The sequence below is a fragment of the Rousettus aegyptiacus genome, unplaced genomic scaffold (assembly GCF_014176215.1).
Source record: "Rousettus aegyptiacus isolate mRouAeg1 unplaced genomic scaffold, mRouAeg1.p scaffold_m13_p_6, whole genome shotgun sequence".
Lineage (NCBI taxonomy): Eukaryota > Metazoa > Chordata > Mammalia > Chiroptera > Pteropodidae > Rousettus > Rousettus aegyptiacus.
In genome coordinates this window covers 8,269,477-8,411,881 of record NW_023416309.1, presented here as the reverse complement: position 1 = coordinate 8,411,881, position 142,405 = coordinate 8,269,477, and the positions used below count along the sequence as shown (strand labels likewise).

The following is a 142,405-nucleotide window of genomic DNA, read 5'->3' as shown; positions in this document are numbered from 1 at the left end:
GCCTCTCTTTTTCTTGCATTTCCAACTCCAGCTGGAAGGCCAGCTGTTGCTGAATATTCAGAAATAAATAAATCATGTTAGAGTCATACCAATTGCAAGGAATTAATTCTATCACTCTGAAATGTCCCAGGATAATTAAGTTTACACCCACTTAAATTTCAGAAACTTACAAATATAAATGATCACAGCCACCTAATATTTTAGCTTTTACAGATATTTCCTGAAGTACAAAAAAGGAAGCTTCCTTAATTGCTAGTTGTAGAAAAGCACAATTCACACAAAGTCATGCCATTTTCTCTATTCTTTTTGAAGCAATAAATGAGATTTAAGTAATTTTTTCAGACAAAATTTCTTTAAGCATTGATGGGTCTTCAAGAGCCAAACTTTGGTTACAGAGAGTAGATGAGAAAATCCTAAGTATATTATCTGAAACCATAAATAATCAACAACATATTTGGTCCCAACTCAACATATATGTCACACTAGCATAGAGGTTAGCAAACTAAATTCTGTAGGCCGAATCTGACCCAACTCCTGTTTTTGTACAGCCTCCCAGCTAAGAACAGTTTCTACATTTTTAAATGGTTGAAAAACATCAAAGAATAATCATAATGAAAATTATGTGAAATTCAAATTTCAATGTCTATAAATAAAGTTTTATTGAAACACTCCCATGGTCATTTGCTTGACTGCATTTACACTACAACAACACAGTTGAGTAATTGTAACAGAGACTATAGGTGGTACTCTCATCAATTTGCACCATTGCTCAGCACACGATCAATCGCAGTGACACTCTTACAACAAAACAGTTTTGGAGTGCCATAGTAAAGTTTCCAACAGCCATATCCATCTAAGGTGCCTAAAATATTTGATCCCACTATCAAGGATGGGAGATTAGACAGAGAAGCTATTCGCCACATCTATATTTAACTTTTTATCCACATACCCATATAGTTGGTTTCTTTCCCTTTTTAAAATGTATAGTCTCAAGTCAAGACTCTATAATTAAGTACTATATGGTAGAACTATAGGGGTGACTTAAATTTAGTTCTAACGCTCTCTATGAATAATTAGTCCAGAAGCCACTCTGGAACTTTGCTCTGTCAAGTTTATATTCCATGACCCATCACTCTAAACATTCTCTTACAAATATCTTCAACTCCCCAATCCTGCTACCCCAAACCTATTTCAGTCAAAGGGTCTGCCTCTGCCACATCTTCACTCTGATATCTATGTATCAGTGGAAAAAAATCCCATAATCACAAAACCAAATCAGATGGCAACATTAAAAATGCTTGGTCTCCAACTGTATTAGGGTACTCAGTGCGACCAAGTAATGCTAAATTTGACTTGGCATTCACTCTCTATCATTCTCCAAAGCCACCATTTCAAACCTTCACCACTCTTGACACACATCATTCTTGGAAAATGATCATGGTCCCTACTTCATAAAGAAGAAACAGTCACACAAGAATTGCTTTCAATTTTGTGCCACAAAACCTATATACTCACATGTACCTATGCTATTCTTTCTACTTTCCTTAAATCAAAGAATCAAAAAAGTGTCCTTCTACCTGATTAATCTATGTTCCAGACTCTATTTCCTTTTGTTTCCATGGAAAGCAGACTCTATAAATCATTCCATCTATTTCTTAACATCAATTGCTCTCTCTCTACTCTTCCTAAAAAAAACCCAAAAAACCAAACCAAACAAAAATACACCTTCCTTGAAAATCTTGAAAGCATTACCTAACTCACCATCTCCCCTGCTATACCTCTCCCCACCCACACCGCTCCCATCAAAGTCACCAGTGAACTTGAATGAGCACTTTGCAGGCCTGCTCTCACTCAACCAGTAATACACATGGTTGACCACTGAGGTCTCACCAAGACGCTCTCCCCTTAGCTTATATGAGAGCACACTCTCTGGGTTTTCCTCCTACCTCACTGCTGCTGCTTCTCCAGCAAAGAAAATACATACATAAATATTAAGATATAAGAAAACCATACCTAAGTAACCAGAGATGAGGATTTTTTCAACAATTGGGTTGCACCATGCAGAGGCTAATTCCAGTCACCTCTGAACTCTCTAATCTCACCTGCTGAAACATGAGCTCCTCGGCTTTAAGCCTCTCCTTCATTTCCTGCTCCATCAGAGCTAGTTCTCTTTCATGTTCCAAGTCAGCCATTTCCTTTTGTCTCTAGCATTGTTTAAAAAAGAAAAAGTATCACATGACTTATTAGAGATAAAGCAATTTGTAAAAGCAATCTTGAAAGCATTAATCACCAACGATGGGGAAAAGGTTAAACAAATTATAGTCTATCCATTTGAAAACTATATAATAATTTGAAAAAATATGTCTTTTATTTGAATAAAGAGCACAGAATTAAAGTTAACCATTGAGTATGATCACAATTATGTTAAAAAAATCTACAGAGAAATGTGTAGAAAAAAGACTAGAAGAAATCTAAAAATCTAAATAATGTTCTCTTCAGGAATTTTCTTCTACTTTTTCCTGTTGTCCAAGTTTTTGTATAATAAACATACTATTTTTATAACAGAAAGAATAATATTGAACTTTTTAAAAAAGCAAACAAACTGGATGAATTATTTTATTCTTCTAATTCTCTAAAAGAAGATTCGTACTTACCAGTTTCTCCATGATCATGTTTTCCCTATACTTGTAAATCCACAATGCTAAATATTCTATTGGATCCACTGGGCGAATTCTTGCCACTTCTGCAAGACCTTGAGTTAGACATGCCCCAAGGTGCTTTTGAAGATATATCGACTCCATTTCTAACTCTTAGCTTCTAAAAAGATTAATGCAGGAAATTTTCAATTAAAGTGCAATAAAAGTAGAGTTCGGTGAGACCAACAAAGCATTATATAGTGTCACCAGTGATGGGCACCTCCCATCAAGGATGGCACAAGCAAGCTGGCCCTGGGAAACTTTTAATGGTTTCCAAAAAGGCTCTATAGAAGTCACTACAACTAATATAGTTTCTCAAATCCAGGAGTCAGAAAAGGGATATGGTCATTATTGAATGTGAGAGGACTATATGCCAAGCAATGCATGTCTCACTTAATCCTTACAACATACCTGAAAAATGGATGTCATTATCTCCATAGTGCAAATGAAGAAGTCCAGACACAAAGAGCATAATTGAACAGTTCAGGATCACACAGGAGGCACACAGTGGAGGTGGGATTCATACCTAATTCCTGATTCCTGAGTCATTACTCTAATGTCTGTACTAAGATGCTCCTCCCAAGCAATGGGAGTTATTTCTAGAAAACATCACAATAGCCCATCTAAAAAAAAACAAAACGAGTCCATAAATCTCCAAGGCCAAAGAATTTAAAACCTCAACTTTCAAAGAATAGCATATTAGACTCCTGACACTCTGACCCCAATTTTCTTTTCAGGCTCACCTCCAGACATCTCTTCTGCCTTCAGCATACCCTGGGCTCTAACTACACTGAACATCCTGCTATTCTGCTGATCATACATTGCCTGTTTTCATCTCCATGACTTTTGTCCATGATGATGCCTTGCCATCTCACAGCTTGGAAAGTAAAGTATCTCCTCATCTGCAAGATGTAAATCATCTCTCATTTCCTGAGCCTTCCCAGGCAATACAAAGAAGTTCCTTCTCCCCCAAGCAGCTCACACAGCAGTTGTCACACTACCTGAGAATTATCTGTGTATGCACATGTCTGTCCTCCCACTAGAAAACAAGCTCCTCTAGCTCCTCCAGGAGTGTTTTAGTCACTGGGCTGTCACAGCTGGCTCTCCATTGTAGCAAGTGAATGATAGTTTCTCCACTCTCCCTCCCAGTAATGTGCCAGTCTATTAGGCATGAAGAAGAACAAGAATAACTTTAGACAAGGTTTTTTTTTTTTTTTGAAGAAAGAAAAGAAATGAAGCAACCACTGTATCTCACGTGCTTTGAAAAAACTGATCATCTTCAAATCACCTTTATGGAATCCAGACTCTTATGGATACATATATTGAGAACTTATTATATGTCGGGCATGAGCAACTATAGGAAGTAGAATGCCAGTGAGTCTAGACCTGTCCCTGGACAAATGCACATAACATCCTTCAGAAAATTAAAAATAATGACTAAAAAGTATTATAATAAGTGAAATTAGACATGGAAAGACAAATACCATATGGTTTCACTTATAGGTGGAATCTAAAAACAAAACAAAAACAGACTCATAGAAACAGAGGTCAAACTGATCATTGCCAGAAGGGAGGAGGTGAGGAGATGGGTGAAAAAGGTGAAGAGGACATAGTCAATAATATTGTGATAACTTTGCATGGTAAGAGATGATTACTAGACTTAGTGTCATGATCACATTGTAAGGTCTATAAATGTTGAGTCACTATATTGTACATATGAACTTAATATAATATTTTATTTCAACTATACTTAAAGTAAAAAAAAAGACCTCCTAAGATTCATCCATAGACGTCAATACTGCTCTTTCTCATAATATGATGGTGAGAGTACAAAATGGTATAACCGCTGTGGAAAGGACTTTGGCAATATCTAGATTACATATGTATTTACCTTTTGACCCAACGATCTCACTTCTGGGATCCTATCTTGCAAAAATATGAAGTGAAATATGCACATTGTTATAGTGAACCACTACTTAGAGTAGCCAAACTGGAACCCCATCCAAAACTTCATTATTAAGGGATTGATGAGATACAGTAACACAATGGATGTCTGTGCAGATATAAAAGAGAATAAAGATTCCTAAATTAGGGAGTGATCCTAGCACACAGTGGGAAGTTAAAAGAAAAAAAGCAAGGTGCATAAATTGTATATAGTATGCCATCTTTTGTATTAGCAACAACAGTGAGTAAATGAATGTATATGTGTGCATAGATAAATGGAGTCATAAAAACGAAAATTCTAAAAACTGGCACAAATGAACCTGGTTCCCTCTCAAGCTAGCATTGTTTTAACCACACAGAGAAAAGAATTATTACAGCTAAATTCGGAACACAATAGCTTCACTGTATTTCTTCAATGGGATATACTCTAAAGACAACAATAACTACATTGACATTTCGATGTCATTTGAGTTAAGATTTAAAAAGCGGGGAGAGTATAGATTCGTACTGCTACTCCAGAAAGACAATACATGGAAAGAGGACCATGGTCCCTAAGAGAGAAACCTCTGGCCTAAGAGTATGACCCTGTGGAGGGTTGGTCTCAGATCTACTGGCCTTGCATCGCATTATCAGCGGGACCCAGCCAAGGCTTGTTACCTCGCTCTGCCTGTTTCCTGTCCAGGATATGGTAATAATACTCATCCGATGGAGGCTGTTGTAAGGAATGTTATTTTTCATATAAGAAAACCCCTTCCCACGGAAACAATTTCCTCAAGTCTGGAAAAGTTGTTACAAGAAATAAAAAGAGATGCAAATTTAACTGGGCATCTCATATTTTATCTGGCAACCTCGATTCAGGGCGCAAGGGTTTGCTTCCCTATCCCGGGTCAGCTTAAGGGTCCTCGCCTCCCAGGCACCCCACACTGCGCGGCTCTACTCACCACTTAAGAAAAGAGAGCCCGCCCCAGACGAGCCTACCGAGCCACCCCAGCGCTGAACTCTCGCTGTGCTGGGGGAACCTGAGCGTCGCCTGAGCCCCTACACCCCTTCAAGAGTCAACGGCCCAAACTGCCTGGGCCGCGGGACCTCGGCTAAGACCTAATAACCTGTTACCCAGAAGGCGCCTGCGCACGCCCCGCACACCCGCCTACCCCCAACCCGCGAGTAGCGTCCCGTCGCTAGGCAACGAGCGCGCGTGCCTTGAGAGCGAAGGAGGTGCGCCGCGCGGGCGGGTGAGTGGAGGGTGCGGGAGAGGGTGCTGAGGATGGATAACGCGCAGCAGAGAGGAAGGGGCTTGAGGGTCAGTGAGCTAAGGGTGCACGTGAAGGAAGGAGGGAGGGAACCGTGGCCGAGGGGAGGGGGCGCGACGACAGGTGAGCAGAGACTTGCCACTTGGAGGGCGCCTAAAAGAGGAATCTAGCGGGGCGAACACTTGGAGAGAGAAAGGGTCAGCAGGCTTGCAGAGAGGAGCCGCAAAGGGCTACTTGTCCGTGAAGGGCGGGAGACTCCCCACGATCCCCGGGCTAGAGTAGACAGACAGTCGCTGCAAGCTCAATGGCACGTATTTTCATAACTTCGCGCCTTTGCACTTGCCGATGACCCTTGATTCCTTCTAGAACCAGCTCAGGTGCCCTCACCTCCAGAAAGGCAATCAACCTCTGCCAGGCCAGAGCCATTGCAATCTTCTCTGGCCTAGTCTTCTGCACAGGACTCTGCTAGCATTTCCCGGGAGTGTTCTGTTTTAATTCACGTGCAGGAAAGTGCTAGGCAGGAGAAGCTTTACTAAACGTTGGCTAAGGTAATAAGTGCCAGAGTGGGCAGTGACTGAAGGGAGCATGAGCGCTTGCCTGGGCTCACAAGCATCTGAGCCTTGGCTGATTGTCAAAAAACATTTACTGTGTGCCTACCATTGGGATTAGAGTTCGAACACAGGCGATCTCCATGCTTCTTGCTCTGCCTGCTAAATGCAAGGCTATGAACAAGGAAGACCAGTGTAAGCAGACTCTAGGAGGAGCTCTGGGAAATTCTGAACAATAGTCTCCTCCCCCTTGGTGAGCGTGCCCTGAGTTGATGGGAAGTGGGCTGTAAAAGGCATCCCTCTCCAGGCCTCTCACATGGGTGGCTCTGTTATTATGGCTCTGCTGTCTTTGCATCAGGTCCTAGTAACTGTCAGATCAACAAATTTCATTGGGACCATTGTTGGAAATGTGCAATTTGGAGCGAATGCTTTCTCCAAAAAGGGTTTGCCACATCCACCCAAGGACTGGAAGTGGAGAGGCTTCCTGGGACTGCAAAATTGATAATTCCATTCTCTGAGAAGCACAGTTCTATAGTGACAAAGGCAAAGTAGATCTGTGACTTCAAATTACCTAGGGATTTTGCTTAAATGTAGACTGAATCTGTAGGCTTGGGGTGGGCCCTGAAAATCTGCATTTTAACAAGCCCCCAGAAGATGCAGTGCTGCTGATTGTGGACCACTCCTGAGTAAAAAGGGTATAGAAGAAAATTTATCCAAATGTATTGGTTCAGGTGGGCCACAGATTGGTAGAAAGAGACAACCGTGCCCCCCCTACACACACACACCCTATCTCTGCCCTCCGCCACTACCCCTGTAGGAGAGGAAGAAACTTTACTCTCAAGGCTCTTTTGGCTGATCTAATAATCAATTAGACATGAGACAAATTAACAAGAGAAAATGACCGAATTTAATTACATACATATGGGAACTCCACATCCGAGTCTGTCAGAGACCCTACATACATGAGAGATTCAAAGACAGAAAGGAAAATGAGGTATATATGACATTATGAATTAAGGATTACTTTGGAGCTTCAGAGGGGAGGTAGGTCATCGCAGGACACTAAGAAGAGCAGATGTTAGTAATTAGATTTTTCCTGCCCTATAGATCAGTCAAAAGATATTACTTCTGATAATCTCTTATTATGGGCAAAGCTCCTAATTCAAATTCTTCTAGGTAGTTGGGGTGGGGAGAAAAAGTTTCTCTTTAGCCTGCAAGGTCTTGATTTCCTTTAGCTCAAAACAATCTGCATACCACAGAGGCACGTTTTGGGGTGAGTCATTCTGAATTCCTATACCCCAAACTTAGTGGCTTGAAACATTTATATTCTTTTATGGTTTTTAAAGTCAGAAATTCAAAATGAGTCTCACAGGGCCAAAACAAAGTGTTGGCAGAGCTGGTTTCTGGAGGCTATAAAGGAGAATCCTTTTCTTGCATTTTCCAGCTTCTGGAGGCTACCCATAATCCTCGGCTTATGATCTTGAATCACATCATTTTTTCTCCCTTGCCTTCTATCATTACAGCACCTTCTCGGTCTGACCTTACTATGTCCCTCTGACAAGTTGTGATTACATTGTGCCTACCTGGGTAATCCAGATAATCTCTCCAAATCAAAACTCTTAATTTAAACACATCTGCAAAGTTCTTGCCATATAAGGTAACATATTTTATAGGTTCCAGGTATTAGGACTTGGACATCTTTGGGAGCCATTATTCAGCCCTACCACACCGTGTGTATTTCCTAAGGAATTTCTTACTCATATTTCAATTACCCGAACCAGGAAATTTAAACCTTGATGCAATTCTATTATGTAATCTGTAATTCACATTCAGTGTATCCAATTTTCCTAACAATATAGAACTATAGAACAATATAGAACTTTCCTATATAGAACTCTTTTTTCTGGTCCAGATCCAATCGGGGATCATGTATTGCATGTAGCTATTGTGTCTGCTTAGGCTCCTTTGATCCGGAATGGTTATTCTCTTCTTTTTGGTCTTTCATGACCTCAGCATTTTTAAGAGTACAGGTCATTTGTGTATTGTCAGTTTGATTTTATTTGATGTTTCCTCAATCAGATCAAGTAGGCATTTTGGCAGAAATCCACAAAAATGTATTATGTCCCGCTAAGAAGTCTATCATGTTAGGAGATGCACAATGTCACTTTGTCCCTAATTGGTGATGTTTACTTTCATCATTTGGTTAAGGTTGTGTCAGCCAGGTTTTATCACTGTAAAGTTTCTATATTTCCCTTTGGATTTAACACATAATTTGTGAGAGAAACTTTGAGGCTATATAAATACCCTATTTCTTGTCAAATATTCACCAAGTTTTAGCATTCATTGATGATTCTGGCTTGATTCAGTTATACTATGATGGTCACGAAATGGTGATATTTTTAAAACTCCATTATTCTTTCCATATTTATTAGTTGGCCTTCTACTTTAAGAACTTGCCATCTCTTCATTCACTTACCTCCTTATTTATTCTTATGTAGACTCATGGATGCTTATTTTACTCAATTAGTTATAATCCATTTAAGTCATTATGCATTTTGATGATCAAATTACCCCAGATCTGGCCTGTAGCAGCACCTTCAGGCTGGTTCCTGTGTCCCTAGCCATTTTATTTTTTAATATTCTCTTTCTGGGACAATAAAATATTCCAGGCTTATTGGACTTTTCCTGCCCCAACATTGGAATTAACCATTTCTCTAAGGATCCCTGATTCCTTTTAAGTGGTGACAGCTATTTAAAGACGAGTTCTGAGTGCTTAGTGTGCTCATTGCTACTAAAATTTTTGTTTGTTTGTTTCTAGGACTTTGCAGTGGGAAGAGCTAGGAAATATATATTTTGTATGTATTGTTATCTATCTATTTATTTTTCCTGCCTTAAACTGGAAAATGCCTCCGGAAAATGGAGCTGAGCCTTTAGTTACTTTATTATTAGCTCTTTTGGTGTTAAAATATATAAATTTCAAGAATATGAAGTTGATGAGGAATAGGCCAGATGCTAGGCCATTTCATATCACAACCTTCCACTGTAATAGCTAATATTTATTAAACACTTATTATGTGCTAGCCTAAGTGCTTTACATGTATTTATTATTTCCATTAATCTTCATTATTATAAGACACGTACTTTTGTTTTTCTTTTCTACAGATGAGAAAACCAAGGTTCACAGAGACTGTTGGCTTGCCGAAGACCACACAATAAATAAATGGCAGAAGAAAGACTGGAACTTGGTCTGTCTGATCCCAGAGTCTGTCTTCATACAGCTGCATTACCCTGCCAACTCCTAACTGTCATTTAACTCAGGTTTCACTGCCTTTAGCTCTTGAAATCTGATTAATAGTGAATCCAGGGGCATCAACTTAATCTTAAGTAGTTTCTTGCTTAAGCAATAAAGAGTGGAATATCATGTTAAGTGCTGGCAGACCCTCTGATTAGCAGTAGCTACAATGCCTGGCATTTTCCCTCCTTCTTCTCCCCAAGGCTTCTCGGTGGCCCCTTGTGAAATGAATATTACTGTCTTATCTATGTCATAGATGACTATGGCTTCCAACCTCACAATAACACAGCTTGCTGGGTGTTCAGAGCCCCTCTTGGGACCCATGCCTGGTCAATTATTTCCTCTCCACTCAAGGGCAGAAATGTGTGAGTAAGTGGAGGCCTTAGCCACCGTTAACCACCAATCTATCAAGCTCCTGTCGGGCCTGATGACACCCAGGACCTATTGTCTGAACCTAGGACAGCGAAGAGCTTTAGAAAAAAGTCCATTTGAATGTAAGAGCTATTGGCATGTATGTATTTATTGATTCTTTCGGGAAGGGTGGGATCCAGAACCATCTCATGTTTATCCTGAAATGAATCCATATTGGTTGGAATGTGTCTTTTTTAAAAATCAAATTAGACTTATAAAATAATGTGACTCTGTTTTGATTTGTCCCAAGACCACAGGATGGAAACTGACTATCTGAAGAGGTGCTTTGGAAATTGCCTTACCCAGGCTCTAGCAGAGGTGGGGAAGGTTCGGCCCAGTGACCCTATAGAATACCTGGCTCACTGGCTTTATCATTACAGGAAAATTACTAAAGCAAAAGAAAAGGTGTGTATGTGCTTTGTGTCATCTTGGGGAAGGCTTTCCCAGAGTAATTTGAAATCCAAGGCAGGATTCTGGAGCTGGCCTAGGAAGTTTCTCCTTGGTTTATTCAGTTTGTGAGGGTGGCTTAGTCCTAGATATCCTATCAGTGCAGGAAGCCTGGGGGGCTGAAGAAGGAATACAACTCACGGGAGTGACGGAGTTGGGGGGTTTAGAGCTCCTAGCAGGCTAAAGCTAGTTACAGGAGCAGACTCAGGAGGCCTGAAGGGCCTGAGGCTAATCTCAGTAAAGAGGGAGGGCCCTTTAAACATGCTTCCCAGAGTTTGATCTGATTCAACTCTGTCACATCTCCTCAGGATACTCAAGAGAAGATCCAGCTGAAGGAAGAATATGATGATAACCTCGAAGAAACCAAAATGACACAAATACTGAAGCGAGAAGAGTATGAGATTCAGCAGAAGTATGAGAAGTGTCACAAGGTAGGTAGGAGGAACTGAGCTTTGGGCACAGTCAGCCTGGCCATAGTACAAAGCACATTGATGCTCCCAGTAGCCTACTTTTTCCTCCATGTGCATATGTTTATATGTAAACCAATCTTATTGACAATCCTTTCACTAAGATCATTGTCAATGAAAAAAAAAATGTTTAAAGGCAATTTCATTTTAGATTTCAGGAACTACCTTAGATGTTACTGGATTAAAATATCGGATTAAAGAAAATCTAATATGTCATTTGGAATAAATATGTTTTTATACAAAATCCTTTGAGCACTTTAAAAAAATTATCCAATATTTTTCAGAAACCAAATATAGTTATCAGTATATACTTCAGGTATATTATTTTATTTTTTATATAATATTTACTTAAGTATCTTATTCTGTGCTAGTTATTTATGTGTCAAGCCACAGAGACCACCCCTGTGATGCTGTGTAGCAGTCATAAATTACAAACTTGGAATAGTTGGAAATAGCTGAGTATTCACTAGTCTGACAAGCATATCTTTTATCTCCCATAATTTTCGCCACATTCTTCTGAAAAAAAAAATGTGTTTTCTATCAAGGACATAATACCCAGATAGGAATTTACTTATTGGGCTTGATATCTGACATCTGTATAGCTATCACTATATTCTGTGCATTAAAATCTTTAATGCAGTCTTATACAATTAACTAGCTTTTGCTAGTTTCCAAAGCCCATTTTGATGAAGACATGAAAGTATTAAGCTTATTTATATTTATGCAAATGTGCACGGCTTTCCTCATAAACAATTAATATATTTTTTAAAAGCCTGGATGTTTTATAAATAAATCGAAACAAAAATGGTTTCATACTATTGTAAGACAGTAGTCTAAGTGAGCTCTCCCTGTGAAATATTTTTATAACAGTTGTTGGGAGATGGTAGAGGTGAGATCATTAAGCAAAAGTTGGCACCACCTTGCTTCCCTCAAATCTTTTTCTAACAACATCTCACTGTTAATAGAAATATAAATATATAAGGCAGGGAAAGACTCCCAGAACCCTACCCTGGTTTTGTGGTGCCTTTATTTAAAGAAAACTTTGCTCACCTCAATATTTTGAATTGTTCCTTTGTGTTGCTTTCAAGAGGTTTTATGCCCTGTAGAATATTCCTTAGCAGGATTTAGATGAGTAAAATATGCAAGTTGTGGTTATGAAAATTGATTCTCTTTATTAGAAGGAAACAAAGAGAACCCAACAGTCCAACAATGATCTAAAACAGGGGTCCCCAACTTCCGGGCATGGATTGGTACTGGTCCATGGCTTGTTAGGAACTGGGCTGGACAGCAGAAGGTGAGTGGCGGGCCAGTGAGAGACGCATCATCTGTATTTGCAGCCTCTCCCCAGCGCTAACATCACTATCTCAGCTCCACTTCAGATCATCAGGCATTAGATTCTCATAGGAGCACCTGTCCTTGGTGCCAAAAAGGTTAGGGACTGCTGATCTAAAACAAAGCTGAATTTATTGCTTACCTGGCCAGGGAGAGTCATGTCATTCAAGTGCAAGTTACTCTGCTAGTATAAATTGAAAGAGCTAGATAAAGGGCAAAGAGGTGGCGGTACATCAAATAAGACAAGATTCTAAGTTCTGGTTTCCTGGTGGCTAAAGATGAATTGCAAACTATTTCTTGCTATTGATCGCCTTCAGGATTTGTGTCTCTAGTGCTGTAAAACCTGGTCTTAAACAGGTCCCAGATGGATTGCATAAGATTTCAGCAGGCCTGCTGATTTAGCTGATGGGCCTATATGAACATACTCAAAGCTTTGCAAAATTTTCTTTAATATCTTAAGGCCATCATTGCTTACATATAGTTTAGAAAGCCTTTGAGTATCCCAGGTCGAATACTACTGGTCCAGTGGATATGTCAAAAGAAGAGTAGAAACAGAGGACTGTGTATGGTAGAGATCATATGCAGTTACAGCAATCAAGAAGATCACAGAGGATGTGGCATTTGGGTCAGACCTAGAAGAAAGCTGAAAAAAGTTGCCTTTGTATTGGTTTTACTACATTAAGCAGAGGCATATTGAGTCATAAAAATGTTTTAGAAATACATTTTTATAGATTCAATACACATATATGCTACATTGAAGTAAGAAGGGTCTTAGAGATCATATGGGTAAGTACTTCACAGACCTCTGTGCAGTGCCCCACAGGGTCCATTGCAGAATGGACTTCTGGGACTTCTGGGCAAAGATGGAGGTAGAGGTGTCCAGTAGAGTTTAAGTTACAAGAATTCTAACCTCAACCAGAAACTGAAATTACATGGATATTAGACTGTTTGTTATCATTTCATAGGTCACTGAGACTACGTTCATTCATTTAATCTTTTTTCCTCTGTGCCTCCGTTTGGTTGATTTCTGTTGATCTGTCTTCAAGTTTATTGACCCTTTCTTCTACAATGTCCAATATCTCATTTAGGGATTCAGTAATTTTTTTTTTTCATTTTAGACTTTGTACTTTTCAATTTCAGAATTTCTATATGGTTCCTTTCTATAATTTCCATTTTCTCTACTGATATACCCTATTTTTTCACTCCTTATATTCATTTTTTTCTCCTTTAAAATTTTGAAAATATTTGTAATAGCTATTTTAAGTTCTTGTTTGCTAATTTCATCATTTTGTCATTTTTGGGTCTCTTTCTATTAAATACTTTTTGTATCGATTATGGTTCATGTTTTCCTGCTTCTTTACATATCTAGCAATTATTATTTTGATGCTAAACATTTATATGATACTTTGTACATGTCTGGATTTTGTTTTCCTTTAAAAGTTATTGAGTTTTGTTCTGATGGATAGTTATATCATTGCTGAATCATCTTGATTCTCCCAGGTTTTTGTTCTATGTTTTGCTAGAGCAGTTCTGTTTCCATTTGTTTTTAGTCCTGGGCATGAAAATGGCAATATCATGTTCTTGCCATACCAAGTGTGTTTTAGTCTCTGCTAATGACTTTTTTTTTTTTTTTTGCTCTTTTTGTTCTCTATTTAGCCACTGATATCTGTAGCTAGTTCCACAAAGAAGACCATATTCAAGCAGGAGAACACAAAACTCCTTGAAAAGGAGGCATTGGAGCAGGAATCCCTGCCAGGTACTTCAAATATGCTTTCAGAAATACCTCAACAGTTTCCTTCTTTTGACTCATCTGGCTAGACTGACTGGAATGTCAAATACGCAATAAATAAATTGTTAGGCTTTTCAGCATGAAAGTGCTCCCAAAATGCACCATGGATCCAAATTATTTTTTTAGGTTATCAGAGGATAGATGATTCTAATGATGCTTCTCTCAAAGCTGCAGTCTAAGAAACTGGCCATTTAGAAGAGCTCTTAATAGTGACAATAACTACATGAATTGAACCACGATTTGAGGGGCTGTCGAAGGGGAGGCATCTGTAGGGACTCTCCACCCCATGTCCTATTCCGATAGCCATGAAATATTCTTAATCAAGGGAAAATTTGAATTAGTTATAGGATGAAATAAACTCATAATAAAGATTTAAAATAAATAACCAAACTGATAAGGCTTTTTTCTCTTTCCATTTTTTTTTTTTTTTAGAGATTAGACAGTGAAAATACAGTCATCTTACGTGTTCATGTCTTACCTTTAGCTAAGAGTATTACACATGTCCTAGAGTGTACCCATGTTGCTAACTGGTATTTCGAAATAACTCCAGTGTCAGTAAAAAGTCAAAGGTTTGGAAATTTTTAAAAACTATTTTCTATCTACATTCATTCAAATATCATCTATATGCTGATTACTTCAGATTTATATCTTTAATCAAGATTTCCTTGAACTTAACTGTCTGCTTGACATCTGCTTAAATGACCAATGGATATCTCAAACTTAACTTATCCAAATAGAATCCCTGATATTCTCCCTTAACCAATATCTCTCCTTTCTTCTATTTGCTCATGTCAAAACTCTTGGTGTCGCCCTTGACTCTACTCTTTTTTTTGGTCACCCTACATCTGGTCTGTTGGCTTTCCATTTAAAATAAAGCCAAAACTCACCCACTTGAATGCCCAAGCCACAGTCATCTTTTGTCTACATTATTACAATAGCCTATTAACTGATCTCCTTTCTTCTGCCCCAGACCTTCTCCAGTCTATCTTCATTACTGAAGCCAGGATGATCTTAGTAAAATATAAGTCAGGTCATGTTTAATGAGTGGCTTCCCATCTTAGTCACAGAAACATTCAAGGCCCTTACTCTTACCTACCAGATTCTGTAAGATCTGCTTCCCCATCGCCTTTACTTTCCATATTGTTTTCTCCATTCCAGCCACACTCCCCGGGCATGGTCCCACCTCAGAACTTCTGCTTCCTTTTCTCTACTCGTGGAATTCTCCCATCTACCCCAAACCCTCCATTTTTGGAGAGTATCTTCTCTTCAGGTCTTTCTCAAAAGTTGCCTTTTCAATGAGGCCTTTTCTGGCCATCCTAGCTCTTCTTCGTGTGTGTGTGTGTGTGTGTGTGTGTGTGTGTGTGTGTGTGTGTATAAATTCTATCCATACTTCCTATATATACACATACATCCCATCTGGACAACCACACACATTTCATATCTCAGTGAAAGATGAGCTCCATGGAGAGAGATTTTATCTGTTTACTTTGGTATCCCCAGCACCTAAAACAGTGCCTGGCACACAGGAAGTATCCAACAAATATTTGCCAAATAATTGAATGAATGAATTGAACTCAAACGAGAGCTGAGAACTCATGACAGACATATAGAAATGACAAGCTACCTGTTCTTAAGGATTAATTTGCAATTCCAGACCCCTGACTCCTTACCCCTTCTTCTAGCCTAGGATTGGCTACATAATATGTAGGGCCTAGTGCAAAATGAAAATGTGGGCTTTCTTGTCCCAAGATAATTATGTATTTCGTTATGGTGACGGCAGAACATTAAACCAAATATGCTGCCCTTCCAATGCAGGCTCTATACAACTGCACAGGGTGCTCTTATGAAGTCAGCCCCACTCCAGCCAGAGCTGCTACCCACAAGGAACATCTATGATGGGGCCTTAGCATAGGCAGCTCAGGAACACCAAAGATCACAACACTACCCTCTCAAGGGTAAGTGAGATCTCCTACTGTCTTTCTCTCAACACACACACACACACACACACACACACACACACACACACACACACCCTTGTCCAAGGCTGCCACATGCAAGACCTCTATGCGCCAAGCTTAAGGAAAACATTCAGAACTTTGGAATCCACTGCTACTTTGGTGTTCTCTCTTTGTCTCATGGTGTGAATGGCTAGCCCAGGTCAGAGATAGGAATGGGCTTTTCAGAGCCCAAGAGGGTGAAAGAAGTTCCAAGCAGCATTCGTGGATGTCGTGGTCTGAACAGGCCGCTATAGATTAGCCTAGTAACCTAATACCATTTAGAATGGTGTTTCTATGGAAAATGCTTCCTTGTTGTAGGACAAGAGAGGTAGAATCGTGTTATAGACAATAATTTATTTTAGTGTTAGGATTGCCTGTCTAGAATGTTAGAATCTCTGCATTTAAGGACTATACTATACTGTCTTGTGTGATGTAAGAAATAACTTGAAAGTAAACTCAAGAAGTTGGTCACCAAATAAGGTGCATAGAATGGAGGTGGGGAAGATCCAAGATGGCTGCTCGGTTTCTAGCTTGAGATGAGTGGATGGTGGTGGCTTTTCCTGCAATAAAGACACAGGAGGAAGAGCAGGTGCGGGCTTGCTAAGTATATAGTACCTGTGAAAGGGGCAGGCAGGGTGATGCCACAAAAAAGGGCAGCCTTGAGCCACTGCTCCTTCCTTTGAGGTCCAAGGAAGTCCAAAGACCCAAACCCAGTCTGGCTTCACTGCAAGATGCCAAAGTGGGGGGTGAATTTTTTTGTACATCAGCTGAAGGAGCTTCAGAAGGTTTGAATTGCAACTCTAAAAATGGTAAGTTATTCATTTCCAAGTTTTCTTTAAACATTTGACATCTTGTGGAAAATACCCTAGGGCATTAGAAGATAATAATTCTTGGCTTAAAAGGCCATCATTTTTTCTTCTATTCCAGAAGCAAATGTAGCTTCATAGCTGTGTTTTAAAATCAATATTAAAATGGTTACTCTTCCATTTTTCCAAATGATCCTGATGCAAGCTAACTTGGCTGATGAGATTGATGAGTTCAGCCATATCACGTAATTCTTTAATGGGGCAAAAACCAGTCAACTCAGTGGGGATCTTGGGTGAATAATAGAGAGGATGGACAGGAAAACCTCATTATCAAAGAGCCAATGAGTGATAGGAGAGAAAAATCAACTGAGGGCCATCAAGGTAAAAGTATCTTAATTTTGTGTTTTGATATTTTGCAAAAAATGAAAGAAAATCCTAAATCATTTAGAATTGTGATTGACAATAGACTTGAATGGGGTCAACTGATAGCACCTTCAGACAACCCTTCCCAACCTTAGGGAAAAAAACTCTTCTATGATGATTCATAGTCACTGATACTCTTTTATCCAATTCCTTCTAGTATTATGGGACAGAGAGTAGATTGAGAATCCCCTGTGTAACAGATTATCACAAACTAGTGGCTTAAAACAATACCCATCTATTATCTCACATTTCTATAGGTCAGAAGTCCAGGAAACGCTCAACTGGGGTTTCTGCTCAGTTTTACAGGCTGAAATCAAGGTTTTATCCGGGGATACAACCTTATTGGAGGTTCAAGTTTCTCTTTCAAGTTCTTTGATTATTAGCAGAATTCACTTCCTGTCTCAGGGGATGCCTGGTATTTCCCTAAACCCCTACCTTCCCAGCAGCTCTCCCTTTCAGAAAGCCAGAATTCTTTTGGCTTCAGCTGCTGCTCCTAAATCATTATTTCCAATCTTCATTTATAAATGCCTCCATTGAAACAAGTGCCATCCAGTGAAACAACTCCCTGTCTTTAATGATTCTTAATATTAATGCAGTTCTATTTGCTTACATATCTCATTGACTTTTTAAATTTGGACTGCTGTATTGTTGTAGTAATTGTCCAAAGGTATTCAAGAAATGAGAGTTCGAATATATAAAGAACTTGTACAACTAAAGAACAAAAAGTCAACTCAATTAAAAAATGGGCAGAAGACCTGAACAGACACTTCTCCTAAGAAGACAGACAAATGACCAACAGATATATGAAAAGATTATTAAATTCACTAGCTATAAGGGAACTGCAAATAAAAACCACAATGAGATACCACCTCACACCTGTTAGAATGGCTGTTATCAACAAGACAAGATATAAAAAGTGTTGGAGAGGTTGTGGAGAAAAGGAACAAACCCTTGTACACTGCTGGTGGGAATGTAAATTAGTATAGCCACTATAGGAAACAGTACAGAGGTCCTTCAAAACATTAAGAGTAGAGCTACCATGTGTCCCTGCAATTCCTCTTCTTAATATCTAACCCAAATTTTGAAAATATTTATTCATGAAGATATATGCACCCCTATGTTTGTTGCAGCATTATTCATGGTGGCCAAGACATGGAAACAACCTGTTTCCTTCGATGGATGATTGAGTAAAGAAGATGTGGTATATGTATAGTGGAATACTACTCAGCCATAAGAAAAGATGAAATACTGCCATTTGTGATGATATGGCCGGATCTTGAGAATATTATGCTAAGCAAAATAAGTCAGATGAAAAAAGTCGAGAACCATATGGTTTCACTTATATGTGGAATGTGAAACTGAACGCGAATGAAAAACAAGACAAACAAAAATCTCATAGAAACAGACAACAGTATGGTGGTTACTGGGGGAGAGGGAAGAGTGGAGTGTAGAAGAGGGTAAAGGGAGTCAAATATATGGTGATGGAAGGGGACTTGACTGTGGGTGGTGAACACATAATGCCATATATAGATGATGTATTACAGAATTGTACACTTGAAACATCTAATGTTATTAATGCCACCTCAATAAATTTTATAAAATTTAAAAAGAGAAATTGGAGTTCAAAATAAAACTGCATGGTAAATGACACTAGTGCCCATGAAAATAAGGGTTAAAGAAGTTAGGCTAAAATGCAAGAACTTGTCTTTTCCTCAATTGTTCCTTTTATTGCTTGTTTCCAATACTTGTACAGGATTCTGTTGAAGGATGCTATACTTACACCTGAATACCATTTTTTTGAAGGAAATATTTATTTAATCTCTTGTCTAGTGTCTCGTTGCTCTGTCTTAAGTGTTCAGATGTACCAACCTGTGGCCTGGTTTAGGTCTCTCAGTCTTGTTCTTCACTAAATGAAACCAGGTCTCTTTTAAAAAAAGATTTCCTCCTGGGTGCAGGACAACAGAAGATAAACCTGAGACATTGTGTGATTGTTGTCAGAGATCAAGGATGCTTTCAGAGGCCCCTGGATAGAGAGGTCAACTTGGAAAGAGAGGCTACTGGTGACCCAGTGGTAAACACTGAATCTCAATGAGAAACCGGTGCTTATAATTAATTGAAACTATTTGAGCCTTTGCAAAACCACACATCCATGCCAACACTCAGAAAGAACAAACAATAAGTGTACTAGAGCATCACTTCTCAAGTTTTAATGTCCATGCAAATTTTCTGAGGAGCTTGTTAAATGGCTGGCCAATTTGGAGTCACTATATCACAGGATCGAGCCTGTGACTCTGCATTTCTAAAATGTAGCATCTCCATCATGTTCAAACTGCTAGTCCAAAGACCACACTTTGGGTAGTAAAATGCTATTTTCCAAAGTTAGCACTATTGACATTTTGGACATTCTTTGTTGTGGTGAGCTGTCTTGCATGCTATAAGATGTTTAGTAGTATTCCCGGCCTCTACTCACTAGATGCCAGTAGTACACACACACACATACACTTTAGTTGAACAACCAAAATGTCTCCAGATATTACCAAATGTCACCCGGGGGAAGTCTGACCAACTGTCCCAGTTTATCTTGGATTGAGGAATTTCCCAGGATGCTGACTTTTAGTGCGAACAGCAGGAAAGTCCTGTGCATACTGGGACTGTTGGTCACTCTGCCTCGGGACAGAATTGCCTCAGAACTACTAAGAAATACTGTGCTGGAGAAAAGTCAGATCTTCTAACATATGTTAATTAATAGTCATTTTCTTTTATAAAATATGGTGGGGCGAGGTGAGGTGGGGAGGAACAAACCGTTTGTTGGCAAAGAAATGTGAAATACTGTGATTTGAATAGTGCTTCCTTATTTACTTCAGGTAGTCACCATGGTAATGGAAAGATGATTTGTTTTGTTTTCTACCAGAGATCAAGATATTTTATTTAAAAAGTAAATTGAAACAGATTAGACCTACTGGGTTACTAGTGAAAAAGTATTAAATCTTAGGTCAAGGCTTGGTTATAGGAATAGGTTTCCGTTATGGATCATAGAAATAGAGCCTCAGGCATGAACTCACTTGGAACTTACACCAAGAAGATATGAGGAGGTTTATTACTTATGTAATGAAGCTATCATGGAAGAACAGGACAGGCTTCCCAAGCTGGTTTGACAATAGTTTTAGAGAGCAAGGAAAGGAGGCTGGCTCTGGGTTTGTAGTGTGCTTAACGGGTGGACCCAGGTAGGGTTTCCTGTACATGGGAAGGAGAGTGTGTGATTTGAAACTTCAAAGCTTTGAGTACCTGATGTTATCAGCTTGCCCAGATGTGAGGCACAAGGGGGAAGAGGGAGAGATGAAGCCTAAAAGCTGTCAGCAATCAAATAGCAAAAACATGAAGCCAGAGTCCATTAAAGAGGGAAAACTGGGAAACTTTGAGTGGCCTTGATCCACTTGACCTTTCAGAAAAGCAGTCCACTGAGGTCATCGCTACTAATTTGTACCTGGTGGGAAGGCATGCAGCCAGACTTTCCAGAGAAGCTGAAAGAGGCCAGGTAACCCAAAACCCACACCTACCCCTACCCCCTACAGAAGCAAAGGGAATTTTGTAGAGGACCCGTTGGAATCTTCAGTGGATAAGGTAGTCTCTATAGCACCCCAGTGGGAAGGTGAAGACCAGGAGGCTTGCCCTCTACTCTGGAGATTTTGTGTCCTGGACATCACACTCTATGTGAGGTAAGTTGTAATTTTTGTCTACTCTAAAGGATTCAGTGCTATTTGGCTCAGTATTTGATTATATCACTGGGCCTTAATAATCGATCGCTACTAATGTTCTTTACATTGTTTCTAGGGTTGGTTTTTTTGTTTGCTTGTTTTATTACTATAAAGATGTCACAGTGAACTTTCTCATACACAAATCTTAGTAAATCTCCACTGATAAATGTTTGTATTGCTAAGTTAAAACATACAGTTGATCTTTGAACAACAAACACAAGGATTAGGGTGTGCAGTTGGAAATCTGTGTAAAACTTTTGATTCCCCCGAACTTAACTACTAATAGCCTACTGCTGACCAGATAACTTACTGATAGCATAATCTTTTAACACATATTTTGTATGTTATATGTATTATAAACTATATTCTTATGATAAAGTAAGCTAGAGAAAAAATATTATTAAAAAAGTCATAAGGAAGAGAAAATACATTTACAGTATTTATTGTAAAAAAAAAAAAAAACAAGTATAAGTGGACCTGTTTAGTTCAAACCCATGTTGTTCAAAGGTCAACTTTATTAACATTTTGGAGGCAAAAGACAGGAACAGATATTTCACTGAAGAATATTTACACATAATAAATGAGCACATGAACATATGTTCAAGATCATTAGCCATTAGGAAAATGCAAATTAAAATCACCATGATATATCATCACACATTGGTCAAAATGGCTAAAGTTTAAAAATAGTGAAAACATAAAATGTTGGCAAGGATGAGGAGAAACTGGATAACTCATACTTAGCTGGTGGGAATGTCAAATAGTATGATTACTCTGGAAAATAGTTTGCAGTTTCTTATAAAACTAAACATGCAACTACCATGTGACTCAGCAATTGTTTTCTTGGGCACTTATCCCAGAAAAAATTTAAATTATGTTCACATTTAAACCTGCCTGCAAATGTTTATAAAAGCTTTATTCAGAATAGGCAAAAACTGGAAACAACTCAGGTATTCTTCAGTGGCGAAGAGTTAAACAAATTGTGGTATAGCCATACAATGGAATACTATTGAGCAATAGAAATGAATGAATTATTGATACAGAAATAAGATGGATGATTCTGAAGAAAATTAGGCTGAATGGAAAAAGCTAATCCCAAAAGGTTACATGTTATATGATGCTATGTATATAACATTCTTGAAATGACAAAATTATAGAGACGGAGACTAGGTTAGTGATTGCCAAGGATTAGGGACAAGGGTTGGAACAGGAAGGAGATGGATGTGGGTACAGGAAGGCAACAAGAGGGATTCCTGTGGAGACCAAACTATATTTTGATTGTAGTAGAGGATACACAAACCTACACACATCTGAAAAATATTGCTTAGAAGTAAATATACATACAAATAGATATAAGTAAACTGGGGAAATCCGAATCAGATTGGTGGATTGTATCAGTGTCAATGTCACTGTTGTTCTCTAGTTTTGCAAGATATTGCCATTTGAGGAAACTAGGTAAAGGGTACATGGGATCTCACTATATTATTTCATACAACTGCATGTAAATCTATAATTATTTTAAAATAAAAAGTTTAATTTTTTAAAAGTTAAAAAAATGTTTACCTTATATACAGTCCATTTTCAAACATCCTCAATTATCCCAATAATATACTTCAGTTTTTATTTATTATTATTTTTAAAAGAATATTTTATTTTTTTATTTTTTATTTTTTAATTAATTTTATTGGGGTAACATTGGTTAATACAATTATGTAATTTTCAAGCGTACATTATCAATTGACATCTGTATATTCTATTGTGTGTTTACCACCCAAAGTCCAGTTTCCTTCAGCTACCATATATTTGATCCCCTTTACCCACTTCGCCCTCCCCCTAAACCCCATACTTGACCCCCTTTACCCTACTAGTAACCACTAGTCTATAGTCCATGTCCACGAGTCTCTATTTGTTTCTCCTGCTCAGTTGTTTCTTTTAGGTTTATAACCCACATATAATTGTTATTATATGATTTTTGACTTTTTCTGTCTGGCTTATTTCACTTAACATGATTATCTCAAGGTCCATGCATATTGTTGCAAATGGCAGTATTTCATCTTTTCAATATGGCTGAGTAATATTCCACTGTATATGTACCACAGCTTCTTTAGCCAATCATCTATCATAGGACACTTTGGTCTTGGCCACTGTGAATAATGCTGCTATGAACATTGGTGTGCAAATATCTTTTTGGATATGAGTTTTCAAGTCTTTGGGGTAAATACCCAGTAGAGGGATTGCTGGATTATGTGATAGATCAATTCTTAGTTTTTTGAAGAATCTCCATACTGTTTTCCATAGTGGCTGTACCAATTTGCAGTCCCACCAGCAGCGTATGAGCATTCCTTTTTCTCTATATCCTCTCTAAAATTTGTTATTATTTGTCCTGTTGTTTATAGCTATTCGAACAGGTGTGAGATGGTATCTCATTGTGGTTTTGATTTGCATTTCCCTAATAGCTAGTGATGTTGAGCATCTTTTCAGATATTTTTTTGCCATTTGTATGTCCTCTAGGGAGAAGTATCTGTTCAGGTCCTCTGCCCATTTTTTGAATGGATCATTTTGTTGTTGTTGTTGTTGTTGTTGTTGTCGTCGTCGTTGTTGTTATTGAGTTGTATGAGTTCTTTGTTTATTTTGGATATTAGGCCCTTACTGGAGGTGTTGCTTGCAAATATATTTTCCCACTATGATGGTTGACTCTTTACCTCGTTGATGATTACTTTTGCTGAGCAGAGCTTTTTAGTTTGATGTAGTCCCATTAATTTATTTTAGCTTTTACTTCCCTTGCCTTTGAGGTCAAATTCATAAAATCCTCTTGAAGTCCAAGGTCCTTGAGTTTCATTCCTATATTTTCTTCTATGCATTTTATTGTTTCAGGCCTTATATTCAGGTCCTTAATCCATTTTGAGTTAATTTTGGTGTGTGATGATAGATAACTGTCTAGTTTCATCCTTTTGCAGATGGCTTTCCAGTTTTCCCAACACCAATTATTGAAGAAGCTTTCCTTTATCCACTGCATGTTTTTGGCTTCTATGTCAAAAATTACTTGTCCATATAAATATGGGTTTACTTCTGGACTTTCAATCTGTTCCACTGGTCCATGTGTCTGTTTTTCTGCCAATACCATGCCATTTTGATTACTGTCACTTTGTAGTATAATTGGAAGTTGGGCAGCGTAATGCCTCCAGCCTCGTATTTTTTCTCAGGATGGCTTTGGCAATTTGGGATCTTTTGGGCTCCCATAAAAATCTGATGATTTTTTTGGTCTATTTCTTTAAAAAAAATGCAGATGAGATTTTGATGGGGATTGCATTAAATCTGTATAATGCTTTAGGTAATAAATTCATTTTAACTATGTTGATTCTTCCAATCCAAGAACACAGAATATCTTTCCATTTCTTTGTATCTTCTTCCATATCTTTTAATAGGGTTTTATAGTTTTTATTATATAGGTCTTTCACTTATTTTGTTAAATTTATTCCTAGGTATTTTATTCTTTTTGTTGCAATTGCAAAAGGAATCATTTTCCCCCCTTCTTTTTCTGACACTTCATTATTAGAGTATAGGAAAGCTGTGGATTTTGGAATGTTGATTTTGTATCCAGAGACTTTACTGTATTTGCTTATTGTTTCTAGTAGTGTTCTTATGGAGTCTTTAGGGTTTTCTATATAGAAAATCATGTCATCAACAAATAGTGACAGTTTGACTTCTTTGTTTCCTATTTGGATGCCTTTTATATCTTTCTCTTGCCTTGATTGCACTCACTAGGACCTCCAAAGTTATACTAAATAACAGTGGGAATAGTGCACAGCCTTGTCTTGTTCCTGATCTTAGAGGGAAAGTTTCAGTTTTTTACCATTAAGTATAGTGTTGGCTGAGGATTTGTCATAGATGACCTTTATTATGTTAAGATACTTTCCTTCTATACCGATGTTGTTAAGTGTTTTGATCATAAATGGATGCCGCATCTTGTTGAAGGCTTTTTCTGCATCTATTGATATAATCATATGATTTATTTTTTAATTTGTTTATGTGATATATCACATTAATTGATTTGCATATGTTGAACCATCCCTGTGCCTCTGGCATGAAGCCCACTTGATGATGGTGTATAATCTTTTTAATATGTTACTGTATTTTGTTCACTAGTATCTTATTTAGAATTTTTGCATCTGTGTTCATGAGAGATATTGGTCTGTAGTTTTCTTTTTCTGTGTTATCTTTACCAGGTTTTGGTATCAGAGTAATATTGGCCTCATGAAATGAGTTGGGAAGTATTGCCTCCTCTTCAATTTTTTGGAAGAGTTTGGGGAGAATAGGTATTAAATCTTCTTTGAATGTTTGGTAGAGTTTACTGGTGAAGCTATCTGGTCCTGGACTTTTCCTTTTTTAGGTTTTTGATGATTGTTTCCATTTCCATACTACTGACAGGTGTATTTAGATTTTCCAGTTCTTCTTGATTCAGTTTAGGAAGTTTGTATTTTTCTAAGTACTGGTCCATCTCTTCTAGGTTATTAAATTTGGTGTTCTATAGTTTTTCTTCATATTCTTGTATGATCCTTTGTATTTCTGTGATGTCAGTCAGCACTTCTTCTCTTTCATCCCTGATTTTGTTTATTTGTGTCCTTTCTCCTTTTTCTTTAGTGAGTATAGCCAGGACTTTGTCAAATTTATTAACCTTCTCAAAGAATCAGCTCTTTGTTGTAGCTATTTTTTCTATCGTTTTCGTTTGTTCATTTTCAAGTTCATTTATTTCTGCTCTAATTTTGATGATTTCTTTCCATCTACTGACTTTAGGCTTCATTTGTCCTTTCTTTTGTAGTTTTTTAAAGATGCAGTGTTAGGTTGTTTATTTGGGCTTGTTCTTGTTTTTTGAGATAGGCCTGTAATGATATGAATTTTCCTCTTATGACTGCTTTTGATGTGTCCCAAAAGTTTTGATATGTTATACTATCATTATCATTTGTTTCTATGTATCTCTTGATCTCTCTTTTGATTTCTTCTCTGACCAAGTTATTCTTCAGTAGCAAATTATTTAATCCTCATATATTTGTGTTTCTTCCTGATTTCTTTCTGCCATTGATCTCTAGTTTCAAGGCATTATGATCAAAGAATGTGGTTGGTACGATTTCAACCCTCTTATATTTGTTGAGGCTATATCTGTGTCACAGTATGTGGTCGATTCTTGAGAATGTTCCACGTGCACTAGAGAAAAATATATCAACAGCTGTTTTGGGATTAAAGGCTCTGTAAATGTCAAGTATGTCCAGTTGGTCTAAAGTGTCATTTAAGGATGTTATTTCCTTATTGATTTTCTGTTTAGATTATCTGTCCATATCCGACAGTCCTCTACTATGATAGTGTTTTGGTGTGTTTCTCCCTTTAGTTCTATTAGTAATTGCTTTACATATTTCAGGGCTCTCTGATTGGGAACATAGATATTAATAAGTGTTATGTCTTTTTGGTTCATGATTCCTTCTATCATTACGAAGTGTCCCTCAGTACCTTTTTTTACCTTTTCAATTTCGAAGTCTATTTCATCCAATATTAGTACCACTACTCCTTTTCTCTGAATGTCATTTGCTTGAAATATCAGTTTCCACCCTTTTACTCTGAGTTATATTTGTCTTTGGAGCTGAGATGTGTCTCCTGGAGGCAGCATCTGGTTCGGTTTTGTTTTTTGATTCAATCTGCAACTCTGTGCCTTTTTATTGGTGTGTTCTATCCAATTACATTTACTGTGATTATTGAAATATGAGGTCTTCTTATACACATTTTATCTTTTGCTTTCTGGTAGCTCAGTGTTTCCATTGCTTCCTTGTTCTTGTGTTTGTTTCTGTTTTCTTTATTTTGGTTGGCTTTTGTGGGTTTCCTCTCTGGTCCTTCTTGTTTTATGTTATATACAATGGTTCTAAATCTTTGGCATATGGTTACCATTATCAATGTGTAAAGGATAGTTAGATATATACAGTTGTCCGTTTTCTTCTGCGTTTGCCTTATCTCCATTGCCCTTTGAGAATTTGGATCTTTGAATACACTCCCCTTTCAGTCATTGTTATCTCAATTTGTTCCCATATTTGCTGAATGTTCATTACCATCTTGTTATAACAATTCTCTTCTTATTATTTAAGCTTATAATGCCCTGTTCTTAATAAGGGTTGCACTCCTCTGCTTCGATTTGCCTGATAGTCATTTTACTCCTAATTATGTTTCTTGTTTTCGTCATGTTGTTTTAGGTAAACTGACACCTTTCGGTATTTCCTGTAGTGAAGGCCTCATAGTGGAGAATTCCCTCAATTTTTGTATGTCTAGAAAGATCTTAATTTCTCCTTCATATCTAAAGGAGAACTTCGCTGGATACATTATTCTTGGCTAGTAGTTCCTTTCATTTAATAATTTAAATATTCGATTCCATTCCTTGCTGGCTTGTAAGGTTTGTGCTGAGAAGTCCAAGGATAATCTAATGGGATTACCTTTCTATGTTACCATTTTTTTTTTCAGTTAGTTCTTGAATTTCTCTTTCATTATTTTTCATTCTTCAGTTTCTCTCTTCTTCCTTCTGATTTATTTCTAGATTTGTCTTCTATATTACTGATCCTTTCCTTTATTTAGTCAACTCTGTTTCCCAGGCTTGCTATTCCATTTTTCAATCCTTGCAGTAGTGTGTTCTTCATTTCCAGAAGTTCTATTTGTTTCTTTTTGAGGGGTTTGGTCTCCTTGCTCTGCTTATCTAGTTATTTTTTCAATCCTGAAATTATCGATTTGAGATTTTTTGGATCTCATCGAGATCTTTCAGAAGTACCATCCTGAAGTCTCTGTCGCATATTTTTATGTCTGTCATTTTATTTTCTGGAAGTTTTTCTCTTTCTTTCTGAGATGCCTCGTCACCTTTGTTGTTCATGGTGTTTAATGGACTATTTCTCTGCCTGGGCATTAATGGAAGTGCATTCTACTGTTTTTCCAGAAAGAAGATTTATTATGTAAAGGTTTCTCTTTAGCCTGTTGCAAAGAAGGTGCTTTTCTTTTGGTTTCCAGTAGGTGGCATCTAAGTCTCTTGAATCCCTACTTTGTATAAAGTCTTAATAACAATTTTAAAATGTTCTTATAGATATTTTATCACGCTCGCTACCCTCGGTTTCAGTTCCTGTCGTGTCAGCGACAGTCTCTGCAGCATTTTCTCAGCTTCCCCTCGGGCTTCGCAGTGACCAGTCTCGGAGGGTATGGGGGGAGCCCTTTAGGTTGGAGGTTGGGGGCTATGGCTCAGCCTTGGTTTTACAATTGCGGCCAGCAAAAATCCACTGTTGTTCCTCTGCTGTCCCGTTCTGCTTCTCTGCTTTCTGCCCTGATGACTGGGCCCTGCAGCTTTCCCAGGCAGGGCTGTTTGGGGGTCCTACTGCTTTCCCAGGCAGAGTTGTTTGGAGAACTTACTACAGGAATTCTCTGTTCCTCTTCCCCTCCCCCTCCTCCTGCAGGGAGCTACAGTGGCTGCGAGAGGCAGCTTCTTTATTACTCCCAGTCCACCGCCCGACACCGGGGTTCTGACCTGTGGTAGCTCTTATGCTCAGATCCCACATTCATACGTGCTGGTGTGCAGTTGGGTGTTTTATGTTGAGTTTTAGATGTTCAGCTTGTTGTTTCAAGGTGAGAGATCTGGGGACATCTCTCACTCCTCTGTGTGTCCAAAGATCCTACAATATTTTATTTTTAATTGCAATCAATTTTGCCAAATTGTCATCTGCAAAGCTAGACTAATTTATAGGCCCACATGAAAATGTTCATTTCTTTATACTCTTGCCACACTGAGCTAGTTATTTTACTTTTATTTTCTGCCAATCTGCTATATATGTTAAAAGTAGAGATCTTTATATATATGCTGGATACTGAAACTTTACTAGATATATGTTTTGCAAACTCATTCTATTATTATCCCCAATTTATCAATGAAGCAACTGAGGCATGAAGACATTAGGTAGCTTGCCTGAACCCATGTGGCTAGGAGGGAAAGAGCTAGTGTTCAAATATCAACAATCTGGTTTCAAAGTGAAGTCTCATCAGCTGTGCCCTCAGAATAGAAGCCCCAGGAATCAAAGGGTTAAGGGCATGTGGCTCTGCAGCCCCACTCATCCCTCTCCCAGTGGAGATAACCCTACCCTGCGGTGCAGGATAAACCAAGCCATGACTGGTTACCAGACTCTCATAAGCTTTACCATGGGCTAGCCTTGCTCAGGAACTGAAAATGGCAAAGTAAAATGAACAAGTCCCTCTTCCTTCCCCAGGGCAGTGGTAGAGGTCACTGCTAATGCTTGTGCTGCTGTCATCTGAGGGATACATTTTTCTAAAGGGAGATGAATGCCTTCACTTGGGGTATAGTCTTTCTGGCCTCTCTAAGGTGAAGTTATGTATCTCACCTCTGACCACGCTTGCTTTGCTCTTACTGAGCAACTGAGACTAAATTGAAGAATGACTATCTTGTTTTTCTCACTTCCTACTTCCTGTGGTTGGCAGCTCTCTTCACCTGTTTTTCTACCTACTAAGGGCAGTTGTGATGGGCAGGAGTGGTAAGGGACTCAGTGCTGACAAGGGAGAGGTTCAGTATCCACAGCAGGAGTCTAGTGCAGGGAGGGACAACAGCAGAAATGAAGGCAGGTGAAAGATGTCACAAGGAGTATTTTAGACCAGGGGAATAGGATGTGCAAAGGCATGCAGGCCAGAGTGAGTACTCACTAGGGCATAAGCAGGGTGTGTGGACAAACTGTCAGAGAAGGTCAGGGTGCAGAAGAAGGGCGGGCAGGAGGAATCCACCATGAGTGGGAGGGAGAAGTCTGGAATGGATTCCAGCTTTTATTTGTTTAGCAGGAAATTAAAAGCCAAATAAATTTACCCCTAAATATGCCTGCTTTTGAAGTGACTTGAAAATCAGGACCATTTCCGAAGAGCTAGGGTTTAGGATGGGGCACATATTCCCCCCAAAATCTGTGTGCTCATCAGACTTTCAATACTCTTCTAAAGGGAATATGTAAATTCCCAGTTACCACTCAAGTTCATTCCTCCACTCATGTTTAAAAAAAGAAACGGACATAGTCAAAAAGCATTATCTTGGTTTTCAATAATAATAATAATAATAATAATAATAATAATAAATATCTGACTTACGTTGGATATTTACTATGTGCCAGACACTATGCTAAGTGCTTAATTAAATTATCTCATTTAATTCTCACAGCACTCCATGAGTTGGGCCTTTTAATAATGCCCATGTTACAGATGAGGAAACAACCAAGGTTCAGAGGTTAATGGCTGGCCTAAGGTTAGATGGCCAAGAGGTGGCACTCGGGTCTGTCTGTCAGGAGCCCATGCCCTGTACTGCCAGGCTGTGCTGCCTAATGCTTTCTAATAAAGGAAGTCTAAATCCCTTGTCCATGGACATTTTGCTCCAAGTCAATTATAATCTTTTTCTTACCTCTTAGATGAAATGAAGTCTTCAAAGAGCTTTCAAATGATCATTGCTATCCAGAAGCATTTACATTCACTCATGCATATTTTATTGTCATGATTATCAGCCAAAATTAACTGATGTTCTAAGCATTTACAATCCCAAACAGGATACTTTGAAAATTCATATTAGGTCTTTTAGAGATACGTTTATAATCATATAAGTGACAAAGTTCATATATTAATGTTCTTCCCAGTGACAGAATATATTTTCCAGTGAAAATATTCTTTTGAATAATTAGTACTGAATGATGTCATTCTTATGTTTCTATATAGATTATAAATATTTTTTCAAAAGGATGAATAATATCCTATGGGAAAATAAATCACCTTTTTTTATGTTTAGAAAGGGAATAAGAAGAATGACTTTTGGGAATCAAATACAAAAGCTGTGATTTCACAACCAGATATTTTCAGAATATGAAAATGAAATAGCTTATAGGAACTAAAAATGTAGCTATAAGAAGGTGCTTGTCAGCAAAGAAAAATTAGTGAGTGATTTTCCTGGCAAAATTTAAATTTATGATTTGTATGAAGACAATTCAATGTTTGAGCTAATAGTTCCTCTAGGCTAGCTTATAGTTGAGTCATATTGTATGTCTCTTATTAGTAAAGGGAAGGGTCTCAGGGTTTCTTTGCTTTCGTGTTTGAGTTCTTTTTGTCAAGAAGAAACTTCTTTTGAGGTTTTTCAACAAAAGGCAAGTCCAAATGTCACAGAGGGAAGAAATCTCAGTAAGTATTCCCAAAAAGCAGACCTTTAGATGCCATGGTCAGAAATCATGCTGGCACTAGGTGGGGTTTCTTCAGTTTGCCATCCTGTAGAGTCATGCTTAAAAATACCCATTCCAAAGAAATTATTAAAAAGAAAAAAATTATTCAGTTGCCATTCTCAAAAAGGATGACCTCCCAAAATAAATTATATGATCCAAAGATATCATTTTCTGAAACTATCATAGCTGTAAATAAGTTTAGTCAAAGTGAAATGGAATAATCAAAAATATCAGAAAAAATACAGGTCATGGATAGGGATTGTTGGGGCAAAAATTTCTGCACAAGAGGCACCAGAAAAGGAGTGCACATATAATGCCAATAAGGGAGAAACTAATAAGACATCATTGCCCTTAATGATGAAACCCATGGCTATTTTCAGCCAGACTGCAATTACCCATCCCTTCCCCAAAAAAGTCACCACTGGGGACATATGCCAGATCTGGGGACATCCTACAGATAATTTGCCTGAAGAAACTATGTCAATGCAACTACTGAGGAGAGACTGCAGGAATTATCAGCAAAGGAGATAAAGTCTATAGGTGAGGTTCGCCATGGAAAACCCTTCATGAATAATGACCCATAGAAAGTATTTATTGAGAAAAGTTGATGAGGGAAAATTTTCTCAATATCCATCACTAAATCAGTTCATAAAAACAGTGCTTATGAAACTCCTCAAAAATAAGTTGCTAAATAGATTCCATGAATAAAATTAGCTCAAAATAATTAGCCCAGGAGGGCCCCTTGAAGGCCTGAGATCCTTGGATAAAGCTATTCAAGACAGGCTCTTCAAAAGCAATGCTTAAAAAGTATATATAAATATAAATATTTATACAATATATATTTAATTTATATAACTTTATAATTTATGTAGTTTTAATATATAATTTAATATATATCTATATATAGATATAGATATGGTTCATTATATATGAAGTCACTTAAAAAAGGATACTGGGGCACATTTATTCAAGTGACATCAATGGCAACCCATCAGTGGACAAATGGGACTGGGACCCAATTCCCCAAGCGGCTTTTTCAGAGAGATTACCGTGTAGAAAAGAGGTTGATCAAGACATGATTCCCCACAAATCTATTAAGGAGCATTTGAGGCAAATTGACAGAGAAATCCAGAGGGAAATTCCCCATAAATTCTGATCTGGAAGAAGCATTTCCAGTGCTACATTTAGAACATAATTACTAAGAAAATGACCTTAAAAAGAGAAGCTTCCACCAAAAGGATTGACCAGAATAGAAGATGTTCAGAAAGTTTATATAGAAAAATAATATCTGATGATCAAGATGTTGAGAACAAAACCTCAAAAGAGGTCAACTCTGAAGGATAGCTTGTTGACTCAATGGAAAATGATAAAACTAAGAAAATCTTGGTATCAGGAGGAATTAAACCAATGTTTAAGGGCAAGCCTCAGAGCAGAGTTTCTTGGGATTACTCTTCAGGAGTAGCCAGGTTGACCAAAGAGATTCTACGAAGTAATATTCCTGAGAACATGCCTTCAGGCACATTAATATCTATCTCCAGATCTCTTCAAAACCAAATATCAAAAGAATTATCACTGTCATGTGTAAAGCTACTAAATAAACAACCCTAAATAAAAAACAAATATCACCACAGATAATAGTGTATAAGTTGAGTCAATAATGCCATCTGGAGATGAAAAGTTACAAGTATAAGATTAGTTGGGATAAAAATCTTCCAAGCAATTCTCTGGGAGAGAAACAAGTAATGAACACTTTGAGCCAGGGCAATGCTTTCCAGCTAATGCTGTCAAAAAATCTATGGCAAGGATCCAACTCAATAAAATTCCCTGGTAAACACTATTTAAAGGAGGAAAATCTTTTGAGAAAGATAGCCAAGACAAAGTATCTTAGGAATCTGAAGCAGTTTGAAGCAAGGCAGAGATGACACTGAGCTCACAATGCCATTGTCTGTAGCCCATCAGGACGAAGTGTTCTGTTTTCTCTCCTACAGAAATTACCTCTCTTGAGGTAAAATCCATTATTTCAGTTAATTTCTTTTCAGGAAAAAAAAAAAAAAAACATAACCAAGATAGAATAAGTCCAGGCCAAGTGTTCTCACAGATGTCATCTTGTGGTGCATGCTATGTAGTCACTGTGACCCAAGCTAATGCTTTTCAAGGTCTTTCTTCAGAATTCTGTAGCATAGCCATGGTGGCATAAAAATGCTTTCTACTTTTAAGTTTAATTTGCTTACCTTTAGTACTTTGAAAATTCCTCAGTCCCCTTTTATCCTTAGGGGATATGTTTCAAGACCCGCAGTGGATGCTTGAAGCCACTGATTGTACCGAACCCTATATATACTATGTGTTTTCCTGTGCATACATCCCTATGACAAAGTTTAATTTATACATTAGGCGCAGTGAGAGATTAACAACAATAACTAATAATAAAATAGAACAATTATAACAACATAATGTAATAAAAGTTACGTAAATAGATTTAAGGTTATTATTAAGTAAAATAAGGGTTACTTGAACCCAAGCACAGTCAATCTGATAACTGAGATGGCTAGCAGGAAGCATATACAGCGTGGATATGCTGGACAAAGGGATGATTTACGTCCGGCCCAAAACAGAGCAGAGCAGGATGACGAGAGATTTCATCACACCACTCAGAATGGCATGCAGTTTAAAACGTATGGCTTGTTTATTTCTGCAATTTTTCATTTAATATTTTTGGACTGCAGTTGACTATAAGTAACCAAAACTTCAGAAAGCGAAACCATGGATAAGGGGAGAATACTATAATCTTTTAAAAATTTTTCTCAAGGGATGACTCCCAACTAAGATTAACTAAGGTGATATACCTCAGCAAACAAAAATGGAAGTCACAGCATCAAAGAATGAGAAGAATGAGGTGAGTCAAGATAAAGTTACCCAAGGGATAATTCCCAAAGACCTTTCTAAAAGTGAAGTTCTCAAAGTGTTTCCACCTTCAGAGGTAACTTGGCAGCTGAGAGGGGGATGGTTAACAAATTTCCTCTCCAAGAGAGGTGGATGTTAAGCCAGTGAACAGACACCATTGAGAAGAAATAAAAGAGTCCAGTCACACTTGACAAGGAAGTTTCATCACAAGAGACAAGTTCCCCAGAGGCAATTCAGTTAATCGAAATTGAATTGCTCCTGATATCCCCCAATCTGTGTTAAATTCCTTCTTGAAAGTGGTTATTTTATAGGTAACTATAACTTTTCCACTATGGTTAAGTGATATTCCTTAGACATAAATAATGATGGTGAAATTATCTAAGAAGATAGTTCTCAAGAGATTATCAACCAAAAATATAACAAAATATCAGGTCTAAAAATGCATCAAATACTTTAGAAACTCCAGGGGAAAAAAAGCGAATGGCTATATGGGGTATCTAATGGATAAATAAGAGGATTGTGTCTGCTTTGCTCTATAAATAATAGAGACAAAACAAAAATAAAGAATAGATAAAATTGTTTCTAATTGATTTTTCCCTCAAGTGAATTGTTACTTAATTCTAAAGCAAGTAGCATAACATAAGGACGAAGAGCAAGAATTTTGGCTTCAATAAGGCCTGGGTACAGATCCAAGTCCTGGCACCTACTAGTTACTATCTGTATGTCCGTGATCAAGTTACCTAACCTCTCTGTGCCTGCCTTCCCTAAAATCAGGATATTAATAAGCTTTGCTATATAAAGTTGGCTTAGGGTTTTTATGAGGCAATATACGTAAGTGCCCAATAAACATTTTCTATTCACTGTTTCCCCAGCTCAACACTGACCTCTGAAAACCATTACATTAAGAGTGGTTACCCATATGTTGGTGTTCTTATTCTGCTTATTAGTTCGGGTTGTTACCTGGATTATTTTTGTTATCCTTAGTGGGTATGTCATCTGAGATCATGTAGGTTGCCATGTAGCGTTTCTCTCACTCAGCAATTTGCCCCCAGGCCTCTACTGTATGAGCAGTAGTTTGAAGGTGTCTGCCACCAAGCACTCACTGCTCTCTCCCACCTCCATGGCTGCTGCAGCAGCAGCACTGCTCTCCCTCCAAGAGGCACCAAATTCCCCAGAGGCAGAGCCGTGAGGCTACAGGACATTCTGATCAAAGTAGGGAAAAGAACCTCTTGCCATTTTGTGTCACCTGTTTTCACCTGGCCATGTAAGATCATTGTTGCCCCCTGTCTCAAAGAATTATCTTGAAATAATTGAAAAAGCTCTTCCAATATCCATTTGCGGTCCCTCTGCTCTCACAAAGGACATAAGACACAAGAAAAAGCTTTTTAATGTATTAAGATGTATAAAGATGTATACACAAAGTTGGTCATCAGAATATGTTTACAATAATGAAAAATCCAAAGCAATCAGAATGTCCACAAATAGGGGGAATGTGGTACGGCTAAATAATCATATGATTTTAGTACACACACACACACACACACACGCACACGCACACGTGTGTGTGTGTGTGTGTAAGTGATTGTGTGTGTGAGAGAGACAGAGAAAGGAGAGGAGAGGAGAGAGAAAGGGGAGTGGGGTTTGGAAGGATGCAATGAAAAGTGTTGGGTTCTTTTACCTTATTCTAAAACTACTTTACTAGACTCAGATCTACATGACTGAAAAGAAAGCTTCTGTTCCTTTTAGTATTTCTTCCTCGTGCCTAAGTAGTGCCCTTCCGGTAACCAAGGAAAAGGCAGGACTGAAAGTTGCTGGGCAACACCTTGACTACCTACCACACCACTAGGGGGCAGTATCAAAGACAAAGGGCAGATGTACAGTGGAGGAGCTCCAAGTTCAGTGAACTTTTCCCAGCCTTGCCTGCCCACCCTCCCCTCTGAGTGTTCGGTTTTACATAACTGGAAGAACGAACTCCAGAATCTTGTGATATTCTATCCCAGCTTCCAATCTGTTTAGCATCTAACCTTTTCTTAAAGATATAAATATTTCCTGAACAACTTCACAGATAAAAAGCAAAAACACACAAAGATAGACTGACAACAATTTTGAGAGTGGATTACAAAAAGAGTACTTTGATTTGCTATTTAATTTTTTGCATATTTCAAATAGATAGAAAGAACAAAAGGCATTACTTGAATTCACCATGGAAGTATTCCACTACAGCTATTATGTAGCCATTAAAAGCAATAATGTAAAAAGATATGGGATGATATAGCAAATATATTATCTTAAGGTGTGTGTGTGTGTGTGTGTGCACATGTGTGCATGTGTCTATGCATAAACAAGTATATAGAAAGATGGTCATTTGAGTGATAGTATTACTGCTGAATTTTTATTTCATTATACTTTTCTGTGTCACTCAAACTTCTTTATAATGATCATGAACTCTTCATCAAATTAAAAGAAATGGTTATTTTTACCATTGGGGAAATAAATTTCTTTTAAGTAAAATTTATTCATATGAATCTGAGCAGTTCAATTTCTTTACTTTGAAAAAGTATGAAATGTGCATTTGTCGCTTTAGCTTTCACCATGACAGGATGCTTAATTCCCCAGTCTGTGTCTCACAGATTTTTCTACACTAACCTCCAGAATGGGACAATAATTCTGGTTACTTTTTCCATTAATTCTTTCTCCAGGAGGAAAATGAACCTCTCTGGTTTTTGACATTATTAGGTGCCTGCTAGTCTTGGGGTCACATTTCTTTGCTTGGCAGACTAAACATATCAAATGTGTCACACTGTTTTTTCCCCATTGTCTCTTGAATGTGTCAATATGTGTCAGAGCTCAGCAGGTCTTCATGCTCTCAGTTTCAGCTTCTCCACTTGCGATTTGGTGGGAAAGTTAGACTCATGGTAGAAAATGGGAGACAAGACCACATTCAGTTTAGCTGATTATCTATCTTTCGGAACATAATTTTAAATAATTACTCCACCGAAATACAAGAAGAACCCACTGAAACTGCTCTCTTGTCATAACACCACCCTTCAGATTATAATTATTATAATGGCCTTTGCAATTTCTGATATCCATTGCTCATGGCTAGTCTTATGATCACTAATATAACCATCATTAGCTAAATGCTTCTAACTCTTTCCTATCAGTCCTGGTCCTTCAGGTGTCTTATACTTAAGAAATCAGTCTCTGGTTATTCTACCCATGAAAATCCACTTCCACCTCCCACTACCCCCTGTAACACATGAGTTAATTTACCTAAAGCACATAGAGTAGTGTGCCTGGGACATAGGAAATCCTCAGTAACGTCAGTTCCTGTTGTGATTATTGTTGTTGTTGTTGTGTTTAAACCTGCATTTGTGTTACTGCTGTAAATTTCCCTCAGTTTCTCAACACTTCCACCATTTTCTCTCTACGTTAACAAAAGCCTCAGACTGCGTTTCCTCTCACAGCCATGTGGTGACACCAGCGCTTCACAAACATTCATCTGAAAGGCTGGTTGTTAATTTCAGGAGGGCTTTCAGCAGGGATTCTGATTGGGACCACATTTCTGCTTATACAAAGAACCAAGCCTAGACAGAACGATTTTTCCACAGATTACAGAAAGGTTTCCTTTTTGTTTACATGACAATTTACTTGGCATTCAATTTTGTGTAAAATACCTCTGTTTTAGCTTTCATGTTTCTCAGTATGTTAAGAAGATATAAATAGACCAAGGGACAACTCGAAAACAATAATAGTTACTTATTGAGCAACTACTAGGTGCAGGCACTGTCCTATGTGAAACAAAGTTCCTGCCCTCCTGGAGCTTACAGAGCAAGCTGAGGCCAACTACAAAGATGAAGCTAGAGGAAGAACAGTGGCACTGTCCAGATCATCTTGTATAGTCTAGGAGCTTATAAATGTCTGGACCAAAGGTAGCACCCAAACAGGCAGCCAACATCATGATGCTGGGCCAGGTCTTCTGAAGGAAGCCACCTGTCCTCAAGCTTGCATGACTGATTTCAGATATGGAAATTTTGCTAATGCAATGGCGTGTTAATGTATGTGCATTTCACTTGGTCATCCATGCATCTATCTGTTCATGCGGAGATGAATTAAAACCCTGGCTCTACCTTTTCCTAGCTTTATGAACTTGGCCAAGTCACTTATCCTCATATTTAAGAGAAGGATAGTAATACTTTCTTTATAGAACTTAAGTGAGGATTACCTGAGATGATGTATGTAAAGCCTCAGTACTGGGCCAGACAAATCATGAGCATGTGGTAATTGGTATTTATTATCTTCACTATTATAACAATTAAGTTAACACAAAACCATTGTTAGGCTTCGAACACCATAGAGAAATTGGTCCAACATAATCCTTGTCCTAAAGGAGCTTCTAATCCAATAAAAGAGCTTCTGATCCAATAAAGGAGCAAATTGTACACCAAGTAATAATCACAGGAGACTGACTGAAATTGTGGCCTGAAAGAGGAACTATAAGTCCTAAGAGAATCCAAGGCAGAAGTTTCTGTGAATGTAGGAAAAAATTAGCCTAGAGCTTGGGATCTAAACATAGGTTGGGGATGAAGTGACAGAGATCAGGCCCATGGATACAAGGTGGTACAGAGGGGCGCCAATCCCGCTCCACAGGCTTCCATTTACTGGGTAAATCAGAACACAACATGCAGCCTGCTAGAAAGGCCTATGAAATACCCTCAAGAAAGCCTTCTTCTTCTCTAAGGCTTGTAGTAGCTAACAAACTAGGTCACAAAAGTAACTCTCTGAGGTCTAGCAGACTTCTTATGAAGAAAGGAACTGTGAGATCTGCTAGAGAACTTTCCAACATACACATAGAAAGACTAAGCACTAATCTCATGTCCTGGAGCCTCCCGCATTTCATGGCCACCCCTGAGGACACATTAAGCGAACTCATCTGTACCATGTTTTCTTATGCCTATATTATAGCCCAGAACAACACAAATCAATCTCTAGTACAAGTACTTTCCTACCGGAGGTATCACTTCTTCTTAGAGAAGAAGAAGTCTTAAAATTGTGGGGTGGTAGTGGCACCAAACAGGTCCTTGACAGGATTTGGGGAAGATGCTCTGAGAAGAGAGAGTAAAGTAGGACAGAGGCAGAGGGCGAAATGCATAGACCATGTCTAAATCTGGCAAATTAGCTTATTTTACTGGAGCAGAGGGCATCTGTGCCAATGACAAAAGCTCCAGTTTTCAAGGGCTCAGAGAATACTTACTTACATTGTACCAGGTTCTCAGTTGAGGTCTTGAATGCATTATCTCATCAGACCCTCACACATCAGACATTGTTATCTCCATTTTTTCTTTAAAATAGGCTTAGTGAGCAGAGTGACTATCTAAGGTTACAGAGATAAAGCCTGTTAAAACTGGAATTCAACCCTGACCCCAAGTCTGACCTTAAGTCATTATGCAATGTTAACTTCCATTGAGATATGATTGGAAAAGTACATTAGGGTCGGGTCAGAGAGGGCCTTGAATACCTAGCAAAGGGTATTTTATTCAATGACACTAAAGTTCTGTAACAAGAATATTTTGGAGGCCTCCAAGTTTGTAGTGGAGTCTCCTTAAGCCTGAGCAGACACAAGCCAATACACAACCCAACTTGGAGGCTAGAAAAACTCTGATTTGAGATAAGGTAATGTCTGCTAAGAGTGTGACTGCAAATATAGGGCACAGGGAAAGTCTTATCAAATGCTAGGTGTGCTCACTCTGACATTCTTTGACAACACTCTAGGCTTCTGTTATGTTCAGGACCTCAAGGGACACTTGGCTTGTTTCTTTAGTTCCATATATTTGCACCCAGTAAAAATGAGCGACCTAGGAGGCTGCTGAGGGTATGAGAAAGAAGAGAGTGAGACGGTTGAGATTTAGTGCCTCACAGGGCCTCTCCCTACTGCCCTGGCTTTGCTCGGGAGTGCCACGGGCCCTTGGGCTCCTCCTTTCCCAGATAGAGCAGGAGGAGGGGAAACTCACCAGAACTGCTGGAGAAACAGGCTGCCAGAGCACAAAAAACATCCAGCTGAGAGACAGATCACCTTAAATAAATGGGAGATGACTTTGGGCAAATCTCTGTGCCATTTACAAAATACGACAGACCAAGTGATCCGCAAGACCTTTACAGTTTTCTCTTGTTTTAATTTTTACTCTGGTAAAAATTCATAACATAAAATTTACCAACTTAACAATTTTTAAGTATACAGCTCAGTAGCAGTAAATTTATTTACATCGTGTGCAACAAATCTCTAGAACTCTTTTCATCTTCCAAAACTGAAACTCCATACCTATTAAATAATAACTCCCCATGTCTACCCCTTGCCTCCTGGTAACCAACATTCTACTTTCTATTTCTATGAGTTTGACTACTTTAGATACATCTAGGTGGAATCATGCAATATTTTTCTTTTTGTGAATAGCTTCTCTTGCTTAGCATAATGTTCTCAAGTTTCATCCATGTTATAGCATATAACAGGATTTCCTTCCTTTTAAAGGCTAAGTAATATTCCATTGTATGTATATACCACTTATTTTTTATCCAGTCACCAATTTTTGGACACTTTAGGTTGCTTCCACCTCTTGGTTATTGTGAATAATGCTGCTATGAGTGTGCATGTGCAAATATCTTTTTGAGACACTGCTTGACTCTCGGGTTTAAGGTACAATCGGTTCAGTTGTATGTTTCATTACTGCTTCATTTAAAAATGAACAAACAAACAAACAAATGCATAGCCTCTCAAAGAAATGAACACTTCAGGTGCTACAAGGTGACATTTATTTTGGGAAGTTTGTCAAAGCTAAGATTTTGGCACTCGACAAACTCCTAAAGCTGAACCACCAGAAGGAGCTAAAACAGTCCTAAGTTTGAGCATTGCAGAGACAGTCCTGGATTCTGTAGAGTAATTACGAACTTCAGTCACAACATTATCTAGAAATTTCTTTCAACAGAGATAATGGGTACGTATAGCTACATATCATTTGCTGAGAGAGCCATGCATTGACTTGTTGGAAAATATGGGAGACTACATGCCAGGTGTGCAGAAAAACATCCTTCATATTCAGTTATATATACTGTACCCCCAGGGGAAAACATTTAGAATCCATAGATTTTCCTTTGGAAGAAAGGGTTGCTTTATTCTCCTGAGTAGCATGATTGAACGGTTTGGCTGAGGATCAGGCTCACAGACGTGTTCCTAAATATTGGAACCTGCCTTCCTAGCATGATGACTCAGTGAGGTGGTAAGTGTTTGTTAGATGATTAATTTTTTAGTATAGGTGTGCCTGCTGGTTGGGGTGCAGAAATAACTAAAATCACTAATCATAGAATCCTCCTTAGAGAAAACTATATTGAAACTCTGGCTGATCCTTTGAAACTTTTCTTTCTGGGTTTATTTCCACAATGAGAATTTCTATCTCAGAGTGGTGTGGGAAGAGCCAAGCCATTCTTCTTAATAACAGTCACCAAGCCCTTGTCCGGGAGTGTGGATATGATGGACACAGTCTTTACCCTCAAAGTTATAATCCAGTGGGGAAGGCAGAAAAGAGGTAGTATGTGTGATAATAGAAGTAAGAACTAACCATGGGAGCCCAGAGAGGGGAACTAACTTAGGCAGAGTGTGAGTTAAAGCCTTACACAGGTGATATTTGACCTAAGCATTAGGAGGATAAGGAGGAGTTTCACAGTTAGAAAAGCACAGTGAAGGGAAGTCTAAGCTGGGGGAATAGCACGTGTGCCAAGATATCTTGCTGTTTGGAAATGTGTAAGAATGGCAATGTGGCTGAATAATAGAGGGCATATGAGGTTAGCCTTGCGAAGGCCTCTTAGAGAAGTGTGAGTACTCTGGAACAGGGCCACAGTACCGACAGGGACCCCTTCCAGGAGCCCTAGTCAAAGCCAGTACCATTCTTGGCCTCCTTCAGTGCCCACAGTGTCTGACCAGAGAAGCCACAGTTTTCACTATTGGCCTGAGTGCCCAGAATCAAGGATGGAGAATAGGTACTTCTTTGTGGGTGAAACAGGGGCCACTTTTATGGCAACTTGGAATGGGGAGATGTTCAATCACCAAAGAGAGGACTTTGACAGCTTTGAGCTGATGTTTCCTCCGATGAGGCTGAGATGAGTGTGAAAAATGCCCACCTCTCAGCTCCTTCTAGTAGCCAAGCCCCTCCAGCCACTGACTTGAAGCTCATCAACACCCCTGGGATGCAGAAACAACATCCACTGGTTCCAACCAGGTTCCTGGGTGTCCTGATAGTGTGCCAGTGAGGGGAAGTAACTAATACTTTGAGATATTAGCAAAAGAACATACAGCAAGATGACTAGAGGCAGAGAGGAGCCTTTTGTCTTCTCTCAGAAGGGCTAGCTTGGTGGTGACATGTCATTGCCCAATGCAAGTTTTCTGCGGTTTTGGAGACAATGATTTTTATTGCCCCAACCAAGGCTCTTCTGTCTGTGACACATGCTATTCCAGATAGGACACTAGGAAAACAGACAAAAATGTAGACGGTATTAGGCAAACCTAGATTCTCTCTGAGATTCTCTTCTAAATATTTTTAGAATGAAACAGATTCTCATTCATTAGAAGAGCCTCTAATGAATGGGTCATCCTGTCTCTCTAGATATAGTTCTCTTTGGGAGCTTTGAGTGTCTCTCTAACTTCAATAAAAGTGTAGATAATTTTTAAAAATAATAATTAATAATTAAATGAAAGATAGGGAGAGCTGGAAAGAACTAGGGATCTCTCAGAGTAGGGGATAGGGATGCCCAAGATATGAGTGTGAAGACACTTTTTTTTAACATTGTAGCTATTTTCTTTTTAATTACGTTGCTTTAAAAATGCCAACAGGAATCTACACATAGAAAAGTCCCCCTCTCATCTTTTATCCCTGTACTTCCTCCTCCCTAAAAGGTAATCGTTGTTATCAATTTTCAGAGTTTCCTTCTAGACCTTGTTCTATGCAGGTACAATGTCAGCATGTGGATATGGACCTGCACACAGGACCAGAACTGGGATAGACATAGGAATAGAGACACTATCTGATGTTCCTGTTCATCAGAAACAGGGAACCTGAAGAGTTTAGCTCTTGGGAATAGACAGTGAGGAGTAAAAGTTTTCTGTTTTTTGCCGGCTAAGCAAAGTTATGCTGGAGCCTCTCTTGAGAGGAAACAAGCCAATGTGTGTGTGGTGGTGGGGAGATGAAGAAAGCCAGTCCTATGGGAATGCTGACCTTTCTAAGACTAACAAAATAGATGGGGTTAGGGGTGCCCACCATGACAGAGGGTCTGAGCCCTCTCTGTCCCTGATTGCTGCGGGATTTTATGCAACAATATGCACTAAAGCATTGAGAGTGGCTTCAGGGTCTAATAGCATGTGTCAGTGGAGCAAACCAAAGGGGGCAATTAACAATACCAAATATTGGTGAGAATGTGGAGCAACCGGAACTCTTAAATATTGCTGGTGGGAATGAAAATGACAGTCATTTCAGAAAAAAAGTGTGAGAGTGTCTTAGAAAGTTAAATATACAGTTACTATGTGACCATTCATAGATAATGATCCTAGAGAAAAGACAACATACGTCCAAAGGTTATATACAAATGTTCCTAGCAGCTTTATGCATAACTGCTCCTCTCCCCAAAACACCTAGGAACAATCCAAATATATCCATCAACTGGTGAATGGATAAACAAATTTTGGCATATCTATACAATAAAATACTTCTCAGCAATTAAAAAGAATGAACTACTGATGCATACAGCAACATGAATGAACCTCAAAAGCACTATTCAAAGTGAAAGATGCCAGACACAAAATACTACGTACTATACAATTCCATTAATATGAAGTATATTCCAAAAAGCAGAGCTATAGTGCTAGAAAGCAGATTAATGGTTACCTGGGGTTAGGGGAAGGGGATTGACAACAAAGAGGCATGAGAGAATTATTAAGGGTAACAGAAATGCTTTGTACCAAGGGTTCCCCAATCCCCGGGCCATGGACTAGTACCTGTCTGTGGCCCATTGGGAACTGGACTGCACAGTAGGAGGTACGTGGTGGAGGTATGTGGTGGGCAAGTGAGTGAGGTTTCATCTGTATTTGCAGCTGCTCCTCAGCACTAGCATCACTGCCTCAGCTCCACCTTAGATCATCAGGCATTAGATTCTCATAGGAGCACTGGTCCCTGGTGCCAAAAAGGTTGAGGACTGCTGCTCTATATGATCATTGTGGTGGTGGCAGCACATGAATGTATACATTTGTCATGACACATCAAATTAAACACTTAAAGTTGATAAATTTTGCCTTAACTAAAACTTAATTAAAAATAATACTTTAATACTAAAGGTGACAATTATCTTTTTTAATTAAAGCAAAAAAAGTAAGAAGAAACTTGATATTAGGAGTGAGGAATGGGATATAACTATAAATAAAACAGAGTTTTTAGAAAATCATGAGGGAACAACTTTAAATACACCTTAAAACTTAGGTGAAATAGACAATATTTTTTCAAAATTATAGCTTAATAAATTGAACCAATAGAAAAATTCTTAACTGGAAGTTCATAACCCAGTTGTTCCCAAATCTGTCAAAGGCAGTGAGGAGTTTGAGGGATAACAGTTCTTAAGACCACCCTCATGTCTGACACCAAATGAAGTTTGGGTTCCTCAAGACCACACTTAGATTTGATCATTCATTGGAGGAACTCGTAGAACTCACTGAAAGCTATTATGCTTGTGGTTATAGTTTATTATAAGGAAAAGATACAGATTAAAATTAGCCAAGGGAAGAAGTGCATAGGGTAGAGTCCAATAATGTCCCAAACAAAGACCTTCCAGTTGTTCTCTAACTGTGGAATCATGAACGTGTTACTTTTGCAGGAGCCAAGTGTGACAGGACGCAGAGTATGGCAACCGTAGTAGCTCACCTGGGCCTTGGTTTCCAGAGTCTTTATTGGGACTCAATTAAGCAAACCTCGTTGGTTGCCTATATGGACAATCTCAGGCTCCCCACCCTAAATCACATTGTTGATGTGATTCAAAGTTCCCATCCTAAATCACATTATTACTGTCTGGCTATACCAATATCATATTAAGTTTAATTACAATGACTTTATAGTATATTTTGATATGTGATAAGGCAAATTTCACCTCCTTGTTCTTTTATGTAATTTTTGTAACTACTCTCAGATATTTGTATTTCCTTATAAAACTTGAATTCTATATTAGTCAAATTACATTTAGTTACAAGTGCACACTGTTTATACTCCATGAGTTGAGTTTAATTGCTGTATAAAGATCTTCTCAAAGATTACATTATATTTTGGCACTAAGATGAACAAGTTATTGTAAATGCAGAAATTCATGGAAACAGCCGTGGAACATAAATTTGATATTAGTAAAGGAAATTTTATCATCAGAAGAATGATTTCATTTCCTTTTTTTCTTGCAAAGCAACAATTGAGCTTTATAGAATGAAGAGAGAAAGCTATTCCCCCACCCCCACCTTGTCTATTATGTTTTGCTAAGATATATGCAAAAGGATTGTAATAAAATGAAAAATTTGCCAATCTCTTGAAATAGATAAAAGAAATTCCAAAGCAATGAGAGGTTGGTGTCATTAATTCACATGATTTGAAGGACTATCATTAAGGTGTCAAATAACTATTTACCCAAACTTTCTGCTGACTTTGAACAGAAGACAATAGTGGAGCACTCTTTAAGAAATGTCGTATCGCCAGTGTTCCTAATAGCCAACTAATAACATGTGACACAATCCAGACAACAGTGACTCAATGCAAAAAAGATAGAGGAGTTGTGACTTTGGATGTGAAGATGTCTTAGGAACACCTTAACACATTTATTTCACTTTCTTTTTTCTTTTAAGTGTGTACACAGTCATGTATGAAATAGAAACTAACTCAGACTTCGACCATTCAGAATACATCAGTACTTTGGCCTCAGTGGCCAGTCAGAGTGAGCTTTTGGGCTTTGTTCACTTGTTGGTCTAACTGTCCTCCTCCCCTTGCTGGATCTGAGAAGCCATACTATGACCAAGAGGAACCAGCCTTAACATGAAGCCAACACATGGATAACCAAAGCGGAGAGGCAAAAGAACCAGGATCATTGATGACATATTGAACTGCATGATCACTTCAAGGCAGTTTGAGTTGAGTTTTCTGCTACTGGCCAAGCCAAAGATTTTTAATTGAATGACGGCCCAGTAAATGTTAATGAATAGAAGAAATGATAGGAGTGTGGACATTAGAGTAAGCCCTACTTCCCCAACCTGGAACCAGAATGATCTTACCATCCACTCTCTAGTCAGTCATTGATTCACCTGGTGAACCATTGGTTGTGTCTATTGAGAACTCCAGAAATGACATCCCCTAAAGGTTTTGCTGTGAGGCACTTCGGAGAAGCAGAGCAGCTTTATATACTTTTTAAAAGCAGGAAAAAGTGGAATTCTGGGATATTGGAAAATAGAAAGTTATTTGGAGCTGATCAGTGCACATCTATTTTTGTGGTTCATACACATTTTTAGATTTTTTTTTTTTTAGTCATCCTTTAACTTCCATTTTTAGATCTTGATTTGACTTTCAACTCATCCACAGAATGGGAATCTAAGCCTGAGGCAATGAAGTCAAGCACTATTTTTACTTTATTTTCACTTTGATGCTAGCTGCTTCCCAAAATGTTCCCACTGAGCCCAGATACTATAGGACCATCAGCTTAAAAAATCATGTTATGCTGCTGGCATGGATCACTGCTGAATGAATAAATGAAGCTAGCTGACTCTAACAGTGGCTGTAATGCTGAAAAAAATCCCAAGTCCCATATATACCTCCTGCTAGCAATGTTTCAGCTTGTCCTAAGGGGTTTGTGAAGGAGAGGAGTTTCTCAGACCCTGGGAACGTATCTAAGTTATCTAAGTTGTCATAAAGTTCCCAGTCGACCTTAATTTCACCTCCCTTAAATTCAAAATCTAGGTTATTCTATGGTCTTTACAACACTAGAATTATTTTCTCTCTAAAATTTGGCAGATTGGTGGTTTTCTTTTTAATTCTCAAGCTTCGTAAGTTTTCCTGTGCCTACTTGCCCATAACATATTCTTCTGGTCTGATGACTGCTTTTTAATAAGTTCAGCCTGTGCCTTCTCAGACAAATTGGGAGTATGAGGAGTGTGTTAATTAGCTATCAAATATAGCCTGGCTTTTGAAGTCCAGAACTTTGGCATGTTACAGAAGTATAAATACAACCATAGCTTTTTGCTTTCGGTAATTATAAAACAACTGAAATCTCAGGGAGCCTCCCACTCCAGGATTCTGCTACCCTTGACCCCTGAATGGTTCTGTTATTAACAGTCGGTCTCTGGGGAACCATACCCAAAGGAAATGACTTCCTGTTTTGTTCTAAGTGGCCATTCTTCCCTGCAACCTTCCCCACAGTTTGCCAAACATCCTATTTCAGGATGGAGAGAATGAGCCTTCAACTCTTCCCTTTCACAGGATAAAGAGAAATTAGATAGGAATGAGAAAGGCACTCTGGGGGGTAAATTGCCTTTTTATGATCATATTGTACCAATTATACCAAATACATTGGGGCCTTCAAATCAAATACCTAGTCCTTCAGGAAGCCTGCATGATCACTCAAGCTTATTCCTCTCACCCCCAATCTAGAAACACCCTCTTCTTCACACTTTCCAAGTTTGTGTCAGTGCTAGCCTTGGGCCAGGCTTTGGAGTCCCAAAGGTGAAGCAAAAAATCTCACACAGTCTTGTTAAGGAGAGACCTCTTGAAGAGACTCTATAGGCCCATAAGTTTACAAGAAACCTGGAGTCTGAGTGGGAGGTCAGGGAGGCAAATCGGGTAAGTTTTTGGATTTGTATACCAGTAGGTGGTTCTCAAGTGAAGTGGGGGCCGGGCATTGCAGGCAGACTGCCACCTCTGACCAGTGGACGGTGTCAGCCTTGCGCTGCGACTTCATTGCACTCTGCCCTGCGACTGACCAAACTGTTGTCGCAGTGATATGTTGTGATGTGAATCAGTTATATTTCTGAAAAGGTGTTTTCCCAATTGCCTACTCTTATAAAACAGTGTGGACACTTAATATATGAGGAGTAAAAGAATGAGTGAATGAATGAATGATAGGGGCCAAATTAAACCATGTTTCTCAGACTCTGGGAGGAGTTGGGCAACGTCCCAGGAGTCGGTGTGCCAAGCCGCCACTCAAACCCTCTGCCCAAGTGCTAGCATTTGGGGATGAGACTGTGCGATAGGATCTGAGGCTGGCAATTCTGAAGCTGTTTCTAAAGCTTGAAGGGACACTCAACAGAATGCTTTGGTCCTACAGATTCCTCCCTATGCTCTCCCTCAACCAAAAAAAAAAAAAAAAAAAAAGTCATTAAAAAAACTGCTCAAAAACTCGCTGAGGACTGAAAGGTGACCAGGAGTGCTCGGCTACAGGACAGGTGTTTCCAGATCCGATTAGGGCAACAGTCCAGAGCTTCCATTTTCTCCAGAAAGCGCCCCTAACTAATCAGAAGTCTAGGGTCACCACTCGCGAAAGACTGAACGAAGCCAGAGTTGTGAGAACAACGGACCGCAAGCGAACAGCCCATAGGGCGGCGGAGACTCGGCACCACGCTCAGTAAGCCGGGAAAAGCTAAACATGGGACATGGCCGAGGAGCCGGAGCTCCTCCCACAGGGCGCGGGGCGGAGTTCACGTGGAAGCGGCGCGACGGTGGCGCAGGCGCAAACCTGCGCAGGCGCGGGGTCCATCTCTGGACCCAGGAGGCGGATGGGACTTTGTTTGGTCTTCCTCCCCCTAGCGTCCAGCAAAGGAGAAGGCGGGCGGGAGGGAAGCGCTAGCAGGATCTGCTGCACGCAGGGCTTTGCGAAGCACATGACCTCCGCGAAGGCGGGTTCAGCCTCGGCACAGGTGAGGAAACTGAGGCAGAGCTTGGTCGGCGGTGTGCGAATTGAGTAGCTGCTGGGTTTATTAGGCCTGCTCCTTGGACGTGTCCAGAGCAAGCTAAAAGCTCCTTGCTGCACCTGCGGGGTCCGAGGCGACCCCTCTCTTGCCCAGAGGGACGACTCCTCCCTACTCCTCACCCCGCGCAGTTCTGCTCACCGCACAGCGCCGCTGTCAGTGGAAAAGCCCCGCGTTTGGGATCAGAGACCTGGGGCGGGAACTGGCGCGGATCCGACTTGTAAAGATCCCCTGTCTACCCCGCCCCCAGGCTTTGAGACTGATGGCACCGATATGCCTGAATTTTTGGGACAAAGGACAGAAAAGAATTCTGCCCTGGAGCGTCCATCCTCCAGGAGCCGAGCCCGGGGTGGGCCAGGGGGCAGCCGTGGGGTGGCGGACGGAATAGCTGCAGGTGAGCGGGTAGAGGCTGAGCGACCTTATGTTCTCGGCTATGTTCTTGCATAAGGTCATGGTTTTATGGGGCCATGTATTCTAGCTTTTTCACAATCTCATAGGCACCTAATTGCCTCCCTTCCCCGAATGTTACAAACTCCTGACAAAATAAAGAGCCCAAGTGTCCATTTTAAAACACAGAGCTGAAGTCTGGGAATGAAAAGATGAGCGAGACACTGATCCTCGAGTTTGTTGCAGGGACTCGGAGATGAAGGAGATGGTTAAGGCCCAGCCCGATGAGGGCTGTGGGGAGACAGCACACCCGGAGAAGCCAAAAGCCAGAGTGGGGTTAGGGCCCAGCTGACTCTGAGCCTCTTTTTCTTACCACACCTTGCTCTGTCCACAACCCAATTACCTAGACTTCAATTTAATTTGTTTTTAATTTTAATGTATTTTCCTTTGAGCTTGGCAGATTAATTAAGAAAGAGAATACCTAGGATTTATTTTAAAAAGCGTTATTGGGTAGCTAGGTTGTATAATCTTGGATGCACCTGTTCTGGCCCAACAGTTTGGAAACTGAGAATTAGGATTCAAAATGTGAACCCCAGCTCCTTGGAACATACCCAGTTGCCAGAAACCCTCCATTTCATGTACAGACAACATTTTAGGGGCAATCGTTGACTAATCTAGAAATGAGTAAGAATTATACTTCACATTTGTGTCACTCTTTGTAAGGTAGCTTGCAAAGCACCACCTATACATTTAATCCTTTGATTCTTGCCACTCTGTAGAAGGTAATTTGGGAATTATCCCTGTTTTACTGATGCAAACAACAACAACAACAACAAACAATGTTTTGTCCAGGTTCTCACTGCATGTAGAATTTGAATGAGATTGTAGTTATTGGACCAGCCCTTCCCATATTGCCTTTTTTGTAAGGCATGCCATTTAATTGAGACTTTATGCATTATTCCTGAGGGTACAGAAGATATTTCTGATAATTGTGTTATCAGCTTGTATCACTTAAATGGTGCTTGGAAAGTTTGGTGAGGACTGGAATTCTGGGGTTTAAAGTCTCATGCTTTGTCGGTATCCCAGAAGTAAGCCAGCTCCCCTGCCAACTGGGTACTTGCCTACTTGTGAAATGTTGAGCAAAGACCCCAGGTCTTCTTCTGCTGAGGTTTGTGTGGCAAGAATTGGCTGGCAGCACTGTTTGGGAACTAGCCTCACTTTGGAGTCCAGTGGCCTCTGACACAGGGAGATTACAACTGGGCAATACCCTTTGCCTTCTCTGGTACTGCTAGTGTAGAAGGCTGTGTTGGCAGGCTGCAGAAGGGGCAGCAGAGAGTATGTGTTGTGGAGTGATCAGTTGGGCCATGAGATAAGCCAGAGTTCCCTCCAGACCTAGAACTTCCACCCAGGACGCAGGCCTGCAGTGACACAGCTGGGGTGACACAGCTGGAGAAGTTATTCAGTGTTTTGTATTTGTTTTTCTTCTAATGTCCTGCCATCATAGGTAAGTGAGTGAATCTGAGCCCTGCAAAGAAGAGAAAGATAATGTGGCCTTACAATTCTGAAGTGCTTCACAAAAATTCTTTCTGACAACCCTTCAAAGTGCTCTCGTTTTTAAGAAGGACACACTGAGGTTCAGAGGGATGAGGTGACCTCTCAGAGTTAATGAGTGAGAACAGAGGATTTTTGTCCTGAAGCTCAGTGTCGTCTGTGGTATCACCCTTACCTTCCCATCCACACCCATATAACTTGATAGAGTAGGTGTCTGAGCCCAGCTAAGGGGCAGAATGGCCAGATATTTTGGGGTGGCCTCTGTAGCTTCAGGGTCACTGATCAGAAGAAAGGACCTCTCCTAGCCCCTATATTCCTCTGCAGTCTCTCAAAGTTTCCCAGTAGCTGATTATATCCTCTTGCTGTGCTTTCAGCATCTGTTCAGAACTTTCTGAATCTGAGAGAATGGCTGGACCAGAGCTAGTCAGCTCATTTCAAGTGGCTAGTTGTATGGTAGGTAATGACAAGGGTGGGTAGGAGCACATTCCTTAGTGCTAATGGGGCTCTGGGTGCCCTTGCCACCAGGCTGCTTAACTGGTATTTTCAAGCCTGTCTCGTTATCATTTAAAATGGACAGGATTTTGTTATTGTGGGGTGGAGAGGTATATAATGGCTTCTCAGCTGAGAATGGACAATGTGACCCTTAAGAAAACATTTGGCTTTGAATTATAAGCTGCTTGCAAATCACTGAGCTTGGAAAATGCTGGTGCTCTCTCTAGCCACCAGATCCCCAGGACCTGTTCAGGAGCAGGTTTGCTTTCAGCCTTCTTCAGGCCAGCAAGCAGACTTCAGGACCTGTAGGTGCCCCCTTCCTAATACCCTGACACAAACACACTGTTTCAGCCTTTGCAAGAGTGTCCAATGCAGGATAAATAGTCATGGACTAGGAGTTGGGAGACCAAGATCTGAGTCCCAGCAAAATTATTGACCAACCTTTGCCATGTGACCTTGAACTACTAGCTAGCCCCTTCTCTGAGCCTTATTTTCCTCATTTACTCAGTGAAGGAGGGGCTGAACTAGAGCTCTGAAGGGTGAAGAGGGAATTAGAGGAGAGCAAAGAAAGGAGATGAAGCACCCTTTCTAGCCTTGTTCACTGCATACCCAAGGTTCCCTCAGCACTCCTTTCTTCCTCCTACTCTGGCTCTGCCTCAAGCCACCTCATTCAGAGGAGGGAGGATTTCCAGGGTGGGACTGGACGGGCAGGTATACTCTCAATGTTTAGAGTATGATTCTGTCTCTACTTGTTTCAGGCATGAATTAATCTACCCTGTGATGGTACTTTGTTTTAAGACTTTATCAGCTCCTGCCCAGAAGCAGTTTCTTGAGCAAGCAGGAGTTAGGCCTGGGTAAGCAGGGAGTGTGAATGCACACCCAGGAGGAGAGCAGTAGTAGCAGGTGTGTCCATGGCTTTCTGGACATCAGAACCCTAGAGTTGTAATCATACTTAGGGCAGCGGTCCCCATCCTTTTTGGCACCAGGGACCAGTGCTCCTATGAGGATCTAATGCCTGATGATCTGAGGTGGAGCTGAGGTGGTGATGCTAGCTCTGGGGAATGGCTACAAATAAAGATGAAGCTTCGCTTGCTCACCTGCTGCTCACCTCCTGTTGTGTGGCCTGGGGACAGGCCACAGACCAGTACCAGTTCGTGGCCCAGGGGTTAGGGACCCCTGCTTTAGAATCTTTGGATGTCCTAACTAAGACAACCTCATAGATTTTCTTGTTCCTTTTGTGTGTACAGATGAGAGACCCAGGGCCAGAGTGCCTTCATAGCTTATGTCAGATTCCCTGCCAATGAGCGATAGAGCTGGGACCCAACCTAAGGTCACCTAAACCCAAGGCTTTAATGCCATGACAGCACTGTCCAAAATTACCTTTTGTACTGAGATGAAGTTGGGTGGTTATAGATTAGTTCCAACTTTGTCTCACTGGAGTTTAAAGAGTAAAATTCAGATTATTCTATTAGACATATAATGCCTGCTAATTACCAGGATTTGTGTTAAGTACTAGAGACACAAGAGTGATTGCTCCAACATATTGTGTAAACAGACATGAAAATAACTCAGATACACTAAGTCCATTTGCTTGTGCAGTATGCAAAGGAGCCATCAGTTGTCGGGGCTTTGTGGAAAGGCTTTGGAGAAAGTGTGGCTTGTTCTGGGCTTTTACCTAATTGGCATGGGGGGAAGGCATTCTGGGTAAAGGAAACAACAGGAATGATAGTGCAGAGCCTAACAAAAACATGTTCTAGTCTTTGCACATTGAGTGGTCTGGCAAGGCCACTGAAGTGGCAGGGATGAGGCTGAATGGTGGGCTGAAGCTAAGCTGTGAAGGGCCCTCATCGGCATGCTGAGGAGTTGATTGTGAGTGAGAGTACAAAAGCAAGGGAAGGAAGTGATCAGGTTGGGTGTGTTACAGTTCCTCTGACTACAGCATGGAGAACAAGCTGTAGAGGGCCTTACTAGAGCCAAGCCAAGTTCAGTTCTGTGGTTACTGAAATAGGCCAGGTACAGAGTAATAGGAGCCTGTGTATGGACAGCACTGAGGTTAAGAGGAGGGTGGGTAACGAACACGTTTTCCTGACTGGTTAGATGTGGTCAAACAAGGGAGAAAAAATAGTGAAGCGTGAATCTTCATTTTTGTCTTGAGCAGTTGGCTAGATGATTGTGTCATTCACTAAGCTAGGGAACTTTGAAAGAGAAACTAACTTTAGTGGAGGTCACTTTTGGACATGGTACAACAGAGATAACCTACAGAACCCCCAAGTGGAAACTGAAGAATAGCAATAGGAACCTAGAAGTCAATACCAAGGTGGTGGGTGAAATGTTGAAAGTAGGTGAGGTCGCCCAGGAAGGGAGTGTGGTTTGAGAGGAGCCACATGGCAGAAAAAGAAGGGAAGGCAAAAGGGGTTAAAGAAGAGACAACAGGTGAGAGGACTCAGTGGCACCAGCTGACTTCCTGGGTGTGGGTGAAGAATAGGGCAAGGGAGCAGCTGCACAAGCAGCCATGGAGAAAGGGACGTTTTTCTTTGATTTCAGTTAGTGTGATACATGGGCTTTGTTAAGGGCTTCGCTTCATTAGTCTGCACTGGATAGCAGAGAGGGCGTCTGTTGGCACTTGATAAATGTTATTATCTGCATGACTGCAGATGACTCAAACTTTGCTCAACTTTTTGAAGGGCTACAGGGTATTGGCAGCTTTCCTCTTTGATATTTTCCGAAAATTGACTATTGGCAGCTAAAGGAGTCCCAGGGTTTCTGGATGCCAGGTCCTGCCGGTGGAAGGAATGAGCTTAGGGCCATAGGTGGGACTCTAGAGCTCCGCCTCCAGCCTGCCCCTGCTGCTTGATTCCTGACTGCTCCCGGCTGGGTCAGCCTTCGTCTGCAGAAGCTGGAGTGTGGATGCTGTGGATGGTGAGTACCTTGTTCTCAGGTTTGAACTGGCCATGGTTAGAGATAAGGGGCTGTGTGTGGGGGTGGGAAGGCCTTGTGAAGCTCCAAGCTGAAGGTAAGAAATGAGAGAGGAGAGAGTAGAGTTAAGGTAAGGAATCAAGAATGTGCAAACTCCATACTAAGCTGTCTGAGTCACAGGACGTCATTGGGTACTTTAGGAACTTTAGCAGTCACCTTAGCCAACCCCTTCATATGGAGTTGAGGAAAATGGAGTGAGTGTCAGGGACAGTGGTGGTAAAATCAACCCACTTGGCCTAGGGAGCCCAGCTGGGTCTTCTCCACCCAGCACCATGCTCTTCTCAGACAAGAGCTGCCACTCTGAGCTTCCACAGCTGTTGTTGGTTTGTGGTCTTATCATGCTTCACCTTCTTGTGTAGGGAAGGACAGATCAGATAAGTCCCACAGTGAGGAACTGAATACTGTAGCTGTGTCAGGTGGGGGCTGGCTCTTGTGTAAACAACATTGCTATTATCTTTCAGAGAAACTGACTCTTTCCTTAAGGGAAAGGGCTAGAAAGGCAAGGAAAGAGAAGGGACATCTGTCATACGGTAAATTTCCTTTAGAGTAAACATGGTTTGGCTGTATTTGGTGACTAAAAAATAAGTTGATCTTTTAAAATTCTCTTTAAAACAAAAAGAATCATACCTCTTGATCTCCAGAAACCCAAAAATGAACATGTGGGGAGGCAAGGTATGATAGTAGGAAGCCTGCAAGCTTTGGAATCCGAGTGATCTGGGGCCAGGTTGCAGTACTGCTGCCTGCTGACTCTGTGGCACTGGAGAAGGTGCTGAACGTCAGTGTTGTTAGCTATAAAATGGAATAATCTCTGCATCGTGAGACTGTTGAGTGAATGAAATTAGGCCATGCATGTCAAATGACACTAAGTAAATACTGGTTTACTGGCCTCCCTATCTCACTGGTTAGTAGCCTTAGAGACCCATGTGAAGGTGCATTGTTCCATTTAGATATTTTTTTGTTTGTTTTGTTTTTTGTGGGTGGTAATAGCTGTGATTCAGGATTCAGTCAGCTCTCACTGTGCAGCAAGTTGCAGTCATACATACTCCAAGATATACCAGGATGCAAATTGCTTTGTAGCTCACGGGGGCTTGGGTAAGGGGCTGTACCTACATACTCTCCATGTGTTTCCGAAGTCAGTTTTCACTGTTTCCCACTGGCAGCTGCTAGAGGACCCCTGGGAGCACATGTTCAGGAAGGGCCTGATTCTCACCTCTGGTGCTAATAAGGCTCTCACATATTAGTGCTGCGAGGTCTGGGGATGAGGGCCATGCTCCCCAAAGGCATGATTCTCTGCTCACACCTTCTGGATCATAGTCAGAGGTAGAGGTGGGATGGTAAACATTGCTTCTGGTGGTTTTAGATCCCATTTTGCACTCCAGATCTTGAACTTGAGCTAAAGTTGGGGGCTTTTGTGTCATGGAAGTTTGCATTCTCTGAGTGCCTTCAGTACCGACGTCCACCCCAGCCAGCCTGCTGCTTCCCAGGTTTATTCAGTCCAGGCCTGACCTAGCTCTTTCATCCTGCCCCCAGGGCCCTACCTAAGCTCTACAGCCACTTGCTTCTGGGTGTTTCTATAGTTGCTCAGAGCAGACAGAATTAGTACTCATCCGTGTACTGCCATAGCCCCATGTTTATATATTGGCCAAGCTGCCTCACCTTTCCACCTGAATTTCTGGTATCTATGTACTAGGCCTATATCTCTTTGAGGATTATGTATCATTTAGTTTTATGTCCATCTAACTTGCTGTTTATTGGACAGATCAGTGCTGAATAAATGTTTGGAAATAAATGCTGAGTCTAGTTGAGTCTGATTCCCTTGTACTCTTGAGAAAACAAGGTAAATGGCTGTTGATGGAGCCTGTTTCCCTCTAAGAATAGCAGTTGGTTGTCGAAAGGATGTGGAGCTGACTATTAGGGTCGCTGCACTTCTCGAAGTCCACAGGTGTGTTCTAGGAGCTGAAGCAATTCCTTTTGTAAGATAAATGTAACCTGGCTTCTGACTGATGATGCAGAAATGTTATCTGATCTGTGATCAGAGGTCATGCCTTTTGCTCCTGAATCATACACACATGTCAGAAGTATAGAAATTGTTCCAAGCTCTGGGGAATCTCTTGTTTACAGCAGGTAGGTGAGACTTGTGGTTTTCCACCTAATGGTTCTGCGAACTATAATCCAGTAATGTGTAACTTTGCCACGTAAAAGAATTGGAAGCCAGCCTGTGGAAGGTTCCTTCCTGCTTGGCCCAACAACTTTGGTCTTCCATCATCGTCATCATTTAATTCTATTGAATTCATTTTAGCACACATTTGTGGAAAGCCCACTGTGTACCAACCAGGCATTGTGCTAGGCATGGGAGAGTCAGAGATAAACTAAGGAACAGAGTCAAAGAAGTAAAAACTGCTAGATAGGTTCAAATCTTGTATTAGAGGGATTGTGAGTACAATTTGGGCACAAGTGGGGGTAAATGAGCCCCTCTTGGGGTGAGAGTGGGGATAGGCAGAACATCCAGGACTTCTTGAAGAGGTGTCTGAGTCTTGAAGAATAGATCGAATGGGGTAAGAGATTCCAGGCAGAGATGCAGATATGTGTTCTAGGCTTTGACTCTCACTGTCACCATCTCTGCCCTTCCACAGTGAGCTGAAGGAACAGAAGTGCGGCCTTGAGGAGGGACTAGCTCTCCAAGGTCAGCTGCCCTTATGGCCAGCTAAGTGCAAAATCCTGAATTCTTTGCTGCAAGACAATGCTTCTCAGACTTTAATGTGCACATCAATTGCCCACCTGATCTGATTAAAATGCAGTTATGATTCCTTAGTTCCAAGGCAAGGCTTGAGATTCAGGGTTTCTACATGATGCCAATCTGCCAGTCCATGAGACCACGTTTTGAGTGGTCAGCTTATAAGGAACCCCTCTCTCAGCTTGAGTCCCTCATATCAGATACCATAGCAGCATCCCCTTCCCCAACACATATACCACCTCCCATTCTTTTTCCTTTTCCTTAATACATAGATGTCAAATTCCTCTTTCTTGAATGCTGTTTTAATTTGATCATTCCTCCCACCCACCCTCACCCACCCCTGCCTAGAAGTTCCCTTTGATTTCTTAACTCAGATCTGAACTTCCCAGGTTGGCCTAAACATTAGTCTGGCTAACCTTTCTCTAATCAAGTCATCTCATGGCAGTAGGTCCCTCACAGGTCCCTCCCTTGGCAGTGACATGCAGATTTCTGTGCTTTTGCTTAATTCTTTGGAGAAATCCTGTCTCCAGCCAAGTCCTGCAGGGGAGAGGAAAGTCGTCAGTTAAGTGGGATAAGATTAGGTGGGATGGCCATACATAGAGACATACACCAGGTTTATACCTGGTGATCCCAGAACACAGAATCATGCTGATACTTAGGGAAGAAGGTCCCAGTATAAGTCAGATCCTAGGATGGTAAGAAGGCCAAATAGAAAGACAGATATTATAAGTGGTTGTTAGTTGAAGGAAGGCTGGATGAGGTACCTGCTGCTGTTAGGGAGATAGACTGCTTCCAGGAACTCCCTCTACTTAGAAGCACAAGGCTTCCCAACTAGAGGAAGCCTTAGTGAGGCACCTGTGCATGAGCGCAGACCAAGGCTGGATTTTGTTCTACAGGACCCACCTGGAACTCCATTTCAGTCGCAGAGCCCCTGCCTGATGCAAACATCTTTTGCTCAGCCTCTCTGAAACAGACACCCCAGCACTGTGTTCTTTCCTACATTTGTCTGCTCTCTTTCATTCAATCAACAAACATCTGTGTAATTCTGTTTACAGGAAAAAAAGTCAGATTAGACATGAGTGTTTAATAGTGGCCATTACTATTAATCTATATAATAGGTGGTAGATGTTAAGATGATACTTGCTTTCTTGTTGACTATGGCTTTATGCATTGCTTCTTTTTGGTTTTCACCATGAACCTGTTTTATTGATATAGTGAGTGAAAAGTAAAGCTATTCTCAGTTGGGAGAAAGGTACTCAGATTGCTTGCCTATCATGAATGAGACCCTGCTGGGAACTGTCTGGGGCTGGATGAATTGGATACAGTCTCTGTTTCTGAGAGATCACAAACTAAAGAGGAAGAAAGATAGGACAGCAGAACAGCGTGATCAGAACAGGTAAGTATCCTCTGATCACAGAAGAGAAATCTGCCTCCAGATAGATGATAGCTAAGAACCCGGGACTATGAAGGAAAGGCAGGCATTGACTAGTCTGCCAACAGGGGCACAGCATGGATGAGCACTACAGAGTTAGGAGACTACAACCTTGGGCATGGGAGAGGGAACAGCAAGAGAAGCGTCAGAGAGAGCTGTCATTTCTCTGTCATCACTCCTGACTCACTGGTGAGCGTCTTGGGGCAGGAATCTCCATGCATCTGTTGTATCCAAGCTCTTGTAGCTGCAGGTGCTCAGCAGCCCTTGTCCAGTCCAATCTCTGACACTGCTGCTCCCCCTCCCTTTGCCTCTGGCCTCTGGTTGGCTGCCCAGCTAGAGCCTTGCACTTTGGGAGATCAGATTCCAGCTATTTCTTGAGAGCAGTAACATTGACTTCCTCCCTCTCAGTCTCCAGAAATGTCTTTCCTCCAGGATCCAAGTTCCTTCACCATGGGGATGTGGTCGATTGGTGCGGGGGCTCTGGGGGCTGCTGCCCTGGCTCTGGTCCTGGCCAACACAGACATATTTCTGTCTAAGCCCCTGCAAGCAACCCTGGAGTATCTGGAGGAAATAGACCTGAAAACACTGGAGAAGGGTAAGCAGTGACCATGTTGGTCTCAGTACTTTTCCAAAGTGCTGGGATGCAGGCTTGCTTATTTTTTTTCTTTGTAAAATAGCTCTTTTTTTTTTTAATCGAAAAGGTACTATATTAACGTTAGGAAAATTTTAATAACACTTTCCAAATTACTGATAATTTCATTACCCTAACACAATAATTTTTTATTTTTATACATTCGTTTGCATGTTTACATATTATTATATAGTTGTGACCTTGGTGTATGTGATATTTTATGTTTTACCTTTTTCTTACCAAAAGCATTTTTCACTTTCATTGTTGTTTCTCTAACTATAATGATAATTTCTCCATAATATTTAGTAATATTGTTGTAACACTGTTTACTAAACCAACCATTTTATAGTGCATTCTGAGGAATTTCAACTTCTATATCTACACAAACTAGGAGCTTGAGAGTCAGATAAGTTTGAGAAATACTGTGTGTCTAATTCCATCTTCCCAATGCTCAGCACAGTGATTTGCTCAATGAAAGATCTCTGGATTGTTACTGGTACAGGCATGACCAGCCCTCATGTGTGGTGTGGCTGCAGCACTTGGGGGAGCACGAGGTCTCACTTTAAGAATGGACCTACCCATCTCGCTTTTCTTGGGGAGACCCCTGGAGTACCTGGTGGACAGCTGAGAGCTACATATTTGCATGTAGTCCTCTGTTGGCTCACTGTGCTCTTGGCATTGGATCTGTATCTCAAGGGAACTTCAGTCATGCCAGTAGTGTGGGCACAGTTCACATGAGAGTTAGGTGAAAGTTGAGGCTCATTGACAAGGCAGTCTCTAAATTGGCTTCTCAAAGGAAGGCCATTATTGTCCATTTAGTAAGTGAGGAAGCTTGTTAAGGGACGGCAGGAACTGTGACTGCAATTTATATTGTAGGTCAACTTAGTAAGGGACTAAGAAGCCCTCCAAAGAGACCTATTGCACTCTGTTCAACCCAGGGATTCCTGATCTCATCCCCTACTGTTTTTCTTCCATGTAACATCCCACAGGGACATGGATTCCTCTGAGAAATATTAAAATAACAAGGTTTCATACTTATTGACCCTTCACTAACTCTGTATTTCCAGACAGTGTAATGAGTGCTTTATGTCCATCTGTTAGTGCTTCCTGCAGCCCAAAGTGGAGCTGCTAGACAGCTCATCACTTACAAACAAGGAAACTGAGTTCCAGGGAGAAGACATAGCATGCCCCAGCCACACAGCTAGATGCAGACTCAGTCTGACCAGGGAGCTGGGCTTGAGCTGCAGTACTGTAATACTCCAGAGCATTTTCTTCATAGGCATCTTCTACCCTCCCTAACGTATAATATTGCAGTTAATATATTCAGGGAAAAAAAATATTTTTAAATTTATATTGACTTAATCCCTTTGAATACTTTTTTAGTAGTTGGAATTTTCTTGGGCCAAAGTGCAAGATCTTTCAGATTTTGGCCATGTATCTGCCCTAAAGGATCGTTATGATATTCATTGGTACTGGCAAAGAAATTTGCCATTTTTCCAGAAATGTTTTAGTTTAGGATGTTCAAGTTTGCAAGTAGATTTTTATAGGGGAAGGATCTTTGAAGTATCCAGTAGGATCCTTGTATAATATTGATTTTCTCAGAGGATGGCTGCTCCCTGTCTGTTTCCTGTGTGCTTTTCTTCCATGTGAAATGCCTGTTCAGCCCCTTTGCTGGGCCTGGTACCATTTATGAACTGCTGAGGGATTGGGGCAGCATGGGGCTGGGCAGAGATGATATTGAATTCCGTATTCTTTTCCCCAGAACCAAGAACCTTCAAAGCAAAGGAGCTCTGGGAAAAGAATGGAGCTGTGATTATGGCTGTGCGGAGGCCAGGCTGTTTTCTCTGCCGAGAGGTGAGCACATTTGAAAATATGTTCAGAGCAAAGAATCTTAGCAAGTGGGGGCCAGTGCATTTCCAGCCAGGACCAAGGACCTGTAGGCCATCTTTAGCCTTTGATCAACACTAGTTCATTCTCTGTTATTTGCTCTAGATATTTCTTTTGACTTATTCTCTATTTCTGTTCATTTAACAACTCACTATATCCTGGAGTTTAGCAACATACTTGACTTTCCTTTGTTACTTTCAAGGCCTTTCACTCTTGTACTATCTCTTTCCTGGACTATCTAACCATTTAATCAAAGATGAGGAATAGGTCCAGTTTTGTTCCTGATGCTTAGAACAGGGATTTGCTCATGGATTGTTACTGGTGCAGACATGGCTAGCCCTGACCTGTGGAGCAGCTGCAGCACATGGGGGAGCATAAAGTCACACTTTTAGAATGGACCTGCCTGTCTTACTCTTCTTGGGGAGGCTCCTTGGAGTCCCTGGTGGACAGCTGAGAGCCACACATTTGCATGTGGTCTTCTGCTGTCTAACCATGTGCTCTCAGCGTTGGATCTGTAGCTCCGTGGGATTTCAGTCATGCCAATAGTGTGGGTATGGTTGGCATGAGAGGGTTCCCTTTCTGCAGGGTAGGATTTGAGCTAGAGAAAGAAGGAAGGTTATTGTAGTGAGAGGACACCAACTAAGCAAAGGCGTGGAGGCAGCTATTCACATGGCTTGCGTGGAGTTTGTCTGGAAGGCCCTTATGCGAGTTTGGCCTAGTGCAGGGTAGGGGCTAGGAGATGAGGTCAGAGAGAAGCATCGTGGCTAGGAGTAGGAGACCATGTTTGGGTACAAACTCTTAGTTATTGGATACTCCCCAGGCCACGGTTAGGACACCCATAACAGGAGTCTAGCCTCCCCTTCCCACCTTGGAGAAGAGAAGCCTGGGCTGACCTCATACCCTATACTGAGTCCTGGTGCCCACTGGGACAGTCTTTTGCTGTGCAACATGGCCTTAATTATTTCAGGCATTTTGCTGCTTTTGTTCTTCTGCATTCAGTACCAGCCACGCTCTGGGCCTGTAGGAAAGAGGCTGTTGGTTGGCTGAAAAGCCACTGGAGTTTGTGCCCCTGACATCCCTGTTTTCTGCAGGAGGCTGTGGACCTGTCCTCCCTGAAGCCCAAGTTGGACGAGCTGGGTGTCCCCCTCTATGCAGTGGTCAAGGAGCAGATCAGGACCGAAGTGAAGGACTTCCAGCCTTATTTCAAAGGAGAAATCTTCCTGGATGAAAAGGTGCATGTTCTGTGAGCCCATCAGACAGACTGTTGTGGATTGTGCTCAGGTGTTCATTCAGGTGTCTGGCCTGGAGCTGGATGCCGGCATCCCTTTCAGCTGCCCTGAACCTGCAGGGGCTTTCCCAGCCCTCCGAGCAGAGCATACTTTGACACTTGAATAGCTGTCCTTTCACTTATTACTTGAGCCCTCGCTAAACTGTCACCTGGGAATGGGTGCCTAGGAAATAGCTGAAACTCCTTCAGTGTTCCCCCACATTGCAGGTGGGTGCCCAGCATAAGCCCCTGTTCCTTAATTCATTGCAGCCATATTTTGTTCCCCTCTATTTTCACTTCTGTAGAATCTAGGACTGTAATCACCCTGCCAGGCATGAGAACCCTGTTTGTCTCTAACAACAGATTAGAGCCAGAGCTGAAAGCTGCACATCTGTTTCCCTAGGCCAGGGCGGCATTTAGGTCGGAAGCTGTGTCCTTGGGCAGTTGAAAGTGCTCCTGTGATGGGGGGCAGCTATGGGTGACTGTGTGTGTGTTGGATCAGGGGTGGATACAAACCAGTAGGCTTTGGGTCTTTGTCTGAAAAACCAGTGCCCTGTTGGGACCCTTTCCTCCCTGGAGAAGGCAGGCATACGGCTACTCATATGGAATGTGTCCTCACTACTACAGAAAAAATTCTATGGCCCCCGAAGGCGGAAGATGATGTTTATGGGATTTGTCCGGCTGGGTGTGTGGAACAACTTTTTCCGGGCCCGGAAAGTAGGCGTCACTGGAAATCTGGAAGGCGAAGGCTTCATCCTCGGGGGAGTTTTTGTGGTGGGATCAGGAAAACAGGTAAATGCCTAGTGTTCACTTGTGGGTCTGTGGGTGTCCATGTCTGTGAGAGCAACAACCCAGTGTGTGTGGTGGTGGTGGTGGTGGTGGTGGGTAACTTTCCCTACCCAGAGTCTTCTAGCTTTCCTTCCAGAAAGCCAGGAAACATGAGGAAGGGAAAGGGAGGGAAATTGTCATTTATCCCGCATCTCCTCACTAATCACCGTAACGTCATGAAATAGAAAGTTTTGCAGGTGAGGTGAGTGACTGCACTGAGGAGCATAGCTCATCAGCGGCTCTGTTGGGCCTGAACCCAGGTGTTCTGGTGTCAAATTCTGTTTTCTGTGCTTGAATAAAAGCATAGTTTTTATTCTATCGAGAATGTACTTTGTTGTGTTCCTAGGATGGACAGTAGAGAAAAGTGAATGGGAAAGAAGGATTACAAACAGGCATAATTAGGGAAAGTAGCAAGGAGATGTTGGGGTGATGAGGCCTGTGGGGGTCCTGGTACCAGGACTGCTCATGGAGAGGTAACAGACTTCTCATCAGACAAACTGTCTTAGACCCTGGCTGTGAGGGTTCAGAGTACCATGAGGACTCCAGGGGAAGGAGTGGAAAAATGAGGTGTCTGTGAGTCCAGGAGGCAGGTGGGTGGATGCTCCACATCAAATCATGGGCAGCCTTGAGCTGTAGCAACTCCCCTGCAATGAGGGGAGTGCCAGCAGAGGTCGGGCAGATACAGAGCAGAGAGTGGAGTAAAGTGAGGTATGCTCAAGAGACTGGCAGGAGGACTTAGAGACTGGGGTCCTGACTTCTAGGCCTGTCTCTGCCAATCTTAGCATGACTTTAACACTTGGCCTCATCTTTGAAAAGACAGAGTTGTCTGCATTGGTGTATCTCACTAATAACATTAATAAGTGTATAGTACTTTTTGCAATTTGGGAGGAATGAAAGTTAACAGGAATAGAAATCCTTCCATTTGAAGCTTTATTTCTAATCTCTTCCTTTTAAACCTTCGTAACTGCTATTGCTTGTCTATATTAGAATCTAGCAGAAATTGGTATTTGCTTTAATATAAACCTGTTTGCTAACTTTCTGCTAAATATATCAAATTGTCAGAGACGATGGATGCCAGTGAGTGCCTGCCTTGTTCTAGGTGCTCATATATGTGATATCATGTCTTCTTCATAACTAATCTGGGATATTAGGTATTTTTATTTACATCTATATGTAAGGAGATGGGCCTAGATATATGAAAGATATGAAATGATTCCGCCAAAGATACATAGCTAGTAAGTAGTACAATGGAAACGAAACTCAGGAATTCAGATCTGTCCTGCTCCGAAGACCTTGCCCTTCCCCTGCCCATACCCTCTCTTTAAGGGTGGTTCCCAAAGACCCCTTCCAGATGCCCTTGCACTTGGGCAAGCTACTTCCTGAGAGGATGGTTTAGCTTCTTCCCACTCTGGCGCTCTGAGATTCCTTTTCTCTCCCTATCTCTGTTTTCCCTCAGCCTCCAGGGCAGGGCTCAGCTCACCTGCCAGCCTTCTTTTGCCTGGCAGTGACTCAGATGGTACTCACGGGCTCTCCCAACCTTGCTGGCATGCCCTTGGTGTTGCTAGGTGTGGCGTTTGGCTTTGTTGGTGCTCCCTGGATCTCCTGCCCCCTTTCTTTCTGGTGGAAGATTAACTGGGCTGGCAGAGCTTCAGGACTTGCACCCATGTTTTTCCGGCAGTTTTTGCAGTCCCATTGTGCCAGGCAGGTGCCACTCAGTAGGGATTTCCTTTGTAATAGTGATTTTTACAGCATAATTACTTTAAAGGAGTAATGTTTTCCACGTAGAACATTTGTAAAAGAAATAGTGAAAGGTGGAGAGAGCCATTCTATAAGCTTAGCCACTGTGGACAACCCATTAGAACAGAGGTGAGCTGAGAGGTCTTTTGTTTTGTTTTTCAGAGAATGGTATCTTACTAAACTAGATGTTCTTTTTCATTTAACAGTATATCATGAACATTTCTCATGTCATCATATATTCTTCCTCATATTTTTAATGTCTGCATACTGCTTTATTGGGCAAGTAGTTTCCTCACAGCTTCCCTGTAGTCACCACAGACTGGTGAGACTTTTTGTTTTCCTTAAAGTCTTTATAAATAATGGCACAATGAACATGTTTACAGATATTTATTTTTTTAATTTAAGGTGAATTCCCAGATGTGATGGGTTAAAGAACTCTTTAACACAGATTCCTAGATGCTGATCTCGAACACATTGTTTTATCTTTCTTACCACTTTCGGGTATTTTGGGGTATCCTGTGCACTTTGTGGCACAGTATCAGAAGTGAGCAGCCTCTAGTTTCTTAAGAAAACTAAAGTGAAGAGAAGGCCTGTCTTTTCAGATGGTTATTCAACACCTGCCAGGGTCTTACCTCTGTGTCTGCTTTGACACCTTAGGCTTTTCCTTGTAAGCCCATTCAGCTCTCTTTGCCTGGAATGTGCTTTTACCTCACCCCTACCTGTAGACTTCCTGTTTACCTCTCATGCTTTATCATCTGTGAAGCCTCTTCTGATTGCCTTATTATATTTGATCACTTCTAACTTCCTGCTCCCAAAGTGCTGTTTATACAGTCCAAATATTGTGATAGATCAGCCATCCGCTGATCTATCTTCCCCAAAAGACTGAATGCCTCAAGGGCAGAATAGGCCCTTGAGGGTCTCTGTTCCCTCCTGCTTTTGTACAGGGTTTGACAGATAGCTGTTACTCAGTGTCTGTCTCATGAACAAATGACTCAGAATAGGACTGATGTTTCTTCTCGTTTCCTTTTAGGGCATTCTTCTTGAGCACCGAGAAAAAGAATTTGGAGATAAAGTAAACCCAGTTTCTGTTCTGGAAGCAGCTAGGAAGATCAAACCACAGACTTCAGCCTCAGAGAAAAAATGATTGTGTGAAACTGCCTAGCTCAGGGATAACTAAGGGCGCTCAACCTGTGTTCACAGGATGTTATGTTTCCACTTGTGTCCCTAACCAGTTAGAAACCCACTTATGCCATATTCTTAGTATAAATCATGATGTGTTTTAATATTGTGCTCTGTTTAGGCCCAAGGAGACAAAATCACCCCCAAACAAGACTGATAAAAAAATCTAAGAAACGATTTAGTTTTCAACTAAAACCTGAAAAATATGAGGCTTACAGTTGACTGGCACACCTCATTACAAACATATATGGTATTTGAGAGCTGTTATTTGAAATCAGTTTTGTTTCCATGTCTTTAAAAATCTAAGGAAAGTTGATGATTGACTTGAAGATTAATGATATAAGGTTTTGGACTTGGGTGTTTTCTATTAATGACTTGTTATATAATGTTAAAGTAATGCTCATTTAAAGGAATTGATGTATTCTGGATGGCTTGATAGATTATAAAATGAAATCTATTTTTCCATTGTCTTCCATTCTAACCTCAGAGCTTTGTTTTTCTTGAAGAAATAATCTCTGGCTCTAATAAAATTATGCATCAGAAATTGTAACACAAGTTCTTCTGATAAAGCTAACAATAAAAATATTTACCATAATGATAGCTGAAATTAAATTATCCTTGCCAAAGACATTGAACATGAAAAGTTAGTGTTCTTCGTGTATGGGGTAAAGGACTAAGACCGTGACTGTGTCTGACTTCACGTGGCAGTGGCTGTGTCGTGTGTGCACAGGCCTGTGAAAGTCTGGGCTTCTGCAGACTTGAGGAAACACCCTTTAGTACTTGAACAGGGTTAGTACAGTGACTCATCTCATTCCCCAGTAGCTGTGATCTTGGGACTCCAGCTACTAATAGGATAACTCAGCTGAGAATTCTTCAGTGCCTGAAGACACTTAATTCTGAAATGGCTCTCTTGCAAATAAAGAGTAGAGCCTGTGAGGACACTGTGGCAATAGATGCACAGAGAGAAACCTTATTATGATATCTCTCACCGTTTTATTCCTAGGTCATCATGTGCAGTGGGTCTTCTGTCTCCGATTAGCATGGCATTATGAAAAGAGCATCAGATTGAGTCATGAGGTAGCTTCAAGTTCTAGTTTAACTGTGTGACTGAACAAAGCTCTGGCTCTCAGCTCACACTGGTAAATGGGCATAATAATTCCTGTCTACCATTCAAGGCTGTTGATTAGAAGTTATTCAGGGAATGATAAATATTGTACAACAATGCTTCTTAAACTTTAATGTGCATGCAAATCACCTAAGGATCTTTTTAAAATGGAGACTATTAAAGAAGAACAAAGCTAGACATCAGTTAAAGGCAGTAAAGACAGGTTTTATTCAGTAAAGTAGGGGAGAGGTCTCAGTATAAAACTGAGCTCAACAGAGTTTCATGCAGAGGTGATTGGAATTTTAAAAGGAGAATGAAGGAATGGGGAGAGGGAACACAAGAGAGCTTGAGCAGAGTCAGGGAGGTGGAAAATTATAAAAAGAGGGTTGGGATTAGTCAATATGATTAGGCTATCAGTGTCTGCTAGTTCATCTCCCACAGAGACTGGGGAAATGGAGCCCTATCTGTCCTGATGATTACATTTCAAAGGGATGGCTCCCAGGTCCTTGAGAAGGACACTCCTAGGTTTCAGGAGATACAAACATACACATCTCAAAGAAGACATAATTTTAAGGTTTTGTTTTTTTGTTTTTTTTAATGAATGCTCTTTTAAGAAAAGAATGGTCAGAGACCTATGGTCAGGTGTTTGGCTTGAACAAAAAGTAAATTCTCTTGGCAGCCTTGAGCTTTCCCAGGCAGAGACTAAAGCATTAGCAGACTCCCTTTTCTTTATTTGATAAATCGAGATTCTATACTAATGCGAACTACCAGGAGAATGCACGAAAAGAGTCTTTGCTGGCAAGCTGATAGTTCTCAGTTTGGATACACAGTGGAACCACCTGGGGAGGTTTTAAAAAATTTTGATGCCCAGGTCACACATGCAGCCCTATTAAATCAGAATCTCTGGGATGATACCCAGTCAAAAACATTTCTTAATGCTCCTGGGTGATTCCAACATGCAGTTATCCTAAAAGAACTCAGCGTCAAGTTTGGACCAGTGCTCACATCCAAATTACCCAGAATTGGGCTGTTCCCAATAATCTCTGATGAGTTTGGAAAAATAGTCTTTAGGTGGTAAGGGTCATGAATGATGTAGATATGGCTGTGGGGGAATTCAGGGCCTAAACTGAACCTTAAAGGTGGAAGTGATTTGGGTAGGTGGTCAGGTAAAGAGATCACTTAAGGCAGGATCAAGCCCTGAACTAAGGTATGGCCAAAGAGAAAGGAATTAGTAGGTATGGGAGAATAGGGAGGAAGGAGTATGGTTCGTGTACCTGATTGGATGTTTTCTTCTCAGCACACTGAGTTCTCTAGTGCCCTTTTCATATTGATGATTATTTTAAACTTTAAAAAATAGCACCTATGTCTACTTTAGCCCTCTTTTCCCAGAGCTAGGGGTATCACTGGAGTGGAGGTAGGGTAAGCAAGGTGAGCTGTGGGGAAGAGACTGGAGAGGGTTGTGAGCCTAGAGTGTAGATGAAATCAGAGTCTAGACTGAACACTTCTCAACCCTGGCTACCTTCCCTCCACTCTCAGTTACTCATGTCACATGAGATAAGTAGACAGGTGTTTATTTGTGTTTATGTTTGGGAAGGAAGGGGAAGGGAAAGATGTCTTGTTCTGGTTTAACCCCTCAAATCCTTTCTAGGTTTAAGGGAGAAGGGTCTATTTGGGTGTTTGTTTATTAAACAATTCTCATAAAGAATGATAGTGGCAGGGATCCCTGGAGTTTTGGGGTGATCCTTTCAAGGACATGCTTCATTCCAGGTATACTTGGTCACCTTTCTATGTTACATAATGATGATCCTGGCCAACCCAACAAACTAGTTAAAAGTAGGAGTCGGTTTTTCCTGTAATTCAATATAAGCATAGGGAGTGATGTAGATAGGTTGGACAGGGAGATCCTCTTTCATAAAATGACACTTGGGCAGAGACCTGAAAGGAGTAAGGAAGTAGGTCTTATGAATATTGGAGGAATAACATTGCAAGCAGAGGGAACAGCAAGTAAAAGGCCCAGAAGTGGGGATGAGATCGTGGTATTCAAAGAACAATATGAAAGGAAGTGTGGCGAGAGCAACAAGAGTGAGGGATAGAGTAGGAAATGAGATCAGTAGGTGGTGAGATGGTATAGATGCACACCCTGTAGTTCTGGCAGGCCATAAGGACTTCCGAATTTTACTGAGGGAAATGGAAATCCATTGGAGAGTTTGAAGAAGAGGAGTGACATGATCTGATTTGTATATTCTGACTGCTTTGAGACAATAGATTGTAGAGGATCAAAAGTTCCAGGGAGACCACTTAAGATGCTATTGCAGTAATCCAGGCAAGAGATAATGGTGAGTGGAACCAGGTGGTAGCAGTGGAGGTGCTGAGAAATTGTCAGATGCTGGATATATTTGAAGACAGACCTAAGAGGATTTCCTGAGCAATTGGATGTGGGATGTGAAACAAAGATGAGTCAAGGATGACTCCAAGGTTTTTGGCCTGAACAATTAACTGCACATGAATTTTGCAGTACAGGGGAGCAGAAAATGATGGGATAGAAGGAATATTTTAATGTACTACTATAGTTACAATGAATAAATGGAAGGTGTAAGTATCAATTTGGGGTGCATTAAAACAATGTAGCAAAAAAGAACAAGCTTCTGAATGATACAAGCAGTAGGATAAAATTTACGTATATTTTTAAGGCATGCACAGCAGTAGTGTTTAGAGCTCCATACATACCTGGTAAAGTGTGAAAACACATGTGGAATGGTAAGCAGTGCACAGCCAGGGTTGACACCAACCGGCTGCTTCACAGTTTTTAACCCTACTGCCCACGCAAGGTCCTAGTCCACTTAAACCGGAATCTCTGGGGATGGATCCAGATATCGGTATTTTTTAAAAGCTTCTTTGGGGGTTCTAGTATGGAGGCAGGGTAAAAAACTATTGCCTTATATTGAGAAACGACTGTAAAATCTTAGAGCAGCTCAAGGAATTTGCCCCCTTTGTATTTAAGCCTTAGGCAGAGTATCTGTTTTAGAGTTAGGCAAGAGACACCCATGCCCTAATTTTCACATTATTCCGCCAGGAAACATGAAGAAACTCTCCCAAGAGACAGCTGAACTCAGACTGTGTTCTTTTAATATCCAAAGAGCTCCTTGGAAAAATGGCTGTTTGTAGGCTTGGGGCAGAAAATATACAAGATGAGCCTGGAGCATCTTGTCATACTAGATGTTAAGCAAGCTCTCAAAGGCTACTACTGAAGGCTGATAGAAAGGACTCAGGCTCTACCTTGAAGGGGTTCTCTTGCTAAAGATGGGACAATTTGAGTATCTGCAATTGCATTATATTAAAACATGTTTAAATCTATAAGTTCAAAATAATCCTTTAAAAAATATTTGGGTGATGTGAAAGAAATCAACTAATTTTAAAGCCTGGAAAATAAAGAAAGATAAGCATTTATCCTGTCCTTGTTACTTCAAAGTAATGAAAGAGTTGATTAGAGAAGTTTCTCATTACCGAGGTATTCAGAGCTGGCCCAGCCATAGTTAGAATGAAATTGGTCACTGAGAGGAGCCAAGTCCCTGGAAATGCCTCTCTGGGTTTGTCCATAGGGCAAGCTCTCTGCAGAGCTGTCCTCCCAGCAGATGATGCTTCTAATTGCACTCTCTTCATCCAGCAAAGTTCTGGTGCTACTTGCTACTCCAAATGCTCCCCCAGCACAGGCCAAGTCATTTAAAATCTTGATCTTACCACCTCTCTTTATGGGGGAGAAACAGAGTTCTGAGGAGATGATTTACAAGGACTAAAGCTGGTCAGGAGCAGCTTTTTGATAGAAAAGAGCTTTGAACCAAGTCTCCAGAGCTGAGCTACCATGAAACTTTGAGCCAGTCTCTTCCTTCACTACGGCTGTTGCTCTATCTGTATTGCACAGGGGAGGGGTTCCCCAACCCTCCCCCCTTTCCGCCCCAGGTCATGGACCAGTACCAATCAGTGGCCTGTTAGGAACTAGGCCACACAGCAGGAGGTGAGCGGCAGGCTAGCCAGTGAAGCTTCATCTGTTTTTGCAGCTGCTCTCCAGTGCTAGCATCGCTGCCTCAGCTCCACCTCAGATCATCAGGCATTAAATTCTCATAGGAGCACTGGACCCAGGTGCCAAAAAGGTTGGAGACTGCTGGTCTAGGGGCTATTCTAGATTTGGTAGCCATTGGCCCTAGAGTTCCTCCATCAGGACCAAACCTGGAGTCCAGTTCTCTGTTCATATCTGGTGCTATTGTTACTGAACCCATCCTCCTTTGCATCTTTGGACTGGACATCCCAGGAAAGCAGGGTCACATTGGTCTTTTTCTTCCTGGTTTCCCCAGCACCCAGCACAGAGCCTGTCCCTCAATAAATAATACAGCTTGGATGGCAAAAGCAACCATAAGCAAAGTCAAAAGACCAACAAATAACTGAGAAAACACATTTGCAACTCATATCACAAAAGGCTGGTTTTCCAAATACCAGCTCCTACAAATCAATAAAAAGTTAACGAGGATGCCAGTTTCCTGTCCTGCGTGTAAGAAGCTTTGAAGTTGATCCCCTATCCTAATAATGAGTGAAAAACAGAACTTACTAGAAAATCGAAAACTCTTTTTAGGTCCATAAGAGAAGTGAGGGCAAACTGCTGCCTCCCAAATTGAAGAGACCAAACCCTGTGCAGAAACCTCTGTGGGTACCATTCCCAGGATAGGAATATCTAAACTGTGATTGAGAAAATCCTGGAGATTCGGTGGTGTAGAGAAGTCTGAGAGTGAAAACTCCAGGCAGAGTAAGTCATAAGGGTTCCCCAAACTTTTTGAGTTTTACCTACAGAGGCTTCACCAACCAGATTCTCAGTAAATATCAGAGAAATCCTGTCATGCTTCTGGCAGGGGGAGGAGAAAAGCAACCATTTTGAAACATCTCAGAGCACTCTGTTCTTAATAAGATGTGCTCTCAGGAGAAACTATTTAACTAGAGCCTAACCTGATGGAGTTTTATCAGAGCCTAACTGGCCAGGAGAAGGAAACACTTCAGCAGACTCTAGCCTTCCACATGGAAGAAAGGAAATGCCTAATTATGGCCCATTCTAGCCATCTGGTCCCACCTAAGGGGAATGGGTGGTTGGGTTGTGCTAAGGATTTGTGAAGTGCACAGTTCAGAGGCACAGGCTCACTAAAAGCCTGAGACTTGATATAGGACCATAGATCACACACACACACACACACACACACACACACACACACACACACCTAAATTTTACCACCATATTACTAACGGACTACTAACAGCAATTCCAAACTCAGCATATCATGTCCAGCAATCAAGAAAAAAAAATTACAAGGTATACTAAAAGGCAACAAAACAAAACAAACAAAAAAAACACCATAGCTTGAAGAGATAAAATGAGCATCAGAACCAGACTCAGATATGGCAGGGATGTTGGAATTATCAGACTGGAATTTAAGACAACTACGATGAATATGCTTAGGGCTTTAGTGAATAACAGATAGACAATGTAAGCAGAGGGCTGGAAATTCTAAGACAAATACAAAAGAAATTATGAAGAATAAAAAAGAAAGGCTAGAGGTTTAAAATACTGTAACAGAAATGAAGAATGCCCTTGATGAGCTGACTAGTAGACCGGACACAGATAAGGAAAGAACCTCTGAGCTTGAGGATATCTCAATAGAATCTTCCAAAATTGAAAAGCAAAGACAAAAAAAAAAAAAAAAAAAAGACTGAAAATAATAGAAGTGAATACCCAAGAACTACAGGACAACTAAATATTAGGTGTAATATATGCATAATAGGAATACCAGAAGGAGAAGAGAGAAACAAGAGAAATATTTGAAACTATAACGATTGAGAATTTTCCCCAAATTACTGTCAGACACCAAACCACAGAAACAGGAAACTCAGAGAACACCAAGCAGGATAAATGCGAAAACCAAAACCAACCAAACAAACCAAAACAACACAAAAACTACACATCGGTATATCATATTAAAATTGAAGAAAATCAAAAATAAAGAAAAAATATTGAAAAATCAGAGGAAAAACATTTCACCTATAGAGGAGCAATTCCTCAGAAACCATGCAAACAAAAAGAGAGTGGAGTATAACTTTTAAAGTTTGGGGATCAGGGGAGTGGACAACGCCAACTCAGAATTCTCTGCCTTGTGGAATTATCCTTCAAAAATGAAGAAATACTTTCTGAGATAAACATAAACTGAAGAACTTTGTTGCCAGTATATCTTCTTGGTAAGAAATGTTAAAAGAAGTTCTTTAGAGAGAAGGAAGATGATATATAAGTCAGAAACTCAAATATACATAAAAGAAGAAGAGCTCAAAGAAGGAATAAGTAAAGGTAAACTAAAACTTTAATTTTTCTTATTCTAAATTGATATAACAGATAAGTTTGACATAATAGAAATTGTAACAATACATTCAAATGTGTATATATGTATATATATGCACTTAGGTATACATAAAATGAATGACAGTAATGATACAATGGTTAGGAGGGAGGAATTATGATTATTTTATTCTTATAAGGTACTCACAGTGCCCATGAAGGGTATAGTGTCATTTGAAAGTGGACTTAGAGTAGTTGCAAATGTATACTGCAAAGTCTAGGGCAACCACTAAAAAAAAGTAAAAAAAAGAAAATGTGATATACTAAGAAAGGAGAGAAAATGGAATCATACAAATGCTTAGTTAAAGTCACAAAAGACAGAAAAAAAAAAACTGGAAGACAAAATAGGAATAAAAAAGGCAACAAATGGAAAACAATAACAAATGTGGTATATATTAATCCAACTATATCAATAATTACTTTAAATATCAATGGTCAAAATACACTAATAAGAGAGATTGTCGCATTGAATCAAAATCAAGACCCAACTACATTTTATCTAAAGAAACTCACTTTAAATATCAAGACATGTGTATATTAAAAGTTAACAGATGGAGAAAGATATACCATGCTAACATTAATCTCCCCCCAAAATAGAAGTACCTCTATTAATTTCAGACAGAGCAGACTGTTCTCTGTTATCAGGAATAAAGACTGGCATTACATAAGGAGAAAAGGGTCAATTCTCCAAGAAAATAAAACAATCTAATGTATATGTGCCTAACAGCAGAGTATCAAAATACATGAGGCAAACACTGATAGCACCACAAGGAAAAATAGATGAATCCACTATTATATTTGAAGACATCAATACCCATCTATCAGAACTGGACAGATCCAGTAGACAGAAAATCTGCAAGGATACAGTTGTACTTAATAACAATTATCAATCAACTGATATAATGGACTGCTTTATCTAACAGCAGCAGAATACACATTCTTCTCAAGCTCACATGAAACATTCACCAAGAAATACCATAGTCTGGGTCATAAAGCACACTTTCACAAGTTTAAAAGAATAGAAATCATACTATACCTGCTCTCAGAACACAAAAATAACTGGAAATCTCAAAATACTTGGAGATTAAACAACACTCTTCTAAATAGCATGTGAGTCAAAGAAGAAGTGGCAAGAGACATTTTAAAGTATTTTTAACTAGATGAAAATTAAAATACAACTTATCAAAGTTTGTGGCATGTAGTGAAAGCAGTGATTACAGGGGAATTTATAGCATTGAATACCTATATTAGAAAAGAAGAAAGATCTAAAATAGATCGTCTAAGCTTCTATCTTAGGAAACTAGAAAAAGAAGAGCATATCACATTAAAAACAAGCAGAAGAAAAAAATTAGAGCAGAAATCTAGGAAATTGAAACAGGAAATCAAGAGAGAAAATCAACTAAACCAAAAATCGTTTCTTTGAAAAGATTGATAAAATGGACAAGCCTGTAGCCAGGTTAAGGAGAGAGAGAGAGAGAGAGAGAGAGAGAGAGAGAGAGAGAGAGAGAGAGAGAGATATGAGACACAAATCACTAACAGCAGAAATGAAAGAAGGAACATTACTAGATTCCATGGACATTAAACAGATAATAAGAGATTATTATGAACAACTCCATACCCATAAATTTGTAACCTAGGTGAAATAAACCATTTCCACAAAAGAAATGATCTGCCAAAACTCACACAAGAAGAAATAGATAATTTCAATAGGCCTATATCTATTAGAGAAATTGAAGCAATGATTAGTAACCTTCCAAAACAGAAAGCACAAGGCCCAAATGGGTTTACTGGTGAATTCTATCAAACATTGAGGGAAGAAATTACACCAATTCTCCACAATCCAATTCAGACAATAGAATAAGACTGAATACTTCCTAACTCATTTTATAAGGCCAGCATTACCCTATACCAAAACCAGATATAGACATTATAAGAAAAGAAAACCACAGACCAATATCTCTCCTGAACATAGATACAAAATGCAAAAATTCTCAATGAAATATTAGAAAATCAAATCCAACAATATATCAAAAGAATTTATCCCGGGTGTGTAAGGCTGGTTTAACATACAAAAATCAATTCATGTAATTCTTCACATCAACAGGCTAAAGAAGAAAAGTCACATGATAATATCAATAGATACAGAAAAAGCATCTGATAAAATCCAAAACCCATTGATAATAAAAACCCTCAGTAAACAAATAGAGGGGAACATTCTCAACATGATAAAGAATTACCTATAAAAAACTCACACAATCACGTCATTTGCTCTCTATCCTTTCACTGGTCTATGTGCCTGTTTTTATGCCAGTACTATACTATTTTGAGCCGTATAGCTTTTGTAATGTAGCTCGAAATATGTAAATGTGATGCCTCTAGATTTGTTATTTCTTAGGATTGCTTTGGCTATTCAAGGTTTTCGTGGTTTCATACAAATTTTATGATAGTTTTTCTATATCTGTGAAAAATTCCATTGGAAATTTGATAGGGATGGCATTGAATCTGTAGGTTACTTTGGGTAGTACGAACATTTTCACATTAGTTCTCCAAATCCAAGAACACAGGATAGCTTTCCATTTATTTTTTTTCTTCATTCTCTTTTATCATGTGTTATAGTTTTCAATAACACATGATAACACATTATAGTTTTACACCAGCTTGGTCAAATGCATTCCTAAATATTTTATTGTTTTTGATGCTATTGTAAATGGGATTACTTTCCTTTTTATTTTTCTGTTAGAATCCTTTTTATTTCTCAAAAGTTCATAATAATAGACTTTTACTCACAATTTTAATAATGAGTATTTATTACTTTCCAGTCTAGTTCAAGATTTGTCAATTTTGTTGATCTTTTCAAAGAGTCAACTTTCGATTTTGTTGATTTCCTCTCTATATTTTTTTCTACTCTTTATTTTATTTTGGCACAAATCTTTATTATTTCCTACTTTCTATTTGTGTTGAGTTTAGTTTGCTCTTCTTTTTCTAGAATGCAAGTTTAGGTTATTGGTTTGAGATCTTTCTTTTTTATTATAGGTGTTTACAGCTATAAATTTCCATTGAAGCATTGTTGGTTGCATAAGTTTTGGTATGCTATGTTTTTGTTTTCATTCATCTCAAAATATTTTAAAATTTCCCTTGTGATTTCTTTTTTGATCTTTGATTATTTAAGAATATGCTGTTTGATGTCCATATAATTGAGAATTCCTCAAATTTTGTTTCTGTTAATCATTTCTAATTTCATTTCATTGTGGTCAGAGAGCACATATGGTATGATTTCAATGCTCTAAAACTTTTAAAGACTTATTCGATTGCCTAACATATGATCTATACTGGAGAATGTTTCATGTGCACTTGAGAAGAATGTGTATTCTACAGTTGGTGGATGGAGATGTCTGTTAGCTTAGATGGTTCATGAGATTGCTTTCTCTTTCAGATAATTCATTGCTAGTGTATAAAAATGCAACTAGTTTCTGTATATTGATTTTGTATCCTACAACTTTACTGAATTCATTTATTAGTTCTCGCGGTTTTTTGATAGAGTCTTTGGAGTTTTCTGCAAACAGGTAATTTTACTTCTTCCTTTCTGATTTGGATTTCTCTTATTTCATTTTATAATTTCTCTGGATAGGACTTCCAGTACAATATTGAATAGAAATGGCGAGAGTGGGCACCATGGTCTTGTTCCTGAACCTAGGGAAAACTCTTTACACCACTGAGTATGATGTTAGCTGTGGGGTCATACGTGGCCTGTATTATGTTGAAAAACAGTAGTTATATACCTAATTTGTTGAGAGTTTTTATCATGAGTTTTGTCAAATGCTAAACCTACTTTTTTCCCTTAAGGTATAACCTGGAAGAAGCACACATCACTTTCATTCATATACTATTTCATTCATATACTAGAACTAAGGGCTGAACTTAATTGCAAGGGTGGCTGAAAAATGTAGTCATCCTCATAGATGGCTTTGTGCCCACTAAAAAAAAAGAAAAGAGAATGGATTTGAAGATTCAACCAGCAGTGTCTACTGTAGCATATTGATGGGAAAATACATGAAAAACTGGTAATAATATTTGCCTTTAGGAATAGGGTACTGGTGGTGGCTGGGGGCATAGGTAGGAGGTAAAGGTCCCTTTTTATGCTCTTTGAACTTTATAATTTGTTATAGGTGAATGTATTAACCAATTACACATTTTTGACAAAGTCATAAAAATAGCACTACCTTATGCACTTTATAAACCTCCATAGCTGGTTCACTGACCAGAATTGTTTGCGTCCTCACCCTCATGCCCTCAAAAAGATTTATAGATATGGTGTGAAACTGAGGCCACATCAAACTGTAAAAAAAATCTATTTACTTTGAGGGCATGAGGGTGGGGGAGCCTCATGGGCCTGCGTGGGCAGAGGCCTGGAGAAGAATGCAAATTCAGAGGAGCATCTGGAAGAACTGCTTTTCCTGAGTCGGTGGACTCAGTTGGCACTAGGCCTTCCCTGTGCCCATCCTGACTATGCTAGGCTTGCTTAGGGGGAGAGAAGGCCAATTCTGCTGCCAGGCTCCTGCCCCAGCACAGCTCATACAAAGACAGAGAAGGAGGCCAGCACCCCCGTGGACAGGAGGGGCTGGGGAGCTGGGCCTAAAGACATAGCCAGCTCCTGAGGTGGGTGGTGCTGCTTGTTCTTTGAAGCAGAAAGACTTTGAAGCTTCTGCCAGGCGGAGGCTTCTGCTGCCCTTGCTTGGCTCTCATCTCTTCCCCAGCCTTTATAACTCAAGAGAACATTGGGGCAGTGAACCCCTCATCTTGGTACACAGGGCCAGGCCCTCGCACTGGCCCCAGGTGGGCTATAGGCAGAGCACGGGACAGATACTCTCTCACCCCTGATGCACAGACAGCATAAGTCCTGCTATTTTGACAAGCTCTCAGTACCCCATGGGGTCCCCACAGCAGTTCTTTAGTGTCCAAGGGCTCTGCACACATAGAGATACACATCCAATTCCATACCTCATCTCATGTGCAATATAGGAAAATTGAAACAGTTAAGATTTCTCTAAATATTCACATACTACTTCTACAATAAATTGAATGTTTATAATTTTAACAAAGTAGATTTTCCCGAACATTTAAACATTAAATGTAATTAATTATACTCTTCCTAATGCTAATGATTCAGTCTCATAAATGTTTCAAACACCTTTAAAAATCTATAAATAAGACCAGAATCATCACAAAACCAGATCTGCATACTCATGCTATAACCAGTTACGAATGCTAAAATGCAGATCTAATTTGTTTCTTTGTAATTTGTAGTCAGCAGCCCTGGCAGCAGGAGGGACAGACATTATGTGCCCGTATGCCACACATCACTGCCCTCTCCTGGGGATCTCAGAGAGATCCATGCTATACCTCCCATCAAAGTCCCCTTTGTAGAGCTTGCTTCTATAGACCCTTTATCCTGAGCACAGCAACTGGACCAGGGCTGGGTCTTGGGCTCTAAGTCAGGATCTGATGGGCTGGCCAGGCACCTGCAAGGCCTGCACAAAGTTCTCCCCAAGAAGAGATGTGGATGGTGACAGCTGACCAAAGTAATTAGTAACTCACTCTTGGGTACCTAAATGTTCCTCTCAGAGACAGGCAAGAGGCAAAAGCCCACAACTCACAGAGGAGGTCAGGCAGGAACCCTGAGAGGAAGCTAGGGACCAGTTGGCCAGAAGCAGCTGGAGAAGTAGAAATAAAGTTAGACACCAGCGTTGGGTATGTATGATACTCTGGGGAGCCATTTACATGGAGACACCTCTAGACCTGTTCTCCTGAAGAGCCTAGTTGAGGGAATAGGCTGGTTGGTTTTCTATTTCCCTGTGTCTCCTTACATAGGCAAAGGGAACAGGCAAAAGATGATCTAAACTGAAGTGACAGCATATGCAGAGGTCAAGGTCACAGGAAACAGAAGCTGATTCAGAGATTTGTGTGCAGGAAGTGAGGGAAGCAGGGTGGGGCAGGGGGAGAAATTGAACTGTAAAGCCATTCCAAGGGAGGCTTCAACCCGACCCCACCAAGAGCCTGGAGCTAGCATCAGTCATCAATTGTACAGAAATGAGAAAAGGGGCTCTGTTGAGCCTTGGGCAAGGTAATTCCAGCCTGAGCTATCAAATTCCAACACGTGGTCATGAAGGGCAGTCTGTGTGGTCACCACTACACTAGAGATGACAAGCTGGGTTACCGAATATGACGGAAGCCTGTGGTCAGAGGTGTGGTTACAGCTACAGGCCTGGTCAGCCTCTGTAGAATAGTCAGTAAAATGAACTTCAAACAGTTTGGGGCAGGGGGATGGTAGGATCAGGTATTCATTCTAGACTTTGGCTAGAGCTCAGGAGAGAGATGAGTCTGGTGATAAACATGAGGTATGACCAGTGCTTGAAGATACCTAAAGACATAGAATGGCTGAGACCTCAAAGAGCCTGTAGAGATATGTGTGTGTGTGCGCGCGCGCGTGTGTGTGTGCGTGTGTGTGTTGGGATCAACTTATAAACTAAATGTAGTAGACAGGAAGAGAAATCTAGCAATCTAGAAATTTGTTTGGACTCCCTTCTGTGTCCCATGGTTTCTGGGTGGCTCAGAAGGAATTTGTTTACCACATGTTTGCTCTTTCTTATCAACCTGTAAATTGCCTCCTTTCCCTTTGAAATCCCTGATTCTTGCCGCCCTCTCCTTTGTCTGGAATGGCATGTAAGCTCAACTGCCCAACACATCCTCGTTCTCATATTCTTATGATACCCCTGCATGTACATCTATAATAAAACTTGAACATTTTTTCCTGTTAATTTGTCTCATGTTAATTTGATTATAGCCCAGCCAGAAGAACTTAGAAAGATGAAAAGGAGGAAAATTATTTTTTATACCCTAACAGTGCAGAATCTGAGAAGAGCAGCAACACTTACAGGGAGGGAAGATCAAGATATTCAAGGGAAGTCAGGGTATGAAAAGATCAGGATACTTAATACATGGTGAATAGGAGAGCCAAGAGAACAAGTATTCCAGGAAGGAAGATCTGCAGTATCAGACAAGGGCTGAAAAGCCCTCCTCTCCTCCTCAATCTCTCAATCTCAATCAATCAATCAATCTCTCTCTCTCTCTCTCTCTCTCTCTCTCTCTCTCTCTCTCTCTCTCTCTCTCTCTCTCTCTCTCTCTCTCCTTTCCCTCCCCCTCTCTCCTCTCCCTCCCCCTCTCCCCTCTCCCCTCTCCCCCCTCTCTTTCTGTCTTGATAAACTCAGAGTTCAGCCGACTGCCCCTAGGTGGCAGTGTGTATATGTAGCGGCAGCAGCCCAGCACAGCTTCCCCAGAGACAGCCAGGTTCTTCCATGGGACCAGCTAAAAGCCCCCAGAGCTGTGAGAGGGACAGCAAGAGGCATCTGTGATGCTTGCAGCATACCTATGCTTGCTCTGCTTCAGGTGCCTCTCTCCCTGCCTTCCTGGGGGGTGGGGGTCCTATCAGGGTCCCTCCTGGGAGGGCCCGAGTATAGATGTCCTAGGGACTTAGCAGACCCCCACAGCTCTGTATTCGTAACTCTCCAGGACACAGTCTTATGTGGGAGATTGAGACAAACAGGGAACTCAGGTCTGGATGTAAAGCTAATAATTTTACTTCTACCACTCATAAGCTGAGTGACTCCCTCTGAGCCTCCTTTCCACATTTATTTTATAAATTCAGAGCTTTGTGAAGGTCAGTTTACATGAGATTATTCCAGAAGAAATAGTTTTTACACTGTCAAGTAACTTTCACATATGTGCACATCTTATAGCTTCCTGAGTAGACATAGCTTTCAGAGGCAGAGCTGAGGTTGAGCTCAGCAGTCCGACTCACAGATCCTTCCTCTTAACCTTTACAAGCTGCTCCTTCCTGCTGATGTCCTTTCTGGCCACATCTGGGTCTTCCTTCTTTGGCAAAACCAACTTCTCCAATTTGGAGCAATTACAGTATGGTTAACTCACAGACAGGGCTGGAAGGGTCCTGTGAGGTCACTTACTGACTAACTCTCTACTCAATCCCACCCTTAGTTTATGGATGGGATAACTGAGATGAGAGAGATGCCGGGACTTCTTGTCACCACCATCTTTTGACACATTCTAAGCCTCCAGCATTAAAGTGTGCTCCACTGTGTCCTGTGCTCACACACATATCTTGTGCTCCTATTACAGATCTTTACAGTCTTGTAGGAGATATGGTCTGATGACAGAGATCTCATGTGCAGATGTAAATAGGAGCAATAGGCCTTTAGAAGTTTGCAGATTCTTTAAAAATAGATTGCTCTGGAACAAATAGGGCAGGCATTGGTTGATAGACCAATAAACCAATTTCTTTTCTGTCACCTTTCCCCAGGGCTCTCTGACCGTTTTTTCAAGAAAGGCAACATTAATTCAAAACTGAACTTGAAATGAAAGATCTTCCTAGGACATTACTACCTGGCTCATTGTCATTGCTTGCACTCCATACATTCATGGGGTGACCCATTCTCACACTGGCTTTTTGGTCATGACTTCCCCATCCCACGGCCATTGATCCCATCATTCCACCTTAATTACCTGCTCCCATGGATACATCCCTCTGTCTGACCATAGCTTCGTATAACCATACCTGTCTTCTGCTATCATTGAGGGCCCTCTAGCCCACCCCCATCTTCTCCTTTCTCTCCATCTACTAGCCCCTCCAGCTGTCACTTCTCTCCCCCACCAGCCAAGACTCAAGATACAACACCTCAAGCGCTTTCTTTCCAATAGTTTTGAATCCTTTGGACCACTGTTTTTCTATCATGCCTTCCTGGTAAAAGCCCAAACTGATCAATCTTACTGCCTGCATTCTCTGCACCTGTACTTTACCTCACTGCTGACTACTGATAAAGGGTTACCCACTTCAGCTGGGCTCTCAATCCTTCCTCAAATCCTCCTGTTTGCCCCTATTAAGAAGCTTCTCTCATTTTTTTTTAAGTTTCTTTGAAATCTTTGGATGTCACCAAAATCCCACTCTACATTCAGCAGGTGAGTACCTTGCTTCTAGAAGAAAAAAAAGTGGAAGACTTCACTCAGGAACCCTCACCAAACACAAAAACATCTGCATTCTCACCTAGCTTTTCCTCCTTTCTCCTATCTCCCTGGAGGACCATCTGTCCTCCAGGCTTTGGCCGCCCTCTTATTCTGAACCCCGATCCTTCCCACCTTTTCCAGCAAGCATCATCTCTCTTTTCCTCCAGACTCTTCAATCTCTCCTCTTCTATGGCTACTTCCCTTCATCATTTAAACATATTCAAAAAAATCTCTCCCTCAGCCTCTTACCCTCATCTTTCAGCCAAGAACCTCTGTCTCATTTTTATTTATTCTCCAGCCCATGGTTAACAGGCTTTGACTAAACAATTCCGCTGAAATAGCTCTTGGAAGCTGCCAACCCCAATAGTCACTCTTCAGCCTTGTCCTGCAGGCCCTCCTACAGCACTGGAAACCGGCGACCACTCCTTCCTTCTTGAGACATTTGTTTCCCTTCCATACACACCACCCTCTGGCTCTGCTCCTACCTCACTAGCTACTCTTTCTCAGTCTCCTTGGTCCTTCTCTTGCTCTTCCTGTTTGTGTTCATCAGGATTCTGCCTCAGACCTTTTCCCTTCACATCTCCCAGTTCCAGGTTAATTTCACCTACTCCCATGGTTTTGCCATCCATGCACTGCTTTATCGGTATCCATTTTCTCCTTTCTTTCAAACAGGCTCAGGAACCTACTTTTTTATATATAAAAAATGCATTTCCCAGCCTCCCTTGGAGCTCAGGCTTGCCATGTGACCAGATTTGATTAATGAGGCTTGAGCAGCAGTCTGTGGGAATTTCTGAGCAAGTTTTGCTTTCTAATACAGGTGCAGCTCCTTCCTTTTTAGTCTTTTGTCTGCCTATCTGTAATGCAGGTGAGAAACTGGAGCTGAAACAGCCATTGAATTACCACAAGCTGACTCTAAGGATGAAAGCTTCTCAGTAAGGAGAGCCAAAGCAGACCTGCATAATGGACTGGGGGCCTGAATGACATTGTGGAGCTGTTGACCAACCTTGCTCTGCTTACCTTTAGACTTTTCCTACATCAGAAGTTTTCAACTACAATAGAAAACAGCAATAAAACCTGTTTGGTTAAAGCAATGTAGTTGGGTTGCTGCTACAGAAGCTGAACACAAATCTCAAACTTATAGCTTCTGCTTAGATGTCTCTCTTGAACTCCAAACAGCAAACTAGACCTACCTCCTCTGTTCAGGGACACTTCAAATGGAGGAGGTCCAGGTTGTCACTCCTCACCAAATACACACACACATACACACACACACGGTCACTTGGATTCTTTCTCAGTGAAGAGCATCACTGTCTATGCAGCCAGACTATGTCTCTTTATTTCTCAACTTCCTATCCAATTAGTCACTCCTCATTTCTACCTTCTAAATGTTTTTTGAACCTGTTCACCTCTTTCCATTTCCTCATCATCTACTTCTTGAACTGTTGCAAGTTTCCTTCCTCATTAAGGCATCTCAATAAGGCATCATTCCCAGATAACAGAGTTCCTTGCAGCTTACGAGATGTTGTATAAATGTTATTTCATTTGATTCTTACTATAAGCTTGTAAGAATCTTACTATAAGGTGGGTTTTACTATTGTCTTGACTTTATAGGTAAGACAACTAGGCTCAGAGATGTAAAGTGTTTTGCTCAAGATCAAGAAGATAAATACCATGCCCCTCTTCTTTTCAAGCTGCTTCCCCCAAACCCCACCTGTGGCCTGTATACACACAGAGGTGCTGCAAAGTGGAACCCAGGATGAGTAAAAGTGGCCCTGGGACCAAGGCTTGACTGGGACTAGACTGGGACCAGACTGGGATAGACTAGGACCAGACCAGGACAAAGGGATAAGGAGGAAGCCAGAAGATAAAGGTCAAGCTCTTCCATTTAAAATTTTATTACAGACAACTCCAGACCCAGAAAAAAGAAATTCTCAGCTTCTTTCTTTCCCTACTTCCTGTACTGTATTTTGTTCCCATAATCCACACCATGGGCTTGCAGTCTGCACTATATATAATTCAGCTATATTCTTAGCAATTATGGTTCTAGAGTCCAGCCTGGAAACTAAGTCACTGGTTACAGTACAGCCCTTTTGAGTTGGGGCTGTCCATATCTCACTTTTTATTTTTTAATAAAGGAAAATAAAATGGTCCTGATATGCTTTGAGTATCCCTGACGCTCTCTGAAGTACCCTCCCCACCCCTTTGTGCTGTAAAAATGGGTCAGGTAAAGTGTAGTGGATCTAATATTGCAGCAAGTGCCATAGTGACTGTGAAGTAAGGCCTGATTGGGGGTGGGGTGGAAGCCATGCTGGCTTTCTGGGCATTTCCCACACCCTCTTCATGCCAGCAGCAGTGTGGCCAACTGGTCCAGAATGGAGCTGTCTCTCAAAAGGAGCTCAGACTGGCAGGACCTCCAACTTCACCTAATCCATGGTTCACAAAATTGGCTTCCCCTTCTCCCTTCTCCTTTTTCTAAGCTCATGACCTCCTTCACATCCAGGAGTAAGCAGAAATCATCAGGTATGAATAATCATCTTTCTAATCCTAACCTTCACTGGAAACATCCTCTCTGCCTCTATATCTCCTTCCTTAATAATGGAAGATGTACCTCTTTATCACAGGTGTCCTCTCCATTTGTGCCTATATCGCTTCTCCTTTCACTTTTTCTTCAGAATACTCTTGCCTTCTCTCCTGGATCATTCCTATCACCCTGCAAACCTGCTCTAGTAACTTCCATATTTAACAAAATCCTCTGCATTCTAACAAAAATTAAAATTAGATATGGCTACAAGCATCAGAAATCAGAGGATTAAAGAAGACAGAAATTTCTTTCTTTCTCTCGTATGCAAAGTTAAGAGTTAGGTACCACCCCAGTGCAGGTATGGTGGCTCCCTGCACAACAGGAATCCAGACTTAGTTTAACTAATTCTACTAACATGCTCACCACATGGTTTCTACTTCAAAGTCTAATATGGCCACTTGAGCTCCAGCTACCTATTTACATATTCCAGTGAGCAGGGAAGAGCAATGGTTGAGGAAAGCATACCACTGTCCTTTAAAGCTAGCTTCTCTGTTGGCTAGAAATGAGTCATATGACCATACCTAGCTGCAAAAGAGTCTGAGAAACTTGCTTTTATTTTGGGAAGCCATGTAGCTAGCTAGAATTTGAAATTCTATGCTGAAGAAAAAGGGAGAGAATAGTTATTAGGGATATCTAGCAATCTCTGCCGAAGCCTCCTGATTCCACATCTCATTCTAGACCCCTCCCAGTTCCTCTTAGACAAGTTCTCCAAACATGGCCTGGCTCTCTCACCTCTACTCCAGGGACACTGCCCTAATCATGTTCACCAATGACTTTCATGTTGCCAGAGTCAAGGAATCCTTCCCTGTCCTCATCTTACCTGATCTCTAAGTAGCATCAAACACAGCTGACCACTCCTTACTGGAAACACTTTCCTTTCTCAGTCTCTGGGATACAGCACTCTCGTGGGTCTCCTCTTGCCCCCCCCCAGCCTCTCTTTCTCAGGTTTCTTTCCTGCTCTGGCTCCTCTGTCTGACTGCTTTCAGTCCCTCTTAAACCCTCTCCTGCATCCACCTCCTCACCATACCTGATCTGCTCAGATCCCATGGCCTTTTACTATGTATAAATGATGCCTCCAAAAGCCCCACCTCCAGGCCTGGCCTCTCTTCTGAGCTCCCAGTGACTAGACAATTGAATTGGATCTCTGACATTCATTTCAAACTCAACAGAGCTAAGGCAGAATTCTTAATGTTCCTCCCTGAGATGTAGTCTCTTTCCTCCAGACTATCCCATTCAATAAATGAGGCACTGTCCATTCATTTACTCCTGTCAGAAACTTTAGTTATCTGTGGTTTTCCCAACCCTACCCCCGGCCCCCACCTCACCCAACCCCATTCATCCTATCAACTGTCCTGTCAAGTCCATGTCCAAAATAGCATCTCTCAACTAATCATCATAGTGTGGACACCACTTTAGGCCAAACCATCATCTTTGCCCTGGACTGCCACAACAGTTTAATCACCTCTTTGCTTTTATTTTTGCCGGCCACCCACCCAGTTTATTCTTTATACAACAGTAAATCAGAACATGTTTATCTTCTGCATAAAACCCTTCAGTGGTTTATTAAAAAGTCTCCATTCACTGAGACAGTCTTGTATATCCTGGCCTCTGCCTACCTCCCTACTTCATCCTGGTTCTTCTCTGGCAGGGTGTGTGTGCGTGCATTACTCTAAGCGCACTGATTTTTTTTTTTTTTCAGTTCCTTGACACATCTAAAGCTTACCTTATCAGGGCCTCAGCATATACTACTCATGACCTGAAATGTCTCTGTCCAGCTTTTTTCCAAGGCTATCTACTCATTCTTTTGACTTCAATTTCAATATCACTTCCTCAAAGACACTTTTCCTGATGGCTCTATCTAAAGTAGCTCTTATTCTCTCTCCTAGACCCTCATTTTGTCGCAGCATTTTCTTTAATTTGCAACTATTTGTCTCAACTAACAATAAGTTTTATGGAGCAAGAGGCCTCAGCTTTCTTGTTCATTGCTGTATCTCCAGCATCAAAACAGACTTGACACAGATCAGGCACTCAATCTAACACTATCTGCTGAAGTGAGTGAATGGACAGATTCCCCAAAGCAGTCCTTGAGCTGCCTAGGGTGTCACAGATGGGCTGCAGCCCCCTCGAAAAACAAACAAACAAAAAAACAAAACTGGGAATGGACTGAGCAGTCTCCTTTTCAGATCTTCTCCTTACAATGGACTTAACATGCTGGTTGCTTGTACTAGAATATGGTGGTGCAACCAGTCTCTTGGTCCAGTTTTAATAAATCTGTATTTCTTATTGCCCAACAGAGCAATCCACTTCCCCCTGAATGATTTAAGAATCAGTAGTGTTCCTGTGTCTCATTTTACAGACAGGTGGGCTGAAACCACAGAGATCTGTCTTTTAAACTAGAAGCAAGCCAGCAGTGTGAGTACCCCTCCACCCCACTGTTCCTGGAATCTCCTCCTTCGGCCTCAAGAATCCTTCCAGCCACCACCTCAGGATGAAGGTGAGGAACAAATCTCAGCAGGAGATTCAAAGAAACTAGATATTTTTAGCACCAAGGCCCACAGGGGCAAGTCTTTACTGCCCAGTTTGCTAAGAAATTTGTTTAAAAACGTTAATTTACTACCTTTCTCTTGAAGCTTATCCCCACCCCTAGCCTCCCAGGCCCCGGCAGGACGCCACTTTTTTTCAATCAGCCCACCTCTAACCGGTCACCCCCGTATTCTTGAGGTGTGGCCTCTCCTTGGCTTCCACAAATCATGCTTCTCCCAAGGCTCGGGTCCGGCTGGGACGGAGGGGAGGCCTGCGCTGCGCTGGTGCAGCACGTCTCGGCCGAGCACACGCTCGCGGTAGCCACTAGGGCTCAGCCCCCCGGCCAGGCTAAGGCCTGTGCTGCAGACCCACGGAAGGGGAGGACCGGGGCCGCCCCCGCCTCCAGCACCGCCCCAAGCAGGACAGAGGGGCGGGCCGGGGACAGGCTCCGCCGCCTTTGCCGCCGCGTGGGCTGGGGGAGGGACAAGCCGGCGGGGGGCGGGGCTAGGGCGGGCCCTGGCGCGCGGGTCGCACTGGGCGGTGCAGGGAAGTGGCGCCCCTTTCTCGGCCACCGCCCGGTGCCGCGCCCCCGGCCCCGCCCCTCCGCTCCCCGCCCCCACCACTCGGACGGCCGGAGTCGCCCCCTCCTGCCCTGCGTTGCTGAACTTGCTCTAACTTCCTCGGCTGAGCAGGGCCGCGCCGCCGCCGCCGCCGCCTTCGCCGCGCCCGGGTGAGTAGAGCGCCCAGCCCCTACTGGAGCGTTGGGCCCTGCCCCTCTCATTGTCTGAGGCCGACAACCCCCTCCCCCCAGAGCGCCCTCTGGGGACAAGGACTGCTCCCCAGGTCTATGCTCGTCTGCTCAGGATCCCTCGTCCCTGCCCCTGGGCGACCCTGCGGGCAGCGTTGGCTTTGTTCGCCCAGATCACCCGCGAGGGGCTGGAGGCCTCGGCCGGGACCCGGCTGAGCCTAACTCGGAGCGGGAGCGGCAGCAGACCACCCGGCTGGCACTTGGGACTCTGTAGCCCTCGCCTGTTCCGCGTCCCCAGACGGGTGCGCGCCCGGGCCCGGCGGGGGTGAGAGTTCTAGTGGAGGGCGGGGCTGGACCGCCGCGGTTCGGGGCTCTGCTGCGTGTCCCCAGCTGCGAGCCCTGGGATGGGTGCACCTTTTGGCTCCGTCGTGGACCCTTGGCCGCACTGAGCTCGGGCCAGAGGTGGAGGGTGGCGCGGACCTGGGAGGGCAGTTCCCTCCCCTCCCCTCACCCGCTCTGTCGTGGGTGTGCTCCAAGGCCCGCACCCCTGCCGTGAGTCCCACTTTGCCTTGCAAGTGTTTGGGCAGCCCAAGTTTGAGTAGGCAGTGACCCAGCTTCTCTGTGGTGATTGTTGGGGATTGTGCTCGGGAGCATAGTCCAACTCTTGACCTAACTGGATCTTCGGTCGAGTTGGGTCTGTGGCTACGGAGTTGACTTCTCCGGGGCTGCTGCTCCTGCTGCGGAGGGGTGGTGGTGCTGGTGGATAGGAATGTGTGTGTGTGTGTGTGTGTGTGTGTGTGTGTGTGTGTGTGTTTAGGGACTTCGGCTATGGGACCTTTGGGACACGTATCTGGGGGAAGTGAAGTTGATCTCTATGTAGAAGCGGTCCATGCTGGGGGCGAGAGCGGGTTTGGGGGGAGTTGTGAGCCCTGGTACTGGACTGGCTGTTAACTGTCGCCTGTCCCCGGGCGCTGGTGTCTGCTGGCATCAAGTCATCCGGGGCCATGAATGCAGGGCATTGCATCGGAGCCTCTACAGGTGCCCGCATTCTCCTGTGCTCAGTTCTCTGGGGTCTTCCTTCCTTCCCAGATGGGGCTTACCCTTGGGCTGATAGGTGTGGGTGGAGCTGCCTGCCAAGTCCTTAATAGTAGTCTTCCCCCTACCCCTTGACCTCGAAGTAGGGGAACTTAGTGCCTTACTAGTGCTTGTCTTGGGCCACCCTTTCCTACTTGTGAAGGAAAACTTGGGGCCTAGGACATCAGAGCAGCCCCAGCACCCCTACATCCCCTCTATAGTCATCCAGCTCCTTGGAAGGACCAGGTAAGCAATCCTTTTTTCAGGGATCCTCCTGGGCCCTGGACCCTCAGAATGAAGCCCATACTCCTAACATCATGGCTTCATATCCCCTTCTAGCTCCTCTCTCAGCTATCTCCAAGTTTTCTCCAATCCGTAGGATCCATAATGTCTGGGAGACCGGCCTTGGAAGCCCAGGCTACCAGAGGGATTTTCCCTCTCATTGCCTCATCCTTTGTTGCACCCCACCTTCAGTTGGAGAAATTAATTTCTCCGTCCCTGCATCTCTGAATTCCACTGCTTGGCCACCATATGTGATCTTCAATTCATTTAACAAAGCATGATTGAGAGTCTGGGGTGCCGGGGTATCAAGTGCAACAGCATGCACTATTCCAGGCTCACAACTCCTTAGCTGTCTGTAAACTCTGTGGTCTTAGAGCCCAGGCTGGATATGTAGTAGATGCTCATAGTGTTTATTGATCTGAGCTTGAGCTCAGCTTCACAGCAGCATTTAGGTAAACAGGAGTTCAAACCCACTGGTGCTTCTGAAGGTTTGTGGCAGCCTCTTGGAAGAAAGGGCATGGAGAATAGGGGGCCACAGAAGGGTTGGCTGCCCAAGGAAGTTTCTCCTTTACCAACTGAACAAGTGTTAATCTTTAAGAACTGGTGAGGGTGCCTCACTTCCTGTGGTTGGGGGTGGGAGGACAAAGCTCACGTTCAGTGTGTGTGTGTGTGTGGTGGGGGGCTGCCCTGCAGGTCATCATAGTACAGAAGTTCCCCTGGAGGCTGGGGAGCAGGGAGTTCTGGAAGCCCTAGGTTCTAGAAACATTTCTTGAGGCCTCACTCTAGGCCACTAGGTACTCAGAGATTTGACTGGCTTGTTTGTTTAACTTCAACTAGAAAAGAAAGAATTCAGTTTGGCAGTGCCTACAAAGTACCTTTGTGTCAGTCTTAGGAAAACTTTGCTAAATTTAAAATCTCCTGGAGGTTATGGACAAGCTTACAGCAATTTGCAGAAGGTTTCACATATAATGATGGTTTTTGAGACTTACTGTTTGTTGAGACTTACACCAAGCACTATCCCAGAAACTTTATTTATATTTGCTCATTTAATCCTTGAAACAACAGAGTATGGTAGATAATGTGAACATCCCATTTTACAGATGAGGCAACTGTGGCTTAGAGAGGTTACATTAACTTGCTTAAAGCATATCTCAATTTGAGCCAGGTTTCCTCATTACTAATCTAGATAATGCCTTTCTCTGAGAAGTGATTAAAGTTGATTAATGTACTGAATAAGCCTGGCCCACAGTGGAACTAGTAAGTCCTTCAGTGCAGGTGCCCTTATATCCCCTGCTTCTGAAAGGATCGTATCTGTCTGGGCACATAACAGGTGCCCCTGAACCCCTCCTGATTGGTGATAAAGCTTTTGTCTCCCTAAGGCCAGAGAAAGGGTAGACATGTATTGCTGTGTACAGAAGATTGGGGAGTGAGTCATTGCCTGCAGCTGGGGACATGGGGCAGAGCCCTGAACTGCAGTGGTCCAGCCCCGCAATCCCCAAATATCAGAGGCTTAAAGAAACAAAGGATTATTTCTTGCTCATGCCACACCTTTTGCATATCTGCTTTATGTTGTCCTCAGTCTGAGACCCATGTGGATTAATTGGAACATTCCTAGTCACTTGGACAGAGGGACAGAGAGCGTGATGAATCTCATCCTGGCTCTTAAAGCTTCTGCCCAGAAGGGGCATTCCAATGGCTAAAACAGTCACATGGCCACACTTACCTACAAGGTCGGGTGGGGAAGAGGATTGGAAATATTTGGTGAACAGCATGAATGCCTGCCACCTGCCTGCTACCCTGCCTTCTTCTGTGACTTCTTCCCAAGGTTTCAGGTGTCATGCATTTCTGTGTCACCACGAGCATTGGTCACAAATTAACCAAAGAAATGTTATTTAAGTTAAAGACACACTGAAGTGCTACATTTGAAAGGCAGAGGTATGGTGAACAAGAATGCATGGTAGGGTAATAAGAGGCGGTGTGCAGAGGCAGCTTACTTCTCTGACCCTGGGCAATTTATTTGAGTTTCTTGGGCCTTCTTTTATTCATTCATTTATTCGTTAATTCATTTGTGGGCCCAAGGACTAATGGTGAGTCCCAGGTCAGGGATTCTTATCAAACACATGTTCAGCTCCTAGCCTGGTGCTTGTGGCTGTGAACTGGGATGATGATCCCTGTTTCCTGGTGGCCTTTAAAGAGTGCTATTAATACCCATGGGAAGGGAAGCAGGCTCCTGCTCTCCTCACTGCCTTGGTACATTAGACTTCCCTGTGGGCTACCTGTATGTGGCCAGATGGGACAGCCACTTTTCCTAGGAGCAGGAGGAGGTAGAGGCACCCATAAAGGCCTTGCCCTTCCCCTTCCATTTCTGGGACTCTGGGCATAGGGTTGTGGGAAGGAGAGGTGGTGAGGTTCCTAAAGGATAGAATCACATGGAGAACAGGCTTGAGCATGGGGCCAGGCCTGTAGAAGGGTGTGGAACCCCTTTGTTAATTGCATTTTCTACTTTTACCACCCTTGCAGGATGTTAAAGAACTGGCCACACTAAGGACCTTGCTTTTGTGCTTTGTCACCTGCTTGGTTTCTGGGGATATCCAGCAGGGCCAGGAAACACTGGTGGAGGTGGCGAGACCTAAGGTTCTTCTGCATTGTGGTTAACTCACTATCCTTAGTCATAGTTCATCCCCTCTTTGGGGGGCTTCTGTTTTGCTATCTCGAATAGAGGGAGAGATGATGGTGGTCTACAACAGTGGTTCCACTCTTGGCTGGTCATCAGAGTCCCCAGGGGACTGTGTAGCCAGTGCTTTAAGAACCTTTGGTCCAGATTAGTACCAGCATTGCTGATTTGTCTTAGCTTCTATTATACTGGTATCTTCTCTGACTGAATCCATGTTGGGTATTCATAATGTCTCCACACCCATTTTCTCCTTTTACAGCATTTTTTTTTTTTTTTTTTTGGTTCAGATAGGGCAGGTTGCTATATTGGAACAGAACAGGGGCTGGCTGGTTAGAATCGTTCAGTGCCTTAGCCAATTACATGTGAAGATTAACACTGTCCAGCTCATGGAGGAGACAGCGATGAAGCCAGCTTTCGAATTGTGTCTGCTTTCTAGCTGAGTAACCTAGACAAGTCTTTGATTTTGATTTTTCCTCCTAGACTTAGTTTTCTCAGTGAGAAGACTCTGCCCTTCCTGACTCTCATTGGGGTTACTGTGAAGCAGAAGTACACACTTCAGGTTTGAGAAGCAGAATCAGAGGCCCCTGAGTTAGACCTGACACTCTAGTTAGCGACTGCTACTGTTAGGCTGACAGCTCTCAGAAAAGTGCTCACTAGCATCTGATTCTGGGAACCCCACTTCCTCTACTCTTGGGCTTGGTGGGGTTGGGCCTAGGTAAGGCTGGGTGGTGCTGTGGTTTTTCTCTTAGAAGCAGTAGGCCCAGTAATCTGAACTTAAGTGAGCCTGGGTGGGCTGGAGTTAAAACTCTTCCCTTTTCTGCCTCCCTCTCTGAGCAGCCAAGGAAGAGCTTTGGTGTCCATCATCTAGATAGCTGGAAAGGACCTGCTCCTCTCCTCCCTTCTTGGGCTCTCTCAGCCTGTGCTGTGTGGCTGAGAACCATGACAACTGACTCTAAAGTGGCCTCAGGGATGCTGGATAAGAGGTGAGCTCCTGGTGCTGCTTCCTCAGACTCTGTGTGTCCCTAGAATTTGGGAGAGCTGAGGTTGGCCTTTCTTGCTTGGGTAAGGCTTGGAGAGGGGTGGGCCAGGACAAAGGGTGAGGCAGGGCCGGGCTTGAGGAAAGGTGAACCTCATTTCTGGGTAAGCCCTGACCATGTGTACCAGCCCTGTGCTAATCTACTTTGCAGGACCCAGAGAATATTTAAAATGATTTTGGGAATTCCTAGTCCTCCACTCAAGAAAGGGGTCCTCACAGAATTCCTCTACTGGAATTAAAGAGTGTATCCTGAATCTCTTTTATCTATTGCCTGGGGTCTGAGTGGTAAGCCTAGGACAACTGAGGGCAGCAGCATATCCCAGGAGACAAGGCACTTCACAAAACCTGGGCTTATTGGAAAGTGGCAAGTGGAAATAAGGAATGAGGCCACTTAGCTTTAGATTTGGGCCTTTTAGGGAGGGACAGCTGGGCCCCACACACCCACTGCTGCAGTTTAGGCCATGGTATGACTTTAATCAGCAGAAGTGTTTTGATCCCCAACCTGGAGCACCCACTGAGCTATGCCCAGGACCCTCCTCCTTCTGTCTCCCAGCTACTCCAAGGAGATGCTCTCTTGTTGACCACTAAATGAATGAACATTGCTGTGAGGAGACCCTGTTTCTTCTCCAGTTCACCTCCCTAATGTCTGGCTAGTCTGTGGACTGGCCATCAGGTTTCAGCCCTTCACCGCTTAGCCAGGCAGACAGGGTCTGTCCCTGGGGCTTGGTGGGGGAGGCTAGCCCCAGCCCAGCCCCAGCCCGGCCCCAGCCCGGCCCCACCCCAGACCAAGTAGTTCTCACACTCTGGGTGAGGGGTCCAGGAAGACTTGGATTATACTCTGTATTATTAAAGAAAAATTGTTATTCTGACACTTGTTAAACCGGTAAGGCAGACTTTGTTCAGGACTTTTGTGGTAGTGACAAGGACTACTACAGTGGGGTTCTGCAGTCGAGGAGAGAGATGGTGCTCAACCCCAAATACAACAAGGAAAAGTGGAAATTTATAGCTAAGGAGCATGGCAGGGAATGGCTTGTTGGATTGAAATTTCAGAGAGTGTAATTTTTTGCTAACTGACCCAACAGGATTCTTGCCTATTTAACTTAATAGGCAGGCTAGAGTGACCAGATATTATATTATCTGGTGGATATTGCTTTAGGAGGATGAGGAATTTGGTCAGATAAGGAGGGTGATCAGAGTGGAGTGTGGGGGATCCTGGCCAAACAGACTTAGCAGTATTCTTGCTAAGAACTGGACTCCACAAGGACAGAGATGGAAGCCCAAGTGAAGCCTAGCTGAGCAGAGGGGCTCAGGGGAGCCCGAATAAAGTTTGGTCAAGGAATGACTGTCGGTATTTGGAGGCCAGCTTCAGCTTGTCTCAGTCTTGCCCATGGTGCTTGCACTGGCCCAAGCTCATCACTCCTCACACTTGAGTGGTGTCCCTCCTTGTGTGCATCACTCTCTTGTTTCTGGAAACCTTAATCTTTTTTCTTTTCAGCATCTTCTGGCTCCTTGTTCTTCGGCTCCCTCACTCTGTTGGTTGGACTGCCTCTCTGCACCCAGAAATTAGTGTGGACCTGGAGTCTTAGTTCCCTGTGGCCCACCAGTGCTGGCTCCCTTTGCCAGATCTGTTGGGTGCCAGACCATAGCCACTTGACTCTGGAAAACCCTCCCTGCTTAATCCTCTTTCCTTGGTCTCTGTACCTAGTATTTCCTGCTCTCCATATTCTGGGTGAACCAGTCTGACAACTTTATGGATCTCTCACTCTCCCACACCTAGGGACTCATTGTCTTATTTGAGTTGGGCCCAGGGAGGTGCTGTGGGGGATCTCTTTCCCCTGCCTAGACTGTGCACTACAGGGGCCTTCTGCCCGGGTCCCCCCCTCCCCTTCCTTCCCTTGTCTGAGGACTTCCGATCCCTGCCCCAGCCAACTGATTTCCTCCGCCTGCATGCCTCAGGCTCCTCCTGGTTCCCTCTCTGCCCCTGCTTTCTCCTTGGCCAGACCTGCACAGGTGGCCCCGTGTGGTGTCTCCTGCTTCTGTCTCAACAGCCAGCTTTTTAGGAACCAGGTTACCTGCTGTTATGAGAAAGAAGGGCATGTGAAGAAAACCTCTTGGCTGTGGGTGGGAGCCTTCCCTCTTCCCTGAAGGTTTCACTGGCTTCCACTTCTGCAAGGAAGCAGTCAAAGTGATAGAAACCAGCTCTGGGTGGCCATCCTGCCTGTCACAGTCATTGTCTGCTGTTGTCCTCGTTGCTTCCTGTGAAATAAAGTAATGGTATAAACACAGATACGTTTTGAGGGACATGTCAACAAACAAATTGGTGGTAGTGGTGGGGTATACATTCCTGAGAGAGCAAGGAGGAGGGAGTGGTGTATACCCAGGTATAGGGGTGGGGTGGGCCAGTCCTGAAGTTCTCTCTGTGGGAAGACAGATATAGATGAGCTTGTAGGGCAGGTTCCCCCTTAGGTATCACAGGATTTGGTGTGTTGAGGATCAGTGCCTTCCTGCCCACTCATGCAGGAAGACAGTCAGAAAAGGACTGGTCTTGGTCAGATGAGGGTTGTAGAATTCTGGGCAACAGCTGCTGAGGGCTTTGTGCTGGAGTGGACCTTGCTTATGAGGGCACAGGAATTTGTTCCCAGCAACTCAGGTATGAGGGCTCCAGCTGCCAGTGTGAAAAAATTCTACTTGTTGTGAAATCTCATTTGTGCTTCTTAATTTTGCAGCTACTTAAGAAAGCATCTTATGGGATAGGGGAGCCAAACATACATCTTCCTTCTTTGGAGTCTTCTTTCTTTGTGGTCTTGGCCATCAGTGAGCTTGAGGTCATTAGGATTTCTTGGTGCCTGCTGTGGTGACCTGGAGGTGAGGCAGGGAAGTTCCACTAGGTAGAAAGAGCTCCATTCATGAACCACTCCTTTTCCCCCAAATGGTCTAGCCCAAGTGGTCTGACCAGTTCTGGTTCTCATAGACATGTGTCATGCTGCTGAGAAGCAGGAGTGATTGGGATGGTTATTTTATTGTTCCTTAGAGGGAAAATCACTTGGAGGAAATACATCAGTGCTTTTCTAGTGCAGAGTATTTATTGATGTGTCAATTAAAGGAAGCTTTTCAAAAACGTACATGTATCCCTTTAGTAAGGAATAAATATACAAATCCATCTCACAACTGTATCTTGCAGTCCATTTCCTGAAAGGTACATGGAGTTTAGTGGTTAAGGGATTGGGGTTTTGAGCTGGAATCTTTTAGAAACTGTTTTTAGCCTGTCCTTGGAATTGGGCCAGGCCTAGAAATCTGTTGAAATAGATTTCTTTAGCTGCTAAAATTGGGATGGGTTTATAACACTAGGACCTTGAGCCTCTCTCATGACAAGGAAGAGTCCTGAGGAGGGTCCCTGCAGAGGCCTGGGGTGCCTATGGTTCAGAACCCTCCCTCCTCTGCCTGAACTTGGGGGTATTACAGCCTTACTATAGAGTCAACCAGGCTATAGATAAATGGTCCTCTACGTGGAATCACTTCAGGTTTCCTTTCTGCCTTTGTCAGGACCTGCTCTTGGTCTTCGTAGGAAAATTTTCTGTTTTGGGACTTGGGGAGGAGTTGTGAGCAGGGAGCTAGCTAACACTCCGAATCGGCTGTCTTTATTCCGAATCGGCTGTCTTTATTCCGGAGGCTGGCACTCCTTTCCCCTCCTCCCACAACCGCTCCTCCTTCTAGAGAGGTACCAGAAACTGCCTGCAGAGAGCTACATGTAAACGTTTTGGTGCCTCCAGCCACAAACTGTAGGGGTTTTAAATGTCAGTTTACCTTTTTTATTTAACAAAATGTATATATGATGCAAAACACATAAAAGTATACAGTGAAAATTGACATTTCCATCCCCAATCCCTTCAGTTCTGCTCGCCTGAGGCCTCCATTACCACATGTTGGGAGCCTAGTCAAGCATCTCTGTACTCTGTACTTGTTTATTCCTGTGCTGGTATGCTAATTACGTTGCTCTTCACTTCTGATTTTTACTCTAAAGTTTATCTTGGGTTTGCTCCATTTCAGCACGCACATTTTAGGCCATTCTTTTGAACAGTGGCATGTTAGTCCTCTAAATGGTAAAGCATGATTCACTTTATCAGCCCCCTCTGATGGACACTGAGGTTGCTTCCAGTATTTTGTTTGTGCAGGCCAGGCTCTGGGAATGCCTTGTATATGCTCATAGCTCCGTAGAAATGGCTAGACCAGGAGTCTAGGCGTTAGGTACTAACAGGAAAAGAAACACACAGTTTTGATTACAAGAAGGAGAATGAAAGTTTTTTGAGTTTTCTTTTGGTGCGATCTTGTATTTCTGCAGTTGGAGCCTACAGCTGGAGGGATTACAGTGGGGTGCTGGTGTGCTGGTTCCCACTGCAGTCTGTCTTTGTTTCAGCTCAGGTCAGCCGGTCTCCATGGCACCTGTTGTTTGCAGCCCTTGGCTGTGCCCTGTGGGCCATGAAACCTTTCTACCCAAAAGCGTCATGTAAGAGGGTTAAGAGGCAGCCAGAGTGTGATAGGGTATGAGATGAGGGGAAGCTTCTCATTATATAAGTTTGAGCGGCTGCAGGTGTTTGCAAGACTAGGGCAGGGTATGACGGGGAGTCATAGCTGAGAAACAAGGTAGAGTGGGAATCAGCTTTTAGAAGAGCAGATTCTCCCTCAGTTTCAGGGCTTGATGTGAGGGTCAGGTCTCCTGTCCGCTCTGGGATTCCCCCATCTCCTGCCTTCTCTGCAGCCCCAACTTCATGCTGCTTTGGGCCTGACAGCTACCTTGTGATTTTAAAAGCCTGTGTAGAAGGCACCTGGAGTAAATAATGGATGGATTTTTTGTTTTGAGCAGGCAGCTTCCTTTCCGAACAGAAGCAAGGGGTGAAGGCAGATGAGTTTTTCTTCCTGAGATGGGTAGATGGGTTGGGCGAGGGAGGACGGTGTGTGAGAGAAGGCGTAATGTTGGAGCCCTCTGCTGGCATCCTCTTGGGAGTCCTCGGGGCTCTCTGGCTGTTTTCCCATCCTGTGGCCACCGTGAGCCTCTGGGATAACCATAATCTTTTCCTGTGTGGCTGTGGCTGCCCCACATCTGGGCAGGGCAGAGCAAGAAGCAGGGAGATTTCAGGGCTGACAGGCAGAGAGTCACTCTAAACTGAAAGGTGACCAGCATGACCCTGACCTGCTGGGTTTGAGGCCTGTGTTGCTGCCTTGTCTCCCCCACCATTGCTGCTGTTACATGGTGCCCTGTGAGAAGTCCAGAGCTTCCCATGCTCACAGCTTTGTTGTGTGCGGCTTGGGGCCTTGGCAGCACAGAGGTTTCTATTGTGGCTGGGTGGCAGCTAAGACTGACCTGTGGGGCTGAGGAGGTGGGGCCTGGGGACTGACAGTGGAGCTATTCATGGGCTCTGCCCTGGTTTCCTGCTGCCTCCCATTGTGGATCTTTTTGGGGGGAGGGTAGGTGGAGAGGGGGTGGCCAGTATTGCTATTGTTGCTGGCAGCAGGAACCCATTATACTTAATCAGAGTCATTTGGTGGACAGGTCTTAGCCACTCCTGAGTCCCTCATGTGTTTTCTGAGGCTGGGTAAGCTGCCCAGCCTGGGCTTTGACCTCTCCCAGTCCCCGGCCACCCTCTCCACCGCCCCCCCCCCCCCCCCCCCCCCAGGTCAGGAGGGGCCCTGCCCTTTGCGAGTACCTCTGTCAAGATCTCCCTTTCACCCTCTCAAGTCCCCAAGCTATGTCTGGAACCCCCTGAGTAAGAGTTCTGAGCAGCCGGACAAGGAGCGGTAGTGCCCTGTGCCTTTCTTGTGAGCCACCTGCCCACTGCCTCTGGGAGTGGGTTCTGCTTGAGTAATTCCGACCCAGCTGCGCCCTTGGGTGGGGGCCAGGCGCGTGCCTGGGTTGTTGTTAGCCTTGCAGGCCCCCACTTTCCTTTGTACCTCAGTGCTCAGCCCAGTGTTCCCTGTTCTTCACTCGGGCACTCAGCTGCAGAAAGCCTGCTTGCTGGCAGGCTGGCCTGTCGCCTCCCCCGCCGCCTGAGCCACAGGCATATCCCTTTGTTCTGCCATCTCCGGGCTCTTGAATTTCAGGCAGGCAGGCAGCAGGCAGCAGGCAGCAGGCAGCAGGCAGCAGGCAGCAGGCAGCGGTCTCAGGGCACCCGTGGAAGCCCTTGAGACATGAATCTTTCCACTGAGCCAAAGGCATGCAGTCCCCTGACCGCACCCTCAGTTCCCCCATCTGTAACCCCATCTCCCCAGTGGTGTCAACATTTCTCTTTGTTTAGAGAGGGTCTAGCCCTCTTATTGGATCAGAATGATGGTGACGTGTACTGTGGGACAGAGAGAGGTCTCACTTGTTTATGGCCACTGAGGCTGTATGAGAGAAAGGTAGAAGTGGGGGGCGGGGGGAGCGGTGAGAGAGAGATGGGAAGAGGGTGAGCTGCACAAGCACTTTTGGGAGCACTTGCCTCTTGGGTCTTTGGCAGAAAAAGTCACTCCCAGGCACAAAGTATGCTCTTCCTTTACTTCCTGGTTCTTCTCTATGAAGTCTGTATAGAAAGAGTTGTCAGCATTTAGTGGTAAGGGTGGTTGAGAAAGTTTCTTTTTATTTTGGTCTCTGTATGGTTGTGGGAATTTTTCTCCAACTTGGAGGAACTATCCCCTCCACTTTTACGTCTGAATGTCTTTTCTCCCAGTTTTTGATGGGCAAAATGAGCTTCCCTCTTGGGGACAATTTTACTCAAGTGTGAGGTTTCAGGTGGAGCTGAGCACCATTCTCTGGCGTCCACTTCTGGAGGTGTGCCCGCCCCAACCCATAGATCTCTTGCTTTCTGCACCGCAGCCAGAGTCTGTAATAGTCACTTGCCTTTAACAGAGAATTGTTTTGTATGAGAACTCGAAGCTCTCACAGCTTTGTTGTGTTTAGCGTTTTATTCTGCCCTTTCAAAACCCATGCATCATGAGATCAGCCTGGCTGTCTTATCAGACTCTCATTAGCCAAGTCTCACAAATTAGGAAGCAAGTCCCAGCCCTGTACAGGGTGGCCCCGTTGAATGTCCTCATTTCATCAAAAGTTGTACAAAAAAGTATGAGACTCAGCAAAATGCATTGTTAAATGCATTGAAATACGATTCTGCTTTCAGGGTAGTTGGCCCCAGATGAGGTTGGAAAAGGTCATGATTGAGGCAACACAGTGTTCCGGAAAAGCATACGGAAGTAGAAGGCAGGGGGTGAGTCGCCACACTGCTGCTGATCTCTGGGCGACCTTGGCTGTTCATTTCCATGGGCATCGGTCTCTGGCAAATGGAAGAGTTGCTTAGATGAGCTTTGGAAACTTTTTAGCTGTGACTCTTTTCAGTTCTATGAATCTAACTCCAAAACGGTTGGTCATTAGCCTGAACCCCTCTTGCCAACTCAAGATATTCTTTGGAAGAAATGCCATCAGGTGAGATTCACAGAGGGCATCTCTCCTCTGAGGCGTTCATTCCATGGGTTCTTGAGGGTTTGGAGGTGGCAGTGATCACCTCCACGGTCCACAGATGTCTGTGGTTTTCACATGGAGCCCCGGCTCACTTTGACCCCTGACACACACTGCCAGTTCTCAGGGTCTGGCTGTGGCATCAGGAGCCCGCTGATAAATCTTTTTGCCTCAAACCTTAGAATCACTCTTTCCTTGGAAATGCCACATTCCCTTTCTGGTAAAACTGAATCTGGGGGAAGGAAGTAAAGCTCTGTATTTTATCTCCCTGGAAAGTGAGATCAGGCTGTTAAAAGTTGGGGGAAAAAAAAAGGGGGGGGAAGAACCAATAAGAGTAACCCTTTGTACTTAAATGTTCCTTTTTCTCTTGGGGGGAGGGGTGTGGGTTTAAATTTTGTCTCTGTTTTGTTATAAATTCTTCTTCAGGGTGGATGTCTTTATCTGTCTTTTCCACCCAGCGGCCATCCCCTGGGCCTCCCATGTTTGTGGCTTTCCTCCCATTGTCTGCTGGGCCAGAATCAGCCTCTGTCACTGCTCTGGTCTGTGTTGCTGCTATATGTCACAGGAGGCCTGTGGTCTGGTAAGACACCCAAAGGGCGGGGAGTCCAGCTTCACTAATAATTTGGTTATTGTGGCTTCCACGGCTGTGAAATAGGAATAAAAATAACCTGTGAGAATGCTGTGGGATGCACTAAAATAATGAAAAAAGTCCAGAATTAAAGCATTCCTCCAGGAAAGCTAAATACATCCCTGTAAATCATCCCATGATAGAGATGGGTGGGCTTTCCTCCCCTGACTCACCTTAATGGTTGTTTTCCTTCCTCAATGTTGTTGCTTTTCTCCCAGGCATCTTACATCCTCACAGTTCAAAGCACTGCCCACAGGCCTGGCACGGGCAGCATTGCATTAACTAGGAGCTTGTTGAGGTGCAGAATCTGGGTTGGGGAGGGTGTCTCACCCCACACCTGCTGAATCAGAATCTACATTTTAACAAGATTCCCAGATGATTTGCATGCACTTTCAAGTTTTAGAAGCCCTGGCTCAGACACCTCCCCCACCCCACCCGCCCTGCAACTCCCTCTCACACGTTCTTGTGTGTTGTGGTTTTGTAGCCTTCACCTTCTTCTCTTCCTGAATGTCCTCAACCTTAACCAGGTCTGGCAGGCCCAGCCCTGGGGCCCCTAACCTCTGGGATGCAGGTGTCCCTGGGCACTGGGGGTGTCTCAGGTGGGTCTGGGGACTGGGAAAGCCTTCTTGCTGGCAGCTGCAGGCACCTCCTCCGAGCCTGCTGGTAATGTCAACTTCGGGGCACTGGGGCACAGAGTGGAGGAGTAATTGGAGCCCTCCTTTGTGAAGGGGCTTGCAGAGCCTCCCTTGGCCATCTGGTGCCACTTGCCCCGCCCAGTCCTTCCCAGCTGGATGACACAATCAGAATTGCTTGCTTTTTTGTAGAAACAAAGCATTCTACATAAAGATATTTTGGTATATATTGAAGTTCAAAGAAATAGTCCAGAAGGGGGGCTATAAGTTTATTTTTTCGTAGTACTTTTGTAGTGGAGAAAAGTTTGAGATGCCTCTCTTGATTTTGCTAGGATCACTTGCCCACACCCTGTATTCTGGTGGAAGTAGGTGGGGGCTGGTGGGGAAGAACCTGCATCCCTAGGCCTGGGGGGACAGTGCTGGTGGGCTGGAGAACCTTGGGTTCCCCTCCTCAGCTGCTGGCCACCTTACCCCTCCTTGCCCCCTTTTCTGGGGCTGAACTATACTGATTCCAGCTGACGCCAGATTCTGTTCAGCCATTGATTTTTAAGTTTCCCACCATTGATTTGCATTTTTAAAAAATCTGTTCCTTCCTCAACCCCTTATTTCTTTTCTCTTGACGTTTTTTTTTTTTTTTTTTTTTCCTCCACCAGGCTTTCCTTTTCGAAGCTTGTTTGGGAAGTTTTATTAGCTCTGTGAATCCTTTTCCCTAGGCTGTTTGCATTGCTCAGTGGAGGCCAGGTGGCAGGCTGTGCCCCAGCTGGGTTAGAGGGTGCTCCCAATGCTATCCTTGGAGTGAAATGGGTGGGTTGTTTGTCTTCAAACAGTATATTGTAGCAGATTGCAATTTTGGATACAAAGGTTTTTAACATCCTACAACCACAATATTTATACCTTTCAGGCATGGAAAAAAATTGAAGAAAAGGAGTAAATGTGTATAATTCTAAATTTTCTTGTATAGTTTCTTTGTGTAGGGGGAGAGGAGGGTGGGGGTAGGGCAATTCCAACAGAGAGCACATTTTAGATCTTCATTAGACTTGCACGTCAGATCCTTGCACCAGACCGGAGTAACTCCCTTAACGGCTGCTGAAGACCCAGTTATTGAAGCAGAATTTATTTCTCCCCAGGAGCAGCCCCACTCATCACTCGGAACATCTGTGGTGTTTAGGAGCCGCTCCCACCCCAACCATTTCAACCCTGCAAGTGCAGCCACTTTAGTTGTGTCTTGATTACCAGCCACCTACAGAAATGGGGACATGCTTGGGCTCTGTTGATAGTACGCAATGGAGAGGCTTGTTGGCTGCGGCCATCCCGGTTTGCAGTGTGGCTTCCCCGTCTCAGAGCACAGCCATTCCTCCCAAACTGGTGAATGTGTCTACATGTGGAATACTCATCTAGTTCACTTTTAAACCATCTGCTCTGTGCAGCATTTCCTGACCAGTTTCCCACCTCCTCCTTCCTTCCAGTGCCCAGTCCTGCCCTCCAGCACCTTCCTGACTCCCCAGTTAGTAGAGGGAAGCATTCCCTGAGTCACACATGGGTCACACTCTGACTTGGTCTCCACAGCCTAATGCTGGGTGCCTTACACTCAGTGGGTGCCTGAACATGCAGATACAAGTCCTGAAGTGTTTGTCTCTCACAACAAAAGCTTTTTCACCCTAAGGGACTAGCAGAGAAAGTTTGTGTGCTGATGGATTACTGTGCAGATTGTCTTCAGTCTTGCCAGTCTAGGGAGCCCTTAGCTCTCAGGTCTTTAGTTGAGAATTCCAGAGTGGATAGAGGATCTAGTCCAATCCTCCCGATGTTTGGAGTTTAGGGTACATTGGCCTCCAGGGTTCTTGTCCACTTTGGAGATGTCACTGTAAACTGGGCCCAGATTCTCCACATTTTGTGTGCAGCTGGCTTTTGGGTGTAGACATTCTCATGGACTTAGGTTTTCAGAAACAGGCCTGCCATGATAATAAGGGCACAGGGCGCTGTGCACTGTGGCAGGCTGAGCTTTCCATCCTTCCAGGAACTGGCAGCTTTCCCTTCAACAGCAGAGGGAAAGCAGCTATGAAGCCAGGACTGCCAGGCCTCCTTTTGCTCAGCTTTTGAGAAGTTGGAGCCAGCAGCTGTGGCTGGTCTAGCCCTGCCTCACCTGGGTGAGCCAGTACCACCCTGATGCTGCCAATGCAGTTGAATGAGCTACTTGGTGAATCATTCTCAAGATCGGTGTTTGAGCCCTAGGCTTGTTCATTGCTTAAATGTTTTATCTGACCACCCCCTCCATTTTTTTTTTGTTTTTAAAGAAAAATGACCACAAACTACATTTTGACTTGAGTTCAATTATTTTGTAGAATCTCTCTTAATTTGGGTTTCTTGGATCTTTCCTCATGATTAGATTCAGGTTATACATTTTCATCAGGAATACCACAGAGGCGAGGTGTCCTTCTCAGTGCATCCTCTCGGGAGGGACTGATGTTGGCTTGACTCATTATGGTTGATGACAACAGTGATCACACTTGGTTAAGGTGGTATCTGTTTGTTTCTCCCCTGCTGAGTTACTGTTATACTCTTTGTAATACTAGTAAGTGTCTTATGAGGAGAGACTTTGAGACCATGTGAATATATTGTTTCTCATTAGACTTTCATCAACTAGTTTTAGAACCTGTTATGGTGTGAATGTTTGTGACCCCCTCCCCCATTCACTTAGTATTGAAATCCTAATACTCAATTTGATGATATAAGGAGGTGGGGCCCTTAGCAGGTACTTAAGTCATGGGAGTAGAGCCATTATGAGTAGGATTAGGCCCCTTTTAGGAGACCCCACAGAGCTCTCTTGCTCCTTCTAGCATGCGAGGATGTGAGGACGTGAGGACGTGGTAAAAAGGTACTAGCTTCGAACCAGGAAGAAGGCCCTCACCTGACCATGTTGGTGCCTTGATTTTGGACTTCTCAGCCTCCAGAACTGTGAGAAAAAATTTCTGTTCTTTATAAGGTAGCCAATCTATGGTATTTTGTTACAGCAGCCAGAACAGACTAAGACAGAACCCATCGATTATTCTTAATGGAATCATTTATTTCTGTTATGGTTGCTGAATGGTGATGATTTAATTCTATTAATTCCTTTTACATTTATCATTTGGTATAATGCTGTAAAGAAGTTTCTCTTCTCTCCCATTTGTTTATCCATTTATTTTTATCTTAGAACGGACTCATGGATTCTTATTTAGAGTTAAAATCCATTACTATTACTGTTTATTTTGATGCTCAGATTGTTCCAGACTTGGCCAGTGGGGGTTTCTTTAGACTCACTGCTTTGAAGGACAGCTCTTAAAAATGTGAATTTCCAGGTCCATCACAGGCCCATTGAAGTCTCATGTGCATTTTGGAAAAAGCTTGAGTGATTCTGATGTTCTGTGGAATTTGGGATCAGCCCGACCAGGCCTATCTTTTTCAAGTGTGTACCTCACAGAACCTCCCCTTTCCTCCTAGCCACCTGAACTGACAAGTGACCTGGCCATTTTCATGCTGGGTTTTTGGGTCAGCGTTTTTTTTTTGAACAAAGACTCCTGTAGCTTAAAAAGTAATAAAAATAGTAAGTTTGAAAATTGCTGGATTAGGTGACCTCCATTCCAGGCCTAGCATTTCTCCCACTGAGCCATGCCTCCCCGCTTTCCTCCTCTGACCCACATCCATTCCTTCTCCTTTCCCAATGGCGGTACTGAGACAAACAAATGTCTCCTCACCATATTAACAAAGAGGCCCCTTGGTGCTCCTTAAATGTAGCAGGTTTGGAGTTGTGGTTTTTTTGCTGGTGGAAACTCATAAAGCTGTTTGCTAGTTCAGAGTATCATACAGGAAACCAAGCACCTAGAACCCCAGGCCTGTCGGAGAGCCTGGTAGGGCTCAGAACTCGTGGCCTAGGCTTTCTTGTACCTCCACATGGAGGTCATCTCAGGGGTAGCAGTCAAGGGACTGAGGGTCTTAGAACTTTGAGAACCTCCCTTGCCTCACCACTCTAACCCCTGGGTGGCTTTGTAGTGTCTTCCTGTGATGAAGTGTTAAACTTCTGGATCCCTGTGAGTGATCACTGCTCCTGTGTCCAATTTCCATTGTTTCTGGCAAAGCCTGGATATAGGGAGTTGAGCCCTAAGGCTATGGGTTAGATACTTCTGACTCTCAGAGTGATGAGTCAGAACCGAGAGGAGAGCTCATGGATTTGAGCCCTTCTGTTCCCTCTCAGAGGGTGCCGGTGCTTTGGGGCTGAGGCACACCTTTCCTCCGTGTAAGATTCCTGTGGACAGTAGGGCAGCCTGTTCTGGCCTGCCTTTGTGATTCTCTTTCTTACAGGAACCTAATCCCCTCACATGCATTCATCTGTCACTTCCTAGACTTCTCCCCTTGGGCCTTCTCACCTTTTCCTTTGGCCTGTCTGAATGTTCCCAGCACCCAGTGGGCTCTAAGGACTCCCTCCAAGGATGGTAGGAATGTTCAGGGCCTATGGTGTACTATATGGAGGTGCAACAGAACCCCTATTTTCCTTGGAAATATGGCTGCTCTTCCTTGGGATGGGTCTGTGACCAGGTCAGGTGCTAATACTGGCGCCTCGAATGCCAGGTGAAAAGGATGCATCTTGATGAATGGCTGACTGGAGTATGAGGGAGAGAGGAGGCAGCAGGATAACTTGGTTTCTAGCTTAGAACATGGGCGATAGTGTTGTCCAGGTATAGCATATTTCAACTGGATTCTCTGCTTACTCTCTGCTTATAGTCTCACAAGGGATCAGCAGGGCTGCACTTCTTTCTGGAGGCTCTGGGGAAGAAGAATCCACTTCCGAGTTTACTCAGGTTGTTGGTAGAATCCACTTTCTTGCTGTTGTAGGGCTGAGGTCCTGTTTCCTTACTGCCAGCCAGACTACCATTAACTCCCGAAGCCTCTTTCTGGTTCTTGCATATGAGTCCTTTATCTCAGATCCTGAAAAAATGCATTGTATCCTTCTCATGCTTGGAATCTCTTACTATTGCTTTCAGCTGGGAGGAAGCTCTGCTTTTAAGGGTTCACATAATTACATTGGACCAGTTTAGATAATTTTCCTATTTTAAGGTCAGTTAGTCACCGTAATTATATCTGCAGTCTTTTTTCCCTTTCTTTTATATGGTTATACATTAAACTTCTCTTTGTCTTTCTTTTTTTCTTTTACTTGATAAAAAAAGATGGGAACTAAAATATTTTGAAGACTTTTTAGAAGTCTGGGTAAAAATGATGGATTAAGTAGAGGCACCTAATTTTACTTTATCCTCAAACTCCACAAAAGTTAAGATAAAGGGAATTTTAAAAAGGAATCAATCAAAGGGAATTTAAAAAAAAAATTAATGTACAAGAACAAGGAGAAGGGGAAAGGAGAGAACAGCAAGAAAACATTTACAAGCCAGGAATAAATGGATGAGTGACCCAGTTTAAAATGTAGGTGTTGGTATCACCATATTATCAATTGGGGGTGGGGGGGCGGAGGATCAAAGGACCATTGGAGACAGCTAAATATAAGAACTGTTTGAAAGCAGTTGATGTGGTTAGATACTTAGATCCCTTTCCTTCCTCCATGGTGGGTGGTGACTGCCTCTCCCCTCTACAAGGATGTTGGAGATTCATTCTGCAGAAGGAAAAACCAAGGACCTGGAGACTTTAGGTACTCTTGGAGGTTCATATGGAGATCATCTCCACTCTCCAGCCTTCTACCCCAACTTGCTTTCTAGAACACTAATGGCCAGCCCCTCACCTTCTAGGCAGGAGATTAAAAGAGATCTCACTGGGGAACCTGACTGGCCTAAGGAGAAATAACTAAATATGCTGAAAATGAGGATTTCCCAGCAGATGGCTCAGCAAGATCACCACCGTACACAGAAACTCACCTGCCTAAGGACTCACCTCTTCCAGATAATTCTTAGGCATTCAGTTTACTCTTAGTCATGAGGATTACTTGAGCATGAGGATTACTAACACCTGAAAAAGTGCCTAACATGAAGGCAAGTGAAATAAATTGGAAAAAAAGCAACATTAAACATTCTACTGAGAGAGAAGAACATCTTGAAAACAAATAGACATTTTCTCAGAGATAAGAGAAATATCGTATCTATGAAAGTAAGAATGAGATACTATAAAACAATTTTGAAAACAAAAAAGTACTAAAAGTTAAAAAGATAAGGTCAGAGCAAAGCTATCAATAGAATTATTAGAAGATAAAGGTGAAAGAGTCTTCCAGAAAATAAAGATGGAGAGATGGGTAATAGAGCAGAAGAGGTAAGAAAATGTAAGGAATAGCCAGGATTCCCATACCCATTAATAGGAAGGAGTTGCAGAAAGAGAACAGAGGAAAAATTGCAAGTGGGAAAATCATCAAGAAAATTTCCTAGAGGAGAAAGATGGTTTCCATATTGGAAAGGCTTATCAATTGTTGGACCAGGTGTGAAGATAGACCTAGACTAGTACTCTGATTTTTCAGTGTGCTGGGGAGAAAGGGATGAACCTGCAAATTTACAGAGAGAAAGATAACAGGTCAGATACGAAGATCAGGAATCTGAGTGGTTTGGGGGCTTCTCAATACACTGGAATATAGAGGATGTTAATAGAGCAATGGTTTCATCATTCTCAATGTAATTGTTTCCCAACCTGGAATTCTCTATACAGCCAGACTTTTATTCAGGTATGAATAAGGTAGAATAAAGATATTTTAAGACATACAGGATCTGGAAAACTTGCCTTTTGCCCTGAAGGATTTCTCTACAAAGGTGAGCAAAGACTGGATATCTCATAGGCTGTATCCCAGATGAGGTAAGGGGAATTCTGTGCGCCAGTCCAGATGGAAGCAGCACAGAAGACTTCAGGAGAGATTTCTTCTGGAAGAAGTAGGAATACAACATTGGATGTGAACGGATTTATTGAATTTGGAGTTAAATATTGATAAAAATCTTAGAAAATTAAGCAAACAGAAAAACAAGAGAATTATTAACTCCAGAGAACAAAAAGTTGTACAGGAAAAGAAAAGTAATCATGGTTTATATGGCTCACTCTGATGGCTCACATGGTTATAGTAATGTAAACTCTGAAAATTACTCTAGCCAATGCTATAATTGGAATAGAGATATGGGAAAGAAGTGTGAGGTGGTGGTTTGGGGGTAGAGGTGATTTGTAGGACAACCAAAAAAAAAAAAAAAGAGGTGAAAAGGTGAAAAAGAAGTATTTTGGGGCCTGGACACACCTTTTCTTTGGGGGATGAGAGGGGAAGGTTCTTCTTCAAGTAGGTGACCTCTTCTTTCCATGGGAGGTGGGTACTGAGAAGGGCCCATGTGACAGATTATCTACTGGTGCTTGACCAGAAAATTCCATACTGGTCGATTAAAATAATGTTTCTGGGAGAGATAAAACTGCAATTAGATCAGATGTTAAGTCTCAGTTTGGCGTCATGGGCTTCTAGTATGAGTGATGCCATATTGAGTTTGTGGTTTTCTCTTTAACAATGTCAAGATCAGTGAGATGTAGAACATATCCCTGGGAAAGGAAAGGTCTGGCCTGGGAGCTGCTGTTTTTCTCAGCCCAGCTTTTATAATAGTTGATTCTCGGATCATGTGTCGGGATAATTTTGCAAAGGAAAAACAACAGCAAGTCTAGAATCCATGCCACACGATAGGGGGAGCTTTGTTTCGCAGACCTTATTTTAGTTGTGTATGCAAGTATATGCACTGGATCGATTTTGTTAAATGTGTTTCTTACTGTGGGCCGTGGTCAAAATTTGAAAGCCATTGTTTAGTGCTTTCTCATTGCCAGTTCACTTTTCACACTTGTGAATTGTTTAAATATTTTACAGTTCAGCCTGTGCTCCTTTTGTAATTAAAAAGGGGGAGAGGAGGAGGAAGGAATCTTACAGGTTAATATAATCTCAAAGTAGACAAGCCCTGTTTACAAACTGCTGAGGCCATCACCCTGAGGCCCTAGTATCCAAGCAGGCATGCCACCCCAACCCCAGCAATGGCTTCAGTTTACATTGATGGATGATACAAAGGTGGTAACGGTAAGTGTGACAATGGAAACCTTTTTAGAAAATCACTTGTAAATCCTCTACCCAATGCAACTGTTTTCATACTTTCATGTTCCATTTTGGCCTTTAACCACATGCTTATAAATTTTTCCATAATGGAAAACCATGATGTTCACATTTCATACTTAATGCATGTTCTTTTTCTTTTCTTGGTTTATTTTCTTGAGACAAATTCTTAGTTATGAGTTTATTGGTTTAGGGGCATGACCACTTTTTGGGGAGAAGATGTGTTAGAATGTCTGTAACAGTATTGCTACCCGCAAGGTATGAACATGCCAATACCAGTGTTGGTTATTTTGTTAAACTAAAAGTGTAAAATAATATCTCTAAATTGTCTTGTAAGTTTCATTTTTTTAATGAAGGGGAATATTTTCCATTAATTATATTCTTTCCATTTCAGTATAATGTCCAGAATTTTTGTATGTTGTAGATATTCACCTTTTGTCATAATTGCTGTAGATAACTTATCATTTGTTTCCTTTTTTATTTTAATGTTACTTTTAATTTTATGGGAATTTTAAAACTTTTTATCTGTTTTATATTGATATTTTTATACTTTGGATTGTTTTTTTCCTGTTGGCTTGAAAGCAAAGGAGATTAACATAGGCCTGAAATACTCTGTTCTTTTGGGTGCGTGCCTGCATGCATCCTTTAATATTTAGATTGATTCTGGCTTATTTAGTTCCTCTCAGGTTGCTAACCAGCTATCTCAACATTTAAATAATTCTTTGTTTTGAAAGTTGATTTTTGACAAACACATGCCTCCAATTTGCCATGCAAATGCTTTATTCTGTTGAAGACTTGGAATTACATTTTTCTGATAATTGTTTTCTATGCAAAAAAACACATAATAGCTTTTGGAGATCTTTTTCTGTTGGCGGTGGTGATTAGTATTTGGGCAAAATTTATCCATCTTCTTTTAGCAAAATAAGACTGTATATTTTAAGGTAAATGATCTTGATGTTAAATACATTAGTTTGTAGAGAGGTAGGTTCCTCTGATGTGACTTGGTTTAGCAAATAAGTGAGATGTCAGGGACCACTGTCACTTCAGAGTCATTTTGGCTGAATTTTGGGTCAGATCTGGATTCTAGTTTTAGCACCACTGCCTTTATCGCCTTCTTTGGGTTCTTTGTAAATGCAGCTAACACCTCAGGTTGGTGGCTCAGAAGTTTCATTCCTTCATTGAGGTTCTCCGGCCACTGAGCCAAAGCTCAGGGGCTCAACATTGAACCCTGTGTTGGAAGATGCAGCTTAGTTTGAGGTCCAAAAAAGTCTCCCCATTACCTCCTTCAGTTTAAATTCTGGGCTGCGCCTATGTGGAGACCAGGATCTTCTGGTCACACTGATGTTCACGACCTGCTTCTCCTCGTAGGCGGGCAAAACAGAGGCAGCCTTTCCTCACTGAGCCTTAGATTAAGTGGGGGGTGGGGCCGGGGTGGGGTGGGGTGGGGTGATGTAGATCTCTGATGTCACTAGTCAGTTGATTGCCTTTTCTTCACATGAGAAGGACTCAGTAGGTGAAGAAAGGCTAAGGTGTTTCCCTTTAACAATTTCTTCTTTTGTGGGTTGCAATGGGTAAATAAGTGTAATTGGAACATCCCTGACCCTAGACCTCATAGGGTTTTCCTGGTCCAACAAAAACACAATGCCTGTGCCAGCGCTCTGAGTTGTGTGTGGCAAGCGTGTAAGGGGACATGAATGAGCTCGGCACCTTGTGTCATTGATGATTAGGGTGTTTCTTTCTAGTCGTTCACTGGAGTGTACTTGGCTCGTATAGTTCTTAGTGTCTAAGTTACTTGGAGTTTATGTCGTGGTTGGTTGTCGAGATTCCCTGGGTGTGGCTTGGACCCTGCTGTCCGTGAAAGCAGAGTTGTTTCCCGGTTGGTTGTATGTCTGCGGGCGAGGTCCGGGGACCCTCTAGAAGAGCGGGAAGTGGATGGTGTGGAAGTGAGTGCCCTGTGGGGAATCTGCACTGCAGAATACTGGCTGGTCCCACTGCCACCTGGGTGCCCATGAAGCTCCCTGTGGCCTTGCCATGTTCTCCATGCTTCAGTGAAGAGCTAAAGGAGGCCACGATTCTTGATAGTTCCTGTGACACATCAGGGTAATCATTTTCCCAAGGTCCAGGCAGGGGGGTAGGCGAGGATCACCAATACTGTGGGAAGCTTACAGACTTATGCTTATTAGCTGGTTTCTTTGTTTTCTCCTTTGGAGAAAGGAGAGAGTCTGGCTTTGTTTCCTGCTTCAAAGCATTTGGGAGAATTCTGTACTATAGTTAGGTTAAGTGATGTCCAAGGAGTAGCCTTTAACGTTCCTGAATTTTGGATACCATGCCTGAGCAGCCCAGGTCCCCAGAACCTGGAGCCCAGTTCCCAGGAGGGCATGGCCACCCACTTTCCAGGCTCCTCTGGGAGCCATGAAGTGGAGAGGAGTACTTTAGCATTCCGAGGAACAGGATTGTCTTGTCTATAAAAAGGAGCAGCACCAGGAGGCCAAAATATTCTACCACGTAGACTATTTTCCTGCTTCATGGGGCATTTCTAGCCAAGTTGGCTGTTTTCTGCAATAAACTTACTTGAGTTTTTGTTAAAAGATTTTTTTTCGCCCATATGCATGAATCTAGTCATCCGTAGCTAGGAAAACAAAACAGTGCTTTCGGGCTTCATGATCTGCTAAACCAATGGGTGAGTGTTGGTTACTTTTAGTTGGTTGCCTACCAGGAGCCATCCCTACCACACCACGACAGCTAACAGGGTCCTTCCACCTTTGCAAAGATTCCCACAGGGACTGCAGCCCTTGATAGAATCACCTGGGGAATCTATCAAAAATGTAGTTTCTGTGTCTCAACCCAGACCTACTTATCAGAACCTCTAGAGTCGTAGGGCCCTGAAATCTGTATTGAGAATCAGTCATTCTGATGCTACTTTCTGGTCTCAACACTGGTGACATTAAGGATTGGTCACTAACAGCTCTGTTTTAGTTGAGGATGCTGAGGCCCTCAGAGGACAGAGACTTGCCTGGGTCAGGTTGTGTCGCTGAAGGAAGAGGGCTCTGCCTGGGAGCTCCTGCTCCCCACTTTGCATCCCCCTTATGGCCTAGGCTGTGCTCAGGCCTCCTGTGTGTCCTTGTGTCCAGTAGTGTCGTTCAGCATTGTGTTCACACTCATTCTTGGAGAGGACTTTTGTGAAAGTGCTCTTCTGACGGCAGAATGGGGATTTGGAGGTGGGGTGCTGGGTCCCTGTCCCTTCCCTGGCTGGTGTTTGAGGCAGACAGGACTGGCTTTCCCAGCAGGGCGTTAGCTACTCTCCCATCTTTTTCGGAGGGAGGGGACAAGCGAATGGTGGTGTCCAGGCTGTGCCTGTTGATTCTGCTTGGTGGAAAGAGTGGTTGAGCAGTCGTATCACTCATTTCCAGAGCGATGTGGTTTTCACGTCCCTGCTTGGCACCACTTTCTCAGAACATTACACACCAGAGGCTAGGCCACTAAGGCCATCTCACAGGAACGGATTTTGCAGTAGCTACTCCACAGCGAGGTGAGGGGGCAGACGCTAGTTTCTTGCTGGTGGTTGTGGGTTGTCTTCTCACTGCTGGAGTAGCCTTGTTTGTTTTCGCCTTGGGGCCTGTTGTGTTTTGTCCTTCTCACCCTTGGAAGTGGGGGAGGGGGCGCAAAGGGAGCTGGGGATGAGCATTCCTTGTAAGCCACGATCGCACCCTGCTCTGTCGGGACATGCTGCAGGGAACGTGGTGGAAGGGTTAGAGGCTCACCTGGGTTACCATTGGTTTCCAAAAGGAAAGTAGTAAAGGTGGGTCAGGCCCTTCGAATTCTCCTTTGAGAACACCAGCTTTTTATAGGATTCTGTGAGAAACTTGGGAGATGGACACAGTTAAAAAAGAGTGACTCCCATCCTTTTCTTTGTGTGGTTTAGAGTGTTCTGTAACTCAAGCTTTACTACAGCCCCAGGAGGCCAAAACAGTGGTCTTGTTGGCTGGAGTGGGATGTTAAGAGGTGGGGTGGGGGTGAGGTGCCATTGAGGTTAAGCAGGAGGGGAAGAGGAGGGAGAGGACTGGAGTGAATGCTGGGCTCCCAGGATCTCTGTCCAGGCCACGGTGCTCAGCCTTCCTCACCTGTGTAAGGACTGAGCTTGGAAGGTTGTCTCAGAAAATCTTAGATGAATGAATATGGAGTCTTAATTCTGGCTTTTCTTTACTGGCCACCTGTCAGTTATGTCCAAACCTGGCACTTCTTTCTTCTTCCAAATGTGGCTCTCAGTGAGAAGCCCCATTTCTTGGTTTGGCCCTCAACTCTTGGCTGCTTTGCCCCAAGCAGTGGTAAGTGGAAGGAAGGTGAACCATGGAATCCCCCGTCCTTGGTTCAGGTCCTGGGCCTTGTCATTTTTGTCTTGTCCTTGGGCAACTCATATGACCTTTCTGAACTATTTCCTCCATCATGAAGTGGAAAAGTCAGTACTCAATGGAGAGGTGATGAGATAAATGTTTGGGAAGGCTCCAACCAGAAGTCCTAATATATAGGATTCACTTTAAAAATCATCATTCTCCATTCTTTTGCAATTTTTAAAATCCTTTTGGATGCTTTTGGAAAGTTGACTTAACCTGATTTTTCCCTAAGCTATAGCTGACATTGATGGTAAAACTGTGTCTGGGTGAGTAAAAACACAGGGAAACAATTTGGAGATTTTGGAGTCTGTATATGAACTTTACGTTTGCCCTTTCCTTGGGGAGCAGATTTTGGGGGGATGTTTTGAAAATGAACCTGCTACCTCATCGCTCCTATATCTCTCCACAGATCCTGCTTCTCAGAAGATGCACTATTATAGATACTCTAATGCTGAGGTCAGCTGCTGGTACAAGTACCTCCTCTTCAGTTACAACATCGTGTTCTGGGTGAGTGGATGAAAGCGGCTGCATCCCTTGCTTAGTCCTTCATTTAATAAATCAGGGTTCTTCTCATACTTTTGACTTGCCAGCACCCCCCCCTCGCCCCCTCCGGGCCTCTGGATGGGCAGGGTTGATGAATCCTGCCCTAGCAACAAGTAAATGATAAAATGGACCCTGAAGTACCTTGATGGGGAAAGCCAAAGTGATTGAAAACCAGACTGAGAGGCTCCTATCCCAGCCTTGGGGGTTCAGGAAGGTTTTGGGTTCTGGCCCAGACATGTTTCTGTTTATTCCTGTCCCTGTCCGAGGAATGCCTTAATGAGACAGCAGCATTTGGGCTTCTGCCTGTGGGCCAGGCCCTTTTCTAACTTCTGAGTGGTAAACTGGACAAAGGCAATAAAGCATTGCCCTGTGGTGCTTGTGTTTAACTATAAGTGGTATTAGCCTGCTGAGCAGTGGAGCAGGGAGGAAGAAGCTTCTTGGCTAGGGTGGTGAGGGAAGGACATTCTGAGTTGATGACTTATAGGCTGAAACCTCAGTACTGGTGAAGAGGCAGCCACATGGAGACAGGGAGAGAAGCATTTGCAAAGGGCCTGAGGCAGGAATGAGCTTGACACATGCAGGGTACAAAGAGAAGGGCATGGGGCTGGAGCCAAGTGAATACAGGGGAGAGATGAAGACAGAGGCATGAAGGAGCCAGGTCATGTAGAACCGTACAGTTCTCAGTAAGTACTTGGGATTATTTTCTGCTTTTTAAAGTAACTCTTGATAGGTTATAAGTCGGATGGTGTGATATGAGTTTTAAATGATTCTCCAGAGTGAGGGGATGGAGGGCATTTTGGGGCAGAGGAGTTCGAAATGGTCTCTTAGCCAGTTACATAGAGATGGCAGTTTCCTGTGTCAGTGACCATCCTGGAGATGAAATTCTTGGCCACATCAGAAGAAGAGGTAGACTGGATGAGATCGTTGCAGGAGAACATGTTGACTGAGAAAAGGAGAGGTTTGGATATTGAGCCCCGGGATGCTGGAGGTGAGGTTGAGGAGGAAAGTCCACTCCAAAGCTGGCTGTGAGTGAGTGGCCTAAGGGGAAAGGAAGACCTGGAGATTTTATATCATGGAAACCTTGAGGGAAAACCTTTCAAGCAGAGAGAAGCAGTCAGCTGAACCACAGAGAGGTGAAGAAGGATGAGGGCAGAAAATTGTCACTTGCTTTGACAAGGTGGAGGTTGGTGACCTTGACCAGAGCGGATGCGTGCTCTGGGGGGACTGAAACTCATTGAGTTGGCTGAGGGGCCAGTGAAACGTGGAGACTGGTGACTCCTGACAGTTCTTTCAAGGACTCTTGTCTGAAAGAGGAGCAGAACGATTGGGCACTGGCTGGAGATGGTCCAGGGGTTAAAGGAGATGTAGCATGTGTGTGTTGCTAGTGCGATTGCTCCAGGGAGAGGCAGAGATTGATTCTCTGCAGGAGGACATGATCAAGCACAGAGGCTTTTAAAACCATTAAGCAAGCACCATTTATCAGTGTCTGTGTGGGGCAGACACAGAGGTAGGGACAGAATGAATGGCCATGATGCCACATTTTGCCTCTGCTGTGGATTTTGCCATTTCCTACTTGGACTGGAACTTTTTTCTTTATATTTATTCTTAATTATAGTTGACATTTGATATCATTAGTTTCAGGTGTAAAACAGTGATTCAACATTTATGTACCTTATGAAGTGATCACCACAATAAGTCTAGTGACCATCTGTCACCATACATAGTTATTAGGACCGGAACTTTTGAAAACAAGGCAGACTCACGAAGACTTCTCAGCCTTTTACCCTTAATTATACAGCATCATCTCCTGATAATTTATCTCAAAGTTTTGAGGGTTTTCTGTCCTGGAGAAACAGGGTGGAATTCAGTGGCAGGGCCATTCACCCCAGGTCTTTTCCAGTGCTCAGACAACTTTTTACCGATCCCATCATTGCCCCTGAAGTCAGGCAGTGCTGGTCATTGGATGTGGTTCCTGTGGACCCCTCCTAATGGTAGGAGTGGCTGTCCCAACCTCGAGAAGTGTGGCTTATCAGACCCGCATTGCTCCCTGACTGGAAGAGAGCCTTTTGGACCCACCTGGACTCCCTGCCCCCAGCCAGGTGTATGACGAAGGGCCACCTGGCCTAGGCAGGCAGCCTTGCACTTTGGACACTTTTCCACCCAGCTGTCATCCCCACTGCCGGCAGAGCTTGCTTGCCCCTGTGCCTCAACCTCTGACTCTCATGCTGATTTTGCAGCTAGAGTGAAACTCTCGAGTGTTTCCGTGGCTGAGGGTATCTCTGTATCTTCAGAAGCTTTTCAGAACAGATTCTGGGGAAGCTTTATTCACTTGCCTGATGATACCTTTGCAGCACCGAATTCAAATAGTGGAGTTCATGAATCCAAAACTGTAGCAGTCTGGTGATTGAAGGATACTGCAGCGTTATCAGAGTTTTGCAGAATTGGCGATGCATGTGGTTGAGAGTTAATCATTTTTCAGTTAGTGTGCACTGGGCAGAACGGGAAGGGACAGAAAGGAACATTCAGGAAATGAGACCTGAAGGGAACTTGGTGAGGAAATGGAGACGGGGACTCCAGGCACCTGGCTGGAGAAGGCTACTTAGCTCCTCCCCGCTAGGTTCTTGGCAATGATTTGCTGTCTTCATCTGCACAGGAGCTAAAAATATGGAGTGAGGCCTGAGAAAGGAGGCCCCTGGGGGCCAGTCTAGACTCTCACCTGAACTAGTGACCTTCTTGATAAGCCTCAGTGTATTCATTGTGAAATATTGATCTCACTTGTCTGCTGCCTGCCTCACAAAGTTGCTGAAAATGTCTAAAATGATGTCAAGCCCTTACAGAAGTCCTCTTTTATAAGTGGAGAAAAATACAAAAATGGAATATAGTATAATGAACGCCCACATTCCCATCACCTAACTTCAAAAATTACCAACTCATCCATCTTGCTTAGTTTATACCCCACCCCCGCCCCCTGGATATTTTGAAGCAAAGCACAGATAGATTATTTTGCACAGAGATTTTTTACAGTATTTGTTTTGTTTTGATGAACTAACAATGAGCAGCAGAGCAGAAGGATTGTGGTGTTGATGGGGGACCTGGGCTCAGCAGGCAGGTTTGAATATGCAGAAAGCAACCTGTTGTTTCTTTGACCAATTCTAGGTGCTGCAACAAGCATAGGTTTTATTTAGCATTTGTCCAGTTCAGAATTATTTTCACAGTAACATTCTTTATAACAAATACCTGCAACACCCTAGCAGTTTTCTTAAGCTTCTCTCCCTTCAGTTAAGGGGCTGAGATTTTATTCAAGAGGCCAGTGATGGTAGTACTCACTTGGTGTGAGAAACATATATGCCACTAACGTCTGTGCCTCTGTTCTGAACTGTGTGTTTTTCCAGTGAGCATGGAGCTGGGCTTCATGAGGTTCTCATCACAGGCATGTCAGGGAAACGGTGCTTCAGCCAACACAGCATTTTGAGGGCACTAGCACTTTTTACATTTTTTCCCCATTACAATCATTGCGTTAGACCTATGTCTAGTGCAAATTCTCGTTTTGACTTAGGGAAATACAAATCAAAACCACAGAATACCACTTTACACCCACGGAGATGGCTATTATGAAAAAACAGAAAGTAGCAGATGTTGGTGAGGGTATGGAGCACTTGGGACCCTTGTACACTGTGTGATTGGAAAATGGTGCAGCTGCTATGGAAAATAGTGTGGCAGTTCCTAGAAAAGTTAAAAAATAGAATTACCATAGGACCCAGCAATTATCCTTCTGGGCATATACCCCAAAGAATTGAAAGCAGGATCTTAAAGAGATACTCACACACCCATGTTTATAGCAGCATTATTCACAACAGCCAAAGTGTAGAAACAACTAGATATCTACCTACAGGTGAATGGATAAATGAAATGTGGTCTCTACATGCAAAGGAATGTCATTCAGCCTTAAAAAAGAAGGCAATCCTGTTATATGCTACAACATGAATGAAACTTGAGGTCATTATGCTAAGTGAAATAAGCCAATTACAAAAGGACAAGTACTGTATAATTCCACTTACGTGAGGTACTAGAGTAGTCAAATTTGCAGAAACAGAAAGTAGAAGGGTGGTTGCCATGGGTAGGGGGAAGGGAGAATGAGAAGTTATTGTGTAATGGGTGCAGAGTGTCAATTTTGCAAGCTAAAAAGTTCTGTGGATGGTGGCGATGGTTGCATGACAGTATGAATGTACTTAGTGCTGCTAAGCTGTACACTTAAATATGCTTAACTTTCTGTTATGTATATTTTACCATAATTAAAATTTAAAAAACGTATATCTTACTTTGACTTGCAGAGGAAGAGAAGCTGAGACAGATGTACATTAGAGGAGCTGTTTATGGCCCTTTGTTCATTTTTACCCACTTGGTTCCACAAAGAATTTGTGCTTTCCTGGTTTTCCTGAGTGAATCCTCTAAAGCAGTGGCCCTCAACCTTTTTGGTACTAGGGACCTGTGTTCCTATGAGAATCTGATGCCTGAAGACCTGAGGTGGAGCTGAGGTGGTGATGCTAGCTAGCACTGTGGAGCGGCTGCAAATACAGATGAAGCTTTGCTAGCTCACCCGCCACTCACCTCCTGCTGTGCGGCCTGTTTCCTAACAGGCCATGCATGGACTGGTGCTGGTCCACAGCCTGGGGGTTGGGGATCCCTGCTCTAGAAAGATGATCCAAATAATGCCAGCAATTCCAGGGTTGTTTCCCACCACAAGCGTTGAGTTTAATCTGCCAAAGGTTCGGATAAAGCCCTTGCCCAGATCTATTTCAGAGGCGGATTAAAAGTGAAGAACTGAGGCCTCTTGTAAGTATGGACAAAAGCCTGTATTACAGAGGAGAGCTCCCTGCCATTGCACTCCTCAGTGACTTGGGCAGGTCTGAGCCACAGCTTCCTTGCTTGTGAAATGCAGGGATGAGCTTCTGAGCTTAATGTGAGTGAGAAGGAGAGCCATGGGCATTGGTGCTCTGTGACCAGCCTGACTTGAGGCCCCTTCTTCAAAGTTACAGAGGCCTCCCATGAGTAGGGTGAACATATAATTTATGGTCCAAATTGGGAAACTTAAGAGTGAAAGGGGTTATTAAGAATTTTGCCAGAACAACTAGTGTCCCCAGGACTGTCCCAGGCAAACCAGGACATGTGATGTGGTCATCCTACCCAAGAGAGGCAATGCAGATCTAACGGGGAAGGACTTAAAAGTTAGCTTCCTTCCTTTGCCCTCCATTTACAACATCTCTGTGAGTGGAGAGCCTTACATTCTTCCTCTGGCCTTTATTGTGCTCTTCCTTTGTTGGGGGAATCAGCACCTCCTGTGATAGGCTGTTGTCCGTGGATCATTCTGGATGATAGAAAATTGCTCTTGTGTGAGCTGGGCCCCGCCCAAGGCCTGATCTCCGGTCTGAGTGCAGATGGTTTCTCCTCTTCCATCTCTCGTTAATTAATGCAGACAAAAAGAAAAAGTCTGGTGTTTTAATAATTCATGTAGTACCTTTTCATTTTCATTGCTTAGAAGTGGTACCTTTTCCCTTTTCAAGGTTTATTTAATAAACTTTTGTAATTGCATGAAAATTCCATACAAGGCATCCTAACTGTACTCCTTTCCTCCTCCATGCTCCATTCTCCTGTCTGTAGTCATTCGTAATTTCATATCCTCGTGAGAGTGTCCTTGCAGTCTTGATGTCTGCATTTTCATATCAGCATCACCTAGTGTAGAACATTCTAGGTTGCTACATCATCTTCCTGATCATATTTTTGGAAATTCCCACTTTGGACATTTAGATTGTTTCCATTTTCTTTTCTTTAATTTTCTTTTCTTTCTTTCTTCTTCTTTTTAACTATTCTAGTGATTAGTTTCTGTAATACAGATTCTTCCCTATGAGGAAAGGTGGGAAATTATTTGCTGGGATTGAGTCCCAGGAGGGAGATTAAATGGGTCAGAAGGTATGTACATTGTTTTGAGTGGCATGACATATTTATACAGTCAAAATTGCTTCTGTAGAAGGGCTGCCCCAATTCATAGGAAATAGATCACCTTGTCTTTTGGCATATTGTGTGCGTTTTTCCACATACAGGCTTGCCAAGGCAGAGGTTAAGGACTGCTTAATCAGAGGTTCCTCTAGAACTAGGAGTTGCCTGTGGAGCTGATTCCTGTAGGGCTCAGCTCCTGATCTCACCAGCTCAGGCACATCTGAGGCTGGGACCCCCAGTAAGGCTTTCCAAGGAAAATCTGTTCATGGTGCACTGTGATTGTTGCCTGGCACATGTAATTATTATATGCTCACAGGATAGTGTCAAGTCTAACTGGTGCATTTGTGTAACTCTGCACCCTTGGCCAGTACACAGTCAGCATGGTCCAGGTTGCTGGAGTGATTTGTATCTTCCTGGGAGTGCCTCCTTCCCATCTTGTTTGTACCTTTTTTTTTTTTTTTACCCCCCAGAAATGCCTTTTTTTTTTAAAACCACTATTGAGGTGTAAATTAGAATAACATGTACTCATTACAAGTGTACAGTTCAGTGAGTTGACAGCTGTCTACCCCATGTAACCACCATCACCACAGTGAAGACAGAAAACATTTCCACCACTTCAGAAACTTCCTTTGCCCTTCTGCAGTCATTCTCCTCACCTCTTTCATAGGTAAACATTCACTTACCTCTTGTCACCGTAAATTAGATTCGACTCTGGAATCTGACTTCTTTTAGTTTAGATGATGTTTTCACTGTTGTGTTTGTTTTTAACTTCATTGATTTCTTTTAAAAAATTTAAAAATTATTTAAAAAATGTATCCTTATAAGTTTTAGTAAAAGTGTATATAACAAAATTTATAATTGTAACCATTTTCAAGTGTGCAGTTCAGCAGCATTAAGTACATTACATTGTTGTGCAATTATTGCCACCGTCTATCTCCAGTCTGTTTTGATTCCTGCTTATATTTTTATTTCCTCCTTTCTACTTACTTTGGGATTATTTTGCTGTTTTTCTAGATCATTGGTTTTAGATCTTTCTTTTTTCTTAGTGTATTTTGTGCTATGTTTTCTGCATCCAATACGTTTTGATATGTTTTCACTTCATTTAGTTAAAATAGCTCATATATGTGTAATCTCTATGTAATGTGTCTTTTCTTTCTCCCTCTGGCTCACTTCAAGAGTTTCTCTTTATTACTGCAGTTCAGCAATTTTATTATATGCGCTGGTGTGATTTTCTTTGTTTATTCTATTTGGGGTTTGTTGGACTTTTTGGATTTGTGGGTTTGTAGTTTTTATCAAAGTTGGGACTATTTTGACCATTATTTTTTCAAATGTACACCCTCCTCTACTTTTTTTTTTCTTACACACTTTGTTTTTCCACAGGTCCCTGGGGCTCTATTCAGTTTTTACCCTCTCTGTCCTTTAGTTTGGATAGTTTCTGTTGCTTTTGTCTCCAAGTTCACTCATCTTTTCTTCCTTAGTGTCTAATTGGATATTAAATCATCTAGTTAATTTATCATTTCTTATATTGTATTTTCTATCACTAATAGTTTTGTTTGGATTTTTTAAATATTTTATGTTTCTCTTCTCATTATATTTTCTTTTAAACCCCTGAGCATATTTATAATGTTTGTTTTAAAAGTTTTGCTAATTTCATCTTCTCTCATTCCTGTGTCTTTTTAATTACTGATTCCCCCCCCCACCACCACCCATTGTAGGTCACATTCCCCCCCACCCCCCTTTCTGACTATTTAGTAATTTTGACTAGATATTAGATATAACTTTTCCACCTAAGTAGTCTTCCTGTCTTGGTCAGCTCAGGCTGCTATAACAAAATACTGTAGACTCAAACAAAATACCATAGGCTTAAACAACAGAAATTTATTTTCTCACATTTCTGGATGTCTGAGATCAGAGTCCCAGCATGGTCAGGTTCTGATGAAAACTTGTTTCCTGGCTTGCAGATGGCTGCCATCTTGCTGTATGCTCACATGGCAGAGTGAGAGTATTCTGGTCTCTCTTCTTCTTTATAAGGGCACTAATCAAGGATATCACACCCTTTTGCTCTCCTTTAACCCTAATCACCACCCAAAGGTCCCCACCTCCAGATCTATCATATTTGGGGTTAGGGCTTCAACATAAGAATTTGGCAGGGGGTAGGGGAACTACATTCAATCCATAACACTTATCAGTATTATGTCTTCTAGTCGGACATCTTTTGTTAAATATTGTATGTGAGATTCATTCACACTCTTGTATATAGTGTAGATCATTTATTTTCTTTGTTGTGTAACATTCTGTTGTGGGACTGTATCATTTGGATTATTTGCAGTTTTAGGCAATTAAGACCTGTTGAAATAATATGAAAACATGCAAGGATTGTAGACCTGAATTGTAGGGATGTCCTGGGGCTCATGTGACTGAACCGAAGGAAATCCTGCCTTTCGTCTCTAGGTCCAGATGGTTTTAGTGTGATAGTTGAGTGCAGGACTTGGCCTGCAGAACAAACCTGGCTCTCTGCCTGTTTTGCACATACAACGTTATTGGAACACAGCCCTGCCCATTCATTTCCATATTATCTATGGCTGCCTTCCCGCTATAACAGTGGCCTTGAGGAGTTGAAACAGAGACAATGCAGTATGCAAAGTTGACAGTATTTACTATTTAGCTTACAAAGATGTTGACCCCTGGCTTAGTATTTTTTCTGCCCACTGTTAATCACTGAGCTGTGCCAGCAATGGCAAAGACTAGAGTGGGGGTAAGGCTGGGTTGGGGGTTCCTTTCCCAGTTGCTTGGGGAACTGCCTGTAATTTCTCTTGGATGACTCTGTCCTCCTCCTCCTTCCTTCCTTTCAAAGGCTCTGACACAGCCAGATTCCTGGGCAAGGCTTGGAGGGCGTGGGCTCTCTGTTATCAGGGAACACAGAGACATCTGTGGAAGCCGTCCCCAGAACTCTCTGGGTAGTCCTCACCCCTCCTTGCTGGGGCCCGTAGCATGGGTTTACTGGCTGTGTGCTGGGAAAGGCACACATGCTTCTTATTCTCAGAACCACCCTTCCGGCAGGAGGAAAAGCTGGTGTGCGATAGCTGTGTAACCCCGTGCAAGGCACCGTCCTGTCCTGGGCCCTGTTTCCCTCTATGATGAGAAAGCTGGGCTCTAGTTTCCCTTCTGGCTCTTAGACATTCCAAACTCCCACTGAGAAGCAGCTTGGCTTAGACTCTTTTAATGTGGGACCATTTAGAAAGGACTATTCCTTGCCATTTTTAGGGTTCAGAGTGGCTGTAGCCTTGAGGGACAAGGCTCCCTACTCCCAACAGTGCTTTGGTCCTGCTCCTCAGCCCAGTGGGCTCTCAGGGCCAGGCTGGGGCTAAGGTCTGTGCTCTCTGGCATCTTTTCTGGCCAGTGATTGGATTGTTTGCATTTCAAGCGGCTGTGAGTATCTCTGGTGTTCTTGGAACTCCCTGGACCTTGAGTCAGGATTTCCTATTCTGGAGAGGGCCAGGACCATAGGGTTTTTTCCCAGCATTATTTATGATGGCAAAGCTTAGGACAGTGGGAGGTGCATAGGCCCTTGGAGTCTCCAACTGCTTAATTTTGCAGATTGGCAAACTGAGGTACAAGAGAGGGACAGCTTGCTCAAGGCCACAGGGAAACTTAGGAACAGAGGTGAGACTGTTCTAGCTTCTTCCACATCTTCCCCTGTTTTCTTTCCATTGCCCTTTCCTATCTCACTTGAAAAGCCTTCAGAAGACTCTGTTTCCCTGAACTCATTTACTGTGGTCTCCAGAGGCCCAGTAAAACAGATTCCTTTAGAAGGGAGGACCTCATCTTAGGACAAAGACTGGTGCTGAGAGTTGGTTTTTGTTTTTGTTTTTGTTTTTTTGGGAGCGGGGTGCTGGGCACAGAGTGTTTTCAGTCTAGCAAAGGCCGACGATGTCTTGAAGTCCCATCCATGCCTCTGCTTTACCTCTGCCTCAGCAGGGCAGGGCCCTGCTCAGAATGGCTCTGTGCCCCAGGGTGAGTACATCATACTTATTTCAGTCCTACAGCTCTCCTATGACCCAGGGAGAGTCACCCCATTTTGCAGAGGAAAACAGGCTCAGAGAAGTTCCCGGACTTACATGAAGTCCTGTCGCCAGGAAGTTGCAGAGTGGACATTGGAGCCAGGGCTAGCTGACCTGTGCTGATTCTTTCAGCCTCGAGTTTCAGTGGCTTACTCTTTTTTTGGGTTTCCTTCTGGTTTTCTTTGAGGGTCCCATAGGTGGCCCAGGGGAAGGGGTTCTGTGAATGTCAGCTTCTGTCAGCCAGGGGAATTTGCAAGCACCAGAGGCCAACAGGTCAGAGCTTCTGGTGGTTTGCTTCGAGCTTGCTGAGGAACGGCCTTTGGGGCCATATGAGTTGCCTAAGTACTTTAATCATGCTAGAATGAAATCTTGCAAGGGGCCGGGGCCACTAAATTGTAGGTGGTAAGTTGATGTTTTTGACCTGCTTAGTGTTAGAACACTCCTTCAGTCTAGCAGAGCCTGGCCAGGTGTCTGCAGTTCTCTTGGGACTTGTACCTGCTTGGGTAAAGTACCACAGACTTGCTCACATGGCGAGTGGATTCATGTGGCTTCCAATAAGATAGGGCTGGAATAGCCCAGAGGGCTCCAAAAGGACCTTTTACCTTCTTTCACAGGGACCTTTGCCTAAGGTGGAAAGGTCAATATTGAATCTTTACAGTGGTATTCCTCCCCCCCACCCCCCAAAGGTCTTGCTCCCTTGGCTACCTGCCCTGGTTGAGACACAGAGTGACCCTCGCCACCCGATAGATAAAGGGAGTCTTTGGCTTTAGAGTTTCACAGCCCAGAAGTCCCTTCTATGGACTCCCATGCCTCTGGGCCCCATGACTGGCCCTTTTTCTTGGCTTGGGTGGCTACCCTGTGGCCGGTGAGACAACGGATGTCAGGATTGTCAGAGACACTCAGGCTTGGTCCTGATACTGCCTCCAACTAGCAGTGTGACTGGGAAAATAACCAAATTGTTCTTTACCTGAGCTTTCCTATTTGAAAAATGGGGGTAATAGTTCCAGTGGTACGGAAGGGCCTCTTTAGTGCATTGAGTGTTTAATGAAGTGCCTGGCACCCCAGGAAGGGTGGCGCTACTTGCTACGGTGACCTCTGTGGTGGACGTACCTGATGGTCCAAGGCCGGCCTCCTTTTGGGCTTGGTGAGCCTCTATCTTTGGGACAGAATTTAATCAAGTATAGAAAGGAGATGAGAAGGTTACTCTGAAGCTGGAAGGTACCTAGCTATTCTGTCACTCCCACATGGTTGGCAGCCACTGAGGACAGCCCAACTCCACAGACTGTCTGCTCAAGAGAGTTCTGAGGAAGGGGCTCCAGTGGGAGCAGAGTGAAGCTGGCGAGTGTCTCGGCTTGTTCATGGGCCTGTTGTGTGCTCCCAGACAGGTCACTTCCCCTGTCTGGTCCTTCGTCAGTCCTTGTCTCGAAAACAAGTGGTCCCCAAGTTTTTGCCCGGAGCTGGTATTCATTGAACCCATGATCTGACATGTGACCCTATAGTTCCTGTCTTTTCTGGTGCAAGTTAACTTTAGTTCTTCCTTTAAAACAGAATGGAAAAAAAATGCAAGCCCTTTCTTAGAGCCCAGTTCTTGTGAAAGAAGGAGAGCTGTGCTTAGTGGTGGGGGGATGGTGGCTCAAGTGGATTGTGATTCAGTGAGCTGTTTCCAGGGAGGAGCAGGAAGGACCATAGGCAAGTACTGCCCTGGTCTCGGAGCACCGGTGACTCACTCGCTTGTGCCTGCTCCGTCCCTATGAGGGATAAGTTTTTGGGATACAATCCACAAAACAGAAAACATCTCTTCCCTCAGAGGGCTTAATTGGGGAAGACACAGTAGACAGGCAGACAGGTCATGTAGTCTAGGGTGAGTGCCAGTGGAAAATCAAGTGGGGAAGGCAGTCAGGTGTCCTGGATGGGGAGCTGTCCACCTAGGACAGTAGAGGAAGGCATCTCCCTCAGGTGAAATTTGAAGAGGTTGGAATGAAATGAGGGAGGAAACCAGGAAGAAATATGGAGGAAGAACACTCTAAGCCGAGGGAGTAGTGTTGAGTTTCTGAGGAGAGTGGTGATTTCAAGAACTAGTGACAATGCCAGGGTGGCCTGGGAGTGGGGTTGGGGTGGGCAGATGGGTAGCAGGTGATGTCGGAGATGTGGGTCAAAGCCTTACCATGTGGGCCCCGTGAGCCGTGGCAAGGAGTTTAAATTTTATTATAGGTGTAGAAGAAAGTTATTGGAGGGTTTGGGGGAGTGGAGTTATCTGATCTATATTTTTAAAGGATTGTTCTAGTTGCTTGAGGAACCAATGAGGAGACGGCAAGGAAGCCCCTAAAGGAGTGGAGCATGGACATGGGAGCAAAGAGTCAGGAAGAAAACTGGCCAAATACACTGCAGATTTTGGTGGTGGAACCAGCAGAGGGTCCTGGTAGAGCGAATGTGGAATTGGAAGGAAAGCGAGGCAGCAGGCGTGAAGTCTAGGCTTTCCGTCTTCAACAAGTGAGCAGACGGATGGTGGCACCACTTGACGAGAAGGGAAGAGCTGGATGGGGGTCGGAGGAGCAAGGCTCCATTTGGGGGCATGTCAAGATCTAAATGTCCTTAGATTTCAAGTGGACAAGTCAAGTAGACATTAGGGTGTTTGATTCGGGAGCAGCTGTGGCTGGTGATTTGGATTTGTGAGTCTGCAGTGTTCAGTATAGGTAGAATTTAAAGACATGTGAATTTTGAGATCATTTGGAGGGCTCAGGAGAGGATGGGGTCCAGGACTGAGCAGTGAGGTTCACCACATTTAGAGGACTCTGAAGGAGGAGGACGAACCAAGAGACAGGACTGAGAAGGAGTGACAGGAAGGGTGGAAGACAACTGTAAGTGTGTGCTCTGTGGCCCCAAAACTGAGTGCCTTGGTAGAGAAGGGAATGACTGGCTGTGTCGGATGAGTTCAGATAAGCTGAGGAAAAGGACTTGACCTCCACCTTTGGCAAGAGGGAGTAAGTCATCAGGGTCCTTGAGGAATGATGGGGAGGGAAGCCTGCAGGATACACTGGGCAGTGACTGGCCACCTGGCTTGCTTACTACATAGTCTGAGACCCTAGGGAGAGGAAGTGGACATGCATCCACTAGTTAATTCCTGAGAACTGAAAAGAAGACAGTCAGTGGGTGTGGTGGGAAGGGTCCCGCATGGGACTCCTGCCTGTGTGGCACAGTGCTGGCTCCAGTGCTTGAGACAATGCCTGGCACTTAAGATGTACTCAGGGTTTGTTGAATGAATGAGAGTGAATGAATTAAACAGAGACTTGGCATCTGGACACTTCTCCGCCACTGCTTGGCATTTGGATCTTGGCCCTTTGAAGCCTGTGTTCTGCTTTGTCAAACAGGAATAGGATCCTGGCAGGGCATCTTCACTTGGTGTCTACAGGATGTGCGGGAACCAGCAATGAGAAGTCTGTGAAATTCCATTCAAAATATTGGGCATGTACATATTTTTTGAAAGTGGTCTGTGTTGCGAAAGAGGTTCACAACTCCCAGGGCTTTTTTAAAAGGGCCTTCCCTTCCCACTCCAGCCATCTGGAGCTCGCAGTGAATAAAGTAGGTGGGAGTGTCCTGAAGCCTGAGAACACACTTAGGAAGGTTGAGAGCCATAGTGACATAAAGCCCCATTATTTATCATGAGGTACTTGATAAAGGGCAGCTAAATGCTAGCAGGGTATAAAGTAGTTCAACAGAAAAACAGAAGGCCGTGTAATTTGCAGAGACCATGACACGTTTTGCTTTATGGAAAAATCCTTCTTCATTCAGGAATCTGACGTATTGGGGGGTGGGGGGTGGGGGTGCGCATGAGGCAGCTTAGCCCCAGTGGCTTCTCGTGGGTGGGAAGTCAGAGTCACAGGGTGCTACTTTTCTGGAGTGAGCACATTGCTTAGCACAGATCTATTTTAATTTAATAACTAATAACCCAGCATACCCTGAGCATAGGCATGCCCTTTGTAGAGTATAGGTGCCATGGGGTAGAGATTCAGCCCTGGCCAGCTACTTGTCTTTGCTTGGATCTGTCTCCAGGACTGGAGGCCTGAGGCGTGTGGCAGAGATGGTGCTAGGCTGTGTGCCCCCGACAGTAGTGCCTTATTCTATGCAGAGCCTCAGCTGTACGGGACAGCCATCACAAGGAGCGATGTCTTCTTATACATCAGACCGTGCATTGAAAGAACTTGGGAGGCTTGTGGAACAGAGAGGAAACAAGGCATGGCCTGATGTCTCTGACTCCATAGTCTTCCCAGGACAATGTGCTCTGAGATCTGCATGGGGCTGGGTGGGATTGAAAGAGTAAAGGTTTGTTAGGCATGGATTATCTAAAGAGCTTCATTGTTCCTTTGTTTGGGAGTACAGACCCTGTCATCTACAGGGACCAAGGGGCCGCATTGCCTCTGTTCCACCCAGAGTGGACATGAGCCATTGACTAGCAATATGGACCCTCCTCTGAGAAGCAGGTTCATGGTGCTGGTTTCTAGCTTAACTGTTATTTCCTTTCTCTACCCCTCTCCCCATCCTTGCTTAGTTGGCTGGAGTTGCCTTCCTTGGAGCCGGACTGTGGGCATGGAGCGAAAAGGTAGGTATAACTCTGACTAGGAACCTGAGCACCAGATAGCCAGAACCAGGTTTGTTCAGCTTTAATTGTCTCTACATCCAGTCTTCTCCCTGACAAGCATTTCTTGTGCAAGGTCCTGATTTGTAGTCATTAATCTTTCTAGAGCCAGTCCTTGGAAATAGTTATTGAACTTATTGTGAAAGCTCATGGGGTCCTGTGGCTGGCTCTGCTTCATCATGCTAGCATTGCCGCTGGAGGCCGGAGCTAGGTCGGCTGGGTGTTTGAGCTCCTGAGCTCCGTGAGTGTGGAGAGCCCTATTTTCTGTCCCTAGAAACTCTAAGTTGGCCTGGGGCTTGTCTGCAGCTTTGTGCACAGCAGGCCTGGGGCCACCTTCCTGACCCTGTCCGTGCTTCTGGGAGCAAGTGTGTCCTTGTGTTTATTCCTAAAGCTCTTGTCCTTGCCCACAGGAAAAAAAAACAAAACCCCCGAGTTTGGCAACAGGGCTCTTATATGCCCTTGGCCACCCTGTGGGGCAGGGGTGGGTCTTTATGTCCCTCTACACCTCCTTTTCCAGACTGTGGAGGAGAGGTGAGGAGGAGAGACCAGGCTCTTACTGTCTAGAAGGGCAAAAGGCAGTTGAAACCCTTGGAAGGGTACTAGATTGGCTGTGGGCAGGGTAGAGCTATGGTGCCACCTTTTACTCTGTGGGTGGGTGGGTGCTGGGTGGTGAAGGCTGAACAGAGCCCTTACTACAGGGAAGGAGGGGGAGGGAGAGGAGTAAGGTCCAGCAGGTCTGGCAGGAAACTGTGAAACTAAAGCTTCCTCTTGAGCCTCGGGCCCAGGGGTTCTCTTTCTTCAGTGGAACTTCAAAAAGAGGAGGCAGGAGTATGTAAATCTGTGGACTTTCTTGCCATGGCCTTAGTAACTGGATAAGACCCGTTTGGACACCTTCAAGGTGGCCTGTGAACCCCTCCCTAAAGAGTACCATGTCCCTTCGCCCTAGTGACCTAGAAGCATGTGCAATTCATGACTCACAGCGCCACCGTGTGGCCACCTCCAGAATAGCAGCAGCTAAACCAACAGCCCTGAGCTTAGGCCTGGCCACCCAACTGCCTGGTCCCAGCTGGGTAGCCTAGTCCAGCTGCTCTTTCTCCTCCCTCATTCGAATCTCTGTCAATTTCAGTTGCAATTAGCCACATGTGCCTATTTATATTTAAATTAATTTAAATGAAATACAAGATAAAATTCTGTTCCTCAGTTCCACTAGCCACAGTTCAGGTGCTCAGTAGCGCATGTAACCAGTGGCTACCATTTTCGATGGTGCAGATATAGAATACCACCATCATCACAAAAAGTTTTATGGACAGGGCTGCTTTTATGTGCCCTTGCTGGGTGTGTTTTCCACGAGTGTTCATAGTGAAGCCATTTTCATCTCAGGATGGTGATATTCTCCATGAACTTAACTGAGTGCAAAGTCAGTCACCAGATATGCAGAGGCTAGAGTGAGTGTATGGCCACAGGGTGCCTTGACCGCAGGTCACAGGGCCCCTCAGAAACCCCCTCCACTCCAGGCCTGTTGTAGATACCCTGCAGGCTTCAAAAGAAACATGAGGTCTGCCTGGGGGCTGAGGTGGTTAAGGATCTGCTGGCGAAGTGGCCTCTTGGGGGGCAAGAGGCAAAGGCCACACTCTTGCCTGCCTTTTCAGTGAGATGACTGAGCCTCACAAGGCAGGTCCCTGTCCTCAGTTTAGTTCTGGACACAGCCTAGCCCCTCAGGGCACCCTTGATTCTCTTTGAGGCTGATCTTACCCTGTTTTCTCTGCTCCTTTCAGGGGGTGCTGTCAGACCTCACCAAAGTGACGCGACTGCATGGAATCGACCCTGTGGTGCTGGTCCTGATAGTGGGCGTGGTGATGTTCACACTGGGGTTTGCTGGCTGTGTGGGGGCCCTGCGGGAGAACATCTGCCTGCTCAAGTTTGTGAGTGGCCCCAGGGATGGAGTGGGAAGAGACAGGGAGGTAGAGGGGTGGGCTCTGCAAGGCAGGCTTATACCTTATCTGGTCAGAACAGATACTAGCTCTTATAAGCCTTGCTGGGGCCCAGCGGTAAGAGGATGGGGCAGTCTTTGTACCCTGCTGCTCTACCAGATGGGAAGATTTCAAGAAACAGTCAGCTGAGCTAGTTTCTCATCCCTGGAGAAAGAAAAGTTGGCCCCTCTGTTTTTCAGCTCCCAGTGGGAGGAGTCAGCTGCTCAAAGGCCAGGTCCTTCCCTCCTGCTCCCCCCCCCCCCCAACAACCCCCATTTTAGCTTTCCTCCCTAGTTCTAAAGGAATTGTTTGTTTGCTACTCACTTTTGCCCTTCCTGGCTAAGATCAAAAGATGTTGTCAGTAACATTAGGAAATCATTTCCCTCCTCCAGGGTGTGTTGGATGTGCAGTGCAGAATTCTTAATTTGCTGGCAGAACTGCGAGTTACCAAGAGTTTATTTTTATATTTAGATACACATTCATTTTGAAATGTTTTCAGTTAAGATTAAGTAGCACCTGATGGAGAAAACCTAATCGTGTTTTCAGTATATTATTTGTTGAATTTATTAGAGCAAGCTTTCTCTTTCCTGGGCTTAACTTAAAAAGCAAAACAGGTAGCTTTTTTTCTAATATTTTGTCTCTTAAAAATTTTTATGTTTAATATTGCTTCTAAGTGAATGGCGATTCCACTTTGGAGGGCCTTGTGTGTGTTTGTATATGTGTGTGCACATGTGTGTTATCCTGTCTTAGGCTGCTGTATGGCTAGTGATAATGGCAGTGGGAACACACCTCTGCAGACCAGAAGTCTGTCTCCGCGGGAGGGAAGCGTGGACTTCTGGCTGTGTGGGCCCTTGCAGAATGCCACCACTACTGTGGCCAGGGGCAGCCATGCTTCTGGAGAGTGCTTTGTGCAGTTGACTATCATATACACCCAGAGCAGGCACTAACAACATTGATGACTCTGGAGTTGTACAGAGCCTTGCCAGGGAACTCAGGTCATGCGTGAGTTAGGTGACCTCGGGCAAGCTATATGTCTGAGTGAGCCTCAGTTTCCTTGTCTTGAAGTAGGGGTGATAGGTTAGATTTCTAGCAACTGGAGGGTTGTGTGCGTGAGCAGAGTGCTCAGACAGTATGTCTGGGGCACAGGCTCTGCCCTGAGGAGCTGAGAGCCTGGTGCTGCCCTTCATTCCCGACTTGGGGTTTCCTCCTTGTTGGTGGGGGGAGGAGGCACATTGGAGGACATGATCGATATATTGGTTTGGAGTTTTCTTGTACTTTCACTCATTTGACTCTTAAACCAGCAATACAGTGGTATGGATAGGAATGAATATCTCCATTTTACAGATGAGGTGGAGTTGCCCAGAGTCACCCAGCTAATGATTCAGTGTTCCAGGGCACCGATGTGAGTCTGGGGTCAGACCAGGGTGTGCGTCTGGCCGGGAGGCTGGAGGTGTGCTGACCCCGACTCCCGTCCCCTCCCCTGCAGTTCTGCGGTGCCATTGTTCTCATCTTCTTCCTGGAGCTGGCCGTGGCTGTGCTCGCCTTCTTATTCCAGGATTGGGTGAGGGATCGGTTCCGGGAGTTCTTTGAGAGCAACATCAGATCCTACCGGGACGACATTGACCTGCAGAACCTCATCGACTCCCTTCAGAAAGCCGTGAGTACCACCGGCGGCGACACCCTGATAGAGCGCGTATTTTCCTGGTGTGAGTCTGTGTGTGTTGCTCAGGAGGCAGGCTCGTGGGAACACGGGGCGTGGAGGCCATGCAGGGGCCACTTCCGCCGCTGGTCAGTGTAGCTTTGCCAGCTCCTGGTTGCCTCCGCGTGCCCTCCCTCCATTTGAATTGTGCAGGCGAGTTCAGCTATCTCCGGGGCCACCCTCCCCCAGGAGCCCAGTCCTCTCCTCCCCCTGCGGGGCCCAGACCTCTCCAGCCCTGGCCACGAAGGCGCTGTAGTCCCCAGGGCACTGTGGGTACAAAAGGGCAGGGCTCTTCCTCCCCAGGCGCATGACTCACTGTCTGAAGCTATTCCTGTCTCCTTCCTTTTTGAGACCTTTTCCTCTGTCCTGTTTGAGAGGGCAGAGCTGCCTGGAGGAAGCTTCCTCAGATGCAGAGGAATGTAACCTCCCTGGAACATGCCCCTTGGGGTTTGTCTAAGCAGGCCCAGGCTGTGACCTTTTCTCCAGCTGGCCTCTGTGCCCCCTGTGTGTGGCCGCACCTAGAGGCTTGGACCACAGCCACTCCCTCCAAACTCCCACCCCAGAGGAACCCACCTGTGCAAGGCTCTTGTTTGATTGGTGCTCTGCCAGAAAAGCTAGCTTCCTCAGGAACATTTTATATGGAACACTTTGGTTCTGAGAAGAAAGTAAATTAGAAAACATTAAAAATAACTATGGTCTGCTGTCATTCTTAACCGAAACTTGTTTACCCTTATTTCATGTATCATTGAATCCAGCAAAACCTATTCGTGTGACCAGCAAGCTTTCCTAAGTTGTTAACCGTGACCCGTGTTAGTCTGCGAGTCACTAAGTCCCAGCCATTTTCTAATGTCCCCCACTGTGCCGTTCCTGTTCAGGGCTGCCATCCTCTGTCTTCATTTTCACATCGTCCTGGGTTTGCTGGTGTCAAGCATGGTGGGCGGCTCCTCCCTAGTGGTTTTCTCCATTGCCTTCTCTTCCTTTTAAAAATAGAATTTTCCAGAGGGTATCAGTAAATTACAGAGCTTCCTCATGGTGAGATATTAGGTAATCAATCGTTAGAGCAGCTGGAATCGGGGAGGGGAGAGGGTGGGGGAGATGGGGTTTTACCTTAGAAATAAAATCCCCAGAAGTCCTGGTTGCACATTTGTTGCAGTTATGGCCATAACCATGTCAGCTGTAAGGACAAGTGGAAGAATGAAATCTGCTCTTGGTTTGGGGTGCCATTAACTTCACAGGGCTGCTTTCCGTGTGTTTGGTTTTACTCTTTTTTTTTTTTAGACGAATGGGGGGTTTTCTCTGCAGCTAGACCAGATAGTGGAAGTGACAGGAAGAGGAGGGCAGAGCTTTGATTACGTTTCAATTCACCCCAGTTGTAACTGAGCCACTGTCTTTTTGTAAAGAAAAATGGTGGGTGAGACCACCTTGGAAATTTCTCGGGGCGGAAGACATGCTCCCCATGAGATGTTCTCTTGGGGGTAGTAGAGGACCATATCAGGGGTGCCAAGGGGCCTCAGGACAGCGAGACATGCTCTGGGCTAGGAGGGAGGGCAGTGAAACTCCAGGCTGACAAGGGACTGGAGCTCCTCTTTGCTAAGTCCAGGGTGCCGCGGAGCTGATCCTGTGTGTTGGACCCAGGAGGTGTCATGGCCACAGTTTCCTTTGTAGAAGGCGACCTGACACGTTGTTCAGCATTTTTGTGTATGTGGGGAAGTCAGTGGGGCAGTCCTCCATTTTCCGTGTGGGAGATGGAGGCACACTTAATGTCACATCCCCCAGACTGACATGACACCCTAGGCTGGGCAGCCACAGCCCTGGCTCGGAGACCCTGATGGTTCTCGGCTTTTGTGATTATAGAACCAGTGTTGTGGGGCATATGGCCCCGAAGACTGGGACCTCAATGTCTACTTTAACTGCAGTGGTGCCAGCTACAGCCGTGAGAAATGTGGGGTGCCCTTCTCCTGCTGTGTGCCGGACCCCGCGGTGAGTCACTCTGCGCCTGGCGCTCGGAGCACTTCTTGACTGGGGGCTCTGGGCCCCTTCTCTTCTGCAGGCGGAATGAGTGCCCTGCTCACCCGCATGCACTGCCCCAAGGCTCCTGCAGCTCTGGAATTATCCACAGATAAGTTCTGGGAACATTTCTGCATGGTCCACACCAGCTCTAGTGTTCTGGGTGCAGCAGGAGGAGAACAATATTATTCGAGAGGCTCCCCCTCTGGTGCCTGGACACCATGCTATGAATGCAGTGAGCCCTGGTTTGCCCTCTTCACTCTCCTTTCTCTGGAGCAAATGCCCAGTTCTTAGACGCCCATAGGGTGGTGGGGTATGTCACCACCTGGAGAATTCCGCTCTGTTTTTTCTTCTCCTGTTTTTATTCTCAGTCCACAGCCCAGGTCTTTGGGTTCCAGAAACTGAGCTCCTGAGTGTTTGCCTGACCTGAGCCTCAGCAGAACTGTGCCCCTTACAGAACTTGGTGCAGTTACACAGGCCCGATGCTGGGCCACAGGGCTCCGAGCAGCCGGGGCATCATATCTGTTGGATGAGTTCCCCAGCCCAGGAGAGCTTGGGTTTGCTGAGGTTGCATAGCTGGTGTATGAGGTCTCCACTGTGACTATGAAATACTGAGCAAGTGTAACTTTTACCTCTCAGCACAGGGATTGGCACATTATGACCCATGGGCAGATATGGCCTGCTACCTGTTTCTGTGTATCCTTCTAGCCTGGAACAGTTTCAGCCATTTTTAAATGGTTGAAAATAAAAGAAGGATAATATTTTGTGACATGAAAATTATATGAAATTCCGATCTCAGTGTCCATAATCAAGTTTTACTATAATACAGATGTGCCTGTTCGTTTCCATGTTGTTGCCGGCTACTTTCTTGCTCCCACAGCAGACAGAGCTGCACAGTTGCTACATAGATGAGTCTGAAATATTTATATTCCAGCCCTTCAACAGAAAATGTGCCGACTCTGTCCTAGCATGAAAGGTTAGTCGGCAAGGTGATTGAAGGACATGAGCTATAATGGAGTTTGTAGAGGTATTTGCTGGTGCCTGGTTGTGACTTTTCTAGGGCCTTCTACCATCATTTTCTCAGGGGAATGAAATGACTAATTTTTTCTGTTTTTCTTACAGCAAAAAGTTGTGAACACACAATGTGGATATGATGTAAGGACTCAGGTGAGAGCCCTAACACATATAACTGAATTCTTTAGGTTTATTCCCTGTGGTCCAACTTCCTTATTTAGCACAAGTGCAAACTGGAATGGGGTTACTAAGGGAGGTTAAGCTTAAAGGTGCCACCTGAGCTGGGAGCAAGGCGAACAGCAGCTCACTGCCACGCACGCTCCCTGCCTGAGCTGGCAAGACCCACGGGAACAGTGATGTATGTTATTTCGGGCCCTTGTGAACTATAGTTGGCAGAACCTTGCAGTTGCTACATTAGTGGAAGGCGGTCAGGTGAAAGTTTTGGGGGATAAAGACCACATTTTTAAGAGGTCCTTGGAACCTGAGGATGAAGCTTCAGGAGCTTGCGACTTGACCCAGCAGCCATATGGAGGCAGTGGTGACAGCAAGGAGGGAGACAGGTCTTGGAAGGAGCAGGGTCAGCCCTCTAGGGCTTTGTTCAGATGTGTACTTGGAAGTGAGAAGAAGCGAGTCCCACCCCAGTCCTTGCTCTGGTGGCCTTTGGTGATATAGCTGACCATACTGAAGGAGTGGGACCTTGGGGAATCTACAGACAACTCTCTTCTTGGCCGTGGACACTGCAGATGTGCACGTCTGGTCTGAGAACCCTGAAGTCCTTCTGCAGTGACCTCCAATCACAGGGAAGGGCCTGTATCAATAGCAGCTTCTCCAGTTACAAATTTAATTGCCACTCATATTAGTTACTAGAGCTGCCATAACAGTGCCACAGACTGTGTGGCTTACATTATAGAAATTTGTTTTTTCAGTATCATTTTGGACGTTCAAAGTTCAAGATCAAGGTGCTGGCAGGATTGACGCTTCTTTCCTAGTCTTGTAAATGGCTGCCTTCTCCTTATGCTCTCACGTGGTCTTCCCTCAGTGTCTGTCGGTGCCCTAATCTCCTCTTTCTTATTGGGCCACCAGTCATATTGCATTAGGGCCCTCCCCACTGACCTCAAGTTAGTATTGGGAGTTAGGCCTTCAACATTGAATTTTAGAAGGACACAATTCAGCCCTAACACCACTAAAGTGAATTAATGTTCTGTCAGTGTTGCTACAGATGAGGTTGATGGGTAAGGAGTGAGGCTGATGGCTGTATATAAGGTGGGTGAGGTGAGGGTGCGGGTGGGGTGTGCATGCTGTGACGAGATTCCCCATGAGCTTACTGAGCCTCCTGTAGGGGTTGAGATCGGAAGGAGCCTGTTAACTTGTGACTGTCCCTGTTGGCTTTGGCCCTGGAGCCAAGCTTATTTGGACTGAGGGACATACTCTGAGAAGCCACTGGAAGACACTAAATGCCCTTCTCCCAGTTTCTCCTCCTTTAAAGGCACATCTTCCTTCTCCAAGCAGTCAGACTCCATCCCCTTTCCCCAGATGTGGGTTGTGGGTCATGTTGCACAAGTTCATCTTTTAATCCTGCAGCTGAAAAGCAAGTGGGACGAGTTCATCTTCACGAAAGGCTGCATCCAGGCACTGGAGGGCTGGCTCCCACGGAATATTTACATTGTGGCTGGTGTCTTCATTGCCATCTCACTGCTGCAGGTCTGGTCCCACTGCCCTTCGCGGTTTCCTTTTCCTTTGAGGGCTGTGCCTGTTCATTTGACATGGTCACATGTAGAAAGATGGTGGTGGCCAAGGGGGCGACAAGGTCTGGGGTGGGTAGGTTGCCTACTCACCAGAAGAACTGACAGGAGAAAGTCAAGACTTCAGTGAGTCAAAGAAACCAGGTGTTTTTCCAGCATGCCCAGAGCTCATAGGGAGAAGCTGGCGGCCCCTGAGCCGCTGCTGGGACAGCTAGACACACCTGCTGTTTGGAAAACGCATCACTTAGAAAACGTTTGACTCTGATCTCACCTTGAAGAGGGGGACTAAGGTGGACCTGCGTCTGCCAGCCAGCCAACCATGCCCTCCCTCCTCCTTCACTCTACAGACATGTTTAGTGATCTCAAAGGAAGGCTGAGAGACAGAAGCATCTAAAAAAGGAAAGAAAAAATTTACATACAAAGTAGGTAAAGGAATCAGACTTCAGAAGATCTAGCTCATCAAACCACAACAAGAATTTAAAGGGAGGGGGGGTGGAAAAAAGCAAAATTCCTAAAGTTTCCAAGTTCACATTAGTCTCTTTCTGACAGAAAAACATCAGTCATCCCACATCATTGTCTGGTTTCTGGTCACCAAGGTCAGGATGGAGCTTTAGCTACTACCAGCACAGTCAGAGTCTGGGATGACCTTGGTTTTATTCTGGAATTCAGATTTACAGGAAACATTCAAGATGTATTATTTTGGGAATCAGAACCAGTCAGGATGACCCTGTTATTTTTAGTTTGACCCTGAGCACAAAGCGTGTCCTCAGCCATGGTACGTGATGTGCATTGTCGTGTTGGAGTCAGGGCAGAATGTTTGTTTGTTTGCCCCTTCAAGGCTCTAGAGACAGAGCAAACTAGACACCCCTGGGACTCACTTTTTACTGGTGGGCCGGTCTTGTTTTGCTATGTACCCAATAATCGCTCTCGCTACACCCTCAGTCTTTGTGGGGTCGCTGTGGGAGTGGCATGTAGGTTGGGGCACCCTGCACCACCTCACCTTCTGAGCCTGCTCCCTCGCTTTGTGTCCCAGCACTGATGGCCACTACCTCTGCTGGCTTTGGTTTCAGATATTTGGCATCTTCCTGGCGCGGACCCTGATTTCGGACATTGAGGCAGTGAAGGCCGGCCATCACTTCTGAGGAGCAGAGATGAGTGAGCAAAGCTGAGCCACACTGTGGAGGCCAGAGCCCTTCACTGTCGTCCACTTTACTTCCAGAGGAGAGAAGCGGACGACCCTAGCCAGAGCCAGCACCCTGTCTTCAGCATCAGTGTGACCTCTTTGATCCTGCTTACTGGTGCTGAAGACCAAGGGGCTCCTTCTTACCTGCAGGAACTTGTGACCAAGTCTGGGGTCTTGCCCAGAGACAGAATATATCTTTAGGTGGGGGTGGTGACTGAGGGACAGATGGCTCCTGTGGCTGCGAGGAGGGCTTGACTTGGCCCTCCTGGAACCCAAGTGTGTCTGCAGGGTGCCCATGTCATCAGTGCTTGCCTGGAGGGCATCCTTGTCTTGTGAGTGGGACAGGGTTAGGGGACCCACAGGCATGGACAAGGCTTCTCCCAGCAGCACAGGGGTGCTGCCTGTATTTGGCGGGAGAGAGGAGCAAGTGGACCTCTGAGGCTGGTGGGGCCTCTGGTATCTACACGAGTTGGGGTGTTTGAAGAATCCTCGGCCATGTCCAGGTGAACTAAGCCTGAGCCAGTGCGTGGACTGGTGCCGAGAAGTACCTGGTCTGCTTCCCTCCTGGCCAACAGCCGCCTCTGGTCTCAGCAGCATTATGCCTGGAAGGCTCGAGGGGACCATTGGCATGGTTCTCTTATTAGAGTGGGCTATCCTTTTCTTAAAGTATGTAAATAGTTTATTTATAGGGGTAAGGATGTTCTCACACAATCTCTTCATTTCCTCTGGCATTCTCTTTTAAGCAGCCTTACACGGTGTCTGAGACTGAAGCCATCCCTTTCAGTTCCCTCAAGTGTCCCTAGGACCAACCCCATCACCTTCTCCTTTCTGTCCCTAACAGCCCAGGTGCACATATGTGTTCCCCTTCCTCTGTGCACCCCCGTTGCACAGACATCCACTACTCTTCCCCAGCTTGGCCTCACTGTCTTCTGGTCTTGGTGCTACTGAAACTGTTTCCCAGAACTTGAATCCTGACTCTCTTATGACTGCGAGGCCAAGGAGCCCCGGCCAGAGACAGCCAGCCCGAAACCTTTGGTCAGGGTTCCTCTCGAGGTCACATGCTAAGGGCCGGCTGGCCGGCCCAACATTGCCTCTCCCTGGGGAGAGAAGCTCTGTGGCCAGGCCCCTGTCCTGAGCTGCAGACCCAGCCTACAGCTATGGAGAAGCTCAGGATATTTTGTTGCTAACGTTCAAGGTGACGCCCCTCTCCCCGACTGAGGTATCTGTGGTCACTATGTCCACCCCTCCTGTCAGGGCTATTCTGAGATTGCTCTTGGAAATGAAGTCTGTCTTGTGTACTGAACCCCCTAGGAATAGCTGGGCGTCTGTGCATCTTTGGCTGGGCTACTTTCTAATGCTTCTCTAGATTTTGTACCAGTTCTGTCCTCATCGTTCAGGGATTGAGTGCTACCTTCACTGACTTGCTGAAGTATACATGCTAATGTGGTATATACTGGTGGATGTTTGTTGATGATGTTATAATTTCTTCTTTCTTCTTTTTTTTTTTTTTTTTTTGTAGACTAGGGGAAGAAGAGTGCTTGTGTTTTTAGGAAGTGTGATGCTTTTCTTTGACTACCAAACTCTTTTATGGAATATATCTTTATATTAATGCTGTTGTTTTGGTGGTTTTTGTTTGGATCACATCAAGAAGGCATTAAGCATCTCAGTAAACTCAGCTGCCAAGGGAACCGTGGGATGGGGGCGGCTTGACACAACAAAGTCAGATGGTAAATGCCATCTATTGTTGGCACAATGTGAAATAAATTTTATCAAGTGATTTTGTAGGTTCTATGAGCCACTTTCAGTTACCCTTTGTATGGAGGTTACAGCTGGCACAAGCTGGCTTGTGACTTATTTATGCCCAACTAGAAGCATAAGGTAGAAAAACTTTGACTTCATAGGCCTGAAGGAAACATTATTTTAGGTTCTCTCTGTCCAGCCCCAAGCAATAGGATCCAGGCAAAAGAGATTGGAAGACACTGGTTTGGAATCTGGGCTGCTGCACAGCTGTGTGTCCTGGAGCTGCTGGCTTCTCTGTGGCAGGGGTTAGTGGCAGTGCCCACCTCGCCCGGTGCCTCCAACCCAGTCTTCCCTGGGGGAGCTGGTGGCCCCAGACCTTCCCTGCTGGTGTGTGATGGCTCATAGATGGCTCCTGCTGTCCCATTTCTCGGGTAGACCTGGTAGATGGATCCCCTGCAAGTCTCATCACAGGTCACAGCTCAGTTCAGGGTAAAGTCTAGCTGTGACTTACAGAGTTGAGTTTGTTTACCTATTAGATTATACAGCTTTTGGACCATTTCTAGCCATCTCATCTGACTCTGAGTAGTTGGATGAGGACAAAAAAGAAGCCTAGGTTTAGGGGTGTGCATACGGCAGTCCCTAACAAATG

General features: G+C 43.4%; 4 protein-coding genes across 24 annotated transcripts in view; 3 read left to right on the top strand and 1 right to left on the bottom strand.

Annotated features, from left to right (window-relative positions):
• DYDC1 (DPY30 domain containing 1) overlaps positions 1-5,645 on the bottom strand; it is an 11,198-nt gene extending 5,553 nt beyond the window's left edge. For 2 of the 3 annotated variants that reach the window (XM_016121771.2, XM_016121758.2), the window contains exons 1-4: positions 3,108-3,827; positions 2,655-2,817; positions 2,103-2,204; positions 1-49 (exon numbers count right to left, since the gene is read on the bottom strand). The exon at positions 1-49 is cut by the window's left edge and continues 44 nt beyond it. In XM_016121771.2, the coding sequence (XP_015977257.2) occupies positions 1-49; positions 2,103-2,204; positions 2,655-2,801 (298 nt within the window). In that variant the 5' untranslated portion in view covers positions 2,802-2,817; positions 3,108-3,827. Of the gene's footprint in view, positions 50-2,102; positions 2,205-2,654; positions 2,818-3,107; positions 3,828-5,581 lie in introns of those variants that run through there. The other variant, XM_016121763.2, reaches the window with a different exon arrangement.
• A 190-nt stretch (positions 5,646-5,835) lies between these two features.
• On the top strand, positions 5,836-18,648 carry DYDC2 (DPY30 domain containing 2). 10 transcript variants are annotated; one of them, XM_036223770.1, is made up of 7 exons: positions 5,836-5,872; positions 9,601-9,683; positions 10,392-10,422; positions 10,522-10,546; positions 10,897-11,019; positions 14,044-14,143; positions 16,858-17,964. In XM_036223770.1, the coding sequence occupies exons 2-7, from the start codon at positions 9,659-9,661 to the stop codon at positions 16,962-16,964; spliced, it is 411 nt and encodes a 136-aa protein (XP_036079663.1). In that variant the 5' UTR covers positions 5,836-5,872; positions 9,601-9,658; the 3' UTR covers positions 16,965-17,964. The 10 variants fall into 10 exon arrangements, with proteins under 10 accessions (XP_036079663.1, XP_036079662.1, XP_015977113.2 ...); XM_036223768.1 differs by adding an exon at positions 18,533-18,648 and having other exon boundaries at positions 5,859-5,872; positions 9,601-10,224; positions 10,392-10,546; positions 16,858-16,982; XM_036223769.1 differs by having other exon boundaries at positions 10,392-10,546.
• A 30,476-nt stretch (positions 18,649-49,124) lies between these two features.
• Positions 49,125-67,034, top strand: PRXL2A (peroxiredoxin like 2A). Of its 5 annotated transcripts, none has more exons than XM_016121538.2 (7): positions 49,140-49,282; positions 54,507-54,682; positions 59,314-59,500; positions 61,299-61,390; positions 62,515-62,655; positions 63,318-63,482; positions 66,286-67,034. In XM_016121538.2, the coding sequence occupies exons 2-7, from the start codon at positions 54,671-54,673 to the stop codon at positions 66,397-66,399; spliced, it is 711 nt and encodes a 236-aa protein (XP_015977024.1). In that variant the 5' UTR covers positions 49,140-49,282; positions 54,507-54,670; the 3' UTR covers positions 66,400-67,034. The 5 variants fall into 5 exon arrangements, with proteins under 5 accessions (XP_015977011.2, XP_015977002.2, XP_015977024.1 ...); XM_016121545.2 differs by having other exon boundaries at positions 49,144-49,282; positions 54,448-54,682; positions 59,338-59,500; XM_016121531.2 differs by having other exon boundaries at positions 49,144-49,282; positions 54,448-54,682.
• A 21,701-nt stretch (positions 67,035-88,735) lies between these two features.
• TSPAN14 (tetraspanin 14) lies at positions 88,736-141,800 on the top strand. Of its 6 annotated transcripts, none has more exons than XM_016121495.2 (9): positions 88,736-88,869; positions 115,580-115,677; positions 130,315-130,365; positions 132,177-132,323; positions 133,858-134,028; positions 135,925-136,050; positions 137,200-137,244; positions 138,673-138,792; positions 139,904-141,800. In XM_016121495.2, exons 2-9 carry the CDS (start codon positions 115,597-115,599, stop codon positions 139,973-139,975), a joined length of 813 nt encoding a protein of 270 aa, XP_015976981.1. In that variant the 5' UTR covers positions 88,736-88,869; positions 115,580-115,596; the 3' UTR covers positions 139,976-141,800. The 6 variants fall into 6 exon arrangements, with proteins under 6 accessions (XP_015976981.1, XP_015976991.1, XP_036079790.1 ...); XM_016121505.2 differs by lacking the exon at positions 88,736-88,869 and adding an exon at positions 88,900-89,189; XM_036223897.1 differs by lacking the exon at positions 88,736-88,869 and adding an exon at positions 88,900-89,212.
• The last annotated feature ends 605 nt before the right edge of the window (positions 141,801-142,405 follow it).

Excerpts from the sequence above, each read along its gene's own strand:
- PRXL2A (XM_016121516.2), top strand. The coding sequence starts at position 49,142 with ATGGGACTTTGTTTGGTCTTCCTCCCCCTAGCGTCCAGCAAAGGAGAA. Across the intron at positions 62,656-63,317 it reads AAATCTTCCTGGATGAAAAG|AAAAAATTCTATGGCCCCCG; the intron begins GTGCATGTTCTG and ends TCACTACTACAG. Across the intron at positions 63,483-66,285 it reads TGGTGGGATCAGGAAAACAG|GGCATTCTTCTTGAGCACCG; the intron begins GTAAATGCCTAG and ends GTTTCCTTTTAG.
- TSPAN14 (XM_016121495.2), top strand. The coding sequence starts at position 115,597 with ATGCACTATTATAGATACTCTAATGCTGAGGTCAGCTGCTGGTACAAG. Across the intron at positions 132,324-133,857 it reads ACATCTGCCTGCTCAAGTTT|TTCTGCGGTGCCATTGTTCT; the intron begins GTGAGTGGCCCC and ends CCTCCCCTGCAG. Across the intron at positions 134,029-135,924 it reads TCGACTCCCTTCAGAAAGCC|AACCAGTGTTGTGGGGCATA; the intron begins GTGAGTACCACC and ends TTGTGATTATAG.
- DYDC2 (XM_036223768.1), top strand. The coding sequence starts at position 10,158 with ATGACACCCAGGACCTATTGTCTGAACCTAGGACAGCGAAGAGCTTTA. Across the intron at positions 10,547-10,896 it reads TTACTAAAGCAAAAGAAAAG|GATACTCAAGAGAAGATCCA; the intron begins GTGTGTATGTGC and ends ACATCTCCTCAG. Across the intron at positions 14,144-16,857 it reads GGAGCAGGAATCCCTGCCAG|GTCCAAGGAAGTCCAAAGAC; the intron begins GTACTTCAAATA and ends CCTTCCTTTGAG.